The 144,179-nt window shown below is 40.5% G+C and overlaps 1 protein-coding gene across 1 annotated transcript; it reads right to left on the reverse strand.

Annotated features, from left to right (window-relative positions):
• Positions 1–5,510: 5,510 nt before the first annotated feature.
• LOC147626681 (MADS-box transcription factor 23-like) lies at positions 5,511–68,176 on the reverse strand. The gene is made up of 5 exons (XM_086816853.1): positions 67,698–68,176; positions 16,895–16,952; positions 5,950–6,011; positions 5,727–5,826; positions 5,511–5,603 (listed from the first exon to the last, which is right to left on the reverse strand). Exons 1-5 carry the CDS (start codon positions 68,006–68,008, stop codon positions 5,511–5,513), a joined length of 624 nt encoding a protein of 207 aa, XP_086672979.1. The 5' UTR covers positions 68,009–68,176.
• Between the last annotated feature and the right edge of the window lie 76,003 nt (positions 68,177–144,179).

A 144,179-nucleotide genomic window follows, 5' to 3' on the forward strand; every position in this document is an offset into this window, starting at 1 on the left:
GCCTGATCTTTCTTAGGGATGCTCAAATTGTGGTACATGGTAAATCTTACTAGGCACATTCCATACATGTCAAGGTATTCTTTTACACTGGGTCTTATGATGTGGCATGACCATATTGCTCAAGATGCACAATTAATGAGCTTCTAAAGTATACCACTATAGCAGTACCTGTAGGAGGACCTTGGTAGTGTTAAAAAATATGGCAAACACCTTCACTAAAATGATGTGTAGGGCACATACCTTGTAACTAGCACTATGCACTAAAGTCATAGATTATGGGCAAATGGATACAAAGGTTATTATGCAATCTTACCATGATGTAAAAGAGTCATTTAGGAGCTCAACATCAGCCAAAGGGGTCGTGATCCCTTGATTAGGTAGCATTGGTGTGATTAGCAAGATTCTAGGGTTGGTGGTCACTTTTAGGTGCTTGAATCTAGGAGGGAAGGTGGAGATGATTTAGATGATGATTAACACCTAATCTTGAGCTTAATCCTCATGTACTTCAGCCTATATAAAGAGGCTCTCATCTATTGAAATCAACACATTTTATTGCCCCTCACTTATGTTGTCATTATGCTCATCATTATGCTAATTACTTCTTGATTAGTAGCTTAACTTCATCTTCTTCATTTCTATTCAACTATGCAATGGAGCTAGTGTTTGATCCTCCTTAGAATGGTTTTTAACATGGTATCAGAGCTAGGACTAGCCCATGCATTTAGAATCAAGCCCCATCTTATTTGCTTAGCAAGAGATTAGTGAAAATTAGGGTTTCATTAGCTTTTATGGGTTTCCTAGAAAATAGGATCTAGAATAGTAGCTGAGTGGAGGCCTTGGTGCTCACAAACCACGTAACCGTTGCCAAAATCCTTTTTGTGGGCACTTCACCAGCAATATTGCTAAGGGGCATGGCACCTCAATTGCACCATTCATAGCTCCACGTCGCCGGCAACTTCGTTTTTCCCAAAACAGGCACGTTCTTGATAGGCGACCACCAAAAGTATTGTTGCAGCTCACACACATCAAATTGGTCTAATTCCTCTTAGGTGTGGCTTCATTGGAACCTAAACTTACTCCTCCTAAGAGGGTTTTGCAAATGATTGAGTGTGCTTTACACACCAAGCAAAAAACCAGGGTGCTGTCCAGAACTGCCATAGCCAGAAAAGGTACTTTGGTAAATTTGAGATTACTCATTGATTAAGTTGCTTAAGCAAGTGTTTGTGGGCTCTAAAATCATCTAGACATACTGCTATTCAATGCCCTTGAAGATTTTTAGCTTATTCTTTGTGCAACTCCTTCAAATATTGACTCCAAGTGAGCTCATTTCTCTGCATAGTGAGAAGAATATTCAACTCCACTAATCAATGATTAATCTATCATAATCCTTATCATTTGGTGCAATAAGTGGTTCATACATGTCATTAGGGACTTGCTACATCCCCTTATTACTTCACACTTAATTTGCCCCTTGATTAGGTGTCTCCCTTGCTTCCCACAAATCAATATATTTTCTGGTTTTATCTTTTGGAAAGCATATGCTAAATAACTTGATTTAGCACTATTCTTTGGTCTTAATCTCTCTTGTAAAAGGGTAGACACTGCCTCAATCATCAGAGGTAAGACCCCCTTCATTCCATATCATAATGGCTACCAAGGATTCTCCATCAATGCGCTTTAAAGGTCATGGTTTTCACACATGGCAAACCCGCATCAAGTTAATGCTCATGAAGAAGGGGCTCTTCAACATAGTAAATGGGAATGAGAAGAAGCCAAGGACTCTTGCTGATGTTCCTTGTTGGGAAGTAAGAGATGACAAAGCTCGTGCCATCATCACATTGGAGCTTGATGACACTTACATTCATCATGTGGATGGATGCGAAACTTCCAAGGAAGTTTGGGACCAACTCACAACTCTATTTGGGGCTCGATCTAAAAGTTCAAAGTTTGGTTTGCTCATTGAATTTTTTAAGCTAGAAATGAAGTCTGGCACATCCCTAGCCTCACATTTGAACTACATGAAAGGCCTATTAACACAACTTGCAGGAATAGGTCTTAAGATGGATGAAGATGTCTCCATTGGTGTATTACTTAAATCTTTACCTGAAGAATATGACCATGTGGTCACAACCTTGACCAATATGCCAATATCAAAGCTTGTGGACATTGAAGCATCTCTTCTTGAGGAGAGAAAACTAAAGACCAAGCAAATGGAGTCTCCATCGTCATCAACCTTGTCTATTGAAAATGCTTATTATGCAGGATCTAGTAGGTATGGCAAGAACAAAGGCAACTACAACAAGGGCTACAACAACAACAATCTCATTTGTGACTTTTGTCACAAACCTGGCATGTAGAGAAGAATTGTTTTGCCAAGAAGAAGATGCAACGAGTCTACATCATGGAAGAAGTGCAGCAGGAAGAAGACCAAGAAGCAGAAAAAGATGAAGACAAGGGCCACCATCATGAGGCCCTATCTATGATTAGATCAAATCATTTATTCTAAAGTGCTAAAAGCAAGGGCATGCCCTATACACATGGGTGTCCTCTTCACTCATACATGTAGCCACGTCTTGTCACACTCTTCTAAAGTCGTCCCATACCTCTTTTGTACGCATGACTAAAGCCTCTGAGTTCACATTGGCATAACCTATGTATGGCATTGCTAGTCAGACCACGCTCATGCATGCTATCACTGAGCATTGGGTGGTTAATTAGGCTCATGAGAGTCAGCATGACCAACTGCATCATTGAGTGGATTCAGTGTTTGAGGAGGGGTGTTAAAAAATATGGCAAACACCTTCACTAAAATGATGTGTAGGGCACATACCTTGTAACTAGCACTATGCACTAAAGTCATAGATTATGGGCAAATGGATACAAAGGTTATTATGCAATCTTACCATGATGTAAAAGAGTCATTTAGGAGCTCAACATCAGCCAAAGGGGTCGTGATCCCTTGATTAATTGGTGTGATTAGCAAGATTCTAGGGTTGGTGGTCACTTTTAGGTGCTTGAATCTAGGAGGGAAGGTGGAGATGATTTAGATGATGATTAACACCTAATCTTGAGCTTAATCCTCATGTACTTCAGCCTATATAAAGAGGCTCTCATCTATTGAAATCAGCACATTTTATTGCCCCTCACTTATGTTGTCATTATGCTCATCATTATGCTAATTACTTCTTGATTAGTAGCTTAACTTCATCTTCTTCATTTCTATTCAACTATGCAATGGAGCTAGTGTTTGATCCTCCTTAGAATGGTTTTTAACAGGTAGCACTTGGTAGTAGGCTACAAGCACCTAGGTAGCACCAAGATAACAGAAGATAATGATATGGTATCAAGCAGGTAGTAGTTAGGTAGCACCTGCATACTAGCCTGGTAGCACCTGAGAATAAACCAAGCATCTACATACTAACCTAGCAGCATCTGGAAATAAATCTATCATCCACCAGTATACCAATACCTAACAGTAGGAACTTGGTAGCACTTGGTAGTAGCCTGCAAGCACCTAGGTAGCAGTCTACAGATTATACTAGTGTTTCAAATTTAGTAGTGCAAAAACATTACAGCAGAAATTGAAAAACTTTACATTATACAAGTGTTTCAAATTTAGACTAAATGATACCTGTAATCAAGACAATAACTTATATATCCAGTCTACAGCTTTGCAAGAGTGCAAAAACGGCCATCGCATTATGTCAGTTAGAACACTTCTACAACATATACAAGGTTCCAAAGTGGACTCCATAATAAAAATTACATTTAGTTTGTTGGGAACAAAATGGGCTGATCACAAGTCTCGCTATACTATAGTTCGTTCATATGTTCGTACATCCACCTCCTTCGCACAGCTATGCTGTCATCATCTTTCATGATTGGTAGTGGCGTATCTATAGTATAGGCGAGGCGATCCTCGACACCAAGCCATGTATCAAGCCAGCCTCTGAGGACTATCGTAAGATAAGCCTGCATTTCCCCAGGGTCTTGATCTTCCATTTTCTTTACTATACATGCGGTTCCTTGAGGATTCCATAAAGTTTTGTACTCGCTATCATCCACCATGATAATGTTTGTTGGTGAATAGTGAGGATAAGCCTCCCAAAACACGGTCAACTTCTTATAAAACACTGGTTTCTTGGTAATTATCTGGAACTGAAGACATTATGGAATAAGCTTGAGAGGTTATGGAAGGTTTATGAAGCTTGAACCTCATGATTTTCTAGATATTTTTTTCTCAGTCATTGGCAGTGACCTGTGCGAGTTTGCCATGAGGAAGAAGGAGTGTATAGATGTCATTTTCCACCATTATACTATCTAATCAATGTTAAATCCCTTCCACAAGTCATGAAAAGCTCCAATGGTAGATATTTTGCTCCAATAGATGAGAAGATGCACGTAGTTGTCCAGCGCCCTCACGGGTAGAAATCCTCAATGAAGGTTACCAAAGCTAGTCTCATTGTGAAGTTTATTACCTCACAAGTCAAAGCCCTAAGATATGGCAAGCTGTTAACTAGAGATTTAAGCCTTGTATCACTCAAAAAACAAGCAAGAAATAAGAGGAAAGGGGAAAAACATTTTTGGATTAGCATTAATCTTGATTAGCAAATTTTTTCCCAATTTTGGTCCTGGGATTTGAAATTAGGAGCGGCTTCCTCAAAATTTTTTCCTTAGCAAACGCACAGTCCCAAAAGCTTAGAAAATGAATCAAAAAGATTAAATTCACCCAATCAAGAACACCATGAAAGAAAAGAGCTTTTAGATTAGCCTTGGATTAACCTAATTATCCTAGATTAGGATAATTGGATTAACCTAATTATCCTAGATTAGGATGATTAGACTAGGTTTAGAGAGAGAAGAGAGCAATTGACTTATATTATGTTGGTTATCAACAAAAGGTACCCCAAATATAGCCTATTTGACATATATACATGACCACCCCTTTCACACTATCATAAGTGTTGTCCATGGACATGGTCCATTGACCTTGGGTCCATTATTTATTATATGAGACCATTTCACTTTATAACAAATAGAGGCCTTAAAATTTTAATCTTGTTATATTTTGTAGACTCTTATTATGCCTGTTATTTTATTGTAAATATGGTGGCTGGTATTATGTCTATTATAATAGTATACAATTAATACTAACTTGTTTCTATTATAGATTTATTCATGAAAATTCTATTTGCTAAATTTATAATTTTATTTAAACAAAAAAAATGTTTAAATATTAAATAAAACATATAACACCATATTGGGGAATATGGGAATTTTCCACAAGTTTGGGACACGTGGTCAAAAGTTTGGATTAACCATAACTTGAACACCACTAATCCAAAATGAGCGCTTTATAGCTCTTTAGATTCCATTTTTCAAGTGCTTTCCAACGATAGGTCATATGATAGGGTTTTGAGAAACTTACAAACATGTTATCCATGTCCCCTTTTTTAAGTATTCAAAAATGGGAATTGGAAAATTCCCAAATTCACTAATATGGTGTTATATCAGAGATTGAAAATGATATTCGTCATCTCATTATTATTTATAAATCTTACCCTTTCACAAAGTTCTTGAGCTCCATCTTGTAATAGTTGCACCTACATCATTGAACATAGAAAAAAATTAATGTTAAGAAAATAATGATATTTTTACCATATTGAATAATATTTTCACATACCATTCAAAGATAAAACTTGTAATAAAATGTAAACAACACTTACCATTCTTTCTCTTATCTTGTTAAGTGCAATAACCATTCTATTTTCAATATCTTCAATCTCACGAAGATTCAAGGACATGAGACTCTCACCCAACATGTAGCTGTAAAAGTTTTTAGAGGAGATGTCACATGATTTTAAGAAAAGTGTCACATGCAAAATTATACGCAATGTATATCCAAAGTTTTAGCACTATTGAGTAAACTTTCATATGTACTAAGAGTACCTTTGTAGATTCTTTAAGTGGTCTATTTTCTCCCTTGTTGTAAGAGCTTTGCACCTCCAATACTATTTTAACAACCATTGCAAATAAATGAAGATAAAAAAGTTATTTAAACAAAAAAGGAAAAAAAAATATTTTGTGACTTTAGATACGTAAACATAGTTCTTAATGATCTACTACATGTTAAAAACAAGAGGGTTTCTTAATGGTGGACAAACGAATTAAGAAATAAGGGTAGATTAACACTCACATAGAGTAACTCACACAAAGTGTTGATATAAGAATAATGAGACTAGCCATAATGAATGCGACTAAGCACTATGAGTAACTCATAAAGACAAGAGAACTTAATTGAGAAAGGAAGCAATTTTTTTTAACAAAGTTTACATGGTTTAGACCTAAGAGGAGTCCACTCTCTCTCTCTTGTAACTCTCTCTCTCGTGTAGGAGAGAAACACCATAGAAAAGAAATATTGAAAGCTTCATTTGATTAGTAAAATGATTATATCCTTTGTTAGATCCCATAGTTGGTATTTATATTTCCTACCTTTATATACTACCACATATTGATGCACCCCATACTTGGGCAACTCCCCCCAAGCCCATGGCCTTGACCCCACTATTATAGATGGTCCATAAGAACTTTCTTATAAACCATCCCCACCTACATGTTTCATATGTGAAACCTTGCATCGATTAGATAATCCACATGGGTAGGATCTCCAATCATAAGTGCTTGGGTACCAATCATCCAAGGGTGAATGAATGAATGTCATATTTAATCCAATTGTGAGAGCATCATTATACTTTTCACGCATGGTTGTAAATGATCTCCAATAGGTATAACCTTCATCGTTTTCCCTGAAAAAAAACCCAAAACTTACTCTCCAAGAAAGTACATCAAGTTTGCTTTCTTAGCAATGCAAGTATCTGCATTCTCAAGTGGTATGAATCTCTCTAACAATGATTTATAGGAATTTCTAGCAAGTTGAATCAATGTTGTTCCCCTACATTTACCTCACCAAATGCATCCAAAATTTTCTCACATGACCTTCTAAAACTGTTGCGAGTTTCCATGACGCTTCTTCACTAGGTAAACCCTTCTATTTGATGAGGTATTCCACAGTGTGTAGCACCCTTTATCTAGTGGGCTATTTCTTGTACAATGCTTAATCTAATATTAAATGCATAAATTTCATTCACAATTGAGACAACCATGTGGATAGTGTCATCCTTAGTCTTGCATGACTTGAAGTGTTCTTTATGCAACTTCTCACCACATTTATAGCAAAGACCTTTGTTCCTCAACTCATTGTTGTGGCCACTGTCAAAAGTTCCTCTATTTTCCTATGTTGGTAAGATCAATGCTAATAAAAACATTATAAAGCCCTTTGGCAACCAATACAATGGGTAGTTAGTTCCCTTAATCTTATTCCTAATGGTGGAAAGCATCCTAAATACATAATTCAAACCATTTTATTTTGCAATTAATGAATCTATAACACAAAATGCAAATATCCCAACCTACAAGTATTGGCAATGCTCATTTAATGAATTGATAGTGAAGAGACATGCAAATTGTATGAAAATGACACAATGTATTGTAGAAATGTCACTAGCAAGGATGCAAAAGTAGATAACAATGATGACAATGATACCAAAGAAGTTAATGATGAGATCGAACATGCAATGTCGGTGATGACAAAGAAGTGATGATGAGACAACCTTTTTATACTTATGGAATATGCACACCATGTTGGAACAAAAATTTATGTCGTTACACTACTTGAAACCTAAAATTCAATAAAGACAATTCAAACGAACACTCCCCTAGGATGTTTGTTGAAACATTATAGCATGCAAACAGGTCATGAAATCTGACAAAAACGGCTTGAAAGTTTTAAAAATCATGTTACTTTATCAACCAATAAATTTATTAACTTATATGGTATACCTTCTCCACCTCAAATGATAGCTCAATCTAAGACAATTAGAAGAGCATCTTGAGAAGGTGATAATGCGAGAAAATCAGAAAGGTGAGAGCCAAAAGCACCTACTCAAAGGATAGCTCGATATCTAAGACAATCAAAAGAGAATCTTGAGAAGGTGATAATCAGATAAAACGAGAAAGGTAAGATCCAAGAGCACTTACTCTAATATCAACTATTATGTAATGCCCAATCATCATGTGAATGATTCGCTAATTCCCTATTTTTAGCACTTGGTGCTAATGAATTAGCTATAGTCATGCTTGACTCTTTCTTCTTCTCCATCTCAAACCTTTTTTCTGCATTGATTAATATAACAAGTTGGATTTTGACAATAGTTGAATTTTCCTTTCTTCTTAGGATTATCACCCGGGCCCTTCTTGCCATCCTTGCCAAAAGACTAGGTTGATTCCTACTTTAGCTTATAACCACCTTGAGAGAAGGCTTTACCTTTACCTTTACCTTTTTACAGGCACTCCTATACTAATTTTCTTTTATCAATATTTTTCTTCTTACAACAATATTGCAACCAACTCATCAAACATAGGGGAATTTGGGTTACCCTTTATCATAAGAAGATTTGTGGATGAAAAATCTTGGTGTGAATTTGATAAACCCTTCACCAATCAACTGTCTTCATCAATATCTGCAAGATTCTCTCTCAGTTCTTTAATACTTGTGAGAAGCTCATATATCAAGTCTCCTTTATTAATATTATCGCACTCTAACTGCATGCTTGCGTAAGAAGGCTAGCTGGCAGGCGTGGCTCATTACGCACCTAGTAAAGGAAAGCAAGCACATCCCCCCAGCCTACTTGGTAGCTTTACATCAATAAATATAAGGAGTAATGGTTGATTTCATGGAAATTTCAAGCAATGTATGTGCATATGTTCATCGTAATGTATGTGCATATGTTCATCATAACCTCTTTGGGGATGCCTATTATTTTATTTTGGGATATTGTATTTTTGCATGCTCCCTTTTATATCATCTACAAAGATTAATGTGTTCAATCAAGCTATGTGAGTTATTACGCTGTCTGCCAAAATTAATGTGCTTAATCAAGCTATGTGCACTAGTCTGATATGGTCATGATTAATGTGTTTAATTAGATGTGTGCACTGACTACTACTATTTTGGATGTAGGCGAACAATGAGTGGTGGATTATGTGTTAATCGTGGGTGAAACATGTGTTGGACCACTATGAGATATTTTGGAAGACATGTGAACACGTTTTATGGTTTCATATTTAGGCATCTATATTTTGGTAAGGCTAAGGTCGTATACCTTTGTACATACCAAATAGTATTTTATACTTTTGGTAGGCCCAATACTTTATATTAATACTTACTATCTTTTTGTAGAGCTTGCACGCTCATAAACTTAAAAGCACTTACTTGTGCTTTATTTTTGGAATTATCTTTTTAAAAATTAAGCACTTTTTCTAATACATATAAATAAAGAAAAGCACCTGCTTGTGCTCCGTTTTTGAAATTAGCTTTTTGGAAAGTAAGCGCTTTTTCTAATACATATAAATAAAGAAAAGTACTTGCTTGTGCTCTGTTTTTAGAATTATCTTTTTGGGAAGTAAGCACTTTTTCTAATATATATAAATATGGGAGACTCATTTTACAAGGATCACACTTTAATCAGGGGGAGATTCAATCCACTCTTGTGTTGACGTTGACTTCTACTCCATTCTCTATGTTTTTCTTTGTTTGTTTAATTTGGTTTATTAAGGTTTATGCAAATATATGCTCTACTGTAATTTTTGTGTTGAGAAATTAGAGTCTCCTTCTCTCTAAGTGTCTTAGAGGTCATGATAGTGGTATTAGAGATTTGGCGACCACTTAAGGAGAAAGACTTTTGAAGAAAAAGTTTAAAAAAAAATCGAGGTTTACGCAATTTATTTGGTGCAAGGAAGGCCAAAGGTTTAATTTTTATAATATCTAAAGTTTTAAAAAATCAAGGAGAAATATTACGAAAGAGGAAAGGCCTTCAAAAAGCTACAACAAGGGTACAAGTACTTGGACAAAGAGAGGACATCATCAAAGATCCAAAGGATAAAGAGAAGACTCTGAAGCCTACAAAAACATCTGGACATTTTTTTTTTTTGCAAAACCACTTTCTTCAATTCTTAATTCCTTAATAATCAAGCCATATGGATGTGATTTACTAGTAGGGCAAGGGGGCTCCAACCTCCTAGTCTTGGATTCTAGAGTCAATTTCCATAATCTAGGGCCATAATAACTTTTTATTGATTTCTTAAAAAAAGAAGAAGAAGAAGAAGAAGAAGAGATGAATCACAAAATTCACCCTCCTATGCTACTTGGGGTCGTACGCGCTATTGCCATACGCTTTCTTATAAAGCTTTTAATAAATCTTAATTAAGCTTTAAATCTAAAAACGCTTTACTATTCTTTTGTTATTTGATCTCCAAACCTTGTATACCAAATCTTGATATTAAAAGCTTTCTATTGCAAGCTTGGTGTCCTCTATTATTCAAAGCTTACCAATCAAGTTTTCCAAGATTTTACCTCCCCTTCACACTTTGTGACAAAAACAAGAAGAGATAAAATCTAAGTTTAAAGGCTTCCAATGATCCAAGTGTTGAAAAAAATAAACTTTTACATGATTTTAAGCAAAAATGCCAAAAAAAACATGTTTTAGATTAGTGATATATGTGCCCAAATGAAATTGGAGTGTAATATGATACAAAATAGAAGATTTATAATGGCCTAATCAAATATTTAAACCCTTAAAGATTAATATTAACACTTCTTTAGGCATTAATTGTACACTCTATTTGTAGGTAATGGTTTGTTATAAACAAAAGAGTACATTGAAGATTTGAATAGGTTAGAGAGTAAATCAAGCTATAAGAGTTGACGTGATTATGGATCAATGATAGCTTAATATTCTTATATCTTCAATTGCATCATAAAAAGTGTCTTATACTAGTCATTGCTCTCATCTCTAATCGACATAGATCTAAAAATCTCTCCCGATTCATGTTTGTTCTTCTCTTGATGCTTGATGTTATCTGATGTAGATGATCTCTTTGATTTTGTGGGATTATGGGGGTTCCTAAAATCTTCAAGAGAAGCCCTCCAATCACTTAACTTGAGATTACTAGAGTGAATGGGTAAAAGAGGCAATTTTTAGATCAACAATCATTAATACTACGTAATGACATATACTAGTTGAAAAGATGCAGGGGAGAAGAGAGCTTGAGCTCTTGCAAGCACACACACACTCACAAAACCCTAATAGAGAGCACACAAGGTGAGAGGGCTCAAAATCTTCTTCTTCTTCACTCAACACTCAACACACCATATACAAAGATAAGAGTACAGACAATATGAAAAGGTACTCAACCAAATACATACTAGGGTTCTCTATAGTGTGAACCCAACTAAAATGAGCTGGCGCTATAAATATGCCATCTAGAATGGCTGTCACATAGCTTGTCGTCCCACTGCCCACATATCACCCATGATCTCACCAACCATGCCAGTGTTGTAAGTGCGGGGCCTATCCCCCAGGGGGGTCATCATAGCTTGTCACATAGCTTGTCATCCCACCGCTTCACTAGATGAGCTCGATATCTCAACACTCCCCCTCGAGCTCAACTCCATCTCATGTACACCAAGTGAAGCCCTGAATCTGCGGAGCTTCTCTGTATCCAATGATTTGGTGAAGATGTCAGCTACCTGATCTTGTGTGTTGACATAAACAAGGTCAATATCTCCTGCCAAGACCTTCTCTCTGACAAAATGGTAGTGGACCTCTATAGGCTTTGTGCGTGCATGAAAAACTGGGTTCCTGGCCAACTGTATACTGCTAATGCATAGCCTTCTTTACACCAGGTGTTCTCATAGCTGGGATCCCAAGCTCCTCATCAAGGCTCATCTCTGAGCCACTAGACTTTGCATCAACATGAGAATGCCCTGCAGAAATGTCAGGCATACTAAGGGGCACCCACTTTCTCTTTGCCTTTATGTGATGTACTAATCACATTTGCAGGATTGGTATTATGATGCAGCCTGCCACTCCATGGTCTATCAACTAAACCACTAGATGAGGACTCTCCTTGTCCACTCAAATATTGTGATTGCTGACTTGCATTTTGTGCAACCACATTTCCACTCACATCAGGCCCAATCTAGCTTCTTTTTCAATAGCATACCAGCTGCTCATCTCATTAAAAACAACATCCCTGCTTATCCTCAACTCACGTGTAGCAGGGTTATAACACCTGTATCCCTTTTGCTCAAGGGAATATCCAATAAACACACATTTTTCAGCTTTTGGATCTAGATTAGTTCTCAGCTCATCTGGCACATGCACATATGCAATGCATCCAAAACTTTTAGATGGACAAATCAGGTTTTCTGCCAGTAAATCTCTCCTCTCAAGTTACATCATGTATGGCTGCAATAGGAGTCTTGTTCATGATGTAAACTGCTGTAGAAACAGCCTCAACCCAGTAGCTATGCGGCATATTCCTCTCTTCCATTCAATGCTCACGCAATCTCTGCAGTGTGCCTATTTTTCTGCTCAGCAACTCCATTTTGCTATATTCTCTGCATATGTTCAACTTTAAATTTTGGCAGCCCTGTCACAATTCTTTCGTCTCTGCATAGACTTCATTCTCTGCACATTCACATGTCCAATTCTTTTATGCCAAATGTCTGTGTCTGCAACAATTCCTGAACTATTTGCAAACATCGCAGCACTCACTTCAGGCATGTTTACATTCAACGTAAACATTCTGCCCACTCTGTTGCCTTTTGCAAACTGCACTTGTCTTTAAAGTCTTCAACATAACAACCATCAGGGTTAAACCGAACTTGCAAACCCTACTCAATCATCTGGCCAACTGAAACCAGATTCTTTGTTATGTTTGGAACATGAAGTACATCTCCAAGGTACTTCACTTTGCAATCTTGCATAGACAATGGCACATCTCCAACATGGGCAATTGGATGAGCAGTGTCATCCCCTGTTTCCACAAAACTTGGTCTTTCAAGGTTTTTCATCTCCTTGAACCACTCCCTATGACTTGTCATGTGGTTCGAAGCACCTGAATCAACGTACCATACATCATCTTTATGTGCTGCTTCTACATTTTCAGACATGGCATTAACAACATGCTACATAAAAAAACAAACAACCTTTCATTATCCTCATTGTTTCTGCTCGAGGATGCATAGTTGTTTTGTTGCAATTTCCCATTTTGCATGTCAACCTACTTCTTATAACAATCAGCCTACACATGTCCAGGCTTACCCCACAATAAAAGCATCCACGTGTATCATTATACTGCCTTTGCTAATTTCCACGACCTCTTTGACTCCCCTTGCCTTTGAATTGGCCTCTTCCACCTGCGTGTTGTTGTTGTTGTTGTTGTTGTTGTGAATTCTGGGTTTGTTGTTGGCCTCTTTCACCTACGTGTTGTTGTTGCTGCTGCTGGCCATAATTTTGATCACATGTTAGGCCACCTCCTTGAGGGCGTCCATGGCCTCCTCTACCTCATCCTAATCTTTCTGAACTTGTGTAGAAGGCCTGTTGCTCTGAACTGTTTTTGTGAAGGCCTGTTGCTCTGAACTGTTTTTGTTTTGTGAAGATTGTTGGTCTTTACCCAAGCTCTTCTCTTCTATAATCAGCATAGACACTAAGTCTGTAAAATTGGGAATGTTTTCTCAAGTCTAAATAGACGTCTTGAATGCCTTATATTGTGGCCCGAGACCACGTAGACAAACTTCCACCTTATCATCATCATCTACTGAAACACCAATAGATGCAAGGGATTCCACAATTTTCTTTATCTTCAATGCATAGTCATTCACAGACATACTCTTTTTCTCCACAATATGAAGTTCATTCTTCAACTGTATCTCTCATGCCTTGGTATTCATTTCATAAAGTTTTACCAAGGTGTCCCATGCCTCCTTGGGGGACTTGGCATCCTGTATGTGCCAATCATGGTGTCCTGTATACTAATAGAGAGCCAATACATAACTTTTCTAGCTCCTTGGTTCCAACCCTTGAACTCTTTCACATCTGCAGCAGTCGGATTGATATCCGATATCTCTGGTGTCTCTTCATGCTCACCTTCTATATAGTCCCAATAATCCTTTCCCATCAGGAAATTTGTCAACCTGGACCTCCAAGCATGGAAGTTGTTCGTATCAAACTTCTGAGAAACAATTTGGTTTATGCCATCATTTGACATCTTTCCAGACACACAAATTTACCAGAAACAGCACTCTGGTTTGTCCTGCACAAACTGCTGTATTTTCTGCAGCGGTACTGTAGTACACTCAGATGTCACCAACCACTGACCTCAATGTGCATACATACACCCAATGGCAACTGTTGACCTCCTTGCAGCACACACAGTGTCTGCACAACCAATCTGTCTTCCTGCAGTTCTTAAAACAGAGTTCTACAGAGAATCGATGACTTACCCGTGCCTGCTTTCTGAAAAACGGAGGTCTTGACGCGCCCAAAACGTGTTTTCACCCCAAAAAACTCTGTCCTATAGCTTTACTCTCGCAAATAAAGCTCTTCAATCAAAGATCGTTTGCCGGTGCCTCTCGTAGAGCTCCCGACAAGGGTGTAGTCTCCAACACAGGAAAGAGTAGTTGAAGCTCTTACCCTCGTACCGCTTCTTGTGCTTCTCTTGCTTGTTTTGCAGCTTAGCCCTTAGCATGAACCAGGCTCTGATACCATGAAAATATTCAGGGGAGAAGAGAGCTTGAGCTCTTGCAAAGCACACACACACTCACAAAACCCTAATAGAGAGCACACAAGGTGAGAGGCTGAAAATCTTCTTCTTCTTCACTCAACACTCAACACACCATATACAAAGATAAGAGTACACAATATGAAAAGGTACTCAACCAAATACATACTAGGGTTCTCTATAGTGTGAACCCAACTAAAATGAGCTGGCGCTATAACTATGCCAGTCTCTAGAATGGCTGTCACACAGCCCTTCATCCCACTGGCCGCATATCACCCATGATCTCACCAACCATGCTAGTGGTGTAAGTGTGGGGCCTATCCCCGAAGCGGAGGGTCATCAGTGTCCACCGTCTCACTAGATGAGCTCGATATCTCAACACTAGTTAGATGAGCTCGATATCTCAACACTAGTTACACACATTGTAGAGTGCATAGATATTTAAGGGATAGTGGTAGGCTCTCATACCAACAAATTAGAATTAGAAATTTTGGAGTAATAGGGTGGATAGTAATGGACAAGTTTCACTACTTGAACATAATCATGAAAATTTAATTAACACTAATGATAAGATAATGACATGCTAGAGAGTTGATCTAACACAAACATAATTTCCATTACATGGGGGCATTTAAATAGGTTGTTGCACTTCATTCATTATTCTATGTATTTTCTTAATCCTCATGTACACATGCCCTTATCATCTCTCTTGATTCTAGGTATACCTCCCCCTGATCTTCTTGTTGATTAAATACACATCATGTGCATGCCCACTTGAAGTAGGTGTCTTCATCCTAGGAATCTATCATGCATGTTGAATAGCTTTCTAGGTTTACATTGCTTCCTAACATTTAATAGTTTGATTTCTCACATAAACTTAGCAACACTTCTATCTCTAAGGTGTATCCTGTCCTTCATCACTTATTTTCTAACACTTCCCCTTAACTGTTGAATTCCTATCAGCATACATGTATTGGTTCTACACTCTTACTCATTTTATAAAGTGGTCCACCTCACTTTAAATCTTGGCTACAATTTTGACTTTGACTTGAGTCTTCACACTATTAGGTGGAAAAGGGGTTACAAGTATGGGTGAGACTCATGCTCTCATTACTCCCTTTTAAAAGGGCATATATGAGTCCTAACTTCCTTCCTAGGAAGTAATAATATCCTTTTCCTTCTCTTTAGTCTTATCATGTCTACTTCAACTCAAAGTCCATGCTAGGAGTCTTATCATGCCTAGTGGGAACACCTTTCTAGGTTTATAATTTACTAGTGTATTTTCTCATAACCTTAGCAACACTTCTATCTCTAAGGTGCATACACCCCCTCATTTCAAAATACCCTTGATCACTTACTTTCTAACAAAATAGTCATATCTCCTTTATAGTGTCTATTATCTTAAAGAAAACAAAAACAAGTGTGCAAAGACTTATAGCTCTAGGGTTTTTATCTTTAATATACACACATAACTCAAGAACTTCTTAAAACTTATTGGTTGAAAAATTTATATAGAATTTTGTACATAATATTAAACTCGTTGTTGGTAGAGTAGCTAATAGTACTTTTCTAGTTGTTTTTACTACAAAATATCAACCAAGCATAAGCTAAGGTTCCATTTCAAAGTTGGGGAAATTTTGTGAAATGTATATGGACATTTTCACCAAACCAAAAGGCATAATAACATACTTCAAATTCAAACTTGGAATTATTGAGATCAAAGAAATGAGTTAATGTTATTCATGTAAGATGTTTATAGTATTCAGACATGGAAATATTAATGTTATTCGTATAAGATGTTTATAGTATTGAGACATGGAAATATTACGTAATATGATAACTAAAATCCATATAGCAAGATGAGTTTTAAATTGTTCACAATTTTAGATAGAATATGCACAAAGTTAAATATTTCTTAAAAATTATAAGCCTTCAATATCCAAATGAGAACACATGCACTCATATAAATAAATTTAAGCATCAATGATTAAAATTTATATAAATACAAAGATAGAAAAAAAACTAAAAATTTTACATACAGTTTATTTCTAATGAATGAATACAAATTTAAAGATAGAGTAAAAAATTTCTTTTATGCATCACTTTATGCATAAAAATCAATTTTGATGAAAGTAACACTTAGAAGAGACTAATTATTATGTATTTTTATTGGATGAAATATAAGTGTTATCGTCTTAGTTTTACCTACCTCGACATCCTGAAGAAGACACTCTTTGGAGTGTTTTTTGTCTGCATGCTCTCGATATCTATCCACACCATTCGGTACGCTACAGATATTATAAAGAAATAAATCATTATGTTATGATCTAGTCGTGATTAAAAAGAATAATTTAACTAATCTAACAACTTTAGATTTCTTAAAACAAAGGAAAATCCTAATTTAAATATAGAGCATGAAATCTTTTCTAATGGTACTTCATTTTGAGTGCTAAGACTTATACTATATTTTTTAAAAAAAGTGTTCAAGTATATGAATAATGTAGAAATTTGCAACCTTAATATTCTTACTGTGTAGGGGTAAAATCATGCATAAACACCTATGATTCAAGATAGAAAATTTAACATAAATGAAAAATCCATGTTTTTTAAACTTCACAGAAAACCAAGGTTGATCTAGATTCCATGTGAATCTACTGTGACAAAGCTTCATAATATCAACCTAATCATCACATAATACAAACAAAAACAAGTATGAAATTTCACCCATGTCAGTAGATTCCATCTGAATCTACTGACAAAGCTTCATAATATCAACCTAATCATCATATAATACAAACAAAAACAAGTATGAAATTTCACCCATGTCATCAATGCGCAAGTGTATGTATAGTGTATACAAAAAGATATGGTACTTTTGTAAACAAATCTTATTTGATAACCATCAAAAAGCATTAACATGGTACTGTGACACGAAGTTGGGGTTTGGACTTCGGTCACTTCTTAGAATCAAAAACACATTTGAATGAAACCTCACAGCCTCCTCACCTCCCTTTCTCTCCCTAGGTTAAGATAAAGATATACACATCAAAGGTGAGATCATAATTCATGGAAGGAAAGATGCAAGGCTCCGAAGAAGCAAGAATTTCAGCCAGTCTTGCAGCTCCAAACAAGAGGGCGATTCTTTGTTGGAAGAAAATCTTCCGACTCAGGATTATGTGAACGGAAACATACGGGGAATATTGGTAAGGTTCATTCGTTCGAATTGGACGATTTGGACGGAACATATTAAAAAAAATAAATATAGCAATCACTTACAAGAGGATAAGACACACTTTGCCTTTTAATAAGAAATTAGGAGGAAATAATCATGATTAAGAAGAAATAATGGCCAAAAGTCTATAAAAACAGAGATACACAGAGAATTGTAATTTTAAATCCATATAGGCTGTACAAGAGAAGATTATATAGATGCGTAGAGCTTGAAGAGAGCTTCCCATCTATATAAAAACTTTCAAAAATGGGCAAGCGAGCGAAAAGTTATGAGCATTTTACTACAAGACTATAAAACTGCCAAAATTCTATAAAAATAGAGATACACAGAGAATTGCAGTTTTAAATCCATATAGGCTGTGCAAGAGAGGATTAGATAGATGCGTAGAGTTTGAAGAGAGCTTCACGCCCATATAAAAACTTTCAAAAACGGACAACCGAGCGAAAAGTTATGAGCATTTTACTACAAGACTATAAAACTGCCAAAATTCGCCTAAAAATTAGCAACTTTGGGAGAAATTCTAATCATCAATGAAGTAAGGGATTAAGAAATTAGTTACATGAGTGGAAAGAGCATAGAAAGAGCTTCCTAGCCATATGATCAATTTTAGAAATCAATACCCGAGTGATGAGTAATTATCAGTTGAAATTTGGGTATTGGACCACAAAAACTGCACTTCTCTCTCTTTGCATGAAACCTCAATTTTCACATAGCCTCTTGCCTTTCATCTCCTTCATGATTCAAGCTAGAGGGTAAGGGTTAACATTGCTCAGCAGACAATCGTAAAGATTTACCTTTGGTCCCCAAAGTCTTTCCACATGCTCATTACTGCTAAAACCATTGGTACCTCCAAAGGAGGGCGGCAATAAGGCAAGGGCTACCTTGAGAAGTCACAGGCCCGCCAAGATAATAACTCCTTATCCCACTTATCATGAATCATCAAAGAGGTCCAAAATTGGGTTAAGCATGAGGTGCTAAATGAGACATTCACATGTAAAGAGAGTGTTTGAATAAGGGTTTGAAAGATAAGAGAATGGCAATGACACAAAATGCTCAATTGAGGAGGCTCATTCCTTGATTTGAAAGGGAGAGGAGGGCTCCTTTTATAGGTGGAGAATCACCCTCTCTTCCATTGTTACAAATTACAACATAAAAATCTTCAACCCTTCAGTGACATAAGGGTAGATGTCACCACCATCAATTGTCCTCTTAGGCTAAGTCTTCTATTGATTATTAAATTGAAGACTTTTTGACTTTGAGAGTGTGATGAGATAATAGCCAAGCCTAAGTGGTGTGTAGGTGGAGATCCCACTTACACATGGCGGAATTCTCCTCTTCCATGTAGGCATTCTAGAAGAATCTTTCCCAATTATGCACCTACACACACTCCTCCACATGCCTTCCACACTCCCCAACTTGTAGCCTTATGGTGAATACCATATTAATAATACAATTAAAATCCATGTGAGCATGAAGGCCCACTTTTATTTTCCACATCACTAGCCTATCTACCATACCAAAGTATTTATCAAGCATACTTGTGGCATTTACAATGTGTGCACCCTAAATCAAGTAAAACCATTATATTTGAAGATAGAATGCTATTATCGGGGTAGCCGCCAAGCCGTCGCATCACCACGCCGAGTGGGCGCCACAATCTTCTTGGACAAGCTTCCACCTTATTATCATTAAGAAACCATCAAAATATGCACAAAATTGAAAATAAAAGATATCAATTTTTCATGTCACATCTTTCCCCCCCAGCAGATCCTCCATGCTTGTCTTGGGGGTCTGCTGGCCATGGTGCTCGAGGGTAAAATATCTTTAGCCAGTACTCATTGGCACGTCTGGGAACCTCCTGGCCACTTGCATCTTCTAGAAGATAGATATTATTTTTGAACTTTTGCTTTATCCTGAAGGGGCCTTCCCAGCGTCGAAGAAGCTTCTTATCTAGCCGTTTCTCCACACGGCCATCATACCTCTTTTCCTCCTGGATCAAATAAAACTATCCCCCCAGCCCCACATTGCCTGGAAGGGCTAAAGGCTCCATCAAAATGCATAGTGAAAGCAGTTGGTGGCGTTTCCAAATCTTCATATACTTCTTCCTTTGCTCCTGTTCCTTCTTCCTCTCCTTCCTTGTAAGCAAATCTGCAAGAGAGACCCTAGTGGTGTTTTCTGTAATAAAAGTGAAAGAGAATTATTAAAGCTCACAAATCCACTTTGCAAACTTCCCTCCTGCAGGATTGGGTTTGCGGACCAAGAATTGTAAAGAAGGTTGAGATGTGAGGAAGAAAAAAGGGCAAGGTAATAAGTATGACCTGAACTTCTTTACTGCAAAAACAAGAGACAAACCACCTTTCTCCATTTCACCATACCTCTCCTCGGCATCAGTGAATTGTCGGCTTGCATAATACACTGGTTGCATACGCCCTTGCTCTCCCTTTTGCAAGAGTATAGCACCCACTGAATGTGATGAGACACTTGGGTTCACATAAAAGTCCTCCCCCCACCTAGGAGGTTGAACAATTGGACTTTGACTCATGCATTCCTTGAGCAAACAAAAAGATTGAATCACTACAAGACAATGCTGCCATACACGCATTTCATACACGCAATAAATTACGAGCGCGAGTATGGTCGCGCCTGTATTTGAATAGAATCGGTCGTGTGTATTTTATCATTTAAGGTCGCGTGTATATTTGCATTTATCAACGCGTGTATAAACGCGTTTATATACACGTAGTAATACACGCATTTATACACGCTACCATACACGGATTAATACACGCTATCATACACGGATTAATACATGCCACCATACATGGATTAATACACGCATGGTAAAGAAAAACTGAAAAAAAACTGAATTCCTTTACAAAATTAAAAACTATTTTCTTTAAACCATCTCATAGTACATTACAGTATACATCATTACACAATCCCACTACATGCATTTACAACAATGAAATATATTCAAAAATAAATCATGCATATGAGATGATAGAAATGTCATCAATTTAGAACGTACAGTGACGGATTGGTTAGGGTTCGATCTCATCTTCAATAAGATCCATCCTTGCCAAACGATCAACATCAATATCCATTTGATCAATTTGTAAGGCTACGATTAAATTTATTCCACTATCGATATTCTGTACTCCATTGATAATGGTATCGATGTCCTAATCATCCTCATCAACGTCACCATCATCCTCAATGGTAGGGTCATTCTCATGATCATGAGAAATGGCACGCTCATCCTCATTATCATGATCATCTCTTATTTCTTGATCATCGATCACAACATCTTCATTGGCATGTTCGACATCATCTTCATTGCGGCTTGTTACATCCTCCATATGCTCCATATCAGTGAATGTATTATACATCACTTTGGAACGTGGTGCAATAGGGATGACGTACCACCATTTAATGTCATGCACCATTGGTAGATAGATAACCTACTCAAATACACATAGTACAGTAATTAATTAGCATATCAAAAGTCAAGGGGTACGTGAGCTTAGATATATATGTACATGAAACACATTAGTAAAAAAAAGCATACCTGCTCACATTGTTGTGGCAATACGAGCCTATCTTTCTTTGTTTGCCAAAACTTTGTAGAGTCAATAGTTACATAGCCACTTGCATGGCGTTTTATCGTTGCATCAGGCCCTTTTCCACCACGTTCATTTGCCATTTGACATCCAAAACATACACAAAGAAGCGATCAAAGTCAAGCCTAAATATGTCTTGGATTATGCCACAATAATCATCCATTTTTCCATTAGCTCCCTCAAAGCTTCTAATGACACCGCAATCTTGTGTATTTCTCTTTTCATCAATTCTTTGTGTTCGAAAATGCTTGCCTTCACACCATATAGCATTGAACATAGTGCACTGGACCAAAATAGAAGCAATATTTGTGTAAGCAATGTGAATAAATATTAAAAGCAAATCACTTACAACTAATGCAAAACATTAGTTCTATGTACCTTTAACATGCATCCTCGTGCATACTCTCATTCTTCCGCCGTGATATGCAGCCCCTCGTCGCTCTCTGCTCTCTCCATTTCCTCATGCAACCAATCAACATGGATATCATTCGGAAGTGTTGCTAGATGCTTAGGGTACGCCTTCTGAGAGCCATGTTGCCTCCGAGAAAGAGTGCTCTTTCTGCTTGCCTTTTTGTCTTTGCATCCTCATATCTTGTAACCCATCTTCTCATCACATCACTATTAAGGATACAAGTGAAATTGAGATCATCAATCAATGTTCTGTCAATTACTTTACTCTGTCCTTTTCCTTGAGGCACAATAGAGGTCATCCTCAAGTCCTCTTCATTGCTCCATAGTCGTGGCAAAGAGCTGTCCACCTGACCAAGAAATTCTGAGATATATACAAGAGACTCTTGTATCAACCAACCCTCGGCCATGCTTCCTTCAGGCCTTGCACTTTGCCTCACAAAGTCTTTTAAGGTCTTCATGAAGCACTCTAGGAAGAACATCCAACGTGCATGCACAGTACCACATAAAGCAATTTCGTCCACAAATGCACAATGAGATGTAGTTGACTTGTGAGAATGGTTCGCGGAAAAGTCTCCTCTACCAAACAAACCACCTCCACTGCCATAACACGCGTATCATCCAACGTGGCGGCTGGATCAATTGCTTTGGAACTAACATATTTGAAAAATAAATAAATAGTACGTTATACCTCATGCACGTTCATTTTGCAAGGTATAATGCTGCGACCCGCAAGTCCTCACGTACGCTAACATTGTCTCGTTTACCAATAATATGTTCCCAAATACCAGATCCCACTTTCTTGAAGATGTGCATGGGATCAAGAAGATGGTTGATCTTAAGATGGGTCCAATATGGCAGCCGAAAAAAAATGGAGTACTTACACAAGGGATTGCTCTATGTGACCTTTAATCCAACTAGAGACTACACAAAACAAGATTGAAAAAACATTACTATACCTGTTCATGCCATCTGGAGGAAGAATAGTTGTAGACTCCCAAATACGCTTCCAATCTTTTGCATGAAGTGTTTGTGGAGGAATGTTACTCTTACTAGCAACATATTTAGGATGATCTGAGGGGAGAAATCGATGATGATTATCGAATATGGTCTTACACAAACCGTCAGCCATCTCATGTACTAACGAAGGGCCACAAACAGGACATGCATGTTTACCCGATGTTTTTAAACCTGTTAAAATATAAATAAAAGTTAGAATAATAAGGTCAATATGTATAATTAATATATATAGCCAATAGTATTAGAGTAGGGAGGTAATTAGAATTCTTACCAGAACAATCGCTGTATCCTGGAAAGTCATGCATTGTCCACATCAACACTGCTTTTAAGTCGAAGTGTCGAGAGGAGGGAGGCCTACTAATGTCCACCACCGCAACACCTCTCCATAGTTCCTCCAACTCATCAATCAACGGTTCAAGATAAACATCCATATGCTTGACTTTATGTTTCCCTGGAATTAGAAGAGATAACATAAGATGTCCCTTCTTGATCGCCATTGATGGTGGAAGGTTGTAATTCACCAACACAACTGGCCACACGCTGTATGCGGTGCTTTTAAAACCAAATGGATTCACTCCATCCATACCTAGGCCAAGTCTCAAGTTTCTGAGCTCTGTTTTAAAGCTGGGCCACTCATCTTCAATATGCTTCCAAGCAGGAGTGTCTGCGGGAATTCTCCACATGCCATCATCCGATCGATGTGAGGAATGCCATGACATGAGCTCTGCTATGGATTTGCACTTGAACATGTGTTTTGATGCGAGGAATTATAGGAAAGTGTCGCAAGACTTTACGAGGTACATCAAAACTCTTCATATATGTTCTATACCTTGCTTCACCACAAGTGGGACAATGTCGAGCCTCCTTATGCGTCCCACGAAAGAGAATGCAATCATTGACGCATGCATGTATGCGATCATAATCCAATCCTCCAAGAGATGTCACATAGCGCCTCGCTATGTCTCTTGAGGTGGGTAGTCTATTTTCCTTTGGAAGCATGTTTGATAATAGCCTGCATTCAATATCATCAATTATAATTAGTCTTAAATCTTAAACCTTAAACCACTAATTCAAATTTGTAAGTTAGAATGCTTACTTCAATAATGCGTCAAGACTTGCATTGCTCCATCCATAAACTGTTTGTATATTGAGTAGTTCAAGTGAAGCACGTAAAACAGAGAATGTGCACCCTTCAAACACCGGTGTCGATGAAGCCTTGTAAAGATGCTCTTGTTCCATATCATCGTCATCCATACCTTTGGGATCATCCTTAAAAAGATTCCGCACCATATCATCAAGCACCTCCTCTTCCACAACTTCGTGGGGTGCAGGGCTATTGTCATCCCTTTCCCACTCATCTCTGACAATAGATCCCGAAGCTCCAGCATCATCTCGTCGACGCTTTGCGTGCTCTCGTCGCATGTAGGGCACCATGTTAGGGTATGGTACTGCATCTTGCTTCAATTAGAGTTTATATATTACAACTCTATTAATTTAATTTGGATACCATGAGTCATTTGAATACCATCAATTTACATCTACTCACCTCTAAACCTGTTTGATTCCATTCTCCATACATGGAGATATGATTCAAAGTAATTCGACGTGCTCGTACAATGCATCCTTGACATCGATAACACATACATTTGATCCGTTGTCCCAACCACACATCGCGATTATGATGATGCATTGTCTCATCTTCCCCAGAACTGCTTGAAGAGGTTGATGACATCCTATGTACAATCCAGAAAACACAAAATCATAATATGTTTTTAATGAAAGTATAAAAAATCGCGTGTATTGACGCGGCTATTTCCTAAAAATTGCGTGTATTAACGCGGCTATTTCCTAAAAACCGCGTGTATTAATGCGGGTAATTTCAGCAAAACGCGTGTATAAACGCAGCTAAATTGCATACACGCGAAGATACACGCATTTATAAATGCAACTATAAACGCGACGGTCTGTTTAAACTAAAAATAGCCCGCCTTCCCCAAATAAAGATTTTGAACTAACATATCAACACTGCTTTCGTTTTTGCTCTTCCAACAGAAACGAAACCTAAGTGCAAGGAGGGAGCAGAGAAGCAGCACACACGGGAGGAAACCGAGCAAGAAAGAAGACTCACTTTTTCAGAGGTGAGTCAGTTTGTCCTTTGCCTTGTCTCCTTCCTCAGATTTGTTTATGCTATTTTCTCTTTGCTTTTTGGGTTTGTCTCCGTCCTTTTGCTTCTGTGCACATGATTGGGTGAATGATTCTGACAGGGGCGACAGTGGACCTTTTATAAGGACACTTTGTCGGAGGTCGGTCCCTTTGAATTTTTTTTTTTGCGCAGGTCGCGTGTAGAAATGTGTGTAAAAGCGCGTGTATCCTGTCTGCAGAGTATGTTCACGCGGATATCCACGCGTTTCTGGACGGATGTATACACGCGTTTTTTGACGGGTTTATACACGCGTTTCTGCACGGATGTATACACGAGACTGCGTTTCCTGTTTCTATGGTTTGCAGGCAACGCATATGACTTGAATGATGATATTTGTGTGAGTCAAGAGACAGCCCATGATGTACATGAGGATTATTTTTGCAGGTTCTTTATGGATATTCCAGGTTCTTCATCCGATCCATTTGCGTACAGCAATTGGCTGATGGAGATGTTGAATCATTTTGGGCGCCATCCTAGTCCAGTTGAGCTTACAGAGTATATGTATGCCCATACCCCTCCTTCCCTGCCTAGTGTCTATACCCCTACCATGAGTATCCAGGGCACTCCAGTGCCGTCTATGCCTACGAGTCTGACGAGATGGCATGCAGCTTCTCCTCTTCCACATCCACCGAGGAGACATACCTCGTCCCAGACACACTCACGCACACCCTCACAACCACCATCACGTGCTCCCTCCAGAGCCACCGTCACGTCAGGGCTCACAGCCACCGTCACGTAGACAATCCCCCAATCGTGACTCCACCCGCAGTATTAGGAAGAGTGGGAGTGGAGGATGCGGCAGGTGCTTTGGTGGGGGAGGTGGGGGAGGTAGTAGGGCACGCGGTGAGAGAGGAGATAGAGGGAGAAGAGTTAGAGGAGATAGTTCGGAAGAGGAGGAGATGAGAGAGGTGGAGAGAATGGTCTGCTATGATGTGACGGATAGGGGCGGGATAGTGATGGCGAGGGGGAGGGAGGTAATGGAGTACATGCGTGGGGTAGTATCAAACTCATATAGAAATTATTTTATTAAATTTAAAGATCAAAATAGCCGATTAGTTGGGGAGGTGATAGAGGCTGTACATAGTCGGTATCCCAATCCCCCACATGCTACATTCTCGGATGTATGGGGAAGGACGCGAATAAGGGAGATCTTAAGTAATAAAAGATCTCACCTTAAAAAACTCGCCTACGATGACCGGCTAAATGTAGCTGCAGGTGGCTATCCTGCCGAGAAACCTGCCACACTGCGCACAAACGCGAGTGGAAGGAGGCAAAGAAACGAGCAGAGGGTGGTGTGAAGAGCAGGCAGCATGTGGAGGCACGACGGATCTAGATGGAGACCATTGGATCTTCGCATTTCGGATCTGGCGGCGTCGAGTCATGGGAGGCAGAGTTCGTAAGTATCTTGCCACTTTATTTGATTGCTTACTTAATTCATTGATTCTATGATTGTTTTAATCTTACAAATTGTGTTGATTATGATACAGCGACGGGTTACGGGGAGGAAGCCCACAACCCACGATACTGCATATGCTCGTCGGCATAGCAGATGTGACACGTGGGCCATCTTCAGAGCCGAGGGACGTATTACGGACGCGCAGTTTGAGATGGCCATGAGACCATACGGTCGACAGGTACTTGAAAATTCTAAACGAATGATTTTCGTTTATTAAATTACATATATATATACTTATATACTATATATTACTTAAACAGGCACAAGCTGCTGATGATTCACCCGCCGTCACTGCAGAGGGTGGACGTGAGCACTACTCATCAGACATTCCGACGGATGTGAGCTCATCTGAGCATGGAGGGAGCACCGAGTCATCATCAAGGTCTGAGTAGGACTCAGACTTATAGTATCACATTCCATATTGAGGATATGGTTGTATATATTTTTTTGTAAACTGAAGCCATGGGCTACTTCGAGATATGGACTCCCTTGTATATATGTGTGAACTTTTGATAGTAATATTGAATCGTGAATCGATAGTATTACATTCATGTCTGTCTTGAATCGTGTATTGACAATGTATGCATTCATGTCGTTCTTGTCTTAATTTCCCTCGTGTATATGTTCTTCGTGGATGGTCTAATGCACACAAAAAAAAAAATCCAGAGAGTGTTATTGGGTGTTGGAATGCTGGAACAGTATTCAGGCACCAAATAGCACTCTCTGGATTTTTTTATTGCTCTCTGTTCGCGTGTATAAACGCTTCAGAACTGCTAAAAATTGCGTGTATATACGTGGATACTCTGTAAAATACGCGTGTATATACGCGGATACTCTGTAAAATATGCGTGTATAAACACGTCAAAACTAACAATTACGCGTGTATAAGCGTATCTAAATTAAAAAAACGCGTGTATAGACGCATGTATCAACGCGTGTGAGTACATCTGAAATGAACAGAATGCGTGTATACACCCGTGTATGAGTGCGTCTGGGAGGTCCTGTACACGCGCTTTTACACGCATGTCTCTGGCCGCGATGATACACGCGCTGATACACGGGCCCGCTACTTTTTTTCACAAGTCATTTTTAGCGGCTAGGAGCACGGGTATGAGCCCGATCCCTTGTAGTGAATTTGATCGGGTCCCCATTGGAAAGAAACATTCTTCTTTGTTAAAAGATTTATAGGATACATCTTCTCAGAGAACATGTCAACAAAGCGTTGGTAATACTTTGTTTTACCCAAAATCCTCCTTACCTCCCGTACATTGGTAGGTGGTGGGAGGGCCACAATTGCCTGCACCTTCTCAAGATCCATCTCTATGCCTTCTTCTGAGATAACATGTCCCAAGAGAACCACCTTCCTGCGTGCCAAGCGGCATTTTCCAGGATTAAGACACCCTTTTGCATCATCAATACTTTGCAAGGCCAACCTCAACTTTTCCAAAGTGATCCATGCGGCTTGAATAAATGCAAAAATCATCTAGAAAGACCCTTATAAACTTTCCCAAGTAAGGTGCAAATACCTGACTCATGAAGCGTTGAAAAGTTGCTGGTGCATTGGTCAAGCCAAATGGCATCACCCTATAGGCATACACTCCCCAAGGGGCGATAAATGAGGTTTTCCTTTGATCTTCTTCACAAATCTGGATTTGGAAGTATCCAGAGTATCCATCACACTGAATACAACTCATTCATCACCCCAAGGGGTGATAAATGAGGTTTTCCTTTGATCTTCTTCACAAATCTGGATTTGGAAGTATCCAGAGTATCCATCACACACTGAATACAACTCATGAGCTGCAACTTGATCCAAAATCTCATCCTGAAAGGGTAGAGGATAATAATCCCTCTTTGTGCATGCATTCAGAGGGCAAAAGTCCACACACACACGTCATTTTCCACCCTTTTTGGGAGTGACTACAACTGGGGAAATCCACTCTGAAGTCTCTACTAGAAAAATAAATCCAGCTTCAAGCAACTTAGTTACCTCCTTCTTAAGCACCTCCGCTTGCACTACTCCCAAACGCCTTAGCCGCTGCACCAATGGCTTACTTTGGGGCTTGAGATCAATCTTGTGCTCTACTAGGGTAACTTGGCGTACTTGTGAGTAGCTGTTTGCAAAAAGGTTAGGAAATCCATCCAACATTTTTAAGTAATTCTCCCTTTCATCAGTACCTGCTATGGACTCATCAAGAAGAAGTTCATTTTGTTGGTGAAGACTAGTGAGGTCCACATCTCCTTTCTTGCACATGGTTGAAGAAGCTTCCCCTTCCAAGGCTCCATTGTCTTCAGCATCCCCTCGATCCCTTCCCAGGGAAAGACCAAATGCAACTCCCTCCACCTCTCCTTCTGAGATGGAATCCTCGGAGCTACCACTTGTCTCTTCTTCATCGGATGACTCCAACTCTGAACTTTCGGAAGTTGAAGGTTCACCTCTTACCACTTTCTTGCGACGACTCTTGATGTTGTAGTGGACCTTCTTATTCTCACCTTGTAGAATAAGATCACATGTCTCCCACTTTTGAATTGCCTTCACTTGGCGAAGCCATGGCCTACCCAATATCAATGGGTGAGCCCTAGTATCAGGCTTTGTAGGAATGACCTGGAAAGTTGTAGGCACAGAAACACCACATACATCCATTCCCAAATTCCTGACAATTCCTAAGGTTTTCACCCTAGTATTATCAGCAAGTTTGATGCAATAGGGAGAGTTGGTAGAAGACAACTTTAAATCAGCATCTTTCATTGTTTTTTCACTCATGACATTGATTGATGCACCTCCATCAATGTATGCATTAGAAATTGTTTGCCCCTCAATGATGACATCAATCACACGCACATCATCTCCTACATCAATATCCACCTTCTGAACCATAGGAGTCCCATTATCCCTCTTCTTCTTTTTCTTAGATTCCCTTGTGCTAGCCAGCTTACCCCATTCCTTTCTGAGCTTTGGAGAGAGTGCCAAAAGCTGCCCAAATGTGATTTGTGCTGTTTTCTCCCTAAGATCTGTTAAGAGATCATAACTAAGAGATCCTTGTCCAAGAGGAAAGTCAGATTGTCCAATTTTTCTCCTAGATGACTTCTTCTTCTTCTTATTTTTCTCCTCTTCTTCAAATTTATCCTCTTGTTCTTCTTCTTCCTGGCTTCTAGTTTTACAACCCCTTTTTGCCATTAATGGCATCAATGTTTCCTCTTCTTCTGAGCATATTTCCTCTAAAAGTGCTAAACTTTTATTCTCACTTTTTCTCAACTTTGGACACTCAGTGCGATAGTGCCCTTCTCTTGACATTCATAGCATGTGACACTACTTCTATCCCTAGGTTTATCCTCAGCTCGTGGAACCCTAGGTGGCCTTGCATTAACTAAGTGTAACTTCAAATCAGCAAATTCTGCCATAAGTTGTGCAATGTTATGATCCAAGGATGGAGCTTGTACCTGAGATGTTGAGGCTATCTCTACTCGTGGTGGGGTTGGCACATTCAGAGAAGATTAGAATGTGGACTCAATATGAAGAGTGGCCTCCTTCTTCAAAGCAATACGAAGAGCCTCTTTAAAATTAGTGGGATCTTTGCTAATGACTTTTCCATGCAAGCAGGGATCCAAAGCCCTGATAAACTTGCTCATCTTAAGGTGCTCCATTGCTAAAGAACTCTTTGAATCTTCTATAGAAGGTGAAGAAGAAGAAGCAACAACATGTAAAGCAGCTTGTTGATATTTGATGAATAAGGATTCATACCTCATTGAAAAGGCAGAAACTGACTCTCCTTCCTTTTGGAAAATTTGATCCAATTGCAATAGTAAAGCATTTGATGACTCCACTGTCCCAAATCTCTCCTTCATTGCTTTGGTCAACCTTTCCCAATCATTCTTGGACTCCTCTGGCGGCAAAGCCTCATGCCAAGTTAAGGCCACACCCTCCAAGAAATCTGGAAGTATTTCTATCCTCTCCTTCATAGACCAACCCGTCAAGCGGCATGCTCGGTTAAACTCTCGGAGATAACTCCCCGGGTCTTCTCCTTCCGATCCTTGGAACACCGGAATGTTGAACATCTTGCACCAAAAGATGAGTAGCAACAAGGAAATTTTACTTGTTTCAAAATAACTTTCCTTTAATCATGCGGGACCTTGAGGTTGAAATAGAATAATTCTAAGTAAAACTTGCCCGTCAACTCCACCGAAAGATGTGACACGAAGTTGGGGTTTGGACTTCGGTCACTTCTTAGAATCAAAAACACATTTGAATGAAACCTCACAGTCTCCTCACCTCTCTTTCTCTCCCTAGGTTAAGATAAAGATATACACATCAAAGGTGAGATCATAATTCATGGAAGGAAAGATGCAAGGCTCCGGAGAAGCAAGAATTTCATCCAGTCTTGCAGCTCCAAACAAGAGGGCGATTCTTTGTTGGAAGAAAATCTTCCGACTCAGGATTATGTGAACGAAAACATACGAAAAATATTTGTAAGGTTCATCTGTTCGAATTGGGCGATTTGGACGGAACATATTAAAGAAAATAAATATAGCAATCACTTACTAGAGGATAAGACACATGGGGTTTGCCTTTTAATAAGAGATTAGGAGGAATTAATCATGATTAAGAAGAAATAATGGCCAAAAGTCTATAAAAACAGAGATACAAAGAGAATTGCAATTTTAAATCCATATAGTCTGTGCAAGAGAAGATTACATAGATGGGTAGAGCTTGAAGAGAGCTTCGCATCTATATAAAAACTTTCAAAAACGGGCAACCGAGCGAAAAGTTATGAGCATTTTACTACAAGACTATAAAACTGCCAAAATTCTATCAAAACAGAGATACACAGAGAATTGCAGTTTTAAATCCATATAAGCTATGCAAGAGAGGATTAGATAGATGCGTAGAGCTTGAAGAGAGCTTTGCGCCCATATAAAAACTTTCAAAAACGGACAACTGAGCGAAAAGTTATGAACATTTTACTACAAGACTATAAAACTGCCAAAATTCACCTAAAAATTAGCAACCTTGGGAGAAATTCTAATCATCAATGAAGTAAGGGATTAAGAAATTAGTTACATGAGTGGAAAGAGCATAGAAAGAGCTTCCTAGCCATATGATCAATTTTAGAAACCAATACTCGAGTGATGAGTAATTACTGGTTGAAATTTGGGTATTGGACCACAAAAACTGCACGTCTCTCTCTTTGCATGAAACCTCAATTTTCACATAGCCTCTTGCCTTTCATCTCCTTCATGATTCAAGCTAGAGGATAAGGGTTAACATTGCTCAGCAGACAATCGTAAAGATTTACCTATGGTCCCCAAAGTCTTTCCACATGCTCATTACCGCTAAAACCATTGGTACCTCCAAAGGAGGGCGGCAATAAGGCAAGGGCTACCTTGAGAGGTCACAAGCCCGCCAAGATAATAACTCCTTATCCCACTTATCATGAATCATCAATTACGCACCTACACACACTCCTCCACATGCCTTCCACACTCCCCAACTTGTAGCCTTATGGTGAATACCATATTAATAATACAATTAAAATCCATGTGAGCATGAAGGCCCACTTTTATTTTCCACATCACTAGCCTATCTACCATACCAAAGTATTTATCAAGCTTACTTGTGGCATTTACAATGTGTGCACCCTAAATCAAGTAAAACCATTATATTTGAAGATAGAATACTGTTATCGGGGTAGCTGCCAAGCTGCCGCATCACCACGCCGTTATTCCATTGTGGGCGCCGCAATCTTCTTGGACAAGCTTCCACCTTATTATCATTGAGAAACCATCAAAATATGCACAAAATTGAAAATGAAAGATATCAATTTTTCATGTCACAGTACCTCATTGAAAAATTATATTTCTTTAGATAAAAAGAGTTGATATAAGCCAATTTAACACAACTTAGACAAATACTTTAAAAGACATTCGATTAAGTGCATGCATAGACAAAGAAGTCTCCCTTTGAGGTTGCGAGTTGATATGAGCCAATTTAACACAACTTAGACAAATACTTTAAAAGACATTCGATTAAGTGCATGCATAGACAAAGAAGTCTCCCTTTGAGGTTGCATATGGTTGTCTGATTATTAACTTGACACCTCGAGCTCTCAAAATTCTCACAAGGAATTATGGTGTAGACCAGGTTGTTCAAGGTTTGGACTAGCTATTGTGACAAGTTCAAGAAGAAATATGGAAGGCACAGCAAAGAAAATTGAAGATGGTGACAAACATCATCAGGATAGCACTTTCAAAAAAGAGATTGTGTTTTTTTGAAGACCATGAATCGGCTCAAACATCATAGGGAAGTTGCTTCCAAACTAGCTCCAAAAAGGAACGACCCATTGACTACGATTTTATTAAGAAGCTCAGTGATGTAGTTTTTAAGCTAGAACTACCAAGCCATTGGAGGATGCATCTAGTCTTTCATTCAAGAAACTTTGTAGAGTATCATGTAGCACTCTATTGAATGAGGATAAACTTTGTAGAGTATCACGTAGCACTCTATTGAATGAGGATAAACTTGAGTTGGTGGATGACAAAGGCTTACATGAGGTCATACTACCGAAGAATTTTGTTTTACACTAGTACAAGTGAGGTTCTAGTCAACAAACATAGCTCTAGCATCTCCTCGAGTTTGAAAGGGCTACCTAATCTAATAGTCAGTTAGATTTTATGAGGATCAGTTCACAAGATCTTTCCCATTGTTGAGAGCTTATCAAAAGTCCAAGAAGCTGAGGACATCTATAATGCATGTACGAGAGAATGTGACACCTATGAGTATGCATGACACACTCATACATAGGATAGCAACTCACATGTAAAGTTTGACACTCCACATAACATGTGGCACTACCATGTGGTAGTGGCTCCAAGAGTATAAGTTTGTTTGCATTCAACTAAATGGATGTGTATCCCATGAACCTGGAAAGTACCTTCACGAAAAAATATCAGGAATCTCAGAGAGAACATTATGGTAAACACATGCTTGTTAAGATATGGCAAATAATGAGCTAGAGCATTGTCTGTTTTACTTGATTCCATGTCTAGTGCTCCTCTACAACCCTTCCCCCTTCCCAAAAAGTGGTTTGCATCTTCTATCATGATCTGACATTTAAAATAGGATTTGAATTAAACAAACAGTGAAAAATAAGTATCACAAAAATGGAGAAAATTCTAACCTTCTGATTCTCATCTTCCTCTAGAACTTCATCCTTTCACATATTGATGGAGCCTTGGTTGTCCTCTTTAGGCTCTACATATTCTACCTTCTCCCTTCCAATATCACCAATCTCGAGCCCTTCTCAAACATAAAGCTAGAGCTGAAGATGCATCTATGAACTTGTCATTGGATGTCTCTATTCCTAGAGAAATAAACTCCTTCAAAGATTCATTCTCCACATGAATAAGCCTTGAAACAGCCTCACATCCCCGTGCAATAATGGAAAAGAAGTAGTCCTCCTCCCTGAAGTTGAAGAGACTTTGAATATGAGGAATCAAAATGAAGTCCTTCCCATTAGGACCTCAATGGAAGGCTTCTTGGGCCCTTTTATTTGGCAGTTTAAGGAGTCAAATCTTTTCTCTTAAGAAGAAACGTTTTCTAATTAGAAGCTTCAAAACGGCTACTTTATTCGAATTTGAAGTTTGGGGGAAAAATGGAATTTAAAATCTAGCGGACAAAACCATATCATGTAACATATCTATGGAAAGCTCTTGATGCGTAGATCACGGATCTATAATCTCCGCTCAAATCGGAGCTTGTATGTAGAAGTTATGGAGGTCCAAAAATTGTAAAATTGCCTCCCCCCTTTTTGGGGGGAAAAGTGCACCCTTTGACCACTCTTACACCTCTCTTACAAACCTAACATTTCAGTACACATGGCAACCCCCCATTTGGCTATTCCTTAATCACCTTGATTAGGCTTGGGCAAATTAAAGGGCCCAAGAAGACCCCATTCACTTCCTAATGCCATTGATGTGGAATGAGGGTAAGCTAGGAGGGGTGAAAGAGTTCTCTGAAATCTCGACCTCCTCTCTGGCAGATGGATCAGCTATAACTTTCTGAGCCTTGAAAGCAGCAACATCTAACACTAGATTTAATTTCATCATCGACACGAAATCTATAGACTCCCCCTCCTGATGATTAAAAATGTTTCTTTTTGTCCGCAATATCGTCCTCATAAAATCTATCTTTCATATCGATTTGCACATAAAGAGGAATATAATGAATGTAAGGGACTTCAAAACTAACTTGCAAGACTTTGTGTGTAACGGGCATCTCACATTGATCGGCATGAGCATATCGTCAACTCCTATTGTTATACATCTCCTTGTATTCTTACCCCTTAACGATGGGGTAGCACCTTTGGCTAGAATGTGCTTGTAAAGACCACCGTCCAAAGTCACTGTATGTTGTTCAATGAGGTTTTCAAAACTCCTCCTTTCTTCATGCAGGAATTCCTTGTAGTGGTCAAATAATAGAGAAACATCAACGGGTGCATTGAAAATCTCCCTCCCATCATTGAAATATCCGCTCTTTCATCTCCCCTTAATGATAAAGTCAAAGAGTTTTTCACTGGGAGTTTCAATTGTGAGCTCTTTGAAGCCTTGATGAGGACGTCATTTCTTTACCCTCCATTGATTACACTCTTAAGAACAAATGACCATATAGCGCAAAAAGGGCCCATGTAAGCAAAGAGAAACCCTCGATTTCATTGTGTGGTCAATGGATACAAAGGTTTTGAACTAAATGACACTAGGATGCAAAAATGACCTAAGAAAGCAGTGTGAGGAAACCCTGAAGTCGCGCTATGTGGTCACTATGTGGATGCCTATTGTGGATGAAAATAAGAAAAAATATGCAACCGTTCCTCTTTATATGCAAGTGTTCCTCTTTGCAACCAATGAAACAATGACACATGTACAAACTGTTGATATGACACATGTACCCAATCAAATTTCTCCACATGTTCTTAATGTTGTAATGTTTTTGCCAATAAGAGACTAACATGTGTCACTCGCCGACGTGTGAGATGACTATTTTCATGAAGTCAATCATAAGGTGCCACGTGTACTACCCATTGGTATGGTGCACAGAGTCAATCATCATGTGACATGTACTACCCATTGGTATGGTTTACAGAGTTAACCAGTACGTGTCAATGGCATTGTATAAAATCCCTATAAAAGTATCTTTTGTGTTTCCTCTCCATGACCATACAACAGAAAATAGTCCACTCAGGTATCCTTGGACCTCAACTTTTCACACCATATTGTTTAATATCTTCCTTGAGAGTTCACGCTAATCTCTCCACTACCATATGCCTATCTCTACATGACCATATGGTGTGAAATCAACCACTTGGGTTTCTGGGGACCCCCCCTTTTGGCACTGTATTGCTTCTTTGAGATTTTGAGCCTCTCTCCATGACCATATGCCTCTCTCCATGACCATATGCATATGTCTTTTGATTTGGCTCCACAACCACACAGCACAAAAAAGGCCCATTTCATTTGGCTTGACCCCTGTCTTTGCGCTATATTGACGTTTTTTTTAAAAGCCTCTCCTTGGCCAAAGAACTTTTGCTTTACACTATAATGACAAGGACAAAGCAAACTGTAAGAAAAGGTTGGGAATGATCCAGGTCTTGCAAAAAAAAAGAAGAAGCAATTACCCCCCATAATAAAATTGAAGGTATCAAGTACAAGAAAGTGAAGGCAAGGATCGACTATCAGTTTCATTGCCTCTCTGAGATAAGGAAATAAAAAAAGGCATCAAACTTGGATATCCCCAAGGTGCCATTTATGTGTCTTGTGAGGGACATTTCTAATAGGTTATGTGCGAGAGGATTAAGACTGGCATTTTCCAAACTATGAGATGGAAATATGTCGTTATTTTATGTTTCCAAGAGGTTGTAGAGGACATGATCATAGATTGTATGAATGATAGTTACATTGTTGCGGCACACTCCCATCGAGTCACATTGATGAACAAGGATTTCAGTGTTGTCAACAGAATAAGATATAATTCAAAAGACTGACAAAAGCTTTAAAGCTTTCACATATCATCAAAGAGGGTTTCAAAGTGCAGTTTGTGGACATCAAATATTATTAATTTTTTAGATTTTGGGGGAAAAGAAATTCAGCATGATCAATTGGGTTTTCCTCTAGGACATTTTGGGGGAAGGGAAATTTTTTAGATTTTGGGGAAAAAGAAATTCAGCATGATCAACTGGGTTTTCCTCTAGGACATTTTTTCAGCTCTTTTAAAGACTCTTTCAACAAGTTTTTATTGTCAACATCAAGGCATTACTAGATTATTATTTTTATTCTTGATTGGTGGATGCCATCGACTTTCACTTGAGAAGATGGAACATTGAAAATAATAGCTAAGTTTATTTATTTTGTCACAATTCATACTATCTCAATATTTTTCCTTCTTTTATTTAATCATGGCTACAATTCCACAACCACCTGCTGTCCAAGATCAATGAAATGCACTTCAAGCTCAATTGTTGAGTGAGAAGAGGCAAAGAGAAGATCTTGGCAAAAAATTTATCACAAGAAGCGAAGACGTGCATCTTTGGAATCTAATTCTTTTGATTACGAGGAGGACCTATACAAAGGACTGTACGAGCTACTCTCAAAGCTCAAGAGTCTCAAAAGGGACGTAAGATCAGCAGAAAGGCTTTTAATTTTCAAGATTATGATGGAAAAAAGGAAGCACACATCATACTCACATGGTTGTGCCAGCTTGATGATTATTTTTCTAGAGAGAAATTCTATGAAAAGAGTAAGGTGAAATGTTCCACTAATCATTTGGTAGGTAGTGCAGCTCTTTGGTGGAATGTTATTAGACAGGGAAAACACAAACCAAAGTCATGGAGAGAATTTCAGAAATCGATCAAGAAGGATTTCTTACCTCCGTCATATAAGAGTAAAGCCAACAGCAATGGGATATTTTAAGACAGCTCGAAAAGGAGAACATAGTAGCCTATGTTGACATGTTTTTGCAACCTTTATTGTAACTTCAAGCTATAGAGAAAGTGCATAAAAGAGAGCAAAGGAGGAAGTTCATAGTAGCAGGTTTGAAGCCAGTTATTAGAGCAAAAGTGAACATGTTTCATCCTCGTTTCCTTAGCAATGCCATCTCTCTTCAACTGTGAGAAGAAAAATGTCTTTCCAAGGGACACTATAGTGGCAGATCCTCATATTCCTCAATTTCTCGATCTAAATATTTTGAGAAGTTTCAGCACAAAGATGAAGCAGGGAAGCACAATGGTTCACAAGTGAATGGGAAGAAAAATGAAGCTACAAAGAAGACAAACAATGGTGGTGGAGATTGAAAACCTGTGTGATTACATGCTATAGGTGCAACAACGAAGGACATTATGCATAGGAGTGAGAAGACAAAGCATCAAACTGCGATCACGAATGTGATTAAAGAAGAAGACGATGGCGACCAACCTTAACAAGACGGTACTCCCAATCATGATTTCTACCCCTAGAGAGGTAAGCCTAAAACTCATAATTATGTATTGTTTAAGTTTTTTAAAATCTGACCAACTGTGACATGTGTGACGCATGTAAGGAATGTGGGAGTTTGATTGTCAGTGAATCCAATCAATTTTAAAACATGTGTGATGCGTGTAAAGGTTGTGTAAGTTTAATCATGAGTGAATCCGATCAACTCTAAGACATGTGTGACACGTGGTAAAAGACATTGTGAGGAGTGAATCCAATGTGGGAACGATTAATGTGCTTAATCTCTTGTGTGTGTGGATAGTTATAACCGAGGATGGTGGTCTTCTCAAAAAATAGGACTATCATGAGAGTGAGATTTTTTAGAATATTTTATAATGGGAGTGAACCTAATTAATTATGGGAGTGAGATTTTTCAGAATATTTTATAATGGGAGTGAACCCAATTAATTATGGGAGAGATTTTTCAGAATATTTTATAATGGGAGTGAACCCAATTAATTATGGGAGTGAGATTTTTTGGAATATTTTATAATGGGAGTGAACCCAATTAATTATGTATGATGCATGGTTTATGTGTGAAGCATGTTAGTAAATGTTTTCCATTTGTTAGAATTATTTTTGTGAGTGATTTCAAAGTAATTGTGATCTAACATTGTGGACTTTGTTGAGTAATTATTTTTGTGAGTGATTTCAAAGTAATTGTGATCTAACATTGTGGACTTTGTTGAGTATAGATCATGAGTTTGGAACAACCGAGGTGGACATTGGACAAGATTATCTAGTCGAGCACATGTGTGCTAAATATTTAATTTTGTATGGTTTGGCCCATTATGTTGGGCAAGGTTTATTTTTTATGAGATACTTTAAAAGCATTCGACTATGGTGCAATTTTGTAAAAGCCCAATTTTGGAAAAGCTATGCTTTTATGGCTCCAAGGACTAAATTTATGATAATATGATTTAAATACCGTGTGTGGGAGTGGAGACACGCACGTCAAGGGGGGAGATTGCACCCAATCTTGTGTTCTTTGATGTGTATGCTCTTGAATTATGTTATGGTGTTTATGGCTTATTTCTTCTATTATTCAATTTATGGAATATTCCTATCTCCATGTACCATGGTCCTACAACACATTGCCTTCTGGATGTCTTGTGAAATGTTTACTTTTAAGCTTGACACCCAATCTCGTGTTCTTTGATGTGTATGCTCTTGAATTATGTCATGGTGTTTATGGCTTATTTCTTCTATTATTCAGTTTATGGAATATTCTAATCTCCATGTACCATGGTCCTACAACACATTGCCTTCTGGATATCTTGTGAAATCTTTACTTTTAAGCTTGACAATGTTGCTATATCCGGGACCTTCCAATTAAGCAAATTGCCGCATGGCATGGGTAGATCTTCAAGCTCACCATATGAAACTGCCTTTGTGGTGACAAACTAAGGGGGATTTTGCCTCCAATGTAATGATTTTTGGGTTGAAGAATGGTCTAGCCACATTCCAAAGGATGGTTTAGGAAATATTATACGATTATTTAACCACTTTCATGACGGTCTTTGTGGACCCGGAATCTTATAGTGTGGTGAAACTTTGCAAATAGGTCCATGGGGCCCTCCACTTGCAAAGTTTCACCACCATTGGACACCGGATGGATAGGATGGTGTGTTGCCACCTGCTCACAAGATGGGAATTGATCAAATACTAAGAAGATGCATCCCCGAACATGAATAACAACTTGTGCTAGAACAAGCACACTAAGGAATAAGCAGAGGGTACGTTTCTGGAGAGGTCACGGGTAAAAAGTGTTCCAGGTAGGATTGTGGTGGTTGACTACATTCAATGATGCACACAAGTTCATGCAAAGGAGTGTGATATATGTGCTAGAGAGACTGGGGCAACTGAATGATGTACACAAAATGCCTCACAAACCAATATTTTCCCTAGAGCCATTCCAGAAGTGGGATTGGCCATTTCAAGCTAGCAACTCACCGACGAATAGAAAGTAAACACATTCTGGTGAATACAGATTACTGCACAAAATGGGTAGAAGCCAAGACCCTGAGAGACTCTAAGGCATCCTCAATATGGAAACTATTTTTTGAGCATCACTTTTTCTTTCGGACATAAAATTGTTTGTTGGGATCATTTTCTTTAATAATCGGAATAGGCTATTCACACTATTTTTGCTCCATCCATATACTGTTTGTAAGTTCAGGAATTTCAAGCATGCCCATTAAGTTGAGTACTTTGCACCCTAATGTGAACGAGTAGGGTGATGTTTCGTTTTGCTTTTCTTTCAAAAATTTATAAAAATCGTAAAAATAAGGAGCCATTGATTGTGTCTTAAAATCGTATTACATTCCTTATACGTGACACAATCATTTTGGAAGCATTTGGATAAGTATTTTGCACCCAAATTCATCTTAGTCAACACAAGAATTTCCCACGTGAAACTACAGGAGACCACCTCATGACATGAAACATTTTCTACAACTTCACAGCATGAAACCCTCTTGGCATGATCGTCGTCGCAATTAGTGTCGTAATTCACGAGATTACCTTGCCTAAAATAAGTAGCCTTATCCTAACACCTCTGACACCATGGGTCTGACAAAATTAAGAATTGTGAATTAGCAGAAAACGTTCATGACCTGAACTATTTCAGATCATTTCACAACATGAACCAATTGCATTTCATGTCGTGAATCATTTTCATTTCACGACGTAAACTATTTCAGAGCATTTCATGGCATGAACCATTTTCATTTCACGACGTGAACCAATTGCATTTCACGAAGTGAAACATTTTCCCTTCACGGCGTAAACTATTTCTGCAATTTCACGCCTTAATTAAATCTAACTCACCACAAACATGGTATTGTCAGATTAAGGTAAAGGAAGTTCTTGAGACCAGTAAAAATCATAACAAGGAAATGTGGATTTGTGAGTTCTACGAAAAAACTTTAAACACGTGAAAGTGCAAAAAATCGTTCATGACGTGAACAGTTTTTTAAAATTTCAGGCCGTGAACTATTCTCTACAATCTCACGGCCTCAAAAAACAAGTCAATAGTATCTAATCAAAATTTAATTAGGGTAGCAAAATAGCGTATCAAATCATATTCACATGCACTTGAGGTCTGGAAAGCTCATCGGGCGGGGAGACAACCTCACTCCTGATGATAGTGCATCAAATCACCCAAGATCTTCCTATCAAAAGAGTGTGGGTTCATGCCACTCAGTAAATAAGCACTCAATTGAGTGTTGTAAGAAATCTAACCACCATAGAAACTAATACTAAAGAATCCATAAAAGAAGGGCTCCGATACTCAAGGTTTCAGGAAGAGGAGAAACCACCCTCCCCCACCAGATCCCGCGGTATCATTGATCTAGCCCTGGGATTTTTTGGTCTCCAAAACGCCAATGATGAAGAGATGCAATCTACGGGCATGGGTCTATCAACCAACGCCGCTAGACTTGGTCCAAGGTAAGAAGTACATATCCAACCTTCAAATTTGAGGCTGTCAAACACACTGGCACCCCCGAATGACAAGAGACATCGAAAGCACAGCTAGGACTGGTCAAGTATTCTTCCCAACCTCAAAGGAAGTAGAATCAGGTCTGAAGAGGATTGAAGTAGAACGACACATGAGGAGAGGACCACTACAATGTTTTAGTTGCAGTGGACTGAATTGAATCGCTGAATGTCCAAACAAGAATGTGATTCATACACACCAACCTTAACAATTGACTGCACCACCCAATGACATGCCAACACATTACTTGTACTAAACGTGGAATTGATCATTTGATCAAATATTTTCCATACCAAGAAAGTGGTTTGACTTCCACTTCTAATCAGGCCACCGTCCGGACCATTAATGTGGAGCCTAGAAACATCACGCCACTCAATGCCTTGACATGCGCCTAGGCCCAATTGGGGGACAAAGGGAAGAACCTAACAAATACAACCACTTCCAAAGCTGGCCAGCAGAAGGAGGGTGAAAAAAGTGGGTAAGGGTGACAGCAGGGTCACAATCTAAGATGGATCTAAGGAAGATATGATCAACACCAGATCCACTCAATGAAGAGAAGAAGAGAAGAGAGGGATCAAGCGATCAAACCAAAAGAACCTAACTAATTGATGCAAGGGAAAAGACCATCAACTCCTAAGGGATTCGATGAATACCCAAATGCTGAAGAGAAGATAAGAAAGCTAGAAGAAGCAAGGGCCCTAGTAGAACAGTGTCAACGATTTCACGAAGTCAAGTTAAGGGCTAACCGAGTCAGGGATACAATGTATCCAAGAAACAAACCAACAAGGAAAAGGGAATTGGACCTACCTACTCCAATTCCAAAAGAGACGGAAGAGGGATCTCAAGGAAACAACATGTCAAGAATGTTTGAGGAAGACGCATAGGATGAGTCCATCCATTCATTCCCTAGGGATGGATACAAGACGCACACATGGAAGGAACCCTCAATTGCTGGAGAACCCAAAGACGTAGGCAGCCTCGCGGTCATATTGTTTACTTCCATGTAAATGCCATTGAGACAACTGCTACGTAGTTCACCAACATTATGGGAAGTCTGACATAAAGGAATGGATAGAAAGTGGACTAAGGCCAGCCGACACTACAAAGGATGTTCTGTTACCTTTGGAAGAAAGAACCTTAAAACACACAAGAAGGGAAAGAACAACGAGAGTCGTCAAGATACCGATTAATCAGTTGGGGCGTTATTACAAAAGCGACAACACTAATTCTATGATCCCAATCATCATAATGGATACCATGCATTGGCTATCTTGGATGATGGGGCGGGGGTTAGCATCATCACAAAACGATGTTGGAAAACTGGGGAAAACCTGATCTAAAAAGAGTATATCTTATGGTTAAAATGGTAGGCGGAACATCTTCAAGGCCCATTGGGCTTTTAGAGAATGTGAGACTCAAACTCTTTACGTTTTTCTACCATCATACATTTGTAGTACTGGAGTTTCTATGCCAACCAGACTCATGCGGCATAATATTGGGGAGACCATGAGGGAATCCAAATTGGTGCACGATTGGGCATTAGACCATGTGTATGTTCGTAGGGATTCACAAATTCTAAAGATAGATCTGAGAACATGGAAAGCACACACCATGGAAGGGCAATTGTTCGGTAATGATTCCGTCACAACCGAACGAACCACATCCGTATAAATATGCCAGCTCATGGTGGAAAATTCCAAAGAGGAAGACGAAATGGAAATGTATGCATCACTTTCTCCTCCAGATTTTAGTGAAAACTCGATGCATGTGCTAGCTACCATAGATGTGATGCAACCCGGAGGAACCCAATATGTGGAATCTGGAACTATTTCCACTACCTCTGTCTGTATGGTAAATTGGCAAACCATTGATGAGGAATCATAAGAGGAGGCCTCTAGCATAGAAGGGACTAGAAGGCCGTACCAGTGCCCAACACCTTAGAAGACGGTGAAAGCAAGAACGATATATCGCTCGATGAAATGCCCTACTATGAAGACAACCCACGGATGTCGAGTGGTTAAGATACCTCGAAGCCACTAAGGTACACGATGAGTTTTCTAAGAATTGGGGTTAGGAATTGAGTAAGATATCACTTGAAGGGAAACATAGGAGGAATTCATCCTTTAAGAATCGGAAATGCCTAAGCTTATAAAACTAGGCACGAAAAATGAAACAAAGCTTTGGCAAAGCTTTGGTAGAAGCCGAGCGAGAGGCCAGGAAAGTTATGGCTAAAACAAAAAGTGAGAATGAGGATAAACCAGGCCTGCTTTTAGTACCAGAACATTTCAAAACCTACACAATTGACGAACAAAAGGTGGTCTGATTGATGGCAAAAAGAGTTAAGGAAGATGGGTTCCAGAAAATAAGCTTATTACTCTCCTTAAAGAGTTTAAGGATTGTTTTGCCTAGAACTACAAAGAGATGAAATCGCCATGTTGGGTATGACCGCCGCTTCATAATCTTCTATCCTGAAATCACCTGGCCATTATATAAGCTACTCATTCTCTTTGAATGGACTAAGGAATGCCAGGAAGCATATGATAGATTGAAGCAAGCACTGGCTAGCACGCTAATAACACCATATTAGTGAATTTGGGAATTTCCCAATTCCCATTTTTGAATACTTAAAAAAGGGGACATGGATAACATGTTTGTAAGTTTCTCAAAACCCTATAATATGACCTATCGTTGGAAAGCGCTTGAAAAACGGAATCTAAAGAGCTATAAGGCGCTCATTTTGGATTAGTGGTGTTCAAGTTATGGTTAATCCAAACTTTTGACCACTGTCCCAAACTTGTGGGAAATTCCCATATTCCCCAATATGGTGTTTAATTCTAAGACCACCTAATTGGGACCTTATATTTCACGTGCATATCGATGCATCAAACTTTGCTATTGGATGCGTATTGCCACACCGTGGTGAGTTCAAATTGGACTACCCAATCTACTTCGCTAGTCGCTAATTGAATGATACAGAGGAAAATTATACCACCACAGAGCGAGAAGGGTTGGCCATGGTTTATGCAATCAAGAAGTATCGACATTACCTATTGGCCACCAATTCGTGTTCTTCCTAGACCATCAGGCCTTTGTCTCTTGATATTGGATGAAGCACATTCAGGGATAGCCAGAGAAAATTTTTCTAGAAAGATTCTAGCTCGCAAGGTACTTCAATCAGGACTATGGTGGCTAATGTTATTTGGGGATGCCATAGAGTTTGTCAAAAGGTATGAAGAATGTCAACGATTTGCTATCCCGCAACAAAGGGACAGGATGCCACTTACCCCTGTTATTGTAAGACAACCATTTGAGAAATGGAGAATTGATTTTGTTGTATCTATTAATCCAACTGCGCATCCATCACAAGCCCGATATGTAATTATAGGCCACAGACTATTTCACGAAATGGATAGAAGCCAAAGCCTCTAAGCGAGCTAATGCACAAACAACAAAGTTTGTATATGAGCAAATTATTCTATATGAGCAAATTATTCTATATGAGCAAATTATTTCGAGATTCGACTACCCACCATTAGAGTTAGTACGTAATCGCGGTTCACATATCATTAATGAGGTGATTGATCACTTACTTGGCTAGATTCCTTGTAGTCCACCGGAAGTCGTTTATTATCCACAAACTAATGGTCAAGCAGAGAGTATAAAAAAGATTTTATGTACTATCGTGTGAGACAAAAACATTGGAAGCAAATTGAACGAATTGGGAACATAATCTAACAACAGTCGTATGGGCATATGGAACATCATATAAGGTAGTGACATGATATACTCTCTTCCGTCTAGTTTATGGTGTTGAGGCAGTAATGCCTATGGAATACCTGGTTCCAAGCTTGAGAATTACAGTGCAAGAATATTTGACAGAGAATGCATTAGCTGAAAGACTAATCAATTTAGAGAAGCTTGATGAAACTAGACTAATTACATCGTATGGACTTATGGTCGAAAAACTACGAAGAAAACATTGGTTCGACAATAATTTAAAACAAAAAGAACTAGAAACGAGAGACCTTGTCCTCATGTATGGTGTAGGGAGAACTAGAAATGGGGGACCTTGTCCTCATGTATGGTGTAGGGAGAACTAGAAAAAAAAACTCAAGTACAGAGGTCTAAGACCTTTTCGAGTGTCCGAGGAGATCACACCTCAGGGGTAGGTCGAAATTGAGACAATTGAGGGCATACAAATGGAGGGCTATATCAATGAAAGAAAACTTAAAAAATATTTTAGACCACTGATCTAAGAGATGCTCTTGCAAGAACATCTTTTAAAACAAAAAAAGGAGCTCGCAAAAGAAAAAATCTAGCAAGCTCAAGAAGAGGCTAAGGCAAGGGAGGCCAAGGCCAAAAACAGATACTCCAGAAGAGAATGTTGCATGAATATGGCTTCACTAACTCTCCTTGACAAAGATGAACTAAACATTGAGCTAGCACGACTCACGGTGAGAATCTCTCTATGGCTAAATGTCATGGAATAAGCATTGCATTGATAGATACGGGATCAACTCATAACTTGATCTCATATGAGACATGGGTAGCCTTAGATAAACGTACCTTGAAACCACCAATGCACGAGTACGGAGTGTGCACTTGAAAACTACAAAAGCTAAGGGATTTCAAAGTATTAATGTTTCCATAAGAAATAATTCCTTAGTAAGAAAGGTGTTTGTCATGCTTGCAGGTTTGATGGAGGAGAAAAAGATCCTGGGGTGATCTTGGATTTGTGCCAATAATTGTAATATCAAATGGGAGAAGAGGACAACACTACTGAGAAAAACACTATTGAGAACGAGGGCAAAAATGTCATTTTCGTACCCTTAGGGAGCTCGATAAACACAGGGAAGCAGGCCATGATTGAGGATTTAGAAACACCAAACACGGTGACATCAGCTCATGTAGCAAAAAAGGCATCAATTTCGTAATCCCTACACAAAAAAAAGCCCAAGTCATAGGGTACACAACAGTGGGTGCCTAAGGGTCAACTTGGAAAACCAGCTCTACAAGGCTGAGGAAGGGCATCGATAAGGCATCAACAAGAAAGGTTCAAAGAGGAGACAAGGGACAGAAATGGTCTTCATAGGTAAGTTGGCGGTACTCCAAACAAAACAACACTCCATAAAGCCTTCGTAAGCAATGGGTTTGAAATGACTTGCTAATGGCACAAGGTTATTGCCAGGGTAATAAAATAGTATACATGTCATAACTCCACCCAATGGGCCACTGTTGCAAATACCTCCAAATACAAAGAAAAGGGAAATAAAGGCATTCAAAACTAACTCTCAACTAAAACCGATGCTAGGAGTGCACAAACATTGGTGTGGAAGAAGAAGTCAACCCAACAGAATGGGTTAAATATAACGAAACCAATACAAAGCTGAACAAGGACATTGAAAAGAAGAAAAAGAAGGTGCAACAAGTAGACACCGATACAAACCCCAATCCACAGGACTCGGTAGAAACACTCTTTAGTTGGGTAGAGGAAATAATCAAACACTCTCACATGGAGTTAAAATGCCTGCAACAACACCAGCCCAGAAGTGCCAAAGTACCACCTTGGTTGGCAATAAAAAGATGAAGGTATCCATTACTCAAAACATGGATACAAGGTAAAAATGGGTATCATTCACTTCATCCAATCTTTGAATGCATGGTTGAGTGTCTGAGCATGAAGAGAAATATAGGGTATCAATCTTACACACACGTGGTCCAAAAAGGTTCACGCTGTGAACTAGTACAAAACAGTTCATGCTGTGAAACATTCTAAGTGATTCACACTGTGAACTAGTCTTAAAAACTTCACCTCATGAACTGGTCTTAAAGGCTTCACGCCGCAAACTGGTCTTCAAGGCTTCACACCGTGAACTGGTCTTAAAGGCTTCACGTTGTCGTGCCATGGCACGTCTATGGTGTGAAACCATGCATATGAGACCATCAAATGCAAATCCAGATGCATGGATTAAGTGCCATGACTTGAGTCATTATATGATGCCTGAGTACATATGTTCATATTGTAAATGAGGTTCAATAAGACGAGATGAGGCTGAGCTAGGTCTTGAAGCCTCTGTACATGAGTGTGGTGTGAATTATGGAGTTTTATGCTTATGGTAGACCTTGTAGTAGGGAACACCCTTCTCAACATGTATGGAAATGTGAGAGCATCTATGATGTAAGGATTGGTTTTCAAGAATGCCCTTTTGAGATATCGTGTCTTGGGATACCATGATTCGTGTTCTTATTCGGAATGAGCAGATCAAGGAGGCTCTGGGTTTGTATGATGAGGTGCAAGTTGAAGGCATTAGACCTAACAACATTACATTTGTATGTGCACTTAATGCATGTGCAAGCTTAGCAACATTAGAGCAAGAGCAAAGAAATTCTAACCCAAAACCTTCGTTTCAGAGTTCGTGGCTTTAAGGCAGGATCTGTGTGCCGTCCCTTCATTTTGTCAATGCTTATCATTGCAGCAGTGGATGAAGGGCCCTCTTGTTTGACTGACTAAGTCACGTTCCTTTGTCAATGCTAGTCTTCCCTCTTTTGTTCAGCAGTAGAAGAGGAGGGGCAAAATCTCATAGCAACTGCCCAAATCCAAGTTATATCGACAATTCAAGAATGGCAGACTCAGAGGAAGTTCAACCTCTTGTCTGTGACAATGGATCTGGGATGGTCAAGGCTGGGTTTGCTGGAGATGATGCTCCTAGGGCAGTGTTTCCTAGTATTGTGGGCCGTCCTCGGCGCACTCGTGTTATGGTGGGCATGGGACAAAAAGATGCATATGTTGGTGATGAGGTCCAATCTGAGTGGGGAATATTGACCTTATTGAGCATGGTATCGTAACCAACTGGGATGACATGGAAAAGATTTGGCATCATACATTCTTTAATGAGCTTCGAGTTGCTCCTGAAGAGCATCCAGTCTTGCTCACTGAAGCTCTTCTCAATCCAAAAGCTAATCGAGAGAAGATGACTCAAATCAGGCCGTGACTTGATTGGATGCAGCGTGTGAAGATTGCTGCGCTTAGCAGAGGCAACAGCTGGAGACATATTTGAAGGTGGCAGCTTACGTGGCAATTTAAAAAAAAGGAGATATCCAAATTTGAAGCTACAAAAAAGGTGGCGCAGTGTATTGGGAACTGGGGAAATTTTGATAATATAGCTGCAAAAGGTGAGGGAGCTCCGACTCTCTTGTGGGAAAGGGGAAATAACCAGAAAGCGGCGCAAATCAAAAGGGGGTGTGTGGAGAAATGAGAAGTAGAGCGTCATCTAACCAGGGATTTTAAAATCAAAACGCCGGCTACTGTATAGAGCTTCTTGGGGTTAGAATTAAAGAGTGAATGGAGTACTATCAAAGGAGATGATCTTCACATTATATGTATTCTGATCCTTGTCGGCAGTGAAGCAGCCGTATGGGGAATAGCGAAATCAAAAGAAAATTTCATTTTTTTTTAACTTTCAGATAAGTGAATTTTATTTTTGTTTATTATTACTTACGATTTGAAAAATCGTATAGCCTATGAAACCTTTAAGGTTTTGGAGAATGAGAAGGTTTTGGTTTTGGAGAATCTTGGAATAAGAAAGCATCAAAATACAATAAGATTCTTGGGATTTGGGTTTTATTTTCTACTCGATTGGATTTTGGAATGCTAGACATGGAGTTTCCTAAATTCACATGAGTATGTTATAGATATGCTATATGTCATCTTTTGCTTGTGAGTTGTTAAAATCTGAAAGCAGGTTTTCAGAAGATAAAGAGACACCTTGAAATGATGGAATTGGTATCACTTGATATATGTGATGTGAATGGTCACATGTATATGGGAATTTTTTGAAGATTATGTTGTGCCTACATGTGATTGGTTTGAGGCATTTGGAAAAAGAAGTCAGGAAATCTATGCTTGGAACTGGACATGCTATGGATACACAATTTATGTGCAATCATCAGGCTGAATTTGGGGATGTATTGAAGTGAATTGGCACATGTATATGTCATCAAAAATGGAGATGTCTTATGCTCCTTGAAGAGTTATGTGTGTGTGTTTCCTTGTTGGGATTAGAAGCTACTCTCACAGCTAGAAGTCTCGCACTTTCCCAGCGACATCGTCCACGTTACGATAGCTTTGGTGAACCCGACGTGAAATTGCTGGGATGAGAGTGTGGTGAAATACACAGGGAAGCTATGGCTGAGAATCCTGAGGGTCAGGGGGTTCATTTTGACCCCGGGGTTATGCAAATGTTTCATTTACTACACAGTCCAGAGTGCCTCCAAATTTTGGAAGATGCTGAAGTCAAAGACAAGGTGGAGAAGGTGGGTCTTGAATGGATGGCATAGAATCTCCCTCGAAACATTGACACAAAGCTATGTGCAGAGTACATCAAGACATACGACAAGGCCACCAAGAGGGGGACAATAACCAAAGTGGATGGCACCACAGCGCAAGTGTTGATCATGGATGATCTGATACGTGAGGCTCTCAAGCTACCACCACCAGTGAAAATACACACACAACTTTGAAAAGATACCCCTAGATGCAATGTTAAATAAGAGTTCCTGCAACTCTAATGGATCAAAATATGAGAATATCAGGGATGAAGTCACAGAAAAAGCATGCAAGACAATATCACTAATAATGCAAATGAAGCCAGTAGACAGGTATACAACAGGGTGCCACTAAACAGAATAGCCAAGGTGCATGAGGAAAAGAAGGATGACTGGGCCTACTATATCCACACAGAGATGGAGAATTATCTAAAGGTCCATCACTCGAAGATCTGCAACCCGTACCTAATGACACATGCGCCAAGTCACGTGGTGCAGAGGCCTCTTCTAGATCTAGAACCAGAAGAAAGAATGCAACTGGCACTCCTGATAGACCAACCAACATTGACTACCGAAGAGATGCAGGAAGGATAGGCCATGCTGGTGGAGACTAAAGAGATAATGAAGGAGATCAAGAGAGGGAGGAAGAAGAAGACTGAAAAAAAGATGAGGGGAATTATACCCGATGTCGTTGAAGAAACATAAAGGATTGAGGCCGAGCTAGCTCAAGAAATAAAGTCATAACAAGAAGTACTAGGGCATCAAGAAGAAAGTATCAGCTTGGCAACACCTCAAGAGGACGAAAGTGCAGCACCTGACTCCTCCTCAAAGTCCGGGATAATTAATCTTTAAGAATCTTTCTCCCCTAAAGAATTTAACAATGTTAGACACACCTGTTGAATTCTAAAAAGACTCTAAACCAAAAGCATTTCCAGCAACAAATTCCCAAGGACTCGAAGATGCTACATCGCTCTTGGTGCAACTCACAGAAGAGCCACTGGATACAGGAAAACGACCACAAGCTGAAGATACACCAAGTACCAGCAAAAGAAGACATCTGGAGGATGAGGAGGTGATACTCGAAACATCCATCCTCCATAATTTAGATTATGAAAGATTCTTTCAAGAAATTGTGGAGAGACTGGACGATCTCTTGAATTTGCCACATGCTAGAATGGAAGGGGCTGTAGCAACAAGTGCTTCCCTTTGGGATCATAATAACATGTATGGCAGTGCCATCTCCTCACAACCTACATGCTTCATGATCGTAATGCGACGTTATGGAAGCAAGTTCAAGCGGCTACCAACCAAGTACATACATTGCAAGAGGACCTCACAACAGCAAAAGCAACCCATAAAGGATGTTATCCTAAAGAGCTTAAAGGCAGTCGAGGAGCAAGAAGCCAGATACCAAGCACTAGAAAACAACAATCTGGTTCTAAGCCAAACCATTGTGCAAAAGATCAAAGAGAATAGAGATTTGAAAGCATAGGTGGAGCAAGCCAAAGAGCAACTTCAGAAGAAATTCACACATAACCATGAGCAAGCGGCTATCCATGCTCATGTTGAAAGAACGGTAGAGGGGGAGGAGACACACACACAGGAAACCCTAATGTATATTGCAAACCCTAACCATAGAGGGAAGCCATGTCCACTCTCACACAAAGCATAATGCACTAATCCATAATCCACACAACCCACAATGAGTTGTGTCCACACTCTACTAACCCTAGCTAATGTCCACACACTATGACCAGTTGGACACGCGGTCATTTATGTCTCACACATGTTCCTACCTAATCTGCCAGCACATAGCATAGCTGGCTCACACTGACATCGAGCTTGAATCTCAACAGCCCCTCTCAAGCTCATGATGTACTGCCGATGAAGATGTAGATGAGCTTGGGATATCAAGGCTCTCAACACTCCCCCTCAAGCTCATCCCATGTACTCCCAACATAGTCCGGAAGTACTCAAACTTCTCCCTGCTAAGTGGCTTCGTAAAGATGTCTGCCACCTGCTCATCGGTCTTCACATACTGAAGATCAACTATACCATCCAGCACCTTTTCTCTGACAAAGTGATAATGGACCTCTATGTGTTTGGTCCTCGCATGAAATACTGGATTCTTTGCCAACTGTATACTGCTCATGTTGTCACAATGAATGACAACTTTGCCTTCAATAGGCTCACATAAATCTGTCAAGAGACTCTTTAACCATATAGCCTCACAAGTAGCAATGGCTGCACCCTGTACTCAGCCTTTGTACTGGATAAAGCAACTGTAGGTTGCTTCTTGCTACTCCAACTCACCACGGCACTTCCAAGTGTAAAAGCATAACCACTAGTAGATCTCTTGTCATATGTGCTACGTGCCCAATCAGCATCTGTGTAGCCATGTATGTCCAAGCTTTTACCACTCTCATAAAGTAGACCATAATGTGCAGTGGTCTTCACATATCTCATGATGCATCTCACTACATCCAAATGTGGTTTCCTGGGGCTCTGCATAAACTCGCTAACTAGCCCCACATCATAACTCAAATCCGGGCGTGTGATAGTCATATATATGAGACTACCAACCATCTTCCTGTACATAGAAGGATCATCCAATTCCTCGCCATAATCAGCCTGCAACTTCACATTTTGCTCCAATGGTGTACTCATAGGCTTACACCCTGTCATGCCATACTTTGCCAACATATCCAATGCATATTGGCGTTGTACTAACCATGTACCTACATGATCTTTCACCACTTCAATTCCAAGGAAGTATCTCAACTCACCAAGATCTTTCATGTCAAATTTCCCACTCAAAGCTTTCTTGACATGCATCACATCTGCACCATGATCACCTGTGATAATCAAGTCATCCACATAGATGACTAGTAAAACAATCCCATGCTCTGTCTTCTTCACATAGAGTGAAGAATCTGCTGTAGAAATCTGAAAACCAAGTGAGATAAGATATCTGCTCATCTTATCGCTCCAAGCACGAGGTGCTTGCTTTAGACCATACAATGCCTTTTTCAATCTGCATACGTGAGTGGGATATCTAGGGTGTACATACCCTTCTGGCTGTGCCATATACACTTCTTCTTGTAGTTCTCCATTTAGAAGTGCATTCTTGACATCCATCTGATGCATTTCCCATCCATTAGCTGCAGCCATAGCAATGACTACTCTCACTGTGCCCATCTTAGCCACTGGACTAAAGGTTTCATCATAATCCAATCCTTGGGTCTGTGCATAACCCTTTGCTACCAATCTTGCTTTAGGTCTCTCAATAGAACCATCAGATTTGCACTTCACTTTGTAAACCCATTTACATCCAATAACATTTTTGTCCTTTGGTAGTGCAACCAAGTCCCATGTATCATTATGGACCAATGCGTCCATCTCAACATCCATTGCTTTCTCCCATACATGCTCTCCAATAGCCTCTGTATAGCATGTAGGTTCCACATGCTTCACCATAGATGTCATATATGCATAGTGCATAGCAAAATCTCGATATGTCAATCTGTCAACTGGATATCTGACTCTCTGGGATCTCCGCAATGCATGCGGGTCACTCTGAACACCTGTAACTCTAGCATGTGGTGGCACATATCTATCCTGTCTAGCACCAGGTGTGCGTAAAACAGGTATGTCAAGCTCCTCATCCAAACTCTCTTAACTAGATGACTCATAACCTGTGATTCCAATTCCTTCGACTTTCTTCTTTCCTTTATCCATAGCACTACTCCCAGTGCTTACACTCTCATGCCTCAAACGTCTTGACCATGGACGTACACTGCTACTCTCAGCTTCTGCTCTGCTGGCCCAGACATAGAAGTAGAACTAGAACTTGCTTGTGGTGGCAAGTTCACATGCACATCAGCCTCAAGTGACTCAATGACACCTTCATCTTTTGCTTTGTACCAACTAGCAAGCTCATCAAACACCACATCACGTGAGATGACCACTTGTCTAGTTTGTGGATTATAACATTTGTATGCCTTTCGATCCTGTGCATATCCAACAAATACACATTTCTCTACTTTAGGATCCAACTTCCTTCTTCTTTCATCAGGCACATGTACATAAGCTATGCATCCAAAAACTTTGAGATGTCCAATGTCTGGCCTGTAACCTATAAGGCGCATCTCTGGCGTGCTTCCATGAATGGCTGCTGTAGGTGTTTTGTTCAGTATATGCACTGCAGTAGCACATGCTTCTGCCCAATAGTAATCTGGCATGCTCTTTTCATTAAGCATCGCCCTAGCCACTTCACATATGACTCTATTCTTTCTCTCAGCCACACCATTCTGCTGAGGTGTATACCTGCAAGTCAACTGTCTTCTTATTCCATGCTTCCTCAAGAAATGCTCAAAGGCCTTTGAGGTGTATTCACCACCTCCATCTGTCCTCAGACATTTAATCCAACAGCCATATTGCTTTTCTGCAAAAGCTTTGAAATCCATGAACTTTTCCAACACTTCACTCTTCTCTTTGAGAAAGTATATCCATGTCATCCTGCTGAAATCATCTATGAATGTAACATAGTATAAACTGCCTTTGATAGATGGGTTTTGTGCAGGACCCCATACATCACTATGTATGATCTCAAGTGGCCTGTTACTTATATTTCCTTCTCTAGGAAACCTCAACCTTGCCTGCTTTCCAAACTGACAGGCTTCACAAACATGCATGTGTCCATCATATTTGAACCTAGGCAATCCATTGACAATGCCTCTTGTTTGCATGTTCTTTAATCTCTGTATATTGACATGTCCAATCCTCTTATGTCACATATCAATGTCATGTACCACATTTTTACTTTTGGAGAACATGGCTGATTTCAGCTCAGGAATTCCAGCATCCAGCTTAAACAATTTGCCTTCTTTCTTGCCTTTAGCAATAACTCTACATCCATGTTTGAAATCTTCAACGAAGCATCCATGCTCATTGAAACAAACCTGAAATCCCTGTTCCACCATTTGACCAACTGAGGCCAAGCTCTTTGTGATAGAAGGCACGTATAACACATCACACATAGACTTTGTTTGACCATTGTGCATGACCAATGGTACACTTCCAACATGTGTAATGACATGCTGGGTATCATCACCTGTTTCCACATAGCCTTTTACATCCATAGGCTTCATATGCTCAAACCATTCACCATGACATGTCATATGGTTTGATGCTCCTGAGTCCATATACCATGTGTCATCATTCTCAACATTTGTCGTCACTGAACCCACAACATGCTTCATGGCAAACAAATGATTTGCAGTGCCATCATTGCTGCTTGATGCATAGTTTCCACCATGTTGTGCATAACTTCCACCATAATGACCACCACATTGTGCTCTACCCCCTCTCAAATCATTCTGTTTGCGGAAACAATCTCTCGCCATATGTCCAAATTTGCCACAATAATGGCATTCGGCATCTTGCATAGAATTTTGTTGGCCTTGCCAACGTCCTCGACCACGGGGGTTACCTCTGCCTCTCTGAGGTGCATATCCACGATCACCTCGAGCACCATATGAAGGCTGAAAATTCTGTTGTGGAGGCCTATCCTGCCATCCACGACCATTACCACCACGTCCTCGTGATGCGAATCTCCCCCTGCCTCTAAAACCTCTCTGCGAGCAGAAAGCCTGATTTCTGCCATCATCATGACTAGTAGATGCATCCAGAAATGAATCACTGAGTTTGATTTCCTCAACCAACAAGAGTGAAACCAACTCATCGAAGTCGGGTAAACCTATACTCCTCACTGAGATAGACGTATCAAATGATTTATATTCCTTGCCAAGACCACGCAAGGTAATATCCACCAAATCATCATCAGGCATGGGGGCATTTATTGTGGCCAATGCATCTGCAAACTTTTTGATATCTTGCACATAATCATGTATGCTCCTTTTATTCCTTTTCACATTATGTATCTGCTGTCGCAACTGAGACTTGCGAGCACTCGTATCTATATCAAACATCTTTACCAAAGTATCCCATGCATCTTTGGGATTCTCAGCATCTTGTATGTGTATGAGCATAGCATCAGAAATACATATAGACAAATAATGCAGCACTTTGAATGCTCTCTCTGACCATTTCTTATGAGCAATAAGCTGCTGCTGTGTAGGTTGTCGAGGTAGCTTTGGCTCTGGCTCAGTACCTGTAATGAGATTCCAAAATCCTTTTCCTTTCAAGAAACTCTTTATCCTGTACTTCCATGCCTTGAAGTTCTTCCTATCCAGCTTCTCACCAACAATCTGAACTGGATTATCCGACATGTTTGCTCAATGCATACACCTTCCGCACACTTCAAATCTGTAAATGAGCCTTCCTCAGCTCAACCACACTCCAATGAATGTTCCAGATACTCCAATGTAGCCAACAATCTCCAAATTTGATGTAGAAAATCAACCTGTATGCATCCAAGTTGAACTGTCTCACGCAGTCCGGGATACCCTGACTTGACACGCCTTCCAAGGCTCCAAATCACAATGTAATGGTGCAATCAAGTATGGGCAACTTGCATTGACACCCAAACAACCTCAATGTAGAGTATCAACACCATCTGACATGTGTACATATCAATTTTTTAAAACCCCTTTCTCTGTTTTGGGAAAAACCAGAAAAACTAGAAAAACCAGTAGTAATTTGGCTCTAATTTCTTTAATATTTGTCCAAATTGAGCAACCAGGCATTCATTAGCTTAGCAATAGTGTCCATCAACTCCATGCAAGAGGAATTTGTCCAATTGTATAAGACCAAGGATTAATTGCTCAATTAAAATGACCCTGTTTCTCTACAACCAGTGGACAGCCTCTTTTAATCAGCTCATTCCCAGCTCAATTAGGCATAATTGACCAAACCAATCACATAGCCCTCTTCTCCAAAGTATAAAGCAACCAATTGCTAAAGAAATTGTGAAAGGAACCAAGCAACCAATGAGTAATGGATCTCCTCGTAGCCAAAATGAACAAAATCTGCTCTGTTTCTCTGTAAATTCAGCGCCGCCTGCTGTAGAGAGCTTTGGGAAGAGTTGTAATGCTATTTGAAGATGTAATCAAGTCCCTAACACTCCTAGGTAAGTGTGTGATCCACCAATGGTTGAATTTTAGCCAAAAAAATCACTCCAAATGCATCAATTTTGGGCTTCCTTTTCTCTGTTTTGTGAGAGCTCAAAAACCAAATATTTTCATACATCCAAATGCTTCCAAAATGCTCCAAAATCACAATAGGGCTTGCATAGAAGTTGCCAATACATCTCTCATTGTCAGATACATGTTTGCTTTGCTAGATTTACATGTATTTCCACCATACATCAATGTTGCCAAGCTTTAATGGAAAGCTTCCAAAAACCAAAATTTTTCTTTGCTTTGATTTGTTTTGTTTTTGCCTGTATCACCTGCAATCCGCTCAAGGATGTTTAGAAGACCTTACCCGGTAGGCCAAGCTCTCAGATCTGATAGTATTTGGTGTGCTCCAAGCTTCACAGCTCCAATGGCAAGCTTCACAGCTTCTTCTCCCTCTTCACTCACTCACTCATAAACCCTAATAAACAGCACAAGGCTCTGATACCATGTTGAAAGAACGGTAGAGGGGGAGGAGACACACACACAGGAGCAAACCCTAATGTATATTGCAAACCCTTACCATAGAGGGAAGCCATGTCCACTCTCACACAAAGCATAATGCACTAATCCATAATCCACACAACCCACAATGAGTTGTGTCCACACTCTCCTAACCCTAGCTAATGTCCACACACTATGACCAGTTGGACACGCGGTCATTTATGTCACACATGTTCCTACCTAATCTACCAGCACATAGCAAAGCTGGCTCACACTGACATCGAGCTTGAATCTCAACAGCTCAACAACTACAACACACCTCCCTAGCCAAGGAAGAAGAGCTACAAGGCCGACTCCATACACTATCCTTAACTCTGAAGGAAGAAGAACATAGAGTGAGCCAACAACAACAAGAAAGAGAACAGAACAACAAAGCAAATGCCGAGAAGATTAGAGCACTCAATGAGACAATCAACACCAATCAGTTTGATATGCAAAAAATGATGGCTACACACCAAGAAGCTATGGTGCAAGTCACACACCAGCTATAAGAAAGTCAAAATTTGGCTACCTAAAGACTTCAAAGGATTACAAAGGCTCAAGGAAGGGAAGCTACCATGAGACAAGCACAAGAAGAAGCGACAGGCACTTTGAAGAGCTAGATGTTGCCAAGATGGTGAGAGAAACAGCTATTTCAAACCTTCTCACCACCAAGGACTCGTGCATCCAAGAGTTGGAATGCCAGCTAGCCATCCAAGAATGTAGCCAAGAGCGAGCCTTGGAGATAGGTTAGTTTGCCAGTAACTCCTCAGGTCCCTTCTCAAACTCTGATTCTCTTTTTATCTACACTAACCCTCTCTTTACTTCAATAACCTGTCTGATGACCTAAGCCTAGGAGAACTAACACTTATTAATTAAAACACAGAACATGATGATGATCCTACCCTCATCATGGGAGTTTTTCAAGGGGACTTAGTACTATAACTAATCCTAAAGATATTTACTTTTATCCCTTGCACCCCATTGTGCTCAACCTTTGTAGTTGGTGACGGGTGCTACAAAACTCCGAAATCCTGGACAATAATGTCAATAAATTAGACCTGTTTGTTCCAGATGATATTCTTGACACATCGGCCAACTACGAGGTTGTAGCCCAAAGTTATCAATGGATCATAAGCCATGGGTGGCTAGAGGTATATAATACTCATTAGCACTTAAATCTATGTGAGTCCTCTTTATATCATCCTTCTGGTATTCCAAAACTATATCATAATATCTACAAACATCTAAAAGCCATATTAACCAACGTCCTTTATACTTTTGATAAAACACATATTGAGTATCCCAACATAAATCTAGAGGATATAACTGAGCTACAAGACTTTATGAAGCTTCACAAACCCAACCACCCACCCCCAAATTCAGGACATGGTCAAGAAGAAACATCAAGTTTATCACTTAATCCTACTTACCCCGTATATTCTAATGTTGCCAATCAATTACTTAATCCATATCCAAATGCTTTGCCTACTGACAAATCTCAAGTGGACTGTATTTTTTCTACTCTTCCTTCTCAACCCTTAGAATTTCCCACTAGCACTCTCACCCTCGAGGAGTTACCGCGGCGGCAGCTTAAGCGTCTCCACCACAGCCAACTCAAGGGGTAGGTCACACTCCCCCACAAGATGTAATTGAACCGTTTACTAATGAATCTATTCTCAACAAGTCCTTGTGTGCTGCAGAGTACGAAGGATTCAGAAGAGCCAAGAATCTGCTACTCAAACCAAAGCTCATGTTCAAGGTATTAATGTAAATAACACCATGTAAACCTACTCGGTGGATCCTACCCTAAGCATACTCAGATGTCACACCAACAAAGCAACCCTATGTACTATATCCTCTCTAAGCACCTAGACCAGAATTAGAAGAGCTACTATGTTTGGCTAGAGATGGCACTTTATGATCCAACGTGGCGCAGAACACCAAGATGGCAAATCCACATTTGGCAGATCTATTGGAAATAAGGATTGTGATATTCCAATCCAATCCACACAAGAGGGGGTTATACAACAATTATCATAGATGATTCTAACCCCAAGCTAGAGGATTTTATAATACAACGCTAGATTAGAGAAAAGATTATCTTACAATCCAAGAGTATAGCCATCAATATATGTGTGCACCACCAGCACAAAGAGTAGATCCCTTGTACATGCCATTAAAGAGAAGGTGGACACCATTGGAGTTTCAAGAGGCAAAGCAAAGGGATTCACATGTCTGCTATAACTTCCCCATCATCATGCCAATAGCATTTATAGATATAGGAGAGAAAAGAAAGTAGATGCTGAATTGGATACAGGCATGGCGCCATATCTCGGACCCGATAATTATGGCTAGTGTTCGATTCCTAAAATTGCTCGTGGTCTTGAGAGATCAACCCAAAGAAAGATATGATGGATATGGTGCTGATCAGCTGCAGTTCGACATGAATCAAGGACCAAGTGACAGAGGCATGATGTTATATTATCATCGCATGTCTACCAGCATATATGCATGTCACATTCGAGGACATGGTCGACACTAGGTTCTGGATATCACATGCTGCATTCATGAGAGCCCTGAAAAAGCTTTGGTTATGCCAGAACTTCTATCATCACGAGTTTCGCGACCAGTCCTTTCGACCTCGATAATAGGTTTTGAGGACAGAACCTATATAAAGTAGGGGGAGATGTTAATCCCATTTTGGATTAACAAATATGCTCCTCCATTTGAAGACATTAATAAGTGTCATGCAAAGGCACTATAAAAGTTATACATTATGAGATATTGGCCATCCAAGTCCTTAGTTAAGTAGGTTTTGGGTGCCGAAGTATGAATAAGGACCAATTGTATATAAGGCATTTTCTCATAATGAATGGACACAATTTCTGTTTGTGCTATTGAGAGCTCTTGCTTTTGTCTTGAGAGAGAGATTGAGAGAGAGAACTCTAGCACTTGTGCCTTCTCTATACTTGTTGGATATGCTCCATCACATGCACACATTAACATCCTCTTGGTAGAGTTCAAATCTCAAAGGTTATTGAGACATTAGTCTTGACCCTTTTACTCTTGTTAAAGCTCATAGATGTACAACAAGCCTTACGTTGGAGATATTCTTAGCTACATGCCTACATTGGAGATATTCTTGGCTCCTAATCAAGCAAGCAGTGGAGATAATCATGGAGATAATTATGAAAAAGGTTAGTAGCTACCATCTCATTAGAGCCAAGCTAATGCGTGTATCTTTGCCTATTTAAAGAGGCATCAAACCAATGCAATGTGTGGTCTCTATTTTCAATCATCTGTAGTATTACTATGTTTTCATTTAATGCTAATTGTTATTATCATCCTCCTTAATCAAGATTTGGTATCAGAGCCAGGTTCGATTAGAGCAACCTGTGCATTCCTTCATTAGAATTCTATCAACTCTGAGCGCTTGCCATCGCTGCCATATCCATGCTTCACTCTATGCCATGGGCCGAAGACCTGCTAGATGATACCGACAGAGCAAGAACAATGCTGCCGACACCTAAGCTGAGCCACACGGCCAACTTTGCTCGTTGCTGGTAGCGCTACCCGAGCCATGTGGCCAATTTTCTTAAGCCTTTAATTAAGGCTTTGAAGTAAATAATTTTCATAAGGTTTATAAGCCTTAGTAATAATAAGGCCTATTAAAAATCAAACTCATCTGCTCATCACGATCATGCCTTGGTGAATTGATCTCCTTCAGCTCTGCTCAACTCAACCGGATGTGCGACAACAAAATACAAGGTGGTTTTCTTTGAAGGTCAAGTATTTGAACACTCTTTTACAATGTTCTTTGAATTATTGATGATATGACTAGATCATGTGAAGAAATCATACAAATTTCATCTGACTCTAAAGCTTTGGTAAATTAGCCAACTAAACAAATTCTTAAGCTGAGGAAAAGAGTGATTAAAAAAATTAAAATCAAGGCTCGATAGAAAACTATGGTATTTAAATTATGACAAATATATTGGTTTAGGTGATTTTCTTGCCACAAACATGCATTTGTATGGAATTGTAATGGATAACTAATCTCTTTCTACCTCAGCATTAGACACTGCTCGAAGAGAGTCTCTCAAGTAAGACCTTGTCATCATGTCTAAAATGTCACACAGTTAGAAAGATTTACTGGGGAAAATTTTCATACTTGGAAGACTAGGCACAGGTTTATCCTTCAAAAGAAAGATTTGTGGAAAGTAATTACTATATCTAAAAATGATAGACTCACCATAAGGGAAGGAAAAGCACAATGGGAACTCTGTGACACTAAGGCACTTGCTGTTTTAGCACTTGGGCTTGGGGATCAATATTTACATCATATTTCAAACAGAGTCAGCTAAAATAGCATGGCAAACTCTTAATAGACTTTTTGGTACTCGTGGAAAGAATGCAAAGATAAATTTGAAGCTACAAATCTTTAGGGTCACTATGAAGACCGGAGACTCCTTTCCCAATCGTCTTAATAAGATGAAAAGTCTCCTTACACAATTAGAAGATATCAAGGCAATAGCTTTATTGCTAAACAGTATGGCTAAAGAATATTATATTATTGTAACTACACTTTTGAATGTTCCGGATCTCAAAATTCAAGATGTGGAGTCCTCTCTTATGGAAGAATATAAAAAGAAACAACTACGACAAGAAGCCTCTGAAGAGAAGTTGATGGATTAAGCATATGTCACTTAAAAGAAGAATATCAAACCTCCTCAATGCCCTCATTGCCAGGTAGGATTGGCCATCTTGCAAAGAATTGTTATCACAAGGATAAACCAAAGCTTCAATGCACAACATGTGGAAAGCTTCAATGCACAACATGTGGAAAGCTAGGACATCTTGCACAAAAATGCTACAACAAAGGTGCAGCAAACATTGCTAGCACGTCTACACTTGAAGAAAACATTGCACTATGCAACCATGTAAATGCCAGGCTTATGATAATGAAGAGGCATCATGGGCTTTTTAAAAGCCATGTACTACTCTCCATTTCCCATATGTAAAATCACCTCTAACCACCGATGATGTAGGTTATGTGATATGTCTATTCCCACATTGTCTCTCACTTGGCCATATAGCCCTCAAAGGGGAGATTGATGGGAGTGTTGGGTCTGTATGCCCAACTCATGATAGTGCACATGAGGCACGATGTTTCATGGAGTGATAATGGGGCTTTGGAGGGATGCACTATGATTAGAAAATACCTAGGACTCATGCATTTTTATGTACAGCTATGCTCATAGGAGCTATGCTATTGCATTATGTTTTCATGTTCCATGTATGGATCAAGGGGGATGTTGGATATGCTCCATCACATGCACACATGAACATCCTCTTGGTAGAGTTCAAATCTCAAAGGTTATTGAGGCATTAGTCTTGGCCCTTTTACTCTTGTTAAAGCTCATAAATGTACAACAAAAGACACGCCTTACATTGGAGATATTCTTGGCTACACGCCTACATTCAAGATATTCTTGGCTCCTAATCAAGCAAGCAGTGGAGATAATTATGAAAAAGGTTAGTACCTACTCATCATTAGAGCCAAGCCAATGCGTGTATCTCTGCCTATTTAAAGAGGCATCAAATCAATGCAATGTGTGGTCTCTATTTTCAATCATCTGTAGTATTACTATGTTTTCATTTAATGCTAATTGTTATTATCATCTGTAGTATTACTATTTTCAATCATCTGTAGTATTACTATGTTTTCATTTAATGCTAATTGTTATTATCATCCTCCTTAATCAATACTTGTATGTTGCATGCTTTTATCGAGGAGTGAGAGAGATTGCCTAGTCTAGTGGTATGAGCAACTCTACGGTGAAAGCGGGGAGGTGGAGCTTGGAGAATTCGAGCTTCTCAAGTGAGCTTGGAGACCTCAAGGGACACAAGTTCAAAGCATTGATAAGCGCCCTACGATAGTTGTGTTTTGTTGCTCTTCCCTAAGGTGATGGCATTGAGTTCCCTCTTGGAGGTGTGGTAGCCCAAAACATAGACATGTTTTGTGTACCGTTAAATCTCACTTTTTTTGTTGTGAAAAAATGGTGAGATAATGGCGGTGTTTTCTTGATTTATTCACTTAGTCTTACCTTAGTAAACATCTATACGTACTTTTTAATTCTCTTTGAAAGATCTATGGTAGGTGGAAAAAACGAGGTTCTGGTCTTCATGGTTACTTTTCTTCTTTTTTTAATTTACAAAGATGACTATTGATCCATACAATGAAATGCAAAACTATGTTACATAGTATTTTGGTCGAATATAGAAACTATATATGGTAAGAATTCTCATTGAGATCACTTCAATTTCAAATTTCATCTAAAACATGCAAGGAAATTCAAGTAAAAGAACACACGATAGGATAATAACCTTGATAGGATAAAGAAAATGCAAACATTATAGTAATGGTCTCAAGAACATTTTCTTGCAAGATATACTGCACGTCACAAAATTTTCCATGTTGGTTTCTGCAGCTCACACACCTTTCTACAGTCCTACATGTTCTTATAGAAGTGTTTACTTATTGTCAATGTTTCAAGGTCAAATTAATTGTGGACAAAATATTTCCTATGATAATGATATTACATCCTTCTTTTAAGATTTGTGTCAATATTATATACAATTTTAAGCAACCCCTTAATTCTTTATGTTCAAGATTTTGATTCTTGATGAATGCATGACATCATGAGTATTACAAATTACATTTTGATCAACTTAATCATATGAGTTTAAAATCACAACTCATAATATCACTATTCTAAAGAGATACAATTTTTTCATACACATCACATCATTTTGTACTCTAGTTCTTATAGCTCATGTGCCTTTGCACTATGCTACATATTTGTATTGAAGTGTTTTTGTCAAGGTTAGTGTTGCAAGACCAAAGAAATGATAATATACTACCTATTCTTTCTTTCTTTTTCAAGTGGGCTTTGGCTCAAGATCGTCCCATAGTTACCAAATTTCACTGCCCATAGAGAGCCGCCTGTAGGGTCTTATTTATCCACCCGTAGGTCCGGCAAGGAAGCAGAAGGGGGTTTTTGGACCTATTGGTCCTAGGCAAACACCTTCACCAGTTGAGCTATCACCTCATCGGCAATATACTACATATTCTTATACAAGTGTTTTGCTTATAATGACCAAAGTTTTAATGAATGCATGACTTCATGAGAATAGCTCATCACATTGAAGCTTCCAATCACATTTCAAATTATATCAAGCTATTAAAAATCAAACTCATCTGCTCATCATGTGGAAAGCTAGGGCATCTTGCAGAAAAATGCTACAACAAAGGTGCAGCAAACATTGCTAGCACGTCTACACTTGAAGAAAACATTGCACTATGCAACCATGTAAATGCGAGGCTTATGATGATGAAGAGGCATCATGGGCTTTTTAAAAGCCATGTACTACTCTCCATTTCCCATATGTAAAATCACCTCTAACCAACGATGATGTAGGTTATGTGATATGTCTATTCCCACATTGTCTCTCACTTGGCCACATAGCCCTCAAAGGGGAAATTGATGGAAGTGTTGGGTTTGTATGCCCAACTCATGATAGTGCACATGAGGCACTATGTTTCATGGAGTGATGATGGGGCTTTTGAGGGATGCACTATGATTAGAAAATACCTAGGACTCATGCATTTTTATGTAGAGCTATGCTCATAGGAGCTATGCTATTGCATTATGTTTTCATGTTCCATGTATGGATCAAGGAGGATGTTGGATATGCTCCATCATATGCACACATGAACATCCTCTTGGTAGAGTTCAAATCTCAAAGGTAATTGAGGCATTAGTCTTGGCCATTTTACTCTTGTTAAAGCACATAGATGTACAACAAAAGACACACCTTACATTGGAGATATTCTTGGCTACACGCCTACATTCGAGATATTCTTGGCTCCTAATCAAGCAAGTAGTGGAGATAATCATGGAGATAATTATGAAAAAGGTTAGTACCTAATCATCATTAGAGCCAAGCTAATGCTTGTATCTATGCCTATTTAAAGAGGCATTAAATCAATGCAATGTGTGGTCTCTATTTTCAATCATCTGTAGTATTACTATGTTTTTATTTAATGCTAATTGTTATTATCATCTGTAGTATTACAATTTTCAATCATCTGTAGTATTACTATGTTTTCATTTAATGCTAATTGTCATTATCATTCTCCTTCATCAAGACTTGTATGTTGCATGCTTGTATCGAGGAGTGAGACATAGTGATTGCCTTGTGTCGTGGTATGAGCAACTCTGCGGTGAAAGCGGGGAGGTGGAGCTTGGAGAATTCAAGCTTCTCAAGTGAGCTTGGAGACCTCAAGGGACACAGGTTCGAAGCATTGATAAGCACCCTATGATAGTTGTGTTTTATTGCTCTTTCCTAAGGTGAATGCATTGAGTTCCCTCTCGGAGGTGTGGTAGCCCATATCATAGACATGTTTTGTGTACCGTGAAATCTCACTTTTTTTGTTGTGAAAAAATTGTGAGATAATGGCAGTGTTTTCTCGATTTATTCACTTAGTCTTACCTTAGTAAACATCTATACGTACTTTTTAATTCTCTTTGAAAGATCTATGGTAGGTGGAAAAAACGAGGTTCTGGTCTTCATGGTTACTTTTCTTCTTTTTTTAATTTACAAAGATGATTATTGATCCATACAATGAAATGCAAAACTATGTTACATAGTATTTTGGTCGAATATAGAAACTATATATGGTAAGAATTCTCATTGAGATCACTTCAATTTCAAATTTCATCTAAAACATGCAAGGAAATTCAAGTAAAAGAACACACGATAGGATAATAACCTTGATAGGATAAAGAAAATGCAAACATTATAGTAATGGTCTCAAGAACATTTTCTTGCAAGATATATATACTACATGTCACAAAATTTTCCATGTCGGTTTTTGCAGCTCACACACCTTTCTACTGTCCTACATGTTCTTATAGAAGTGTTTACTTATTGTCAATGTTTCAAGGTCAAATTAATTGTGGACAAAAGTTTTCCTATGATAATGATAATACATCCTTCTTTTAAGATTTGTGTCAATATTATATACGATTTTAAGCAACCCCTTAATTCTATATGTTTAAGATTTTGATTCTTGATGAATGCATGACATCATGAGTATTACAAATTACATTTTGATCAACTTAATCATATGAGTTTAAAATCACAACTCATAATATCACCATTCTGAAGAGATATAATTTTTCCATACACATCACATCATTTTGTACTCTAGTTCTTATAGCTCATGTGCCTTTGAAGTATGCTACATATTTGTATTGAAGTGTTTTTGTCAAGGTTAGTGTTGCAAGACACCAAAGAAATGATAATATACTACCTATTCTTTCTTTCTTTTTCAAGTGGGCTTTGGCTCGAGATCGTCCCATAGTTACCAAATTTCACTGCCCATAGACAGTCGCGCGCCCGTAGGCCCTTATTTATCCACCCGTAGGTCTGCCGAGGAAGCAGAAGGGGGGGTTTTGAACCCAGGACCTCTTGGTCCTAGGCAAACACCTTCACCAGTTGAGCTATCACCTCATCGGCAATATACTACATATTCTTATACAAGTGTTTTTGCTTATAATGACCAAAGTTTTAATGAATGCATGACTTCATGAGAATAGCTCATTACATTGAAGCTTACAATCACATTTCAAATTATATCAAGCTATCAAAACAAAGCACTTCCCTTTTTAATTGAGAAAACTGAATATGTAGCTCTCCACTCCTTATACTTCTGAAAATCAAGACGCAAATTAAGGCCCAAATTATATTTTGAGTGAGATTACTGATGAATAAAATCTTGATAAACTCCACGAGTTCACGAACCTTGAGCGAGGACACGTGATGTGCAAATTTATGGCTATGCAGACATTTTCATAGTAGTCACTGGAAAATATCATTTTTAACAAGAGATAGCACCTTTCCTTGGGGCTTATTAAGGGAGAAAGGCTACTCTCCAAAGCTAATTTCATCTAATCTTGAGATTCCAAATATTGGTTTCACTCTTGAGAACGCAGTAAAGCTTTAATTCACTATACAATGGAGAACTTAGACGAAGGCCCCTACCTGGAGCTGGCGAACTCGAAGAGCGTTCCAGTGGCGGAGTACATTGCGACGTCCACCTCCGCATCGAAGAGGACGGAGAGCTCGTAATCTTCCTTTCGTAGTCTGTTGCGGCGCTTGGAGAAGGTGAGCCGGCGGTTGATGGGCTTCTCGATTCGACTGATGGAGTTGGTGGCGCGGCCCTGGGTGGCGGACAGCGGCCCCGATGATGGTCGCTTTTCCGCAGGCGCAGGATCATCAACCAACAGATGAAGGGGAGGAGCCATGGCGGCGGCTGCAGCTGATCGGGAAATAGTGGTGCGGGACGACGTCATTTTGGCTTGGCCGATCTTGCAAGTGCGAGGGTGTGAGCGCGGCAGGCTGCAGGTAGTGTTAAAAAAAGAGCAGGTCGTGTGTTTTATTTCTATGAGAATCGCAAGATTTCCTGTTTTGAGGAGGCGGAGGACGGGTCACGGAAAATACAAGAAGGGAAGGAACTCCTAGCTCCGTCACGAAGGTGATCATTAATGGCGAGGCTGGCACGTGTGGCCCAGCACCACCCTCTTAATAACCTTACGGTTTCCACTCTCTTAATAATACCTTACGGTTCCCGACGTGCTTCACGTACCTGCCGGTGCGGAGTACACTGCGCTCTGGATTGTTGTACAGCGCCTCTCATACACGAACCAACTACCGGCGAAATTTAGGAGGATTTTACGGGCAACTTTCCCGCGGGAGTTTAGAAAACTTTGGATGCCTTTGCAACTTGCAGTCGCTAGTGCACTTTTTTTTTCAAAAAAAAGGGCTGTTGAATTATGAAAAGAGAGGGGCAATTACAGGGGCCACGTGTCCTTGAAGACGCGTGGACATGCAAGATACGAAAAAGGAAAATACAGTGGGATCCGAGGACGGCCAGCCACTTGGCGCACACCAGGCACGTGGCGGCATGTGCGCCGCGTGGGAGGGGCGCTGGGGATTGGCTGGTTTTCGTCCTTGTGCATGCTCGGCAAACGGCCTTGCATGTTGGCTTCCTCCGTCATCTCGCGCAGTTGAGCCTTCCTTCCTTCTCTGCTTACCGCCGGCACCTTCTCTCGCTCAGTCCGCCTGATGGTGCTTGAATGGGATCAGCATTTACTGAGTGGCCCTTCCTCCTTTGTCACTTCCGGCTCGGTCTGATCTGGCTCGGTCGTCGCCTCTCCAATCTGTGAGAGGGAGGCGTTGATCCTTGTTCCGCTTTGCAGGAACCCCTGCAAGCCCGCCTTCTGAGCTACGACTTATCTTTCTTACTCTTGAATCTGGGTGGTGGGCTCTCCTGAGGGCCGGAGGCGACAAACCCCTGGGAGTCTAGTATATTCCAATCCCTTTGTGCCCGACTGGAATCGATTCTTTGAAGGGAATCCTTGGGACACTGGCTTTGCCTCTTGAATCACTGTAAGCCTTCCTCTCTTGATTCTGTATATTGTGTTTCGTTCTGACCCTTTCCTTTTTTGCAGGTACAGAGGGGGTGCTGAGGCCGGCTCCGGTCCCTTGATGCATTGGGGTTCTGTTTTCGAAGACTCTGGCACATCAGTTTCATGAGAATGTGCTCATGCCTGCTTTGCCGATGTGAGATTGTCTCTCCATGATTCCTGGTAGACAGTACGCCGGTGGCTCCTGAATGTCGACAGGTCACTTTGCCTTAGCTGCCTTTGACTTCTCTTGGTTGATTTCTGACTGCATGTCTGGTGTTGCTCTCTTCTCCTGTGAGGGGAGGGTTAGGGTATTTTACTGCATCCTTCTGATAGCTTCTATTAATGATCTGTCTTTTGAGAGGGTTAAAAGGATCTTGTCTCTGGTTTTTTCAAGTTGATTAATTGTGTAATCTGATTTCCTCTTTTGTAGTTTAATCATCAGCCTATTCTCAAGCTTGAAAAGGGCTTGTGTTTGGTTGTTCCAGAATCTAATGCATGTTGTGATTAAGCATTCTGCTAGGGGAGGACCCTTAATTTCAGTATTATCAAAAGTGACAGCTAGTCTCTGCAGCCATGCATGCCAAATGTACTCGCACCTTATTGCATTCCAAAGAGTAGAAGAGCATCCTATATTTTCCCCAAGAATTGTGTTCTTCCAGGTTATTTCTTTCCCCCAGCTTAGGATAACTGACTGTAGCTCTTTGTAGGATTCTGAGATATGCTTGCAGTGAATGAAAATGTGTAGATCATCCTCGGGGAGGCCACATCTGGCACATTGGTCAGTGGCAATGTTGAGTTTGGCTGCCTTACACTGGGTCCAGATGGCTCTGTAGGCAATAAGCCATGCAAGACAAGATTTCTTAGGTTCTATGTGCTGACTCCACAACTCCTTGAGGCAGCTGTACCATCTTTTCCTGTCCCAGGCTATATTCCATCTGCGGTTCAGAATAACCTGGATGGGGGGGGACTTTTCAAGAGAGGGAATGGGAAGGATGGGCTTATTTTTAATCCAGCGAAGGGCCAGGAAGTTGAACTTGGGGGGACTGTTGAATCTCCAGATTTCCTGGGTGTTCCATTGGAATGTTCTGCTTTGTACTAGATCTAGTTCTGGGGTTCTGCAGTCAAATTTTCCTACCAGCTCTGCTCTTGTGAGCCAAGTACCGGTGAGGGGGTTAAATATATCTGCCCAAGTAGCAAGTCCTTTCCTGTGCAGATTGAGGGCAATTTTTTCTTCTTCTGGTTCTAGAAGAGGCTGAGGGAGAAAGGGCCACCAGCAGGAGTCGGCAGCTATTAACCCTTCTGATTTCCTGTCATTGAGATTGATGGAAAGGGCTCCTTTAGCTCTTAACCAGGCTTTCCAGATTGAGGTAACAAGATGACTCCCTTTGGGGGTAATGGGATGTTTTGATGCTACTATGGTGATCATGGGTAGATTTACCCATTTATTGTGACCAGTAATAGAAAATCTGGGGAGGTCTTTGACCAGAAGCTGAGCCCAGTCTTCAGATGGGTTTTCCAAAGCTCTGATTATCCATTTAGCTGCCAATCTGTCTGCTAGCAGCCGGATGTCCAGAATCCCCAGACCTCCCTTGATTTTGGGGACCGTGCATATCTCCCACTTAACTTTAGGTCTGCTTTTGATCCAAGGGTCCCCTCCCCACAGGAAGTTTCGGCATAGCTTAGTGAATTCGTTGAGATCAGAATCAGGAGGCCTCCAGCAGCTGAGGAAGTAGATTGTGGCAGGGATGATGAAGTGGTTGATGACCATAATTCTACCTACTAGAGAAAGTTGCTTCCTTTTCCATCTGAGAAGCTTACTTTCTATTTTTTCCATTACCCATTTCCATCTTTGCTTCATTGACACCCTGAATCCCATGGGAATTCCAAGAAGCCTGAAGATTTCCCCATCTTGGATGCTATGGCAGCCTGTTTCCATGAGCCACGTGGGGGGGGTACAATGAGGGTTTTGATACCTGTTTTACTGTGGTTGACTTTGGATCCTGAAGCCTCACAGTAGGTTTGAAGACAGCTCCACAGTACCTTTATATTCTCCTCTTCATTTGCTATGAGGCTGTTGGTGTCATCCGCGAACATCTGTGTGCACATTTGCTCCCCGTTTGGAAGTTTGATGCCCACTAGTTCCCCTTTGTTTATCTTGTCCTTTATCAGCCAATTGAGCCCATCTGCAGCTATAGCATAGAGTAGGGGAGCTAGAGGGCACCCTTGTCTGATGCTTTTTTCAAGAGGGAAGGGGTCTGACAGCTCTCCGTTGAGGATAACTTTGGCTTTGGCATTCCCAAACAGCGTCTGGACCATGTGGGTGAACTGAGGTCCCAGCCCCATATCTCTTAGGGATTGGAGGATGTAATCCCACTGGATTCTGTCGTATGCTTTCTCAAAGTCTATCTTGATAAAGAGGAAATCCTGGCTGGTTTTCTCTGCATATTCGAATCCTTCCCATAGGGCGATTATAGAGTCCAGGATGTACCTCCCTTTGATGAATCCTTTTTGTTCCCTTGAGATCCATTGGTTCATGTGCTTGCTCATTCTAGTGGCTAGAACTTTTGCTAAAATTTTGTATACACTATTTAGCATAGTGAGAGGTCTCCAGTTTCCCATGATCTCCTTGGGGCCTTTTTTATGAATCAACTTGATGAGACCATTATTAATTAGAGTTGGTAGCGCTCCGTATTTCAGAGATTCATGCCAAACTTTGAGGATGGGGCCTGTTAGCACCTCACAAAATGATTGAAAGAACTCGTCTGGGAGACTGTCCTCACCTGGGCTCTTGTTAGGTTTGAGGGAATAGATGACCTCTTTGATTTCCTCCTTAGTGATTTCTTTCTCTAGAGAAGCAGCAATGTTGGCTGGGACAGTTGAAGGTCTGACTTGTTTTATTGTTTCCATTGCCTCTGCCTTGGATGGGGAGGGAGGACCTTCTTCCTTGAAGATGTTGCTGTAGTATTCAGTAATCAGCTTTCTGTTCTCAGCTTGGGTAGCCGCCAGGATTCCTTCCTTGTTTGCTAGAAGGGGAATATGCTCTTGCCTTTGTTTGACCTTGAGGGTTTTAAACATTTCTTGGTTCGGTCTGTCTGCTTTTCCGGTACACCATTCTCTGGTGAATAGTTTAGTGTGTTGCAGAGCAATTTCTTCCTCATTTTTGATCCTGGCTCTGATCAGGTTGGTATTGGCTGGATTGCCAGCAGCCTCTTGCTGTTGCAGTTGTTCTTGGAGCTTTGTGAGTCTGCTGCCTCTATGGGCTGCAACCTCTTTTCTGACTTGCTTGAGAAGGTTTTGAGTTGACTTGACAGCAAGGTTCCAAGCTTTGGCCGGAGGGAGGTTTTTGGAGAAGAAGGAATCCCAGATGCTTTTGACTTCTTCTTGAACTAGTGGCAATTTGAATAGGGCTGGATCAGTATGAAACCAGCACGCTTTGTGTCTGTGTTCCAGATTATCCATTGTTGTAATGACAGGGTAATGATCTGAGATGCAAGTGGTTGTATCTACAACACATTCGCATCTGTTGAATTTGGAGAAGATTTCCCCACTTGCGTAAGCTCTGTCCAACCTGGCTTTTCTGGCCAGGTCGCCTGAGGAGTAGTTCTGCCATGAAAAACTTCCTTCTTGGCCTAGATCCTGCAGGTTGAATTTATGCTTTACCTTTTCCCAAGCTTGCTTCTCTGAACCCGCCAGGACTAGCCCTTTGGATCTGAATCTATCTTTGAGTGCTTCTACCATATTGAAGTCTCCCATTATCAGTAGTGGTGCTCTAAGTCTTAGCATAGAATTCCAGGTCCTGGTTCTCAGCTTCTGAGGGCCGTGGGCATAAACACTGACAAAGGAGAAGTTGTTCATGTGGCACACTATCCACTGGTTGTTAGAGTCTATTTGAAAGTCTTTAAGTTCCTGAATGCTGTCATAATGGATGCCTATTGCCAGTCCCCCGGCTCCATGATGATGAAGTGAGTGGACCCAAAAGTGATCGGTGGAGATGGTGTGAAGCCTTCTTTTCAGTTCCTCCCCTGACGTTTTAATCTCCACAAGGGATATGAAATCCAGATATCCTTTTGCTTTGATCCATTGTTTTACTAGCTGTGCTTTCTTGGAGTCGGTAAGCCCTTTGACGTTGAAACTTACTGTTTTCATTATCTTTTGTTTGGGGGTTTGTGGGAACCTCCTTTCGCGGTGGACTGAGGGGTGGCTCCCAATTGTGCTCTGCCTCTCTTGAGTTCTTTGCTAATATCCATGTCGTTAGGGTTACCAGATGGTGGGATAAGGCTCTTTTCAGAGGCTGAAATGACAGTTGTGTCCATGTCAGCAGCGTCCAGATTGTCAATTTCCTTGTCTAGCCTTAGTTTGTTGATGGGGGTGCTTTCAACAGTGTCGTTCTCTTCTTCAGCTTCCCCTGGATCTGGTACAGCTGCAAGAACAGAGTATCTGTTAGGTTTGGCAATAGGGTGAGAGGGCTTGGGCTTGGTGGCCGGTTTCCTTTTATTGACTTGAACGAATTCAGGTTCTTTTATGGCTCCGGGGCAGACTGAGGGGGGCCGAGAGCTAAGTTGGATTGGCTAGGGTTGAGGGGGGGGGGTCTTTTTCAATTACTTGGGGGAGGATTATCTGAGGGTTTTTTAATGGGCAATTCCTGATGAGATGTCCCTGTTTACCACAATGAAAGCATGAATTAGGCAAGTGTTTGTAAAGGATAGCCTGCGAATGAGAGAACTCACCACATCCTATTTCTATCTTGTCTGGGAGGGGGAGGGCAAGGTCAAGTTCTACTAGGACTTGGGGGTGCCACGCTGGGTTGTAATCCGAGAAGGCTTTGGTTCCTAGAATTTGCCCTAAGGGGGCTAGAATAGCTTTGATCCAGGGGTTTAAGTGGATGGGGAGATTAGGGAGCTCGACCCAAACTGGATACACTGTCGACTTGGGCCCGTCTGGGTTGAAGTCCTTAGACCACCTCATGAAACAAAAGGGTATATGTCTGTACATCCATTGGCCAGAACTGATTACTTTCATTGCCATGCTAGCATCCTTGAATAAAAAGAGGTAGTAACCTTTGGGAAGGGCTTGAGTAAGAGTAACCTCTATACCAAGGGGGGCCCAACTTTCTCTTATCCAGGCTCTCATGGCTTCCTTAGATGGTCTAGGCCCAAATAAGAGTCCCACCAGACACCTTTCTGAATAATCTTCTACTCTGCTCCTTACCTGATCTATTGGCAGGTTAACGTGGACTGTGGTGGCTGCATTGTTCCCTCGGTCAGTGAGGTTGACTGTCTCTTTCGGCGGGACTGTATCTGCTGCTACCTGTTCTTTTGATGTCGGTCTGGACGCCTCTTTATTCTTTTCCTTGTTCTTCATGTTTAAGAGCTGAGCTTTGGCATCTTTTAATTCCTGCATGAGTCTTGAGTTTTCGTCCATTACTGCTTCCATGACATTCTCTCCACTCCACGACTTTTCAGGGATGGGGTTCCACGGGTTGGGTGGGGGGGGTAACTGAGAGGTTGAGGGAGATGCTAAGTTAAAGTGACTGCTGAGCATTGGACTTACTTTTGCAGGTGAAGCTGAAACGGTCTGTGGTCTAATCAAGGACGGGCTCCTCCGCTCAGTGCCCATGCACTTGGGAGGGCATCCGCCCGCAGAGAAAGAGAGCCTGCGCTGCAGATTGAAAGGGCGGGAAACAGGGGAAGAAACAGAGCTAAACAGAGCTCTCCCTTGAAAAGAAGAGACTATTCCAACTCATTTACATTGCAATTTTGCAGCTTACATAACATATCATGTCGATTATCTTCCCACACACAAATGAGGATAGGCTCCAAGACACATGATACCCAAGATGCATGCATGCAATCATCATAGCTTCAGTGGTGCATCCTTTAGGGGGCCAGCCTTTCCAACACATACTTGCCAGCAGTCCACACCTTGACCACTGGTCTGTTCCCCTGGGGGTTCTCAGTGAAGGCCACAAATGTTTCATTACGGTGCTTTTCCTTGAGGTACCATCTTTTGGTCTTTGGCCCAAATTTGAGAGGCCTAGTCTCTTCACATCATATCCTAATCAATCCTACATGCACCCAAATATTAGACAACCTAGTATGTACAAGGGTCTGCTGATCAGCAGATCAACTCATCCTAGTTTGCAAAGAGTATATTGCTTGAAAAATATTAGCATCATTTAGCTTGCTAGAATAGTATATAGACTACTAACACAAACGAGTACATTTATACATCAATTCAACCACATTTAGACCAGTATTCCCCCCCTTTCTGAAACACAATACTATTTCTAGATACCCATATTTCCCATAAGCAGTCATATCTAATAATATTAAAAACCATATTTCCCATAAGCAGCCATATCTAATAATATTAAAAACCAAGTTAGTGACATCTTCAACCTAGAACCTAATCCTCCTATAGCGACCCTAAACACCCAAGGACTTGGCTACCTATTTTCCAATTCTAACCCAAGAGTCCCATATATAGTAGGGCGATCCAAGAAAGCACGCCTTCCATCTTCTAGAGTTGATCTGCACCTGGGGTAGCAGCCTAAAGTGAAGCTCCTTTGAAGGAGTTTAGACCCAATGGGAAGGGCCATAAAGCAAAATCTCCATAAAAAGACCTAAAATTTCAAGGGAATGTTTGACTCCTAAATGAGTTTCCACCAAGTTCCTGCTCTTTAGTTTACTTTCCACGCTCTATTGTTGCAGAATTCAGTGTTGAGCTCAGTTTTCCTCAATTCTAAGTAAAGGACCTTACTTGTCCCTTTATCCAGCTTTATATAAACCATTGAACCACATCCAGTCTTTTAATCAAACACGAATCATCAAAAGCAGTAGACACCCATACTTTCTGTTGTGCTTTTGCCATCATCTGTCTAGCCAAATGCCTTTCTCTAGATAGTAGGCCAAAGACGTGATGACTAGCTGATCCAACTCTTTCCAACCTACCGCCAGTAGAGACCAGTCCCAATACTTAGCTAGTCTTCTTAGTCCGCTATTGTTCAGTTTCTTTACAAGAGCAATATCTAGAAGAGCTAGAGGAGGGTTAAAGTTATGGGACCACCAGATCCCTAGGCTGAGAAAAGAATTTCAAGTACCTGTGGGGTAGCCATCCCAATAGGACATGTTCAACACTTCCTTCCATTTGCCACTTAAAAAGCTACAAAAAGGGGATTTCGAGATCTTGAGGGAAGCAGAAGAGAATAGTTTGTTTCTCCAGTTAAGTCTCAACCATCTACCTTTCTGAAGGACAAAAGAGTCTTCCACCACATCTTTGAACATTCTACACCATATTTCCTCCTGAAGTAGACATTTGGGGAGAAGAAGGGCTATCTAGTAGGTACTCTGCATGTATAATAGCTCTCTAGCCACACGAAAAGGTGTTGCTAAGGTTATGAGAAAACACACTGGTAAACCTAAAAAAAATTTCCCACCAAAAGGCATCTACTTCAAGTGGGCATGTGTTGTGCACAAAAGCCTTTGATCAACATTGAGTGAGCCTAAAATTTAAGCAAGGTGAACTTAAAATCAAAGGAGATGATTAATATGTGTAGGTGAGGATCAAGCTAATCCCTGATCAATCTATTCAAATCTCCTCATCTAATAGAATTTGTGCATGTTGGATCAACTCTCTAACATTATCAGAATTTGTGCATGTTGGATCAACTCTCTAACATTATCATTATCTTGTCATCATTAGTGTTTATTATGTTTCTTATAATTAGATTATGCAAAAAATTAAAATATACTCTACTACTATCCATACCTTATCACTCCTAGCTTGGTAATTTCAAGCTGGTATCATAGCCTAACACCATCCCTTTACCATGTATGCATTCTAAGATGTGTAACTAGAAAATGCCATCAAGCATTAATTAATTTGCTAATCTATTTTTTTTCTCTTCCACCTATTCACTCAAATCATTTCAAATTAATCGATTGGAGGGTTCTTATTGAAAATTTGGGCAACCCTTTATAATCCCCCACAAGATCAAGGATATCATATACATCACCTCACATCAAGTACCTAAAGTGGTTCACATATAAATAGGGAGGCATTTCCAGATTTTTATGTTAAACTCATGAAGTAGTATATGTTGAGATATCGAGCTCGTCTAGTGAGGCGGTGGACACTGATGACCCGCCTGGGGGATAGGCCCCACACTTACACCACTGGCATGGTTGGTGAGATCTTGGGTGATATGCGGCCAGTGGGATGACAGGCTGTGTGACAGCCATTCTAGAGACTGGCATAGTTATAGCGCCAGCTCATTTAGTTGGGTTCACACTATAGAGAACCTGTGTATGTATTGGTTGAGTACTTTTCATATTATTGTGTACTCTTATCTTGTATATGGTGTGTTAAGTGTTGAGTGAAGAAGAAGAAGATATTCAGCCTCTCACCTTGTGTGTTCTCTATTAGGGTTTTGTGAGTGTGTGTGTGTGCTTGCAAGAGCTCAAGCTCTCTTCCCCCCTGCATCTTTTCATGGTATTAGAGCCTGGTTTGTGCTAAGGGCTGAGCTGTAAGCAAGAGAACCATAGGAAGCGGTACGAGGGTAAGAGCTTCAACTACTCTTCCCTATTTGTCTTGGTGACTACACCCTTGTCGAGAGCTCTACGGGAGGCACCGGCAACGATCTCTGATTGAGGAGCTTTCTTCGCAGGAGTAAAGTTATAGGGCAACTATTCTGTCCTATCGAACGAAAATTTCCAGACCGAAAATGCGTTTCGGGTGCGTCTGGACCTCCGTTTTTCAGAAAGCATGCGATTTCGAGCACTGCAGGTAAGTCATCGATTCTCTGCAGAACTCTGTTTTAAGAACTACAGGAAGACAGATTGACTGTGCAGACACTGTGGGTGCTGCAAAGAGGTCTACAGTTGCCATTGGGTGTATGTATGCACATTGAGGTCACTGGTTGTGACATTTGAGAGTACTACAGTACCGCTGCAGAAATATAGCAGTTTGTGCAGGACAAACCAGAGTGCTGTTTCTGGTTAAATTGTGTGTTTGGCAAGATGTCAAATGATGGGATAACCCAAATTGTGGCTGAGAAACTTGATAAGAATAACTTCCATGCTTGGAGGTTAAGGTTGACGAATTTCCTGATGGGAAAGGGCTATTGGGACTACATAAAAGGTGAGCATGAAGAGGCACCAGAGATACCGGACATAAATCAGACTGCTGCAGATGTGAAAGAGTTTAAAGATTGGAACCAAGGAGCCAGGAAAGTAATGTATTGGCTCTCCATTAGTATACAGGACACCATGATTGGGCATATTCAGGATGCCAAGTCACCCAAGGAGGCGTGGGACACCTTGGTTAAACTCTATGAAACAAATACCAAGGCATGTAAGATACAGTTGAAGAATGAACATACTGTGGAGAAAAAGAGCATGTCTGTGAATGACTATGCGCTGAAGATAAAGGGTATTGTGGAATCCCTTGCATCTATTGGTGTGTCAATAGATGATGATGATAAGGTGGAGGTCTGTCTACGTGGTCTCGGGCCACAATACAAGGCATTCAAGACGTCTATTCAGACTCGGGAAAACATTCCCAACTTTACAGATTTGGTGTCTATGCTGATTATCAAAGAGAAGAGCTTGGGTGAAGACCAACAATCTTCACAAAGCAAAAACAATTCAGAGCAACAGGTCTTCTACACGAGTTCAGGAAGAGGATGAGGTAGAGGAGGCCGTGGATGCGGTCAAGGAGGTGGCCGAACAGGTAATCAGAATTATGGCCAACAGCAGCAGCAGCAGCAACAACAGTCCCAGAATCAACAACAACAACAACAACATGCAGGTGGAAGAGATAAATTCAGAGGTAGGGGGAGTCAAAGAGGCCGTGGAAATTGGCCAAGGCAATATAATGATGCACGTGAATGCTATTATTGTGGTAAGCCTGAACATGTGCAGGCAGAATGTTATAAGAAGCAGGCTGACATGCAAAAAGGAAAAGTGCAGCAAAACAACTATGCATCCTCAAGCAAAAATAATGAGGATAATGAAAGGTTGTTTGTTATGCAGCATGTCGTGAATGCCATGTCTGAAAATGTTGAAGCAGCACAAAAAGATGATGTGTCGTATGTGGATTCAGGTGCTTCGAACCACATGACAAGTCATGGGGAGTGGTTCAAGGAGATGAAAAACCCGGAAAGACCACGTTTTGTGGAAACAGGGGATGACACTGGTCATCCAATTGCCCATGTTGGAGATGTGCCATTGTTTATGCAGGATGGCAAAGTGAAGTACCTTGCAGATGTACTTCATGTATACCGAACATAACAAAGAATCTGGTTTCAATTGGCCAGATGATTGAGCAGGGTTTGCAGGTTCGGTTTAACCCTAATGGTTGTTATGTTGAAGACTTTAAAGACAAGTGCAGGTTGGTTGCAAAAGGCAACAGAGTGGGCAGAATATTTACATTGAATGTAGACATGCCTAAAATGAGTGCTGCGATGTTTGCAAATGGTTCACGAATTGTTGCAGACACAGACATTTGGCATAAAAGGATTGGACATGTAAATGTGTAGAGATTGAAGTCTATGCAGACAAAAGGAATTGTGACAGGGCTGCCAAAATTTAAAGTGGAAGGTATGCAGAAAATATGTGAAGCATGCCAATTTGGGAAGCAAACAAAGCATGTGTTTCCACATAACAGATATGTGAGCAGAAATGCACTAGATGTTGTGCATTTAGATGTATGGGGTCCTATGAAGACCATATCTATGGGAGGCTGCATGTACTATGTGACTTTTATTGATGACCACACAAGGAAAGTGTGGGTATATTTCATGAAGGAGACGAGTGAGGTGTTCACTCGCTTTCAGAATTTCAGAGTTTTGGTTGAAAAGCAAACAGGGAAATATGTAAAGTGCTTAAGGTCAGATGGAGGGGGAGAGTACTTCTCCAATGAGTTCTCTGAATTTTTGAAGAAGAATGGTATTCAGAGACAGTTTACATGCAGATACACTCCGCAGCAAAATGGAGTTGCTGAGCGAAAAAACAGGCACATTGCTGAGATTGCGCGAGCATTGATGGAAGAGAAGAATATGCCGCATAGCTATTGGGCTGAGGTTGTTTCTAAAGCAGTATACATCATGAACAGGACTCCAACTGCAACCATACATGATGTAACTATAGAGGAGAGGTTTACTGGCAAAAAACCAGATTTGTCTCATCTGAAAGTCTTTGGATGCATTGCATATGTGCATGTGCCAGATGAGCTGAGAACTAAGCTGGATCCAAAAGCTAAAAAATGTGTGTTTATTGGATACTCCCTTGAGCAAAAGGGATACAGGTGTTATAACCCTGCTACACGTTGTCGTGAAGTGTGCGGTACAGCCAGGAAAGTACGAAACTTCTAGCTGTGAGAGTGAATGTCAAATCCAACAAGGAATCACACGCACAAAATTTCCCAAGGAGTATTGAACATCACTAATTCCAATGACAAATACATGTGTCAACTTGCCTCAATACATCCTTGAATTCATCCAGATGATTGCACAGAATTGCATGAAATCCTTTGAACCATTTATATGTGTGCATAACAAGGCATTCCCCATTTTCCCAATAACATGTGTCCAGTTACATCCTTTACATCCAGTGCCATTAAAACCATGATATCATGATGCTCTTTTTCACCTGAAAACCTGCCTTAATATTCTAACATTTCATAAGCAAAAGATAGAATACGGCATAGCTATTTCATGTACATAATTTCCAAAACTCAGTCAAGCAGAAACAAGGCCATCTTCCGTGATTTTACAAAACTCCAGTTCTTCCAAAATTATATCTTATTCACCAACTTTTTCCCATATATTCCAAATCTTTTAAGGGCTTATTTGCCATGCCCTTTTTCTAAAGTAACAAAGTGATTTTTAAATTAAGCTTATCTGAATGAAGCGAAGAGTGAACAAGTCGATTTTTTTATTTTTTTTATTAATCCATAATGGCCGCTTCAGCGCCAATTCACGATGGAGAAAGAAATGGCGAAACAGAGTCCTCTGCGCTGACTGTAAGCTTTGATTTTCCAAGAGGCACATCATCAGATAGCTCTCAATTTTCCCTTCATTTCTAGCACCTAAAAGCTATGCACAGAAGATAAGCTCTTCGAATGAAATTCTCTGGTCGCCGAAGACACTGTTCCCTTAACTCTGCAAATTTCCTCCCACACTCTGCAATCGCCGTTTGCCTCCGGTGCTCTCACCTTTTTCCCGCGGAGATCTCGGTGCCCCCACTCACCACCTTTTGCCAGCTATACATGCCATTAAAAAAAAAGCTGCGCATTTCGTTTCCACGCTTTCTAGAAAAATCCCAAATATGCTTTGTTAACCTTAGCACTAAGGTTACAAAGCATAACCTTAGCATTAAGGTTAAAGTCCTCAATGCACCTATTTTTAATTCCCCAACATTCAATAAGTTTCTCGACACTGCAATGTCCATTGAGTCTCCATTACTTTTTGATGCCTCCATAGTGTATAAATCATCATATTGGCCATGTGATTTATAGACTCCCCAATTATTCATTCAAGTATTTTCCCATATCTTCATAAATACATCCCTTTGTGCATTGAGATACCCTCATGCTTGCATTCCATAAGATTCACTGATTTGACTCAATCGATACCATTTAGCAGAACCATCACCCTCCACATTCATATACAAAAACTCCTAGATTTGACTCAGCCTCAGCTTGTCTTATTGAACCTTATATACAATATGAACATATGTACATGTCATCATATAATGACTTGTCATGGCACATAACCTCATGCATCTGGATGTGTATTTTACGACCTCACATACACGGTTTCACATCATAGACGTGCCATGGCACGACATCCACCCCCTCTAAACCTGCACATCCTCTGGTATGTGCCAAATCATCATCAAGGTCCACATATAACTGGATGTCGTCTTCATCTTCTGCAGTTCCAGGAAGATCATCCTCTTCCTCTTCAATCATATCCATACTTCCACTGTCAAGCTTCTCATCCTGAATTTCTTGTGAATCAAAAGGATCACCATCATGCCTTCTTTTAAATATCTTGATTCTTTTGCCAGCCCCACAAGATTCTTTACTTCTGTTCCATCAAGCTCACACAAAGTATACGTGGCATTTCCATGCACATGCCTGACAATGTAAGGGCCAAACCATCTTTTTGCAAATTTTCTTTGAACAGTGAATTGGTTGTCAAGGCTACTATCATACATTAGAACCCAATCACCTTCTTCAATAGGTTTTGGCCGGAGTCTGTGTCTACTATCAAATCTTTCTTTATTTTTCAGCCTTGCATCTTTCAAGCGAGCTTTAGCAAGCTCTACATCTTCAGGCCTCCTCTCCAACTGTCTTATTCGCAATGCAAGGAGGTCATCTCTGCTCAATCCTTCCACCCAGGGCAATACATTCCAGGTTAGAATTACTTCTTCAACTGGCATTACTGGCTTCTGACCATACATTAATTCTGCAGGCATGTATCCTGTCACTGAGCTATGAGTTGTACGGTCAGCCCACAAGGCATATGGTAGCAGCTTTGGCCACTCTCTCATCCTTTCTCTGCATGCCTTAGCCAAAGCTTTAATGATTGGAGGATGTCCTCGCTCACTTTTCCCATTGCCCTCAGGATTGTAAGCACATGTTAGAGACAGTTTGATACCAATTCTAGAGAAGAATTCCCTTGCTTCTTCAACATCTAGCTCACCTCTATCAGCTGTTATTTTCCCAACACAACCATATCGGCAGATCACATCTTCCAAGAGAAATTTGCATACTGTTTCCGTACTCTTTGTTCTAAGAGCACGCCCTTCTACCTGATTTGTCAAATCTTCTCTTGCAAGTGCTATATACCGCATCTGCCAAATTCCCAAAGGCATTGTAACTAGATCCACTACCCATTTGTAGTGCATGGCAGGTGGGTAGGTTGGTTGCAAGCCATCACGATGCCACACATTTGAGTACATTTGGCATACTATGCATGTTTCCACATATTGGGAAATATCCTTGTACATTCCTCTCCACCAATATTTTTCCTTTATTTTGGTAAAGGTGGCCCACACACTTCTATGCCCAGCCCAGAGACTCTCATGGAATTCTTTCACAAGCTTTCCTTGAGTCTCTTTATCACATATGACTCTCTGTGGCATAGCATTCCTCTGTTTAGGATGCTTCCAGAGATACCCATCCTTTAGAAAGTAACCATATGCTTTTCTGCGGATCCTCTTAAATTCTGAGTCAGACCAATTTTCTTGCCTTGATAGAGTGCTCAAATATTGACCAATAAGCAACCAATCTCCTTCATATATTTCCTCAATAAAAGACTCAAGTGCATTTGATAGGCAAATATGATCCCCTTTTGCATATGCTGTAGTATAGAACTTTGTACCCACATCATCAATGTCACTAATCATCTCTTCCTCATCTTCATACCTAGCTCGTGATAGCATATCTGCAACTGGATTATCTTTTCCCGCAATATGCTCAAACTCAGGATTTAGTGACTTGATATAAGCAATCCACCTAAGCATAGCAATATCTGGAGTGGTACAACTTGCTATCATCCCAAGAAGTGGCAAGCAATCAGTTTCCACTAGTACAGATGCCCCAATAAGATATTCCTTTTCACATTTTAGAGCAGTGACTATCCCCCATAATTCTCTCTTGATCTGTGGATACTTTCGTTGCCGAAAGCTTAATACCTTTGCTCCAAATCTAATTACATACCTATGATCATCCTCATCATCTTGTCCTACTGCCCATCCTATCCCAGTAGGACTAGTATCAACTGTAACAATCACAGGCCTGCCACACTCATAATCTGCCTTTCTCAAAATGGGTGATGATTGGAGCAAATATTTCAGCTTCCGCAGAGCTTTAATATGTACTGCACTCCACAAAAAATTTTGATTTTTCCTCAAAAGCTGATAAAGAGGATCTGCTACATGTGCATAATGTGGGATCCAAATAACATAAAAGACGCATGCTCCAAGAAATCTCCTCAGCTCTGTAACATTAATGCATATTTCCTTCATTCTTTGTATTGCATCTATTTTGGCTGGAGAAGGATGGTGTCCACTAGTACTACAAAGATGTCCCACTATTAGCACTTCACCAACCCCAAACACTGATTTCTGCCCAGATAAAGTAAGATTCACTTCTTCAAGCCTGGATAGAATCATGTCACAATCCTTTATATGATTTGCCACAAACTTGCGGCACCCTTTTGAATCCAAATCCCCATCTTTGTCTTTCTCATCACAGCCCTTTATTGGCACATCATCCAAAAATGGCATAGTTTTTTGTGGTATGAAGTCCCGTAAGACTTTATTCATTCCATTCATCATATGTGCCACTGAGTTAGTGGCTCCCTGTGGTAAGGTACACATCCTTACTAATCCCAAAGGAGTTCTCATTGTGGTCAAGTCCCTACTTTGTATATCCAGCTGGAACTGATCATATCCCGAATACAGATCACCCATAGAGTATATAGCTTTCCCTGCAAATGCTTCTGCAAACTCATCCACAATTGGACCTGCTCCCACATTCCTGATTGTGACTTTGTTTACAGGTTGCATGTCTTGAATAAAGCGCAATGTCCCATTTTTCTTTGGTACAGTAAACCATCTGTTGGAATATGGGGCACATGAAGGCTCCAAGATTCCCATCCTGATCTTTTCCTTTAGTAATTCCATCAACTTTGGCAAGAGAGCCTTTGGTACTGGAATTGGCCGCAGGTTCCAGGGCACATGTGGAACAGTAAAGATCACCATTGGTGCTGTTACACTTGGATCAACACAACCTATCTCATGCGGCTGAAAGGCAAAAGCTTTCCCATGTTTTACAAGCATCTCCTCAAAGCATTCCCTTTCAACTGGCAACAGAAAATCCTTCTCACCAATCTTCAGCTCTTTTAGAGTTTCTTGAGTAAATTTATGCCCAATTTTCTTCGGATCTCTAAGATTTGGCTGCATAGAAGCTTCATCTATCTTCTCCTTGCTTCCTGGTGGCAAGGGCAAGGCAACTGGCTTCACCTTCTTTGCAACCGTTTTGTACTTTGTATCAACATGAGCATCCATCTCACAATTCATGTTTTTACATTCCACCCCCTCAAATTCCTGGATTATATCATACATCTCCACAGATGACACCTTTATCATTTCATTTCCACCCTGTAAGCATGCTCTTCCCATATCAAAAAGCACATCCATAGTATCTATAAATGACACCTCATCAAGCACCCCTGAAATAAACTCATTCTTCTCCAAAAGACCACACTGCTCAAAACTTTTTTGTTCATTTTGTATATGTTTTTGCATGCCACGCTTTAAATCCTTGCTTTTTACAAAAACCAGTGACCCATAGCTGGAGAATCCCTGAAAATTTGCTGAAAAACTATTTACATTGATTGAGTCCTGCGAGAACTCATTTCCCCTTGTACCATTGGAATCCCGCTTTACAATGGCACCTGGCCAAAATCCCTCATCTCCCTGTAATTCATGAACTCTCTGTTTATCTTTGGGAGTGACTGTGCCCGAAGAGATTCACGATTCCTTTCATGATTAATGCATACTGTCAAAAACTGAACAGCTTTTTTGCCATCTTTACTCCTTATTCTTGCATATGCTGATCCATCATCCAAAACTTTTGTTTCCATCCTTACAGCTGTAATGTAGGGTTGCCCAAGGATAAGGGGATACGATGACATCTCCTGAACAAAGAAATTCTGATCATCCTTCACATCCCCTATAGTTACCCTTACATTTGGACATGCTGCATAAAGCTCTCCAGATGAATTATTAGCTGCTTTAATCATCCACCCATGATCCACATCCATTGGCCACTTACATTTGTTGTAGAGATTTTTAGCCATAACACTACAAGGGATTGGGTTCATACCCGCGCTCTTAGCCGCTAAAAATGACTTGTGAAAAAAAGTAGCGGGCCCGTGTATCAGCGCGTGTATAATCGCGGCCAGAGACATGCGTGTAAAACCGCGTGTACAGTACCTCTCAGACGCGCGTATACACGGGTGTGTAGCCGCGTTTTTTTTTATAGACACGTTAATACACGCTTGTATACACGCTTCTTATTATATTAGACGCGGTTATACACGGGTGCATAGCCGCATCCTGTTCAGTTCCAATGTATAGACGCGTTTTTACTTGCGTCTATACACGCGTTTCTTTTATTTAGATGCGCTTATACACGCGTTATTGCCAGTTTATACGCGTTAATACACGCGTAATTTCCAGAGTATCCGCGCAGATACACGCAAGTTTTAGCAGTTTTGACGCGTTTATACACGCGAACAGAGAGCAAAAAAAAAAATCCAGAGAGTGCTATTTGGTGCCTGAATACTGTTCCAGCATTCCAGCACCCAATAGCACTCTCTGGTTTAGGGTTTTTGGTGCATTAGACCATCCCATTAGACCATCCACGAAGAACATATGCACGAGGGAGATTAAGACAAGAACGACATGAATGCATACATTGTCATTACACGATTCAAGACAGCCATGAATGTAATACTATCGATCAATCAATTCAATATTACTATCAAAATTTCATACATGTATACAAGGGAGTCCATATCTCGAAGTAGCCCATGGCTTGAGTTTACAAAAAAATATATACAATCACATCCTAAATATGGAATGTGATACTACAAATCTGAGTACTACTCAGACCCAGATGATGACTCGGTGCTCCCCCCATGCTCAGATGAGCTCGCATCGGTCGGAATGTCCGAGGAGTAGTGCTCACGTCCACCCTCTGCAGCGGCGGCCGGTGGATCATCAGCAGCTTGTGCCTGTTCAAGTAATATATAGTATATAAGTATATATATATATATATATGCAATTCAATAAACCAAAACCATTCGTTACGAATTTTCAAGTACCTGTCGACCGTATGGTCTCATGGCCAACTCAAACTGCGCGTCCGTAATACGTCCCTCGGCTCTGAAGATGGCCCACGTGTCACGTCTGCTATGCCGGCGAGCATACGCAGTATCGTGGGTTGTGGGCTTCCTCCCCGTAACCCGTCGCTGTATCATAATCAACACAATTTGTAAGATTAAAACAATTCATAGAATCAATGAATTAAGTAAACAATCAAATAAAGTGACAGGATACTTACGAACTCTGCCTCCCATGACTCGACGCCGCCAGATCCGAAATGCGAAGATCCAACGGTCTCCATCTGGATCCGTCGTGCCTCCACATGCTGCCTGCTCTTCACGCCACCCTCTGCTCGTTTCTTTGCCTCCTTCCACTCGCGTTTGTGCGCAGTGGCAGGTTTCTCGGCAGGATAGCCACCCGCAGCTACATTTAGCCGGTCATCGTACGCGAGTTTTTTAAGGTGAGATCTTTTATTACTTAAGATCTCCCTTATTCGCGTCCTTCCCCATACATCCGAGAATGTAGCATGTGGGGGATTGGGGTACCGACTGTGTACAGCCTCTATCACCTCCCCAACTAATCGGCTATTTTGATCTTTAAATTTAATAAAACAATTTCTATATGAGTTTGATACTACCCCACGCATGTACTCCATTACCTCCCTCCCCCTCGCATCCATCACTATCCCGCCCCTATCCGTCACATCATAGCAAACCACTCTCTCCATCTCTCTCATCTCCTCCTCTTCCGAACTGTCTCCTCTAACTCTTCTCCCTCTATCTCCTCTCTCACCCCGTGCCCTACTACCTCCCCCACCTCCCCCACCTCCCCTACCAAAGCACCCGCCGCATCCTCCACTCCCACTCTTCCTACTGCTGCGGGTGGAGTCACGACTGGGGGATTGTCTACGTGACGGTGGCTGTGAGCCCTGACGTGACGGTGGCTCTGAGGGAGCACGTGATGGTGGCTGTGAGGGTGTACGTGAGTGTGTCTGGGACGAGGTATGTCTCCTCGGTGGACATGGAAGAGGAGAAGCTGCATGCCGTCTCGTCGGACTCGGAGGAATAGACGGCACTGGAGTGCCCTGGATACTCGCGGTAGGGGTATAGACACCAGGCAGGGAAGGAGGGGGATGGGCATACATATACTCTGTAAGCTCAACCGGACCAGGTTGGCGCCCAAAGTGATTCATCATCTCCATCAACCAATTGCTATACGCAAATGGATCGGATGAAGAACCTCGAATATCCATAAAGAACCTGCAACAAACATCATCATGTACATCATGGGCTGTCTCTTGACTCACACATTGTCATTACACAAGTCAATTGCTTGCAAACCATGAAATCTGAAACGCCGCAGTTTTCTGTCTGCAGAAACGCGTGTATAAACCCGTCAAAAAACGCGTGTATACACCCGGCAAAAAACGCGTGTATCTGCGCGTGAAAAAACTCTGCACACAGGTTACACGCGCTTCTACACGCGTTCGTACACGCGACCTACGAAAAAAATTTCTCGAAAAGACTGACCCCCCGACAAAGACAGAATGTCCTTATAAAAGGACCAGCCATTGTCGCCCCTGTCAGGATACAACAACCCAATCGTGTGCAAAAAGACAAACCCAAAGAGCAAAGAGCAAAGTAAACAAATCTGACAAAAGAGACAAGGCACAGGACAAAGTGACTCACCTCTGAAAAAGTGAGTCCTCTCTGCTCCTTCTCTGCTCCCTCCTTCTCCCGTGTGTGTGCTCCTTTCTCTGCTCCCTCCTTGCTGTTGGAAGAGGCGAAAACAGGCGAAAACGCATGTACTGTTGATTTCTAAGTTCAAAATCTATATTTGGGGAAGGCGGGCTATTTTTAGTTTAAATACGCCGCCGCGTTTATAAACGCAGGTATATTCGCGTGTACATGATTTTAGCTGCGTTTATACACGCGTTTTGCAGAAATTAGCCGCGTTAATACACGCGTTTTTTAGGAAGTACCCGCGTTTATACACGCAAGTTTTAGGAGATAGCCGCGTGAATACACGCGATTTTGTGCTTTCATTAAAAATATATAATGAGTTTATGTTTTCTGGTTTGTACACAGGATGTCATCAACCTCTTCAAGCAGTTCTGGGGAAGATGAGACAATGCGTCATCGTAATCGCGATGTGTGGTTGGGACAACGGATCAAATGTATGTGTAATCGATGTCAAGGATGCATTGTACGAGCACGTCGAATTACCTTGAATCACATCTCCATGTATGGATGATCCCAAAGGTATGGACGACGATGATATGGAACAAGAGCATCTTTATAAAGCTTCATCGACACCGGTGTTTGAAGGGTGCACATTCTCAGTTTTACGTGCTTCCCTTGAACTACTTAATATACAAACAGTTTATGGATGGAGCAATGCAAGTCTTGACGCATTGTTGAAGTAAGCATTCTAACTTATAAATTTGAATTAGTGGTTTAAGGTTTAGGATTTAAGACTAATTATAATTGATGATATTGGATGCAGGCTATTGTCAAACATGCTTCCAAAGGAAAATAGACTGCCCACCTCAAGAGACATAGCGAGGCGCTATGTGACATCTCTTGGAGGACTGGATTATGATAAAATACATGCATGCGTCAATGATTGCATTCTCTTTCGTGGGACGCAAAAGGAGGCTCTGACATGTCCCACTTGCGGTGAAGCAAGGTACAGAACAGATATGAAGAGTTTTGATGTACCTCGTAAAGTCTTGCGACACTTTCCTATAATTCCTCGCATCAAACACATGTTCAAGTGCAAATCCATAGCAGAGCTCATGTCATGGCATTCCTCACATCGATCGGATGATGGCATGTGGAGAATTCCCACAGACACTCCTGCTTGGAAGCATATTGAAGATGAGTGGCCCAGCTTTAAAACAGAGCCCAGAAACTTGAGACTTGGCCTGGGTATGGATGGAGTGAATCCATTTGGTTTCAAAAGCACCGCATACAGCGTGTGGCCAGTTGTGCTGGTGAATTATAACCTTCCACCATCAATGGCGATCAAGAAGGGACATCTTATGTTATCCCTTCTAATTCCAGGGAAACATAAAGTCAAGTATATGGATGTTTATCTTGAACCACTGATTGATGAGTTGGAGGAACTATGGAGAGGTGTTGCGGTGGTGGACATTAGTAGGCCTCCCTCCTCTCGACACTTCGACTTAAAAGCAGTGTTGATGTGGACAATGCATGACTTTCCAGGATACAGCGATTGTTCTGGTAAGAATTCTAATTACCTCCCTACTCTATTACTATTGGCTATATATATTAATTAGACGGTTTGACTTTATTATTCTAACTTTTATTTATATTTTAACAGGTTTGAAAACATCGGGTAAACATGCATGTCCTGTTTGTGGCCCTTCGTTAGTACATGAGTATGCTGATGGTTTGTGTAAGACTATATTCGATAATCATCATCGATTTCTCCCCTCAGATCATCCTAAATATGTTGCTAGTAAGAGTAACATTCCTCCACAAACACTTCGTGCAAAAGATTGGAAGCGTATTTGGGAGTCTACAACTATTCTTCCTCAAGATGGCATGAACAGGTATAGTGATGTTTTTTCAATCTTGTTTTGTGTAGTCTCTAATTGGATTAAAGGTCACATAGAGCAATCCCTTGTGCAGGTACTCCATTTTTTTCCGGCTGCCATATTGGACCCATCTTAAGATCAACCATCTTCTTGATCCCATGCACATCTTCAAGAATGTGGGATCTGGTATTTGGGAACATATTACTGGTAAACGAGACAATGTTAGCGTATGTGAGGACTTGCGGGTCGCAGGACGTATGCGTCAAGCTTGGCCACGAGAGGTGGGTGGGCACGTTCGTCTTCCGCCTGCACCATGGATTATATCAAAGAAAGAGGAGAAGCAGGTAAAGCAGGCCATCACCACTTTGCGTACTCCCACTGGATGCATGAGATCATTGAAGGGAGCCTTTACAACCACTAAGAAAAGAGGCGTTGAGCAACTATATGGGTTGAAGTCCCACGATTGGCACAAGATGCTTCAAGTAAGTGTTTTCCAAGTCTTGTACGTACATTGAAATTAAATTTTGTAATGCCATAAACCATAAATGTGCTCTTATGTGCGCAGTTCATACTACCTACTAGCATCGACCATTGTGCGAATAAGAGTTTGAAAAAATGTATTTATAAGATGGGTGAGCTTGTGAGGTATGTAAAACCCATGCTCAGATCACCCTTCATTATACCTTGCAAAATGAACGTGCATGAGGTATAACGTACTATTTATTTATTTTTCAGATATGTTAGTTCCAAAGCAATTGATCCAGCCACGTTGGATGATGCGCGTGTTATGGCAGTGGAGGTGGTTTGTTTGGTAGAGGAGACTTTTCCGCGAACCATTCTCACAAGTCAACTACATCTCATTGTGCATTTAGTGGACGAAATTGCTTTATGTGGTACTGTGCATGCACGTTGGATGTTCTTCCTAGAGCGCTTCATGAAGACCTTAAAAGACTTTGTGAGGCAAAGTGCAAGGCCTGAAGGAAGCATGGCCGAGGGTTGGTTGATACAAGAGTCTCTTGTATATATTTCAGAATTTCTTGGTCAGGTGGACAGCTCTTTGCCACGACTATGGAGCAATGAAGAGGACTTGAGGATGACCTCTATTGTGCCTCAAGGAAAAGGACAGAGTAAAGTAATTGACAGAACATTGATTGATGATCTCAATTTCACTTGTATCCTTAATAGTGATGTGATGAGCAGATGGGTTACAAGATATGAGGATGCAAAGACAAAAAGGCAAGCAGAAAGAGCTCTCTTTCGGAGGCAACATGGCTCTCGAAAGGCGTACCCTAAGCATCTAGCAACACTTCCGAATGATATCCATGTTGATTGGTTGCATGAGGAAATGGAGAGAGCAGAGAGCGACGAGGGGCTGCATATCACGGCAGAAGAATGGGAGTATGCACGAGGATGCATGTCAAAGGTACATAGAACTAATGTTTTGCATTAGTTGTAAGTGATTTGCTTTTAATATTTATTCACGTTGCTTACACAAATATTGCTTCTATTTTGGTCCAGTGCACTATGTTCAATGCTATATGGTGTGAAGGCAAGCATTTTCGAACACAAAGAATTGATGAAAAGAGAAATACACAAGATTGCGGTGTCATTAGTAGCTTTGAGGGAGCTAATGGAAAAATGGATGATTATTGTGGCATAATCCAAGACATATTTAGGCTTGACTTTCGTCGCTTCTTTGTGTATGTTTTGGATGTCAAATGGCAAATGAACGTGGTGGAAAAAGGGCCTGATGCAACGATAAAACGCCATGCAAGTGGATATGTAACTATTGACTCTACAAAGTTCTGGCAAACAAAGAAAGATAGGCTCGTATTGCCACAACAATGTGAGCAGGTATGCATTTTTTTACTAATGTGTTTTATGTACATATATATCTAAGCTCGCGTACCCCTTGACTTTTGATATGCTAATTAATTACTGTACTGTGTGTATTTGAGTAGGTTATCTATCTACCAATGGTGCATGACATCAAATGGTGGTACGTCATCCCTATTGCACCACGTTCCAAAGTGATGTATAATACATTCACTGATATGGAGCATATGGAGGATGTAACAAGCCGCAATGAAGATGACGTCGAACATGCCATTGAAGATGTTGTGATCGATGATCAAGAAATAAGAGATGATCGTGATAATGAGGATGAGCATGCCATTTCTCATGATCATGAGAATGACCCTACCATTGAGGATGATGATGATGTTGATGAGGATGATCAGGACATCGATACCATTATCAATGGAGTACAGAATATCGATAGTGGAATAAATTTAATCGTAGCCTTACCAATTGATCAAATGGATATTGATGTTGATCGTTTGACAAGGATGGATCTTATTGAAGATGAGATCAAACCCTAACCAATCCGTCACTGTATGTTCTAAATTGATGACATTTCTATCATCTCATATGCATGATTTATTTTTGAATATATTTCATTGTTGTAAATGCATGTAGTGGGATTGTGTAATGATGTATACTGTAATGTACTATGAGATGGTTTAAGGAAAATAGTTTTTAATTTTGTTAAGGAATTCAGTTTTTTTTCAGTTTTTCTCTGCCATGCGTGTATTAATCCGTGTACAGTAGCGTGTATTTTTCCGTGTATAATAGCGAGTATTACCCCGTAAATATTATCGTGTATTTATGCGTGTATTACTGCGTGTATATAACCGCGTTTATACACGCGTTGATAAATGCAAAAATACACGCGAACTTAAATGCTAAAATACACGCGCCCGATTCTATTCAAATACAAGCGCGACCATACACGCGTTCGTAATTTATCGCGTGTATGAAACGCGTGTATGGCAGCATTGTCTTGTAGTGTAAGATTTATTTCAGACCCATGATCAATTAGAGCGACATACGGCTCTTCCAAATCACCTATCTTGACAAGGGTTTCAGTGGTTGCTCTTGCCCAATGACTCCTGGAGTAATGACTCTTTGTAAGAACTTCTTTTTCATCATCCTCTTCCACAAAACGCACTTGTCGTGCCCCATCAGCAGAGTGATTACATTCCACCACATTTTCTCTCTCTTCCTTTTTCTGTACCTGTACACCATGAGTCTTGGAAGTGCTTGCCTCCCCTTGTGATGGAATAGATTCAATTATGGACTGCCTTTTTCTTCATATAATATCAATTATCTCATCACGAAATTCTTTCTTTGCAATCCCCAAGACTTCCCCTAGTGTGAATTCCACCCTGCTGTTTAGAATTCTCTCTTCATGCACCTTTTTGAGATCTGTTGCAACTTCAATATCAGATTGAAGCTTGTAGAGTGGACTTTTCCCTTTACCCTTCTCCTTCATTTTTGCTGGCACTTCTTCCATTGAAACATCATGTGGAGGTCTGCTATGCTGTGGAGGCATATGTGATGGCCCAGGATCCTTCTTTTCACTTCCACGTGTAACTCTTTTTGATGGCCCTCCTTCCTCATTTTCCCTTTTTCGCTTCTCCTCTACCTGTGCCTCATTATTTTGGCATTTGGCAATATAGGCATGAATGGATAAAGAATCCACAGGCTCCTCCCAGCCAGTCTCAAGACGTATACAATCACCTGCCTCATGCAAAGCTTGCTTTGACACTTTCTTTGATGCAATTAATTCCATTGTTGATGGCCAAAAATTCTCATTCTCATAATCCTCATCATTCTCAAACCCCTGCTTTAGTTGACCAACCTTTAATCCATAGGTTGCTGCCTCAACCATAGAAATGGCATGACTAGCAGCCATATCCTCTACCAGCTTTTTCATCCCTCCTTTCCCAAAGTTTGTACTCAATGGAAGACCAGTCTCTGTAAGATGGATTTTCCCATCTTTGAAGAACACAAGTTGATTTTTAAGAGCTTCTTTATAGCTGGTACAATCCTTCTTTGCATGCTCTGGGTCATCACACCATATGCATCTATATGTAAACCCTTCTTTGGTTTGAGGCCTTTGCATAGAAGCCTGCCCCAATGGTAGACCTTTTTCTTCAATCCTGGACATCTTCAATTTTAAATCACGCATACCCTTGATAAGCTCATCCATCGGCCCATCTATCTTAGGAATTGTAGCAGCTGGCTTGGATAAATTCTCAGGGGTAACAGCAGCTATGGGGGTTGCAGAGCCCATCACCATTTTATCCCTCCTCCGCTGCCGCTTTGCTAACATAGTGACTGCATCCTCAACATCATTCCAATCACTCTTTAATCCCTGTTCTGTATTCTTATCCTCAAGGAGGATTTCCAATTTCTCCTGGAGATCTTTCCCAACTGCTTGCAAGAAGAGCTCTGTCTTTTCTCTGTCCAAAGTTGCACGCTCTATTCTTGACAACTGGGCATAACGCTTCTCAAACTCCCTTAGCAATTCTGTGGCAGAAATTCCCATTTTAGGTTTTGTGACCCATTCCAAAAAAGTTCGTTTGGTCACTCGCTCAGAATCCTCCATGAAGTATTCATCCTTTAAAGCAAGCTTGAACTCTTCCCAATTTCTGCCACCCTGTGCTGTCTGCAATCCTTTTATACGCTCTCTTATTTCAGGAACGCATACCAGCTCGAAACTTCGAACCATATCCTCTTCAGTCACCCTGTTTAGCTCCATCTCCTTTATATAATTGCGCAGATACTTTGTAATGTCCTTCCCATCAAATTGATCCACCTTTTTCACAATTGATTGTAAGGCTTTGGTCGTGGAAATCTGTCCCCTCTCAGCAGCTTGTTGCTGTTGCATGTACATGGTAAACATTTGGAACATCTGCATAACTCCGGGGTCAAAATGAACCCCCTGGCCCTCAGAATTCTCAGCCATAGCTTCCTTGTATATTTCACCACACTCTCACCCCAGCAGTTTCACGTCGGGTTCACCAAAAAGCTGTCGTGAAGTGTGCGGTACAGCCAGGAAAGTACGAAACTTCTAGCTGTGAGAGTGAATGTCAAATCCAACAAGGAATCACACGCACAAAATTTCCCAAGGAGTATTGAACATCACTAATTCCAATGACAAATACATGTGTCAACTTGCCTCAATACATCCTTGAATTCATCCAGATGATTGCACAGAATTGCATGAAATCCTTTGAACCATTTATATGTGTGCATAACAAGGCATTCCCCATTTTCCCAATAACATGTGTCCAGTTACATCCTTTACATCCAGTGCCATTAAAACCATGATATCATGATGCTCTTTTTCACCTGAAAACCTGCCTTAATATTCTAACATTTCATAAGCAAAAGATAGAATACGGCATAGCTATTTCATGTTCATAATTTCCAAAACTCAGTCAAGCAGAAACAAGGCCATCTTCCGTGATTTTACAAAACTCCAGTTCTTCCAAAATTATATCTTATTCACCAACTTTTTCCCATATATTCCAAATCTTTTAAGGGCTTATTTGCCATGCCCTTTTTCTAAAGTAACAAAGTGATTTTTAAATTAAGCTTATCTGAATGAAGCGAAGAGTGAACAAGTCGATTTTTTTATTTTTTTTATTAATCCATAATGGCCGCTTCAGCGTCGATTCACGATGGAGAAAGAAATGGCGAAACAGAGTCCTCTGCGCTGACTGTAAGCTTTGATTTTCCAAGAGGCACATCATCAGATAGCTCTCAATTTTCCCTTCATTTCTAGCACCTAAAAGCTATGCACAGAAGATAAGCTCTTCGAATGAAATTCTCTGGTCGCCGAAAACACTATTCCCTTAACTCTGCAAATTTCCTCCCACACTCTGCAATCGCCGTTTGCCTCCGGTGCTCTCACCTTTTTCCCGCGGAGATCTCGGTGCCCCCACTCACCACCTTTTGCCAGCTATACATGCCATTAAAAAAAAAGTTGTGCATTTCGTTTCCACGCTTTCTAGAAAAATCCCAAATATGCTTTGTTAACCTTAGCACTAAGGTTACAAAGCATAACCTTAGCATTAAGGTTAAAGTCCTCAATGCACCTATTTTTAATTCCCCAACATTCAATAAGTTTCTCGACACTGCAATGTCCATTGAGTCTCCATTACTTTTTGATGCCTCCATAGTGTATAAATCATCATATTGGCCATGTGATTTATAGACTCCCCAATTATTCATTCAAGTATTTTCCCATATCTTCATAAATACATCCCTTTGTGCATTGAGATACCCTCATGCTTGCATTCCATAAGATTCACTGATTTGACTCAATCGATACCATTTAGCAGAACCATCACCCTCCACATTCATATACAAAAACTCCTAGATTTGACTCAGCCTCAGCTTGTCTTATTGAACCTTATATACAATATGAACATATGTACATGTCATCATATAATGACTCGTCATGGCACATAACCTCATGCATCTGGATGTGTATTTTACGACCTCACATACACGGTTTCACATCATAGACGTGCCATGGCACGACAACGTGAGTTGAGGGTAAGCAGGGATGTTGTCTTTGATGAGATGAGCAGCTGGTATGCTGCTAAAAAAGAAGCTGTTGGGGCTGATGTGAGTGGAAGTGTGGTTGCACAGAATGCAGGTCAAATCACAGTCTTTGAGTGGACCAGGAGAGTCCTCATCTAGTGGGTCTATTGATAGACCATGGAGTGGCAGGCTGCGTCATAATACCAGTCCTACAAATGTGATTAGTGTTGAAAATACAAGTGAATAGGGTGTGTGTGGGAACAAGCTCTTGGATAGAGGCTGTAAAAGAGGAGATGTAATTGTGAAAGAACCTGTGAAAAGGTGAGAAGAATCTACTGAGAGAGAATAATGGGTAGCATGAGGGAATTTAGGAGTGTGGAGATATTCTGGGAGATATTCAGGGAAAAGAGAAGAGGTGAAGAGAATCAGGCAAAAGGTGGAGATATTCAGGGAGTGAATCATGGAGAAATCAATGGGATTTGATGCTTGATGTAAACTCTATAAATTGAGGCATAGCCCTAATGAGAATTTGCTGGTTTTTGAGTATCCATGCCTATCTTAATCTATTTGTTAATTATTCACTAATTACGTCTTAATCATTTCTTAATCACTTTGTTAATCATGTTGATTCTAGTGTATGATCCACCATAGCTCATCATCATGCTCAAATTTCAACATGGTATCAGAGCCATGCCTAGAATCAACCAGATTTATGAGCCCATTAGTGAATTAATCAGGATTAGTAAAATAATTAGCAAAAAAATCAGTTTTTAGTAAGCTTTCACTCTTCCCCTTCACCCCCAGCCAGTGGAGGGTCTCTAGCATCTAGCACACATCAAATTAGGGCAAAAGCTTCTAGCCATAGCTAGATAAGCTCCTTAGCTTCAAGCCTATGCAAAAAACGTAGCAAACCGCCAGCGCGTTTGGGAGAATTCGCCGTTTCTGCAGGCGTCGTTTTTCTGAGGTATTTTTGCCATTGCTACTTGCTCCAAACAAATTACTTCAATTCCCTTTAGCACAAGGGGTAATCAAGCATGCTCTACAAGCTGGTGAAGACAGAAATCAATTTCATCAAGTATACAGTGAGATCCAAGCTCTTCATCAAATCTGCAGGTGACTTTGGTAAAACAGAGATTAAGCTTTCATTATTTGGTCAAATCTTGTGTTTCTTGGCTTAATCCTCTACTAGACTCATTGCTATTGATGCCTTTGAAAGCATTTGAGCTCATTTGAAGTGGAAGGCACCAGATCTGAGCTCCCCGCATACTCTGTTTTCTGCACACAAACCAGAGCATTAATTTGCTAATCAGTGATTAATCAGTGCTAATCACTGTACTTTGGTGCAATTGAGGGTTCAAATTAACCATTAGGTATCTGATACAGATCCCTATAACTTCAGATTTCAAATCGGAGTTGGTTTGATACTCCAACCATCCCGTACAAATTGGTTACCCTTAATTTAGTGTAATTTCTGGGAAAATTGTGCTGATAAAATTGTGAAAATCATCATTTTGCATTTAAACCTTGGTTAATGCCTGTAAATCTCACTCAAATTCAAGATTATTCACAGCCAAAATTGCATTTGGAATGTGCATGAGAATGAATGCTATACGCATTATGTATTGGGCACATTTTATCAGTGTAAAAATGGGAACAGACACTGCCCTTGTCCAGATTAAGGCAAGAGGTAAGACCTCCCGCATAAATTTGGGTTTGCATTGCATAATGACAAAAGATAAACATAAAAAGCCCAAAGGAACTGTCAGCAAAACATTGAAACATGTTGCTCACATGGAGCAAAAAGACCTGACGGACGAGCTCATGGCCCCAGCCATGAAAGAAGAAGAATATCTCTTCCCAAGAAGAGGATCCACACCGAGAAGAAGACCTGAAGGAAGACATGGACACGAGAAGAGAAGCTGCCACAAGAAGAGAAGCTGCCCCGAGAAGACTGGAAGAAGAGACGGACGCGTGGAGAGATGCTGCCACGAGAAGAAGACTGAAGAAAAGAGAAGATGTGAGGCTCCAAAGAGTGAGGAGCCATGTGAAAATCTCTGAGAGAGAGAGAGAGAGAGAGCCCACAACCCAATGTAACCTGCCCCAATAAAGTAAAACCACCTCTGAGCCACCGATGATGTAGGCCAAGTGGTAGATGTATGTGTGAGCACTTTAGTCAAGGTCGCGGGCACTTATAGTAGCCTTGGACACATAGAGAGAGAGAGAGTGTCAAGGACTATGGAGTTTAGGGACTTGAGGCACTGGTCGCGGACTGTCAAGTAAGAAAGAAACTTGATACAGGGTCCAGGTGTGCTGAGATAACTTGAGGGGAGGAGTAGACACTGGTCGCGGACTACCAAGTAAGGGGAGGCAAACTTGGTATAGGGTCTAGGTGTACTAGGATTATTCACTTGAGGGGAGGTGTTGAAAATACAAGTGAATAGGGTGTGTGTGGGAACAAGCTCTTGGATAGAGGCTGTAAAAGAGGAGATGTAATTGTGAAAGAACCTGTGAAAAGGTGAGAAGAATCTACTGAGAGAGAATAATGGGTAGCATGAGGGAATTTAGGAGTGTGGAGATATTCTGGGAGATATTCAGGGAAAAGAGAAGAGGTGGAGAGAATCAGGCAAAAGGTGGAGATATTCAGGGAGTGAATCATGGAGAAATCAATGGGATTTGATGCTTGATGTAAACTCTATAAATTGAGGCATAGCCCTAATGAGAATTTGCTGGTTTTTGAGTATCCATGCCTATCTTAATCTATTTGTTAATTATTCACTAATTACATCTTAATCATTTCTTAATCACTTTGTTAATCATGTTGATTCTAGTGTATGATCCACCATAGCTCATCATCATGCTCAAATTTCAACAATTAGTACATCACGTAAAGGAAAAGAGAAAGTGGTTGAGCCCCTTGGTATGCCTGACATTTCTGCAGGGCATTCTCATGTTGATGGAGAGTCTAGTGGCTCAGATATGAGCCTTGATGAGGAGCTTGGGATCCCAGCTATGAGAACACCTGGTGTAAAGAAGGCTATGGAAGCCATGAATGAAAAGCTGTGAAGATCTGGGAGAGTGAAAAATCCTGTGCAGAGATTTACCTACGATGGTTATGTGGCACATCACTATGCATATATGGCAAAGGTTGTGCAGGTTGTTGAGCCCACATGCATTGATGAGGCTATTGAAAATGTGTGTTGGGAGAAAGCTATGGATGAGGAGATGGATGCACTATATGGAAATGAGACTTGGGATTTAGTGCAATTGCCTGAAGGCAAGAAAGCCATTGGATGCAAGTGGGTGTACAAAGTAAAACATAACAGTGATGGAAGCATAAACAGGTACAAGGCTAGATTGGTAGCCAAAGGATATGCGCAGACATATGGCATTGATTATGAGGAAACTTTCAGCCCAGTTGCCAAGATGGCAACAGTGAGAGTTGTGATAGTAGTGGCTGCGTCAAAGCAATGGTCTTTACATCAAATGGATGTAAAGAATGCATTCTTGCATGGGGATTTGCAAGAAGAGGTGTATATGTTGCAGCCACTTGGTTATGAGGATGTGGGTCACCCCGAGCATGGTCTGACAAGATTTCTGAATATCTTGTCACTATTGGCTTTCATGTAGCCAATGCAGATTTCTCACTGTATGTGAGACATGGTGATAGATGGGTTGTGCTTGTTGTCATCGATGTAGATGACTTGATCATTACGGGGGACCATGATGCAGAGATCTTTGATGTAAAGATCTTGCTTAGACAGAAGTTTGAGATGAAGGATCTGGGGGAGCTCAGATATTTCTTGGGCATTGAGGTGATTAGGTCACCACATGGTATTGGATTACTGCAGAGACAGTATGGCTTGGACATGTTGTCCAAGTATGGTATGATAGGCTGTAAGCCTATTTCTATGCCATTGGATCAGAATGGCAAGTTGAGTGCAGATTCAGGAGAGATCTTGGAGGATCCTACTATGTATAGGCGCATAGTAGGAAGTTTGATCTACATGACGATCACCAGACCAGATTTGAGCTATGCTGTTGGGTTGGTGAGTCAGTTTATGCAGGTTCCACGAAAACCGCATTTGGATGCAGTGAGACGCATACTGAGGTATGTGAGGTCTACTTTGCATTGTGGACTATTCTATGAGACTGGGACAGAGATATGTGTACATGGGTACATAGATGCTGATTGGGCTAGTAGTATCTCAGATAGAAGATCTACCAGTGGATTCATGTTTTCTTTGGGGAGTGCTGCTGTGACTTGGAGCAGCAAGAAGTAGCCTACGGTTGCTCTATCCAGTACCGAGGCCGAGTACAGAGGAGCTGCTATGGCAGCATGTGAGTTAGCTTGGTTGAGAAAGATACTTGCAGATTTGGGTCTATCAGTGGATAGACAAGTTGTCATTTTCTATGACAACATTAGCAGTATATAGTTGGCCAGGAACCCAGTCTTTCATGCTCGCACGAAGCATATAGAGGTCCACTACCATTTCATTAGAGAGAAGGTCTTGGCAGGAGACCTTGACCTTGTTTATGTCAGCATAGAGGATCAGGTAGCTGACATCTTCACCAAAGCATTGGGTACAGAGAAGCTCCGCAGATTCAGGGCTTTGCTTGGTGTACATGAGATGGAGTTTTAAAGCTCTGTTTAATTTGTGTTCTTGATGTTAGAACTTATCATTAGGTGGCTTAAAGAAAAGAATCCAAGCAATAAGGTATGACTGTGTTAGAAATTATCATTGACTGTGCTCTTAATGTCAGATATTATCATTGTTGTAACTACAAGGTTATACTGCATCCTAACAAGGAAAATATTAATCCGAATATGCATCCAGCAAAGAAATTTAAACCTCTGCTTACATCAAGAATGGCAAAGGAAATGTTGTAGGAAAAGAAGAGATATAATAGAACAATTTGTGGTTGGGCACAAACCCTAAATGCTAAACCATAAGCTTCACCATCTTAATCTCCTTTTTTATGCAACATCCTTGGCTTGATTAAGGGTTGTTGCACTCTCATAAGCCTTTATCTTTCTACTTAAGCCAAAACATCACAAATTTCTGGTTTTTTCTTCTTCATAAATCAGCCCATTACTCTCTAGTAATCTCCTTCAATACCCAATGTCAAAAGGAAAACACCCAAATTAATAAGTTCTCATCAAGAGAGGGCTTCCACACTTTTGGCAAGTCCTTGTCAAGTACAAGATGATGTCCAAAGGTTTTTGGCCATTCACCTCCGACACTAAGGTTATTTATCAAACTAAGGCTAAAGATACTGAAGATGATGAGAGGGCACAAGCCATCATCATGCTTCATCTTGATGAGGCTCTCATTCACCATGTGGACCAACTTTCGACTGTAAAGGAGAAATGGGATGATCTTGACAAGCTCTATGGAGCTCGTGGTGGTAAGAATTCCAAGATCTCGCTTAAAATTGATTTTTTCAGCATGGAACTGAAAGAGGGAGATGGCATTGGAGCCTTCATCTCTCACTTGAAGGGCCTTATGGCTCAACTTGCATCAGTGAATGCGAGAATGGATGAAGATGATGCAGTGGCTGTTTTGCTAAAAGCAGTCAAGAAGGTGTACCCCACCTTAGTCACACCACCTTGAAGAACATACCTAATCCCACCCTTGAAGGAGTCATTCAATCTTGTCTTGACGAAGAAAAGAGGCCAAAGGGAGGAGCTGAATCTTCAAATGCAACAACTTTATCGAATATCGAACAAGCTTTGTCACATCAAGTGATCAAAGTAAGATGTGTCCATCGAGAAAAGGTGGGTCATTTGGCAAATAATTATTGGATCAAATATCCCAACAAAATGAAATGTAACAAGTGTAAACAAATGGGGCATATCACTTCCAAATGTCCTAACAAAGAATCAGAGGCTAACTTTGTATCAACCTCTAACTCCACTAAGAAATTGTTTTAAATCTCAATGTAACCACACCTATATTCCTAACCTTGTATGCCTAATGTTATAAAGGCATCCTATGTCCAATACCACCTATTCCAATTTTTTTCATAGTTGGTATTAAGGGGGGGTATTAAGAGACTAAGGTTATGTAAAAAGGGAGGAGAAGGATGTGTGTGTGAATGGACTTATGGTCCACTAGCTCACCTATTTAAAGGTGGAGCTAGAAGGCATTTCATGAGCAAGAAGCTTAGTTGTATTTTGAGCAACTTAATAAGAAAGATCTTTTCTTGTATTTTGTGAGTCTCTCTCCTCCACATATTTGATCTAGCATGAGCACCACGAAATTCTAAAAGGGTATACATAAAGATATGTCACTTTTGTAAATAAATCTTATTTGATAACTATTAAAAAGTATTCACACAACACCTCATTGAAAACTTATAGTGCTTTGGATAAAAAGAGCTTATATAAGCCAACTTAACACAATTGAGTGCTGTATGTGTGGAATCCTTGTCATACTCATCCAAAACCCTAAGCTTGGTAAAAAATGATATGTTAAATAAGCATGATTAAGATAGAGGAGATATGGTCTTCTCTATGCTTTCTACTGACTTCTAGATTTCTAGCTTCTATGAAATAATGATATGAATGAATGATTTATGACTTCATGCATATATATATATATATGCTAGAGGATCTAGTTAATGTGCTCTGCCTCCTGTGAGATAGTTCTTGAATGAATAATATTTATATAATGTTGTTTATTAAATGATGTGCTAACTTTAATGTTTGCAAATGTGTTGGTCTACAATGTGGCACTAGGTCTCCTGTTGTGGCTAATGGATACTGGTGTGAAGAGGTCAACAATGCCCTCATTGATGCTTATGATGAGATGATGATGACAATGATGATCTATTGTCTGATGGCCATCGACCGGTCATCAATGCCTTCCATTATAATGATGATGTTGATATTGATTAAATTCATTGTACCCTAATCACATTGATTAATTCATGATTAATTTAATTTAATCTTATGAAGAATGAAGCCTAATTACAAACACAATGATGAACTAATTAAACTAATTAATCTTGAATGAAGTTCAATTAGGTTACAAGAGAGACGGTAACTTGTCCTCATAATAAAAAGACTTGAGAGTAGCTTGTTTGCATTTCTTGAAAATGAGCCCTTTTATATGAGGGAGGCACCCCTTTTGCATATGGGGTCATGTGGGATAATTTCCAAGTGTGATGTGGTTAAATGATCCTAATCTTGGTCCTCTATGCTAAAGAGAATGTGGGGGAGAGAGAGAGAGATTTAGTTCCTTGCAAGCAACCACACACACACACACATACACACAAAAGAGTGCAAGACACAAGAGAGATGGATGGCTAAATTTTCTTCTATCTTCTTCTCTTCTCTACAACAACATAACTAAAAGATAAGAGTATATACATAAATGGAAAGTACTTTCCTACAACATACAAAGTGGTTGGTCGACTATATGAGCTGGCACTATAACTATGCCATAACTCTCCTATAACATACAAAGTGGTCGGTCTATAGTGTGAACTTAACTATATGGGCTAGTGCTATAACTATGCCATAACTCTAGTACTCCAAAGTGGCTACTATCACACAGCCTATCATCCATTGGGTGGCGGCATATCAACCATAATCTCACCAACCATGCTAGTGACATAAGTGTGGAAGCTATCACCCAGGCGGGTCATCACAATGTCTGCCGTAGCACTAGTTGAGCTCGATATCTCAAAACTCCCCCTCAAGCTCAACTCCACAAACTGCACTCCAAGTAAACTCCTAAACTTATGAAGCTTCTCTGTGCCCAATGCCTTCATGAAGATGTCAGCCACCTGATTCTCTATGCTGACATACACCACCTCAATGTACTTCATTCTACAATGGTATACTGGGTTACTGGCCAACTATATGCTACTCATGTTGTCACAATAAATGACAACTTTCCTATCCACCCACGGGCTCACCCATCTCACTAAGTAGCTTCTGAAACTAAGCTACCTCAAAAGATGCCATAGCAGCACCCCTATACTCTGCCTTTGTTCTCGATAAGGAGATTGTTGGCTGCTTCTTAGGGCTCCAACTCACAACACTCCCAAATGTGAACATAAAACCACTGGTAGATCTCCTATTACCAACAATACCAGCCCAATCAGCATTGGTGTACCCATGTAGCTATATCTCTATACCAGCCTCATAGAAAAGTCCATAATCAACTATGGAATTTATATACCTGAGAATTCGTCTAGCCGCATCCAAGTGTGGATTCCTAGGGACCTGCATAAACTAACTCACAAGTCCAACAACATAACTCTCATCTAGCCTAGTAATAGTCATGTAGATTAAGTTACCCACTATAATGCGCTTGTATGTAGTGGGGTCCTCCAAAATCTCACTTGTATCTATGGAAAACTTTGTGTTCTGCTCCTATGGCATTGAAATAGGCTTACAACCTATCATACCATACTGGGACATGTCCAAGCCATATTGTCTCTGCAATAACAAAATGCCATGAGGTGATCTCACCACCTCTATGTCCAAGTAATACCGCAGCTCACCCAAATCCTTCATCTCAAACTTTTGCTTCAAAATCCTCCTAACATCATGTATGTGAACTTCACCATCACTAGTGAGATAATCAAGTCATCCACATAGATGACTAATAGCATGATCTCTCTATCTGTCTTTTTCACATAAAATAAAAAATTTGCATTGGATATCTGAAATCCAATGGTAACAAGATACTTTGCGATCTTGTTTGACCATGCTGTGGGTGCCTCCTTTAAGCTATACAAGGATTTGTGTAACCTGCACACAAAATCTAGGTGTGCATAACTCTCATAACCCGGTGGCTGCATCGTGTAAACTTCTTCTTGAAAATCACCATGCAAGAAGGTATTCTTTACATACAGCTAATGTCAAGACCAACCCTTTGCTGCAGCCATAGCAATGACAGATCTCACGGTTTCCATTCTTGTAACTGGGTTGAATGTCTCTTCATAGTCAATGCCGTAAGTCTGCGCATAGCCCTTGGCCACCGATCTTTCCTTATACCTTCTCATTGAACCATCAACATTATGCTTGACTTTATACACCCATGTATATCCAAATGCTTTATTTTCCTTAGACAAATGCACTAACTTCCATGTTGCATTCATATCTAATACTGCCATCTCCTCATTCATGGAATCTTCCCATTTCTTATTTCCAAGTGCCTTCTCAAAACAAGTCGGCTCCAATTCCTATTTGGCTTTAATCATGTCAGCATAATGATCTATATCCATCAAATCTTAACCTATCAACAGGGTACCTAACCCCTGTAGAGCTGCGTACATTTAGATCACTACCAGGTGTCCTCAAAATAGCCCTTGTTCTCCTTACACTAGGAGTAACCACAGATGGAATGCCAAGCTTGTTAAATTTGTAGCAATGTGATGAGCTATGGTGAATCGAATGCAAGAATCAACATCATTAACAAAGAGATTAGACGATGATTAAGATGAGATTAGTGAGCAATTGACTGATAGTTAATGTAGGCATGGATAATAAAAAACTAGCAAATTCTCATTAATTTATAGAGTTTACATCCAAGCATCTAATACCACTAATCTCTCCTTGATTCACTCCACCTCTTTTTCTTGATTCTTTCCACCTCTTCACTTTTCCTAGAATATCTCCACACATTCTAAATCTTCTCATGCTACCCTTTATTCTCTCCTAGTAGATACCTCTCACCTTTTCACTACTTCTCACTCATTTACAGATTCTCTTTCATAGCCACTTGCTAAGGGCTTGTTCCCGCACACACCCTATTCACTTGTATATTTCAACACCTCCCCTCAAGTGAATAATCCTAGCACACATGGACCCTATACCAAGTTTCCCTCTTACTTGGTAGCCCGCAACTAGTGCCTCAAGTCCCTAAACTCATAGTCCTTGACACTCTCTCTCTATATGTGTCCAAGGCTACTACAAGTGCCCATGACCTCGACTAAAGTGCTCACTCATACATCTACCACATTGCCTACATCATCGGTGGCTCAGAGGTGGTTTTACTCTGTTGGGGCAAGTTACATTGGGTTGTGGGGTTTCTCTCTCTCTCTCTCTCTCTCTCTCTCTCTCTCTCTCTCTCTCTCTCTCTCTCTCTGTGTCTCTCAAAAAAGATGATTTGACTCTACTTCCTTAGGAGTCTCCCATGAAGTTTGCCGATGTCATTCCTTCTCCACCCACTGGGTTTGCTAGCAGTCTCCTGCCATGTGTCCTGGCTTCCCATAGTTGTGACAAGTAAAGGTCCTTCCTCCTACTCTGCCTCTTCCTCGTCCTCGTGGTGGTGAGAATCCTCCTCAGGTAAAGAATGCTTTTTCCTCTCTTTAGCTGTTGAGTCTAGCCATTTCTTCTCTTTGACCTTGGTCTCTTACTCTAGTAGAGCTCCTTCTATCTCATCATGCAACTTCAATTCAGGTACATTCTTTAAGGTTTCTACAATGTTTTCATATTCACCTTTGTCCACACTCTTCAGACGCACTGGTAGTGTTGCTTAATGCTTTTGTATTTGTTCAAGTGTGTGATTAAAGGTTCACTTTTCTTCATATCAAGTTTATAGAATTGCATTAACAGATTTATCTTTGAATTTTTTGCTTGAGTGCCAAATAATTTATTGAGTTCATCCCATGCATCTTTTGCCCATTGTATCCCTGTGATGTGATAAATGATTTCATCATTTAAACTGAGTGCGATGAGTCCTAATGCTTTCTCATTCCTGCTCTTCCACTCATTTTTCCCACTCACCTTTGGACATTTATCTCTTCCCTCAACTAGCCCCCATAGATTTTTCCTCATGAGCAAATACATGGTTTATCTTTGCCATGTATAAAACTGCTCCCCATTAAATTTGGCTATCTCTTGTGCCGTGCTCATTGATGATGTGAAGGGGGTCTTACCTCTTGATCCAATTTCAAGATTCAAGGGTAGTGTCTACCCTTTTACAACTCAATCTGATATTTAGTGATGATTACAATAAATTTATCAGCGTAAATTCACCATTATAGTAAGCCAAGGGTAACAAATATGTACTGAATGGTTGGAGTATCAAGCCATCTCTGAATTTTAATATAAAGTTATAGGGATCCGTATCAGATACCCAATGGTAAATTTGAACCCTCAATTGCACCAAAATATAGTGATTAGTACTGATTAGCAAAATAATTCTCTATTTTGTGTGTAAAAAACAAAGTATGCGGGGAGGCCAGATCTGGGGCCTTAGAGTTCAAATGAGCTCAACTCCTTTCAAAGCCATCAATAGCAGTTAGTCTAGTAAAGGATCAAGCCAAGAAACATAATATTTGACTAAACATTGAATGCTTAATCTCTGTTTTACCAAAGTCACCTGTAGATTTGATGTAGAGCTCGATGCCACTTCTTCTTGAGGAATTTCACAAATCTGACATCACCAGCTTGTAGAGTACCCATGAAAACCTACGGGGCCAAAGGAATTAGACCAATTACTTTTGTGGAAGAGAAGATCTCAATTTTGCTTTAGAAGAACGGTGCTTGAAAATTTACGATTTGCAGTAGCTTCTCCCAGCGGTTTGGCGATTTGACTTGATGGGCTGAAACATGGGTAGCCTGGCTAGATGTGGCTAAGTGGGTTTGGGCTAATGTTATGGCAAGAGGGAGATCAAGCCCCTCCACCAGCTGGGGGTACAGAGGCTAATTGAAAAAAGAGCTAAAAATTTGATTATTTCCTAATCCTAATTAACTAGGTGATTTAGCAAGATAATGAGTGTAAGTAACAAGAATTTTTTTAGAGAAGTCAAAGGATAGAAAATATTCCACACATATCTAGATGTGCATCAATTCTCAAAGGAGTGTGACATGTGCCAGAGGATGGGGAAACCAAATGATGGAGACATAATGCCCCATAATATCCACTCCTGCCACTTGAGCCATTTCAAAAGTGGGGTCTGGACTTCATCGACCCATTCATTCTAGCTTCCCAAAGGACAACAAACAAATATAACCTGGTGGCCATTGATTATTGCACAAAATGGGTAGAGGACAAGGCCCTTAGAGACTGCAGGAGGGAGTCATCTGTAGCGAAGTTTATATATGAAGTCATATTGACAAGATTGAGATGTCCCATAGAGATAGTTAGTGATCAAGGGACTCACTTCATCAATGAAGTGATCAGGAAATTGACAGATAAACACATGATAATACATAAGAAGTCAACAGTCTACTACCCACATGCCAATGGGCAAGCAGAGTCCACCAACAAGATCCTCAACGGAATCGTGATCAAGACAGTAAATGAGAACATGAACGACTAAGATACAAAACTACACTCAGCACTATGGGTATTTCGGAAAGCCTATAAGAATGCAACAGGACTTACACCATTCAGTATGGTGTATGGACTAGAAGTCGTAGTGCCCATGGAATTCCTGAATCTATGATCTGTTTAAGTTTCTTCCTTGATTTGACCATGTGACTTACAGGTTCGATCGGATCAATTCGGTTAGTTAAGGCTCTTGACAACGTTAGAATAAAAATATCCAGGAGAAATCGCCCATGCTTTCTGGGCGAGGGAAGTTTTTTTCCAGGTTCACTTTTGGAAGAACTGAGGGATTAGTCTCTTGTCCGGATATCCGTGGGGGCGAGGTGCCTCGAGTGAGAGGTTCTGCCCTACGCAAGAAGTGCTACTTCCGCTCCTCCTAGCACCACCCAACTGTAGAGGATAATGTGGATAATTCCACATTCTCGTGCACTTATAGGGGCCTACCTGCTCATAACCCTACCTGCCCACTCAAGTGCTTTGACTTGGGTGCCCTGACTCTTAGACCCCGAATGCACTCGTGTCGTTTGTACTCTCGCATTAAGGCACCACATCCGGTCCAGCTCCCATGCATCGGGCTACATGAATAAGAGAGATAATAAGGACATGTGTAGGTGAGGATTAAGCAAAGCCATGTACTAATGATGAAGTGCATGAACCTATTTAAATGCCCCCATCTAATGGAAATTATGTTTATGTTAGATTAACTCTCTAGCATGTCATTATCTTATCATTAGTGTTAATTAAATTTTCATGATTATGGCAAAATATTGAGCCTATCCATTCCTATCCACCTTATTACTCCCAAATTGCTAATTCTAATTTGGTATCAGAGCCTACCACTATCCCTAAAATATCTATGCACTCTACGATGTCCAACTAGTAAATGCCACTAATCACTTTGTTAATTCAAAATTTTCCTCTTTCCTTAGCTATTTACCATTTATTGCTGAATAAGTCAAGAGAACCCAATTGACATATTGAATGTATGTGGGTATATGCATGAATAGGTGGTACCGTTAGCTACTAGATTTCAGGGTTGGGAGCTGGGAGGTAGCTCAGTGTTTGGTAGCCATAGGAATGTTGGGATTTTTAAAAGACTTCAATAAGCTTTTTAATTTATTCAATTCAGGGCACGACGAGTGGGGGCACTACCTTTGCACCACTCGCAACCATCATGAGGAGTGCCCGTCGGTTGTAGCAGCAGGGGCCCTCATTTGGGGGGGAAGCTTGCCAGCATGGAAACGCTAGAAGCTTGAGAGCAACAAGAAAGCAGTCAAGAGGGAGGTCAAACACCAGGACACACAGGGGAAATGCTGCAGGCAGGACTTCCTCTCCCACTTCTTCTCCTGCTCCCTCAGGCTTTGAATCTTCTCCAGAGCCATCCCCTGCCAGGAAATCTCACAGGGTGCGAGCTTCCTCCTCTCCTTCCTCAGCTGCAGCAAAGGCCAAAGGAGCTACAAGAAAGGGGAATTATCCTCTTACACCCAAATCACCTACTACACCAAGCAAGAAGTTCCAAGCAAGAAGTTCAACATGCAACTGGGCTCAGATGCCACTCCAAGCACAGAGGTGAGCATCTTTACACGTTGTGCAACCAATTTTTGTTCAGGTGCCTGGCTTGTCTACATGCCACACTTTCTATACATGCACACAAGCATTGTTAACATAAGCATACTTGTAGCCTCATGCATATATATGGAAGGTGCATGTCCAAAGCAAGCAGATCATACATGAAAATATGTTAGTATAAATGTGTTGGACTGATTCTGGTTGTGCTACAGGGCAAATCGCGTTGGTACCCTCCATATGTCTAGTTTGAAAGAAAGTCAGTTTTCTGTATGACCAAAGCCCAAGCACATGAAGTCTACGGTCTTTCAAATTTTGGAGTGGATGCACGAACATTGGGTGAGGCTAATTTTATAGATGCAGATTGGCTATCATGTTTTGATGAGGTGCCAAGAAGGGGTAGTAAAGTAAAATGCAGGACTTTAAAGCTAGAGTTGTGGCCTAGGTTCTACACCCTTTTTACTTTGGTATATCAGGAACCTCCCAGCAACTATGGGATGGAGGTGACCAAGGCATTTGCAAGAGGTTTTCTGCATGAGTGTACAAAAGGGCCAGTCGATTGGGCTTTATTTTCTGAGAGCATGATAGCGGCTATGGATGCAAAGAAGCTACAAGCAAAGAAACACCGATGGTCTATTTTCCATGCTTCCTCTGCACCGCATACCTCCAGGTTTGAACAGGTGAAGCCTCTTGAGCAATCAGAGACAGTACAAAATATGCATGTGGACTTAGAGGCAATTGCTGTGTTGGACGGAATAATTGAGGTGCTTGAAAGGAAATATGCTCATGCCCTGTTAGAGCTCAATGAAGCTACAAGAAAAGTTGACAAGTACAAAGCGGATATGCATCAAGATGAAGGGGCACAGCTCCTGGTTAGTAGTTTGAAAAGACTGTTGGAAGATGCACAATCTGAGTTGCAAAAGGTTGAAAATGTAGATGCTAGGAAGTTACAGGAGCTGAGGATGAAAGTGGACAGATTGTCGCTGACCATCCAAACTGTGGATGGAGTTATTATGGGTACTATTCCTGCTAGTGCGGGGGGTTGTGAAAGTCAAGAGTTTCTAGAAAATGCAAAACAAATAGAGATGCATGTGTGTGCTCAGGTGGATTTTGTGAAAGACATGCAGGCAAGAAGGAACAAAGTGTTCCTATCCTTGCCAACACCTAAATTACCACATGTAGATCTGGGCTTATCGGATGCGCACAATATTTTTTCTGCTTGTTGATTGGTCATGTATGATGCAAATGGTCTTTGCATGTTTATACTTCCTTGTGGTCATGCTTATCATATTTATTGTTTTGCTCACCTTGCTATACAAGCAAGGAGATTTGCATGGCTATGGGATGCACACAAATGATCTCGCCTGCTACAAGGTCTTTGGTGATGCTTGGCCACATTGATGCCCCCGGTTATGCAAGGGAGTCACGAAGCATAGTACCCTCCATGCTTCCAAACACTGCTGCCAAATCGTGCTTTTCCCACGGTACGTACCATACGGTTATGCTCTCTAACCCTTGTCTTCATTACTGGGTTTTTTTGTGTACCTTTTTGTAAGGTGGGCGAGGGTAAGATGCATGTGGATAAATGGTACCACCTAGAGTTGTCATCTGTAGCATGGTACCTGATTCTGGTAGCACCTAGAGTTGTCATCTGTAGCATGGTACCTGATTCTGGTAGCAAGGTAGCTATCTTATGCTGCTTGGGAGCTACATTGATGGGCTGGTAGCTAGATTGTGAGCCTAGAAGCTACCACAAATAAGAGTACATGTACAAGTCTATTCCTTTGGTGACTGTAACTGCTTATTTAGTAGTTGTGAGTGCCAACCTGGACTGGTAGATACCAGTGTGGCTGGTAGCTTTTACTTTGAATACTGGTATTAACCCTTGGAAACCTGATAGCTACCTATTAGCTAGTTTTGAAGCCTGTCAGCCACCTTTAAGAGCCTAATAGCTACCCTGGGAAGCTTAGTATTTTCTTGCTACCTACCCTTGAAGCTTGTCAGCTATCCTTGATAGCCTGAGAGCTACCCCATTGAAGCCTCGTAGAGGTACCTGGTATCTACCCTTAAAATCCTAGTAGCTACCAAGACTTTGCTGCCAGCTACTAAGGCAAGGCTACAAGCTTTGAATGAAAGCATGGAAACTACCAAGTAGAGCTTAGAGGCTACCAAGGCAAGCCTGAAAGCTTTCAAGTACAGCATGGAAGCTACCAAGGGAATCTTGGTAGCTGCCAATAGAGTCATGTTAGCCACCAATAGAGTCCTGGTAGCTCCCAGTGTAGTCATGGAAATTACCCTTTGATGCCTAGTAGCTACACTTTAAAGATTGCTATTAACCCTTGGAAGCCTGGTGGCTATTTGGTAAGCCTATCAGCTACCCTTATAAACTTGAAATCCTGGTAGTTACTTGGCAGCTACCTATAAAATCTTGAGAGCTACTCCATTAAAGCCTAGTGGCTACCTGGTATCAACCCTTAAAAGCTTGACAGCTACCCTTAAAGGCCTGACAGCTACCCTTGGAAACCTAGTAGCCTACTATGAACCTTGTAACTACCAAGACATTGACTACCAAGACGAGCTTGAAAGCATTGAATGAAAGCATGGAAACGACCAAGTAAGGCCTCGAAGCTACCAAGGCAAGTCTAAAAGTAACAAGGCAAGCCTGAAAGCTTTCAAGGATAGCATGGAAGCTACCAAGGGAATCTAGTAACTGCTAATAGAGTCATGGTAGCCACCACTATAGTCCTGGTAGGTAGCAGTGTAGTTACTTAGGAATTTACCCTTTGATGCTTAACAGGTAGGTACCCTTTGAAGACTAATATTAACCCTTAGATTCGTGGTAACTACCTGGAAAGCCTGTCAGCTACCCTTTAAATCCTAATAGCGACCCTTTGAAGTCTGATAGCTACTCTTTGAAGACTGGTGTTAACCCTTGAAAGCTTGGTAGCTACCTTCAAAGCCTGTCAGCTACCCTTAATAGCCTAAAAGTTACATTTGGAATCGTGGTAGCTACCTTCCAGCTTTTCAGCTATCCTTAAAAGCCTCAGAGCTTCCCCATGGATGCCTGGTAGGTACCTGGTAACTATCCTTGAAGCCTCTCAACTATCCTTAAAAGCCTGATAGCTACCCTTTGAAGCCTGGTAGCTACCTTTGGAAGCCTAACAGCTACCCTTGGAATCCTGGTAGCTACCAAGGGATGCCTAAAAGCTACCAAGATATGCTTGAGTCTTCCATGCTAAAAGCTACCAAGGGATACCAAGATGTTAAGGCATGTTGAAAGCTACCAAGGCCGGCAAGCTGGGAGGTTTGAAGGTAAGTATGATAGCTTCTAGTATGTAACTTTTGTAGCTGGAATCGGTAGAGCTTGTGTTAAGTTATGAGGGTTTACTTTCAATTTGGTATGGTTTACTGTCTACTAAGGTGGGAAAATATTTTCTAATGATTGAATTTATTGCAGATAATGAGGATGCCAAAAACATTCAGCCAATGGATGAAGTTTTTTCAACACCAGGTTGTAATGTAGAAAATTTACAGTTGGACACGGAACTTGAGACCGTGGGTGGCAGATTTCCTTGGAAAAAACAAGGAACCTGATCCAAAGGATGACACTATCAAGGAGAGAGAACTCGTGGACTTGGGTGTAGAAAGTCCTGTAGATAGTGACATGGACAAGGAGCATCATCAAGAAGAGAGTCCTTCATTGCTACAAGCCTTAAAAATGTTGAAAAGGGAAAGAAAGAGGAAAACAAAAGGTTGTGTTCACTTTTATAATTAAATGTAGACTACTATGTTTTCACTTGCTAATGATTGTTTTCCATGTAGGAGGATCTTCTAGCCAGCATCCTCCAACTTCAAGCAATAAGGACCTAGATAAAGCTTCCAATATAACAGATGATCAACTGGACAAGGAGGAACCTACCAATAACTCTGAAGGATCGAGAAAACAAGGTGTTGCTAAGGTTATGAGAAAACACACTGGTAAACCTAAAAAAAATTTCCCACCAAAAGGCATCTACTTCAAGTGGGCATGTGTTGTGCACAAAAGCCTTTGATCAACATTGAGTGAGCCTAAAATTTAAGCAAGGTGAACTTAAAATCAAAGGAGATGATTAATATGTGTAGGTGAGGATCAAGCTAATCCCTGATCAATCTATTCAAATCTCCTCATCTAATAGAATTTGTGCATGTTGGATCAACTCTCTAACATTATCAAAATTTGTGCATGTTGGATCAACTCTCTAACATTATCATTATCTTGTCATCATTAGTGTTTATTATGTTTCTTATAATTAGATTATGCAAAAAATTAAAATATACTCTACTACTATCCATACCTAATCACTCCTAGCTTGGTAATTTCAAGCTGGTATCATAGCCTAACACCATCCCTTAACCATGTATGCATTCTAAGATGTGTAACTAGAAAATGCCATCAAGCATTAATTAATTTGCTAATCTATTTTTTTTCTCTTCCACCCATTCACTCAAATCATTTCAAATTAATTGATTGGAGGGTTCTTATTGAAAATTTGGGCAACCCTTTATAATCCCCCACAAGATCAAGGATATCATATACATCACCTCACATCAAGTACCTAAAGCGGTTCACATATAAATAGGGAGGCATTTCCAGATTTTTATGTTAAACTCATGAAGTAGTATATGTTGAGATATCGAGCTCGTCTAGTGAGGCGGTGGACACTGATGACCCGCCTGGGGGATAGGCCCCACACTTACACCACTGGCATGGTTGGTGAGATCTTGGGTGATATGCGGCCAGTGGGATGACAGGCTGTGTGACAGCCATTCTAGAGACTGGCATAGTTATAGCGCCAGCTTATTTAGTTGGGTTCACACTATAGAGAACCTGTGTATGTATTGGTTGAGTACTTTTCATATTATTGTGTACTCTTATCTTGTATATGGTGTGTTAAGTGTTGAGTGAAGAAGAAGAAGATATTTAGCCTCTCACCTTGTGTGTTCTCTATTAGGGTTTTGTGAGTGTGTGTGTGCTTGCAAGAGCTCAAGCTCTCTTCCCCCCTGCATCTTTTCATGGTATTAGAGCCTGGTTTGTGCTAAGGGCTGATCTGTAAGCAAGAAAACCATAGGAAGCGGTACGAGGGTAAGAGCTTCAACTACTCTTCCCTATTTGTCTTGGTGACTACACCCTTGTCGAGAGCTCTACGGGAGGCACCGGCAACGATCTCTGATTGAGGAGCTTTCTTCGCAGGAGTAAAGTTATAGGGCAACTATTCTGTCCTATCGAACGAAAATTTCCAGGCCGAAAATGCATTTCGGGTGCGTCTGGACCTCCGTTTTTCAGAAAGCATGCGATTTCGAGCACTGCAGGTAAGTCATCGATTCTCTGCAGAACTCTGTTTTAAGAACTACAGGAAGACAGATTGACTGTGCAGACACTGTGGGTGCTGCAAAGAGGTCTACAGTTGCCATTGGGTGTATGTATGCACATTGAGGTCACTGGTTGTGACATTTGAGAGTACTACAGTACCGCTGCAGAAATATAGCAGTTTGTGCAGGACAAACCAGAGTGCTATTTCTGGTTAAATTGTGTGTTTGGCAAGATGTCAAATGATGGGATAACCCAAATTGTGGCTGAGAAACTTGATAAGAATAACCCATGCTTGGAGGTTCAGGTTGACGAATTTCCTGATGGGAAAGGGCTATTGGGACTACATAAAAGGTGAGCATGAAGAGGCACCAGAGATACCGGACATAAATCAGACTGCTGCAGATGTGAAAGAGTTTAAAGATTGGAACCAAGGAGCCAGGAAAGTAATGTATTGGCTCTCCATTAGTATACAGGACACCATGATTGGGCATATTTAGGATGCCAAGTCGCCCAAGGAGGCGTGGGACACCTTGGTTAAACTCTATGAAACAAATACCAAGGCATGTAAGATACAGTTGAAGAATGAACATACTGTGGAGAAAAAGAGCATGTCTGTGAATGACTATGCACTGAAGATAAAGGGTATTGTGGAATCCCTTGCATCTATTGGTGTGTCAATAGATGATGATGATAAGGTGGAGGTCTGTCTACGTGGTCTCGGGCCACAATACAAGGCATTCAAGACGTCTATTCAGACTCGAGAAAACATTCCCAACTTTATAGATTTGGTGTCTATGCTGATTATCAAAGAGAAGAGCTTGGGTGAAGACCAACAGTCTTCACAAAGCAAAAACAGTTCAGAGCAACAGGTCTTCTACACGAGTTCAGGAAGAGGATGAGGTAGAGGAGGCCGTGGATGCGGTCAAGGAGGTGGCCGAACAGGTAATCAGAATTATGGCCAACAGCAGCAGCAACAACAACAACAGTCCCAGAATCAACAACAACAACAACAACATGCAGGTGGAAGAGATAAATTCAGAGGTAGGGGGAGTCAAAGAGGCCATGGAAATTGGCCAAGGCAATATAATGATGCACGTGAATGCTATTATTGTGGTAAGCCTGAACATGTGCAGGCAGAATGTTATAAGAAGCAGGCTGACATGCAAAATGGAAAAGTGCAGCAAAACAACTATGCATCCTCAAGCAAAAATAATGAGGATAATGAAAGGTTGTTTGTTATGCAGCATGTCGTGAATGCCATGTCTGAAAATGTTGAAGCAGCACAAAAAGATGATGTGTCGTATGTGGATTCAGGTGCTTCGAACCACATGACAAGTCATGGGGAGTGGTTCAAGGAGATGAAAAACCCGGAAAGACCACGTTTTGTGGAAACAGGGGATGACACTGGTCATCCAATTGCCCATGTTGGAGATGTGCCATTGTTTATGCAGGATGGCAAAGTGAAGTACCTTGCAGATGTACTTCATGTATACCGAACATAACAAAGAATCTGGTTTCAATTGGCCAGATGATTGAGCAGGGTTTGCAGGTTCGGTTTAACCCTGATGGTTGTTATGTTGAAGACTTTAAAGACAAGTGCAGGTTGGTTGCAAAAGGCAACAGAGTGGGCAGAATATTTACATTGAATGTAGACATGCCTAAAATGAGTGCTGCGATGTTTGCAAATGGTTCACGAATTGTTGCAGACACAGACATTTGGCATAAAAGGATTGGACATGTAAATGTGTAGAGATTGAAGTCTATGCAGACAAAAGGAATTGTGACAGGGCTGCCAAAATTTAAAGTGGAAGGTATGCAGAAAATATATGAAGCATGCCAATTTGGGAAGCAAACAAAGCATGTGTTTCCACATAACAGATATGTGAGCAGAAATGCACTAGATGTTGTGCATTTAGATGTATGGGGTCCTACAAAGACCATATCTATGGGAGGCTACATGTACTATGTGACTTTTATTGATGACCACACAAGGAAAGTGTGGGTATATTTCATGAAGGAGACGAGTGAGGTGTTCACTCACTTTCAGAATTTCAGAGTTTTGGTTGAAAAGCAAACAGGAAAATATGTAAAGTGCTTAAGGTTAGATAGAGGGGGAGAGTACTTCTCCAATGAGTTCTCTGAATTTTTGAAGAAGAATGGTATTCAGAGACAGTTTACATGCAGATACACTCCGCAGCAAAATGGAGTTGCTGAGCGAAAAAACAGGCACATTGCTGAGATTGCGCGAGCATTGATGGAAGAGAAGAATATGCCGCATAGCTATTGGGCTGAGGTTGTTTCTAAAGCAGTATACATCATGAACAGGACTCCAACTGCAACCATACATGATGTAACTATAGAGGAGAGGTTTACTGGCAAAAAACCAGATTTGTCTCATCTGAAAGTCTTTGGATGCATTGCATATGTGCATGTGCCAGATGAGCTGAGAACTAAGCTGGATCCAAAAGCTAAAAAATGTGTGTTTATTGGATACTCCCTTGAGCAAAAGGGATACAGGTGTTATAACCCTGCTACACGTTGTCGTGAAGTGTGCGGTACAGCCAGGAAAGTACGAAACTTCTAGCTGTGAGAGTGAATGTCAAATCCAACAAGGAATCACACGCACAAAATTTCAACAATTAGTACATCACGTAAAGGAAAAGAGAAAGTGGTTGAGCCCCTTGGTATGCCTGACATTTCTGCAGGGCATTCTCATGTTGATGGAGAGTCTAGTGGCTCAGATATGAGCCTTGATGAGGAGCTTGGGATCCCAGCTATGAGAACACCTGGTGTAAAGAAGGCTATGGAAGCCATGAATGAAAAGCTGTGAAGATCTGGGAGAGTGAAAAATCCTGTGCAGAGATTTACCTACGATGGTTATGTGGCACATCACTATGCATATATGGCAAAGGTTGTGCAGGTTGTTGAGCCCACATGCATTGATGAGGCTGTTGAAAATGTGTGTTGGGAGAAAGCTATGGATGAGGAGATGGATGCACTATATGGAAATGAGACTTGGGATTTAGTGCAATTGCCTGAAGGCAAGAAAGCCATTGGATGCAAGTGGGTGTACAAAGTAAAACATAACAGTGATGGAAGCATAAACAGGTACAAGGCTAGATTGGTAGCCAAAGGATATGCGCAGACATATGGCATTGATTATGAGGAAACTTTCAGCCCAGTTGCCAAGATGGCAACAGTGAGAGTTGTGATAGTAGTGGCTGCGTCAAAGCAATGGTCTTTACATCAAATGGATGTAAAGAATGCATTCTTGCATGGGGATTTGCAAGAAGAGGTGTATATGTTGCAGCCACTTGGTTATGAGGATGTGGGTCACCCCGAGCATGGTCTGACAAGATTTCTGAATATCTTGTCACTATTGGCTTTCATGTAGCCAATGCAGATTTCTCGCTGTATGTGAGACATGGTGATAGATGGGTTGTGCTTGTTGTCATCGATGTAGATGACTTGATCATTACGGGGGACCATGATGCAGAGATCTTTGATGTAAAGATCTTGCTTAGACAGAAGTTTGAGATGAAGGATCTGGGGGAGCTCAGATATTTCTTGGGCATTGAGGTGATTAGGTCACCACATGGTATTGGATTACTGCAGAGACAGTATGGCTTGGACATGTTGTCCAAGTATGGTATGATAGGCTGTAAGCCTATTTCTGTGCCATTGGATCAGAATGGCAAGTTGAGTGCAGATTCAGGAGAGATCTTGGAGGATCCTACTATGTATAGGCGCATAGTAGGAAGTTTGATCTACATGACGATCACCAGACCAGATTTGAGCTATGCTGTTGGGTTGGTGAGTCAGTTTATGCAGGTTCCACGAAAACCGCATTTGGATGCAGTGAGACGCATACTGAGGTATGTGAGGTCTACTTTGCATTGTGGACTATTCTATGAGACTGGGACAGAGATATGTGTACATGGGTACACAGATGCTGATTGGGCTAGTAGTATCTCAGATAGAAGATCTACCAGTGGATTCATGTTTTCTTTGGGGAGTGCTGCTGTGACTTGGAGCAGCAAGAAGTAGCCTACGGTTGCTCTATCCAGTACCGAGGCCGAGTACAGAGGAGCTGCTATGGCAGCATGTGAGTTAGCTTGGTTGAGAAAGATACTTGCAGATTTGGGTCTATCAGTGGATAGACAAGTTGTCATTTTCTATGACAACATTAGCAGTATACAGTTGGCCAGGAACCCAGTCTTTCATGCTCGCACGAAGCATATAGAGGTCCACTACCATTTCATTAGAGAGAAGGTCTTGGCAGGAGACCTTGACCTTGTTTATGTCAGCACAGAGGATCAGGTAGCTGACATCTTCACCAAAGCATTGGGTACAGAGAAGCTCCGCAGATTCAGGGCTTTGCTTGGTGTACATGAGATGGAGTTTTAAAGCTCTGTTTAATTTGTGTTCTTGATGTTAGAACTTATCATTAGGTGGCTTAAAGAAAAGAATCCAAGCAATAAGGTATGACTGTGTTAGAAATTATCATTGACTGTGCTCTTAATGTCAGATATTATCATTGTTGTAACTACAAGGTTATACTGCATCCTAACAAGGAAAATATTAATCCGAATATGCATCCAGCAAAGAAATTTAAACCTCTGCTTACATCAAGAATGGCAAAGGAAATGTTGTAGGAAAAGAAGAGATATAATAGAACAATTTGTGGTTGGGCACAAACCCTAAATGCTAAACCATAAGCTTCACCATCTTAATCTCCTTTTTTATGCAACATCCTTGGCTTGATTAAGGGTTGTTGCACTCTCATAAGCCTTTATCTTTCTACTTAAGCCAAAACATCACAAATTTCTGGTTTTTTCTTCTTCATAAATCAGCCCATTACTCTCTAGTAATCTCCTTCAATACCCAATGTCAAAAGGACAACACCCAAATTAATAAGTTCTCATCAAGAGAGGGCTTCCACACTTTTGGCAAGTCCTTGTCAAGTACAAGATGATGTCCAAAGGTTTTTGGCCATTCACCTCCGACACTAAGGTTATTTATCAAACTAAGGCTAAAGATACTGAAGATGATGAGAGGGCACAAGCCATCATCATGCTTCATCTTGATGAGGCTCTCATTCACCATGTGGACCAACTTTCGACTGTAAAGGAGAAATGGGATGAGCTTGACAAGCTCTATGGAGCTCGTGGTGGTAAGAATTCCAAGATCTCGCTTAAATTTGATTTTTTCAGCGTGGAACTGAAAGAGGGAGATGGCATTGGAGCCTTCATCTCTCACTTGAAGGGCCTTATGGCTCAACTTGCATCAGTGAATGCGAGAATGGATGAAGATGATGCAGTGGCTGTTTTGCTAAAAGCAGTCAAGAAGGTGTACCCCACCTTAGTCACACCACCTTGAAGAACATACCTAATCCCACCCTTGAAGGAGTCATTCAATCTTGTCTTGACGAAGAAAAGAGGCCAAAGGGAGGAGCTGAATCTTCAAATGCAACAACTTTATCGAATATCGAACAAGCTTTGTCACATCAAGTGATCAAAGTAAGATGTGTCCATCGCAAAAAGGTGGGTCATTTGGCAAATAATTATTGGATCAAATATCCCAACAAAATGAAATGTAACAAGTGTAAACAAATGGGGCATATCACTTCCAAATGTCCTAACAAAGAATCAGAGGCTAACTTTGTATCAACTTCTAACTCCACTAAGAAATTGTTTTAAATCTCAATGTAACCACACCTATATTCCTAACCTTGTATGCCTAATGTTATAAAGGCATCCTATGTCCAATACCACCTATTCCAATTTTTTTCATAGTTGGTATTAAGGGGGGGTATTAAGAGACTAAGGTTATGTAAAAAGGGAGGAGAAGGATGTGTGTGTGAATGGACTTATGGTCCACTAGCTCACCTATTTAAAGGTGGAGCTAGAAGGCATTTCATGAGCAAGAAGCTTAGTTGTATTTTGAGCAACTTAATAAGAAAGATCTTTTCTTGTATTTTGTGAGTCTCTCTCCTCGACATATTTGATCTAGCATGAGCACCACGAAATTCTAAAAGGGTATACATAAAGATATGTCACTTTTGTAAATAAATCTTATTTGATAACTATTAAAAAGTATTCACACAACACCTCATTGAAAACTTATAGTGCTTTGGATAAAAAGAGCTTATATAAGCCAACTTAACACAATTGAGTGCTGTATGTGTGGAATCCTTGTCATACTCATCCAAAACCCTAAGCTTGGTAAAAAATGATATGTTAAATAAGCATGATTAAGATAGAGGAGATATGGTCTTCTCTATGCTTTCTACTGACTTCTAGATTTCTAGCTTCTATGAAATAATGATATGAATGAATGATTTATGACTTCATGCATATATATATATATATGCTAGAGGATCTAGTTAATGTGCTCTGCCTCCTGTGAGATAGTTCTTGAATGAATAATATTTATATAATGTTGTTTATTAAATGATGTGCTAACTTTAATGTTTGCAAATGTGTTGGTCTACAATGTGGCACTAGGTCTCCTGTTGTGGCTAATGGATACTGGTGTGAAGAGGTCAACAATGCCCTCATTGATGCTTATGATGAGATGATGATGACAATGATGATCTATTGTCTGATGGCCATCGACCGGTCATCAATGCCTTCCATTATAATGATGATGTTGATATTGATTAAATTCATTGTACCCTAATCACATTGATTAATTCATGATTAATTTAATTTAATCTTATGAAGAATGAAGCCTAATTACAAACACAATGATGAACTAATTAAACTAATTAATCTTGAATGAAGTTCAATTAGGTTACAAGAGAGACGGTAACTTGTCCTCATAATAAAAAGACTTGAGAGTAGCTTGTTTGCATTTCTTGAAAATGAGCCCTTTTATATGAGGGAGGCACCCCTTTTGCATATGGGGTCATGTGGGATAATTTCCAAGTGTGATGTGGTTAAATGATCCTAATCTTGGTCCTCTATGCTAAAGAGAATGTGGGGGAGAGAGAGAGAGATTTAGTTCCTTGCAAGCAACCACACACACACACACATACACACAAAAGAGTGCAAGACACAAGAGAGATGGATGGCTAAATTTTCTTCTATCTTCTTCTCTTCTCTACAACAACATAACTAAAAGATAAGAGTATATACATAAATGGAAAGTACTTTCCTACGACATACAAAGTGGTTGGTCGACTATATGAGCTGGCACTATAACTATGCCATAACTCTCCTATAACATACAAAGTGGTCGGTCTATAGTGTGAACTTAACTATATGGGCTAGTGCTATAACTATGCCATAACTCTAGTACTCCAAAGTGGCTACTATCACACAGCCTATCATCCATTGGGTGGCGGCATATCAACCATAATCTCACCAACCATGCTAGTGACATAAGTGTGGAAGCTATCACCCAGGCGGGTCATCACAATGTCTGCCGTAGCACTAGTTGAGCTCGATATCTCAAAACTCCCCCTCAAGCTCAACTCCACAAACTGCACTCCAAGTAAACTCCTAAACTTATGAAGCTTCTCTGTGCCCAATGCCTTCATGAAGATGTCAGCCACCTGATTCTCTATGCTGACATACACCACCTCAATGTACTTCATTCTACAATGGTATACTGGGTTACTGGCCAACTATATGCTACTCATGTTGTCACAATAAATGACAACTTTCCTATCCACCCACGGGCTCACCCATATCACTAAGTAGCTTCTGAAACCAAGCTACCTCAAAAGATGCCATAGCAGCACCCCTATACTCTGCCTTTGTTCTCGATAAGGAGATTGTTGGCTGCTTCTTAGGGCTCCAACTCACAACACTCCCAAATGTGAACATAAAACCACTGGTAGATCTCCTATTACCAACAATACCAGCCCAATCAGCATTGGTGTACCCATGTAGCTATATCTCTATACCAGCCTCATAGAAAAGTCCATAATCAACTATGGAATTTATATACCTGAGAATTCGTCTAGCCGCATCCAAGTGTGGATTCCTAGGGACCTGCATAAACTAACTCACAAGTCCAACAACATAACTCTCGTCTAGCCTAGTAATAGTCATGTAGATTAAGTTACCCACTATAATGCGCTTGTATGTAGTGGGGTCCTCCAAAATCTCACTTGTATCTATGGAAAACTTTGTGTTCTGCTCCTATGGCATTGAAATAGGCTTACAACCTATCATACCATACTGGGACATGTCCAAGCCATATTGTCTCTGCAATAACAAAATGCCATGAGGTGATCTCACCACCTCTATGTCCAAGTAATACCGCAGCTCACCCAAATCCTTCATCTCAAACTTTTGCTTCAAAATCCTCCTAACATCATGTATGTGAACTTCACCATCACTAGTGAGATAATCAAGTCATCCACATAGATGACTAATAGCATGATCTCTCTATCTGTCTTTTTCACATAAAATAAAAAATTTGCATTGGATATCTGAAATCCAATGGTAACAAGATACTTTGCGATCTTGTTTGACCATGCTGTGGGTGCCTCCTTTAAGCTATACAAGGATTTGTGTAACCTGCACACAAAATCTAGGTGTGCATAACTCTCATAACCCGGTGGCTGCATCGTGAAAACTTCTTCTTGAAAATCACCATGCAAGAAGGTATTCTTTACATACAGCTAATGTCAAGACCAACCCTTTGCTGCAGCCATAGCAATGACAGATCTCACGGTTTCCATTCTTGTAACTGGGTTGAATGTCTCTTCGTAGTCAATGCCGTAAGTCTGCGCATAGCCCTTGGCCACCGATCTTTCCTTATACCTTCTCACTGAACCATCAACATTATGCTTGACTTTATACACCCATGTATATCCAAATGCTTTATTTTCCTTAGACAAATGCACTAACTTCCATGTTGCATTCATATCTAATACTGCCATCTCCTCATTCATGGAATCTTCCCATTTCTTATTTCCAAGTGCCTTCTCAAAACAAGTCGGCTCCAATTCCTATTTGGCTTTAATCATGTCAGCATAATGATCTATATCCATCATATCTCAACCTATCAACAGGGTACCTAACCCGTGTAGAGCTGCGTACATTTAGATCACTACCAGGTGTCCTCAAAATAGCCCTTGTTCTCCTTACACTAGGAGTAACCACAGATGGAATGCCAAGCTTGTTAAATTTGTAGCAATGTGATGAGCTATGGTGAATCGAATGCAAGAATCAACATCATTAACAAAGAGATTAGACGATAATTAAGATGAGATTAGTGAGCAATTGACTGATAGTTAATGTAGGCATGGATAATAAAAAACTAGCAAATTCTCATTAATTTATAGAGTTTACATCCAAGCATCTAATACCACTAATCTCTCCTTGATTCACTCCACCTCTTTTTCTTGATTCTCTCCACCTCTTCACTTTTCCTAGAATATCTCCACACATTCTAAATCTTCTCATGCTACCCTTTATTCTCTCCTAGTAGATACCTCTCACCTTTTCACTACTTCTCACTCATTTACAGATTCTCTTTCATAGCCACTTGCTAAGGGCTTGTTCCCGCACACACCCTATTCACTTGTATATTTCAACACCTCCCCTCAAGTGAATAATCCTAGCACACATGGACCCCATACCAAGTTTCCCTCTTACTTGGTAGCCCGCAACTAGTGCCTCAAGTCCCTAAACTCATAGTCCTTGACACTCTCTCTCTATATGTGTCCAAGGCTACTACAAGTGCCCATGACCTCGACTAAAGTGCTCACTCATACATCTACCACATTGCCTATATCATCGGTGGCTCAGAGGTGGTTTTACTCTGTTAGGGCAAGTTACATTGGGTTGTGGGGTTTCTCTCTCTCTCTCTCTCTCTCTCTCTCTCTCTCTCTCTCTCTCTCTCTCTCTCTCTGTGTGTGTGTGTGTGTGTGTCTCTCAAAAAAGATGATTTGACTCTACTTCCTTAGGAGTCTCCCATGAAGTTTGCCGATGTCATTCCTTCTCCACCCACTAGGTTTGCTAGCAGTCTCCTGCCATGTGTCCTGGCTTCCCATAGTTGTGACAAGTAAAGGTCCTTCCTCCTACTCTGCCTCTTCCTTGTCCTCGTGGTGGTGAGAATCCTCCTCAGGTAAAGAATGCTTTTTCCTCTCTTTAGCTGTTGAGTCTAGCCATTTCTTCTCTTTGACCTTGGTCTCTTACTCTAGTAGAGCTCCTTCTATCTCATCATGCAACTTCAATTCAAGTACATTCTTTAAGGTTTCTACAATGTTTTCATATTCACCTTTGTCCACACTCTTCAGACGCACTGCTAGTGTTGCTTAATGCTTTTGTATTTGTTCAAGTGTGTGATTAAAGGTTCACTTTTCTTCATATCAAGTTTATAGAATTGCATTAACAGATTTATCTTTGAATTTTTTGCTTGAATGCCAAATAATTTATTGAGTTCATCCCATGCATCTTTTGCCCATTATATCCCTATGATGTGATAAATGATTTCATTATTTAAACTGAGTGCGATGAGTCCTAATGCTTTCTCATTCCTGCTCTTCCACTCATTTTTCCCACTCACCTTTGGACATTCATCTCTTCCCTCAACTAGCCCCCATAGATTTTTCCTCATGAGCAAATACATGGTTTATCTTTGCCATGTATAAAACTGCTCCCCATTAAATTTGGCTATCTCTTGTGCCGTGCTCATTGATGATGTGAAGGGGGTCTTACCTCTTGATCCAATTTCAAGATTCAAGGGTAGTGTCTACCCTTTTACAACTCAATCTGATATTTAGTGATGATTACAATAAATTTATCAGCGTAAATTCACCATTATAGTAAGCCAAGGGTAACAAATATGTACTGAATGGTTGGAGTATCAAGCCATCTCTGAATTTTAATATAAAGTTATAGGGATCCGTATCAGATACCCAATGGTAAATTTGAACCCTCAATTGCACCAAAATATAGTGATTAGTACTGATTAGCAAAATAATTCTCTATTTTGTGTGTAAAAAACAAAGTATGCGGGGAGGCCAGATCTGGGGCTTACTTCTGTGGAAGAGAAGATCTCAATTTTGCTTTAGAAGAACGGTGCTTGAAAATTTACGATTTGCAGTAGCTTCTCCCAGCGGTTTGGCGATTTGACTTGATGGGCTGAAACATGGGTAGCCTGGCTAGATGTGGCTAAGTGGGTTTGGGCTAATGTTATGGCAAGAGGGAGATCAAGCCCCTCCACCAGCTGGGGGTACAGAGGCTAATTGAAAAAAGAGCTAAAAATTTGATTATTTCCTAATCCTAATTAACTAGGTGATTTAGCAAGATAATGAGTGTAAGCAACAAGAATTTTTTTAGAGAAGTCAAAGGATAGAAAATATTCCACACATATCTAGATGTGCATCAATTCTCAAAGGAGTGTGACATGTGCCAGAGGATGGGGAAACCAAATGATGGAGACATAATGCCCCATAATATCCACTCCTGCCACTTGAGCCATTTCAAAAGTGGGGTCTGGACTTCATCGACCCATTCATTCTAGCTTCCCAAAGGACAAAAAACAAATATAACCTGGTGGCCATTGATTATTGCACAAAATGGGTAGAGGACAAGGCCCTTAGAGACTGCAGGAGGGAGTCATCTGTAGCAAAGTTTATATATGAAGTCATATTGACAAGATTGAGATGTCCCATAGAGATAGTTAGTGATCAAGGGACTCACTTCATCAATGAAGTGATCAGGAAATTGACAGATAAACACATGATAATACATAAGAAGTCAACAGTCTACTACCCACATGCCAATGGGCAAGCAGAGTCCACCAACAAGATCCTCAACGGAATCGTGATCAAGACAGTAAATGAGAACATGAACGACTAAGATACAAAACTACACTCAGCACTATGGGTATTTCGGAAAGCCTATAAGAATGCAACAGGACTTACACCATTGAGTATGGTGTATGGACTAGAAGTCGTAGTGCCCATGGAATTCCTGAATCTATGATCTAAGTGTAAGTTTCTTCCTTGATTTGACCATGTGACTTACAGGTTCGATCGGATCAATTCGGTTAGTTAAGGCTCTTGACAACGTTAGAATAAAAATATCCAGGAGAAATCGCCCATGCTTTCTGGGCGAGGGAAGTTTTTTTCCAGGTTCACTTTTGGAAGAACTGAGGGATTAGTCTCTTGTCCGGATATCCGTGGGGGCGAGGTGCCTCGAGTGAGAGGTTCTGCCCTACGCAAGAAGTGCTGCTTCCGCTCCTCCTAGCACCACCCAACTGTAGAGGATAATGTGGATAATTCCACATTCCCGTGCACTTATAGGGGCCTACCTGCTCATAACCCTACCTGCCCACTCAAGTGCTTTGACTTGGGTGCCCTGACTCTTAGACCCCGAATGCACTCGTGTCGTTTGTACTCTCGCATTAAGGCACCACATCCGGTCCAGCTCCCATGCATCGGGCTACATGAATAAGAGAGATAATAAGGACATGTGTAGGTGAGGATTAAGCAAAGCCATGTACTAATGATGAAGTGCATGAACCTATTTAAATGCCCCCATCTAATGGAAATTATGTTTATGTTAGATTAACTCTCTAGCATGTCATTATCTTATCATTAGTGTTAATTAAATTTTCATGATTATGGCAAAATATTGAGCCTATCCATTCCTATCCACCTTATTACTCCCAAATTGCTAATTCTAATTTGGTATTAGAGCCTACCACTATCCCTAAAATATCTATGCACTCTACGATGTCCAACTAGTAAATGCCACTAATCACTTTGTTAATTCAAAATTTTCCTCTTTCCTTAGCTATTTACCATTTATTGCTGAATAAGTCAAGAGAACCCAATTGACATATTGAATGTATGTGGGTATATGCATGAATAGGTGGTACCGTTAGCTACTAGATTTCAGGGTTGGGAGCTGGGAGGTAGCTCAGTGTTTGGTAGCCATAGGAATGTTGGGATTTTTAAAAGACTTCAATAAGCTTTTTAATTTATTCAATTCAGGGCGCGACGAGTGGGGGCACTACCTTTGCACCACTCGCAACCATCATGAGGAGTGCCCGTCGGTTGTAGCAGCAGGGGCCCTCATTTGGGGGGGAAGCTTGCCAGCATGGAAACGCTAGAAGCTTGAGAGCAACAAGAAAGCAGTCAAGAGGGAGGTCAAACACCAGGACACACAGGGGAAATGCTGCAGGCAGGACTTCCTCTCCCACTTCTTCTCCTGCTCCCTCAGGCTTTGAATCTTCTCCAGAGCCATCCCCTGCCAGGAAATCTCACAGGGTGCGAGCTTCCTCCTCTCCTTCCTCAGCTGCAGCAAAGGCCAAAGGAGCTACAAGAAAGGGGCATTATCCTCTTACACCCAAATCACCTACTACACCAAGCAAGAAGTTCCAAGCAAGAAGTTCAACATGCAACTGGGCTCAGATGCCACTCCAAGCACAGAGGTGAGCATCTTTACACGTTGTGCAACCAATTTTTGTTCAGGTGCCTGGCTTGTCTACATGCCACACTTTCTATACATGCACACAAGCATTGTTAACATAAGCATACTTGTAGCCTCATGCATATATATGGAAGGTGCATGTCCAAAGCAAGCAGATCATACATGAAAATATGTTAGTATAAATGTGTTGGACTGATTCTGGTTGTGCTATGGAATGTTGCAAGGCAAATCGCGTTGGTACCCTCCATATGTCCAGTTTGAAAGAAAGTTAGTTTTCTGTATGACCAAAGCCCAAGCACATGAAGTCTACGGTCTTTCAAATTTTGGAGTGGATGCACGAACATTGGGTGAGGCTAATTTTATAGATGCAGATTGGCTATCATGTTTTGATGAGGTGCCAAGAAGGGGTAGTAAAGTAAAATGCAGGACTTTAAAGCTAGAGTTGTGGCCTAGGTTCTACACCCTTTTTACTTCGGTATATCACGAACCTCCCAGCAACTATGGGATGGAGGTGACCAAGGCATTTGCAAGAGGTTTTGTGCATGAGTGTACAAAAGGGCCAGTCGATTGGGCTTTATTTTCTGAGAGCATGATAGCGGCTATGGATGCAAAGAAGCTACAAGCAAAGAAACACCGATGGTCTATTTTCCATGCTTCCTCTGCACCGCATACCTCCAGGTTTGAACAGGTGAAGCCTCTTGAGCAATCAGAGACAGTACAAAATATGCATGTGCACTTAGAGGCAATTGCTGTGTTGGACGGAATAATTGAGGTGCTTGAAAGGAAATATGCTCATGCCCTGTTAGAGCTCAATGAAGCTACAAGAAAAGTTGACAAGTACAAAGCGGATATGCATCAAGATGAAGGGGCACAGCTCCTGGTTAGTAGTTTGAAAAGACAGTTGGAAGATGCACAATCTGAGTTGCAAAAGGTTGAAAATGCAGATGCTAGGAAGTTACAGGAGCTGAGGATGAAAGTGGACAGATTGTCGCTGACCATCCAAACTGTGGATGGAGTTGTTATGGGTACTGTTCCTGCTAGTGCGGGGGGTTGTGAAAGTCAAGAGTTTCTAGAAAATGCAAAACAAATAGAGATGCATGTGTGTGCTCAGGTGGATTTTGTGAAAGACATGCAGGCAAGAAGGAACAAAGTGTTCCTATCCTTGCCAACACCTAAATTACCACATGTAGATCTGGGCTTATCGGATGCGCACAATATTTTTTCTGCTTGTGGATTGGTCATGTATGATTCAAATGGTCTTTGCATGTTTATACTTCCTTGTGGTCATGCTTATCATATTTATTGTTTTGCTCACCTTGCTATACAAGCAAGGAGATTTGCATGGCTATGGGATGGACACAAATGATCTCGCCTGCTACAAGGTCTTTGGTGATGCTTGGCCACATTGATGCCCCCGGTTATGCAAGGGAGTCACGAAGCATAGTACCCTCCATGCTTCCAAACACTGCTGCCAAATCGTGCTTTTCCCACGGTACGTACCATACGGTTATGCTCTCTAACCCTTGTCTTCATTACTGGGTTTTTTTGTGTACCTTTTTGTAAGGTGGGCGAGGGTAAGATGCATGTGGATAAATGGTACCACCTAGAGTTGTCATCTGTAGCATGGTACCTGATTTTGGTAGCACCTAGAGTTGTCATCTGTAGCATGGTACCTGATTCTGGTAGCAAGGTAGCTATCTTATGCTGCTTGGGAGCTACATTGATGGGCTGGTAGCTAGATTGTGAGCCTAGAAGCTACCACAAATAAGAGTACATGTACAAGTCTATTCCTTTGGTGACTGTAACTGCTTATTTAGTAGTTGTGAGTGCCAACCTGGACTGGTAGATACCAGTGTGGCTGGTAGCTTTTACTTTGAATACTGGTATTAACCCTTGGAAACCTGATAGCTACCTATTAGCTAGTTTTGAAGCCTGTCAGCCACCTTTAAGAGCCTAATAGCTACCCTGGGAAGCTTAGTATTTTCTTGCTACCTACCCTTGAAGCTTGTCAGCTATCCTTGATAGCCTGAGAGCTACCCCATTGAAGCCTCGTAGAGGTACCTGGTATCTACCCTTAAAATCCTAGTAGCTACCAAGACTTTGCTGCCAGCTACTAAGGCAAGGCTACAAGCTTTGAATGAAAGCATGGAAACTACCAAGTAGAGCTTAGAGGCTACCAAGGCAAGCCTGAAAGCTTTCAAGTACAGCATGGAAGCTACCAAGGGAATCTTGGTAGCTGCCAATAGAGTCATGTTAGCCACCAATAGAGTCCTGGTAGCTCCCAGTGTAGTCATGGAAATTACCCTTTGATGCCTAGTAGCTACACTTTAAAGATTGCTATTAACCCTTGGAAGCCTGGTGGCTATCTGGTAAGCCTATCAGCTACCCTTATAAACTTGAAATCCTGGTAGTTACTTGGCAGCTACCTATAAAATCTTGAGAGCTACTCCATTAAAGCCTGGTGGCTACCTGGTATCAACCCTTAAAAGCTTGACAGCTACCCTTAAAGGCCTGACAGCTACCCTTGGAAACCTAGTAGCCTACTATGAACCTTGTAACTACCAAGACATTGACTACCAAGACGAGCTTGAAAGCATTGAATGAAAGCATGGAAACGACCAAGTAAGGCCTCGAAGCTACCAAGGCAAGTCTAAAAGTAACAAGGCAAGCCTGAAAGCTTTCAAGGATAGCATGGAAGCTACCAAGGGAATCTAGTAGCTGCTAATAGAGTCATGGTAGCCACCACTATAGTCCTGGTAGGTAGCAGTGTAGTTACTTAGGAATTTACCCTTTGATGCCTGACAGGTAGGTACCCTTTGAAGACTAATATTAACCCTTAGATTCGTGGTAACTACCTGGAAAGCCTGTCAGCTACCCTTTAAATCCTAATAGCGACCCTTTGAAGTCTGATAGCTACTCTTTGAAGACTGGTGTTAACCCTTGAAAGCTTGGTAGCTACCTTCAAAGCCTGTCAGCTTCCCCTAATAGCCTAAAAGTTACATTTGGAATCGTGGTAGCTACCTTCCAGCTTTTCAGCTATCCTTAAAAGCCTCAGAGCTTCCCCATGGATGCCTGGTAGGTACCTGGTAACTATCCTTGAAGCCTCTCAACTATCCTTAAAAGCCTGATAGCTACCCTTTGAAGCCTGGTAGCTACCTTTGGAAGCCTAACAGCTACCCTTGGAATCCTGGTAGCTACCAAGGGATGCCTAAAAGCTACCAAGATATGCTTGAGTCTTCCATGCTAAAAGCTACCAAGGGATACCAAGATGTTAAGGCATGTTGAAAGCTACCAAGGCCGGCAAGCTGGGAGGTTTGAAGGTAAGTATGATAGCTTCTAGTATGTAACTTTTGTAGCTGGAATCGATAGAGCTTGTGTTAAGTTGTGAGGGTTTACTTTCAATTTGGTATGGTTTACTGTCTACTAAGGTGGAAAAATATTTTCTAATGATTGAATTTATTGCAGATAATGAGGAGGCCAAAAACATTCAGCCAATGGATGAAGTTTTTTCAACACCAGGTTGTAATGTAGAAAATTTACAGTTGGACACGGAACTTGAGACCGTGGGTGGCAGATTTCCTTGGAAAAAACAAGGAACCTGATCCAAAGGATGACACTGTCAAGGAGAGAGAACTCGTGGACTTGGGTGTAGAAAGTCCTGTAGATAGTGACATGGACAAGGAGCATTATCAAGAAGAGAGTCCTTCATTGCTACAAGCCTTAAAAATGTTGAAAAGGGAAAGAAAGAGGAAAACGAAAGGTTGTGTTCACTTTTATAATTAAATGTAGACTAATATGTTTTCACTTGCTAATGATTGTTTTCCATGTAGGAGGATCTTCTAGCCAGCATCCTCCAACTTCAAGCAATAAGGACCTAGATAAAGCTTCCAATATAACAGATGATCAACTGGACAAGGAGGAACCTACCAATAACTCTGAAGGATCGAGACGAAAAGGTGCTACTGCCAAAGTCAGAAAAAGATTGCAACCCTAAATTCTGCTAGTTCTCCCCATGAATGCATAGTGCATAATGTGGCCTAATTAAGTGCTAACTAAGATGCTAATCACATGAGTAAGATTTGATTAATACTCTACATAAATCTTTAAATGAGCCTTGTCTCATGCTAAGATAGAAGGTTATTTATCAATTTGGGGCTTTCATAATAGGAACCTTGATTACATGAAATTGGGTAATTACTCATGCTATTCACTTGTATGGAGAGCTATATCATGCCAATTAAGACCATATGCAATCATATGTCTTCAATTGAAGCATTAGGAGAACGCTAAGCAATATTTGGGTAATTTTCATCCATTTTCATCATTTCTTGGTAATTGAAGGTTTATATGGCTCAATCTATGGCATTGAGATCCTTATATGCACTACTACATGTCATTGGAAAGTTTTAGATGCCATTCATAGCCATTTCCATGCTATGATATGTCACATGACATGTATGAATCATGCTATGGTTTCATATGAGCTTATGGGATGAATATGTATGCCATTAATCATGTTTGATGCAAGTGGTATAAGGCATGCCATATGCTCTTGTGAAGAGGCACATGTTTTGATAATTGTGGAGGGCAAGTGATTGAAGTTGTATATAGGAAGACATGCTTTTGAATATCCCATTTGCAATCATCATCATCACCATTAAAATCTTGTTTTGATTGATTGGCATGCATCTATAAGTTCCATTTGTAAGTGATCTACACTCTCATCAATTTCTAGGCTTTCATTTGATTCTTGCATAACTAGAAAGCTAGATATGTGGTGAGGGTACCTTGGCAATTAGGGAAAGAGGCCAATGATAGTGCGCCTTGAACTCACCATGCCATGAGTGCCTTGAACTCACCATGCCATGAGTGCCATGGTAAAGTGGTACTGAGGGATTAGGTACAATGGTGGTGAAGACTTGGAATAAGCCCTTGCTCTTGGATTTAAAAATTAAGGGGGTTGGAAGAGCTTGCTCATTGAGAGATTAGCAACCTTCAAAAGAACTACATTGACCTCTGAGTGTTCTCAATGGATGTATTTTGATGGGAAAATATTTGGCAAGCAGTGGATATAGTATTGCAAGTGAAATTTAATTGAGTTTACATTGAGATTTCATTGCAAATACAAAGGAGGCATTGTCAATTTTTTTGCAAAAGCACATATACAAGGCACTTGGGGTTGGATTTGGATGCACAAAGATGCAAATTTATGTGGTGCATGGTTTTAAATGGGTCCAAGACATTGCCAATGCAAAGGGGAAGTGTGGATAGCAATTGGAGACATTGCTATCCACACTTGGAGACAAAGGGGAACTGTGGATAGCAATTGGAGACAAGTTTTCTACTGCGTTGCTAAAACCTAATTTAGTCTAGGAGGGTTGGGGATATTTTCAAGTGGTTTACATAGATTTATTCTACTCTCTAAGGCTCCATTTGGATCTCTCAATTTCTCCATTATGACTTCGTCGGCAAGTCTCCCCGCCGTAAGGCAAAACTGGTGCCTAGTAAAAAACAATGAATGAAGTTTGAGATTTGCGCATGTGGGGGCATTGTACATTCCATTAGCTCCCTGACAAACCAAAGGGTTCTTGATTTCGACAACACTGGATTGATGAAAAGGTAGTAGTTGTGACTCCATCAAAGGGGTCAAATAGAGGAATGTTGCCAATCGAATTTGGTCAAGGCATTGACATGGATGTGTTGGGCTAGCTTAAAGCATTTCATCAAGCTAAAGACTTTCAAAATCACCTTCCATTTGATGAAGATTTGGCCACATTTGTGTTAAAGTTAACTTCTCCAAAAAATCAAAACAGAGAATAGTACAAGTTGACCAAGTCAAAGGTAACTACGTAAGTGGATAGAGCATTGAAATACCCCTCTATAGATCCAAGGAACATTCAATTTGGATTTTGGGAACCCTTTCAAAAGACTTTTGAGCAATTAAAATGATGCCGAAGGCCAGACCCAAAAAATGAAACTACAAAGAAGCTCTTAAGTATGAAGCGGGCACATAGGAAGCAAGACAAGAAGCAAGTTAGGATGCTCAAGGAGAAATGCAAGAATAAATTAGTGGAAATATCAATTAAGGGGTGCATAAAAAGAGGCTAATGTTCCACAAATACCTTAAGAAGGCAGGGACATGAACGTGAACAACATGATGTATCTCATGAAAACTATGATTGAAAGGATGGACCAAAGATTTTAGTTCATGCTGGGACAGGTTTGAGTGTACGAGCAAGAAGTTGCATAATGGGATCACAAGCTTGAGGAAAGATGTGGATAAAGGCAAAAAATCTTATGGTGGACCTATGTTGCATCCATATGCACCAAATACTTTTCCACCAATGAGGCCACAAGCTTATGGGTATTTTGTGAAACCTTCACATGTAAATGCATTGCATAATCCTCAAGCTCTTATGCACCATATTGATGGGAATCATGGTTCTATTCTTAGAAAGGACAAGCTACCTCCACCAATGATGCATCAAGGTGGAACAAGTATGCCTGATATGACTATGCATGGTCCTATGAATGGGGTTTCATCAATGCAAGGGAGAAATGTGGACAAAATTAAAGGCATAGTTTTGGATGAATCAACAGTGAATAGACAAAAGAAAAGGCATAGTTTTGGATGAATCAAGAGTGAATGGAAATCGGAATCATCCACACATGAGTGCTCATGACTTTGATGAGATGGGTCATCATCCTTCACACATGAGTGGTCATCACTTTGAGGAGATCGGTCATCATTTTAATGGGATGGAGCCTAATCATAGTAGACCTCATCACTTCAATTGGTTCAGGGACAATCATGTTAGACCATTTGAGCATAGACCACATGTTCACCGTTGAGGTGGTGAGAAAGATGAGTTTGAGCAATTTAAGGACAAGTTGACTTTTACTAAGTTCAAGGGTGAAGGCTTAACCAATAAGGAGTTTGAAGAATGGATTGACAAGATGGAGCTTTACTTTGAAATTATCCCTCGTAGTGATCGGTCCAAGTTCTTGTTTTCTACTTTGCATCTAGAAGGTTATGTCCATGCATGGCGGCAGCACTTGAATGCTCATGGCTATTTGATCACCACTTGGGGAAGATTTCAAGAATGTGATAAGGAGAACCTTTGTTTCATCCCTTAATAGATCAAGGATGGTGGAGAAATGGGATGATCTCACTCAAACGGGCAATGTTAAGGATTATGTGCACAAGTTCATGAAGTTCTCACTTCATGTGGAAGACTTGAGTGACAAGTACGAATTGAGGAAGTTTATCAAAGGGCTACAAAGTAGCGTCAAGGTTGATGTGGATGCTCAAAGACATGAAACCATCAAGGAGGCCATGTTTCTTGTGGAGATCTATGAGGCAAAGTATACACATGCTAGTGGAGAAAGGCATGGGTTTAGGGCTGATATTGGTGCTTCAACTTTGGGAAAATCTTAAAGTGGAGTTTCTTATGACACGGGTCATCCTAGATTCCCAACCATCTATGGAAGAGGTGGAAGAATAAATTTAAGATTTGGTAACTATTTTCCTCGCCCTCAGAATGTTTATGGGAAGCAAGTTGATGCAAGAGCATCCACCAAGAGAGGTTATTGGGGAAGATTGTATTAATAGTTTTAAGGACAAAGGTTTGTGCTTCAAGTGTGGTGACAAATGGAACAAGGATCATTCAAAGGTTTGTAAGGCCAAGAAGATGACCCTAAGTATGATTCTCACCGAACCTTGCCATGAAGACATTAAGGAGGATGTGGATGAATATGAGGAGTATTTTGAAGATAACAAAAATGAAGTTGAAGATGTAGAAAAGGATGGTGAATCCCCTTTTGACTTGGGGGAGATGTTGACTATGATGATGGGTTACCATTGCCTATGTGTGCTTATCTCGAGGTCTTTACAATTATTTGGTTATGACGTTTAGGTTGTGCAATGCACCCGCAACATTTCAAGCCCTAATGAACAAGGTGCTTGGACCTTTTCTCTACAAATGGGTGCTTGTATTCTTCAATGATATCTTGATATATAGCAAAGGGGAGAAGGAGAACTTAATGCATGTAAGGGCTATTTTGGATGCTTTAAGAGCCAATAACTTGTATGCAAAGGAGAGCAAATGTATATTTATGTGGATCCTAATAGGGTTGAGTGTATTAAAAATCAGCCCATGCCTACAAATACCACTCAATTAAGGGGATTCTTAGGCCTTTCATCATTTTATAGGAGGGTCATTAAGAGGTATGCTCATATTACCTCTCCTCTGACAAGCTTAAGAAAGAACCTTCCTTTTGGGATGCTATAGCCGATAAGAGCTTCCAAGAGCTTAAGGAAATGCTCACATCAGCCCCTATACTTGTATTTCCAGACTTCACGAATCCATTTGTGGTTCAAGCAGATGCATGTAAAAGAGGCATTGGGGCTGTTTTGTTCCAAGATCACATTTGCATTTGAGAGCAAAAGCTTGAGAAATAAATAGTTATGCATGTCTATGATCAAGAGATGTTGGCAATACTTCATGCAATAAAGAAGTGGAATCATTACTTATATGGGAGTCATTTCTTTGTGAAGATTGATCATAGAGTGCTTCAATACTTCTTGTCTCAACCTATGCTCTCTCCCAAGAAAAGATGGGTGGCTACATTACAAAATTATGATTTTGAAATTTCTTATATGAAAGGGAAAGAGAATGTTGTGGCAGATGCATTGTCATGTATATGGGTGACAGCATGTTCAAGGTAACAAAATATCATGTCCATGGGCATACAAGTCAAAGGGTGCACTCAGCTCATTTCCAGTTGTATTTTTCAATTTCAAAGTACCTTTTTTCAAGTGGACTGTTTGTTGTCTTTCTTCTCACTCCACATAAAAATCATTGTTGCCACATTTAACACCCTGTAGTGTTGGGTTTCCGTGATCAGCTAAATAGAGAACATGATGAATTGCAATCAACATTAATAGCAAATGTGCACAATACATTGGTTATTATTAAGCAGCCAACAACCAAAGAAGAGTTCTTTCTTAAGAAGAGTACATTTACTACTCTCATGAATCGTACTCAGTAGCTGTCCATTACTAAGGTTGCCAAAGTTCTTCAAGTTTCCAAGCGTTCCTTGTACACTGCAAAAAATAGATGCACTCCCAGATAAATGATACTGATCGCTTATTTGCATTGAAAGTATTCTCTAGGCTTCCACATTGGAGTGCCATAACGGATGAAATCAAATAACTTGTTTACTCCTTTTGGGAATCTGAAACACGTGTCTCCACCCAACAAGAAAGATGTTTGCAGAAAAAGAATAAGATGAAACCGTAACATCAAGCATCTAGTCCATCTGCTTGATCAACCTCAAGTACATGAACCTTGTTTACTACCTTGTTTACTAGTTACATGTGCTAACTATCATAGTACATTCACTATCGATAAATGGCAAACTTGTTTACTAGTTACATGTGCTAACTATCATAGTACATTCACTATCGATAAATGGCAGACTTGCATACTAGTTATTCATGCTAAGTATGACACCTGCATCCTAGTTAGGACACTCACAAATTATACTAATTAACATGCATACATGCTAGCTAGAACAGTAAATAATGCTAAGTAACATACCTACATGCTTGTTACAGTTAGATGGTACAAACAGAAGAAGTTAATCTATCTCTACTCAACTCATTAATGCTAACTAGCATACATGTATGCTTGTTAGCACACTCATCAATGTTGACCAGCATACTTCACTGCTTTTTAGAGCACTAAATCATGTTAACTAGCATATCTTCATCCTAACTACCATATTTGCATGCTAACTACCATAACTTTGTGTTAGTTAGCATACCTGCATGCTAGTTAGCATACCTGCATACTTGTTAGAACACTAAATCATGCTAGCTAGCATACTTGCATAGTAACTACACGGTACTTGCATGCTAACTAGCATAACTGCATGTTAGTTAGCATATCTGCATGCTAGTTAGCATACTTGCATACTTGTTAGAACACTAAATCATGCTAACTACTATACATGCATGCTAATTAACACATTCATAATTCTAACTAGCATAACTGCATGTTAGTTAGCATACTTGCATGCTTCTTACAACACTAAATCATGCTAACTATCATACCTGCATGCTAATTAGCACATTCAACATTCTAACTAGCATAATTACATGTTAGTTAGCATGATTTCATGTTAGTTAGCATACTTGTATTTTAGTTAGCATGTTTCATTCTTGTTAAAACACTTAATTATGCTAACTACCATACCTGCATGCTAATTAGCACATTTATAATGCTACCTAGCACAACTGCATGGTAACTACCATACCTACATTCAAGTTAGATCAGTAAATCATGCTATTTAACATAATTGCATGCTTGTTAGCACACTTAGGTATGCTCACTAGAATACTTGGATGCTAATTGGAATAGTAAATCATGCCACCTAGCTTACCGAGCAATGTATACTTATTCATTCATGCTTGTGGGTGGATGCTTTGTTCTTACATTGTTTTTACATTGTAGGTTGAGTTGTTTCAGAAATGCAAAGCTGCCCATCTTGATTGCAATCTTCAATTACGCTCATTTGACTATTTGAAGCCCTTCTTTGTTCGTCGAGTAAGGAAAGATATACATGCTACTGTGAATATCATGTTCAAATGTCTTTCTTCAAAAGCACACTTAACTAGATGCGCTCTCAAAAGTTTGGTCTCCATAAGAGTGAATGTGACTTTAGGTGTGAGGTTTATGCAGGAGATGGTGCAACCATGGATCACATCGCACAGGTTTGTACTTTCAATGGTGTGACACAATTATGGGAATCAGTAGTCTGCTCAAATGAGGAAGATGAGTCATTCCACTGCACCATATTTGTGCACATAACTTATTATAGGAAGATAGGTGAGTTCATCAAAACAGTTCACCTTTTCATTTAAGATAATAGAGTGTATGACATTATTTGTGCAACATTGCTTTATGTTGCACCTAGAATGGCTTAGGCAGCAATACGTAAGTATAAACTACCATTGGGTATGTTCCAATGGTTATTCTTCAAAGTTCAAAGCGTGAAGACCATTCTATTTTTTTTGCCCGATATAGTGGTTTTCTTGGGATAGAAATGAGCCATTTCTTCTCAGCATGAGGGCATGGAAAGGGAGAACATGATGGAATAGAAGTTGTGGTAAAGAGAATGCTAACACATGAATAGCTGAAGCCTAATGTGGTGACCTTAAAGTGTGTTGCAAATGTAGTTAAGTATTGTAGGGCCAACAAGTCAATATTAGATAAAATGGGAAAAATCCCTCAAAATGGGAATGTATTTAAAAAATTTGTTTTGGCCATAACTTGAACATCCTAACTCCAAATTTTTCAGACAAAGTAGATCTAGATTCTACTTTTCAAGCTCTTTCCAATGATATGTCACATGAATATGTTTTGACAAACTTTTGGATGAGTTTACCATACCCCCACTTTTTTCATGGGAATGGGATTTTTTCCACTTTATCTAATATTGACTTCAACCTTTTAGAGGGGGCTGAATCTTGCTATCCTTCTACACATAGAGGCTCTGTGCATGAGTCTTTTGGGAGGTTAAAGAAGGGGATGCTGATAGGGAGGTATGTGCACTTTTGCCGCACAGGTCGTAGCTGGGGACTTGCCAAACACCGTATGCGAGCCACGGATGGCTACAAGCATACAACCAGGGAAGGAAGCTCAAACAGAATGCCAAAGGGTGTGTCACTCACCGCTCAACCGCCGCCTTGAAGGATTCCCGCGTCGCAGTCGTGAAGGAGGAGCCGCCGTCGCCGCTCTACCGCCTCGCCGCCACCGTCGCCGTGCCGCTACACAGTGCGCTTGATCGCTCTCTCACTCTCTCTCTCTCTCTCTCACACACGCAGGAGAAGGAAACCAAGGAGATAAGGCAAGAGCACTCTTGTATTCACAACACATGAGAATGAGGATTTTAGGGTTACATTTGACTCTTATAGGTGACTTGGCCGTTCACACTTGGGCGCCCATACATGGTCGGCCGACCCTAACCCTTATCCTACTGATATTCAAGGTGCGCCTCTCATCGGCAATCACCCAATCCCTTCATCCTTAACATATGGTGCCGACAAGCCCGGCCCATGACTCAGAATATTTAAATTAATGACGTAAAACATAGTACGTCTCAATGTCCGTCATAGGTTAACATGCCCCCCTTCCTGATGTAGATTCCGTCCTCGGAAGCTATGGTATGGTAAGCTCGAGAGGGTTGTTGTGGTAGACCGTCTACAAAACAGGGAAGTAGAGTGAAGGTATGCTGGAATTCAAAAGATATAAAGCGTATAAATTCAAGCATGTTAGACCACAATGGATGTTGCTATGAGAACTTAGTTTAAGGGTCACATGAATGAGCTAGTGTAGAAAATTAACAAGAGTTTAAAATTATTGAAAGTAAATCAAGAGTAAGCAAGGTGTCAAAGGTTAATCAAGGTTTATAACTGGCCTAAGTCAAGGAAAATAACCAAGCTTAATAAATAAACACATGACCACACTGTGTCTACTCTAAGAACAAGTTAACACCACAAGCCTAGGGAAACAAGAAACATCAGAGTTACAGGAGCTTTTTGCCTTTTTTTTTTTTTTGCACGTGACAATTTTTACACACAATGGCGACCTTCCTAAGGCAAAACTAACATCGATCCTGGTACCATGTTTAACACAAGGCATTATCCAGGAATCTATTAGCTCACTTTAGGCAAGGCTACCCCCTACCAACCAAGACATCGGTCTGGAGTAGAATACTCCTCGCCTACCAAGTATCAATAAGGCGATAGGCCAACATTAAAGCACATCATAGACTTTTATTGCCATTTATTGTAGGCTTTTTTTTTTAATAATCTATTTCTTTTGATCTTCGCTCCTGAACTATAATTTGTCTTGCATCCTTTCGACAAAGGGGTAATAGCTATGTCCTAGAGGTCAACACACACATGGCCAGGTGTCAAACATTAAGATGGTTTGACCCTAGACCTAAGACAATCGTATTCCAAGGTTAACTAAAGACGTCATGCTGCCTAGGAATATTTCCAATAAAGTTAAGCTCATTAATGATTTACACTAGCATGTAAGCAACTTCAAAAACTAAGTAGTACATTGACAATTTCCATGTGGTCATGCATTATAGTTTATGCAATTGATTGAACAGTAAAAATGAAAGAGAGTGGGTATGGAAGAATTACACCTGTAATTGGAGATCTCCTTGATTTGACGAGACAGCTTGCAATTTGATGTAGATATATTTTGATGAACGTTGCGGCAGTCTCAGGACTTGAAAGCGAACCCACCTCAAACTTTTCAACCTGTACAATCAAATAACAAGCACTATACCTCGAGAGGCACATCAGTGTGAAAATTTCAAGACTTGTTTAAGGAATCTAAACTAGAAAAAACTTGAAAACGCTAACCTACCTACCAGTCACCACACTACTACTGAGGATACCGTAAGAGGATGTTGTAGAGTCCTGGCTCTAGCCCTAAGGCTAAGCCTCTATCCGCATCATCCAAACAAATAAAGTCAACCTCAGTAGTGCCATGAGTTTCATTCGTCCATTCATCATTGTCAGATATTTCCTTTTCATTTTCCCATCCACATAAACTCATCAAAAATGTAACCATGCGAGGATAGTCATCTTGTGGAAAAGGAAAGCATTGGGCTATCGGGGATATGTCCTCTACGGAGTAGGGGTCAGTCATGGTCAATAGGCAAATTAGCCATTCTAATTCCTCAATATTTTCTTCTCTAGCTAGTACATCTATATGATCCCATTCAGTTTCAATTATAGGATAGCACATGTGGAATATCTGAGAAAGGTACAGATGATACCTCTCACCAAAGGTAGGAGTGGATGAAGTGTATGATGATCGAGCATCTGCCATATCTGCGACACAGATATAGCATCAGTAGGTTTATGAGACAGGTCAATCTAGTTCTTGATTGTATACGGATATTTCTCTTGTTTTTGTGCTCTTGCTCTTTTTACTATTTTTTATTTTTCTTTTCTTTGTTTTTTTTTAAAAAAAAATGTATGAAGCTATATATATACATCCCCTTGAATTTGGCAATTACATGGTCAGGGGAGAAGGTTATAAGGAGGAAGCATTAGAATGTCGAGCGTGAGTACATGCTCCCTCTTTCCTTGGGTAGATCATATTATTTGCAATGATGTTGCAGCCTCTTGGAACCAATTTGTCCAGCGGGTCATAGGTTGTGATGTGGGCAGATAGCTTTTTATGACCCTTGTGGCCACATCCAATTGCAGAGATGGTAGTGTACGCTCCCATTGACGAATGGAGGAAATGGTTTTCGATGATACTATTACAAGGGGAGACGTAGACTCATCGGTTTTTTGTTGGGTGTTGGCAAGAGTAGGTGTAGAGCATGTAGAAACTTCTATATCAGCGTGTGCCTGGCATGAGGAGCTAGAAGCTTCATGTGGCTCCCCCCTTCCTGAGCTAGGTGGTAATGATCGATATCGTTTGGGAATCCAAACTAACTTTGGAAGAAGTGGTGTGGAGCACACTGTTACCTTTCCCTTACCA

This window comes from Cibotium barometz, chromosome 22, assembly GCF_041138505.1.
Source record: "Cibotium barometz isolate CiBa-2024 chromosome 22, ASM4113850v1, whole genome shotgun sequence".
NCBI classification, from domain to species: domain Eukaryota; kingdom Viridiplantae; phylum Streptophyta; class Polypodiopsida; order Cyatheales; family Cibotiaceae; genus Cibotium; species Cibotium barometz.

What these genes read in the sequence shown, in the direction of transcription:
- LOC147626681 (XM_086816853.1), bottom strand. Translation starts at nt 68,008, where the DNA reads ATGACGTCGTCCCGCACCACTATTTCCCGATCAGCTGCAGCCGCCGCC. An exon ending in GTCTTCTTCAGGATGTCGAG is followed by an intron (nt 6,012 to 16,894) that starts GTAGGTAAAACT and finishes TTGTTAAAATAG; the next exon opens with TATTGGAGGTGCAAAGCTCT. An exon ending in CACTTAAAGAATCTACAAAG is followed by an intron (nt 5,827 to 5,949) that starts GTACTCTTAGTA and finishes AAACTTTTACAG; the next exon opens with CTACATGTTGGGTGAGAGTC.